The following is a 144,179-nucleotide window of genomic DNA, read 5'->3' on the forward strand; positions in this document are numbered from 1 at the left end:
TACTGGCTGATTGTTCTTTCAAAACAATTTTTCCTACAAAGATTCTTTTCTTTATTTAAAATTTAAAAAAGGACAAATTAAACATTTTCAGGCCATACACATACTGTTCTAGAAAGAATAATGTTTCATGCCAGCCACTCCTTCTTTTTAATATCATGGTGGGTTTTTGTTTCTTCTGCCAGACGCACTCTTTACTTTTTTCCTGCAGGTTCCCCTTCCTTTCAGAGCAAATTCCTGTTTCTGTCTGTCTTTATCCCTAGCCCAATTATATGTTCTGAAAGAGATCTCTCCTTCACCTCATATGATTTTTACCAGCTTTTCCCACTTGAAAACATTGCAGCTGCTTGAAAACCTGAATCTGTCACTCCTGAAACACATACTTTGTGGATGTCATGCCTAAACTTTCCCATCCATCCCAGGTGGCTATGTGATTTCCACATTTTGATTAGCATCATCAGTTTTGGAAGCAGAAACGTTGATGTCATTATTAAACTGACATTTACTTAACTGTGATAACCATTAGCCTATTGCCAACTTTTGACTGATCCAGTGTTTCTTTGAACATTGTCAATGTTATAAATTGATATGAGAAAGTTGTGCTAAAAGTTATTTTACTAACACCTGAGGTTTAGCAGTCTGCTTATTTATAAAGTGGGAACATACATAGCTGCTTTGATTAGGACTGCATTCAGTTTTTAAATATATAATATCAAAAACATTATGAAATAAGACACACAAGATTAATGTGGAACATGGAATCTGGTATATACTAGAGAACATTAGTTACTAAATAAAAAGTCAAACTCCCTCCACCATTTAAGAAACTGAGATTAAGTAATCATGATACTTAGTCTTGTCATAGAAAGGTTTTTTTCCCAAGAGAATACGATTTAATATGTTTAAAAAAACTTGGTTGTCTATTTCTTTTTAGCTTAAAGACTAGCTTAAACATTGATGCAGGATTTAGAAATAGGGAAGTAAGCCCTAAAAAGGGAATAGGCTCCTAAAGGCACATTTTTATTTCTTCTTATTGTTGACTGTTTTAGATTTAGCTCTTTTAATTCTATTTATGTTTTTATGCTTAAAATTAAAGCAAAAGCTCTATTTTTCTTCTTCTCTGTAAAAATAGCTGGCATTTTGTCAAAGCCTGTTGTAGTGCTGCTTGTACATAGTGAAAGAATAGCAAGTATAGCAAACTAAAAAAATGGACTGAAAGAAATTAATTCCAGATTTAATGGGATGTTTTGATATTCAGTCTGGAAAAGAAAATTTTTTAGGGTGACCTAATTGTGGACTTCCAGTACCTGCAGGGAACACACAAGAAAAATGGAGAGAGACTATTTACAGGCACATGGAGTGACAGGACGAGGGGAAATGGCTCCAAACTGAAAGAGTTCTATGACATTGTTATTTTTTCAGATATTTTTCAGACAGCTTCTAATAATTTCCTAATCGGACTGCTTGTACTATAAAATATGTGCTAAAGTGTCTTGATAAATCAATTTAAATTGAAAGGTTTGGGAAGCCTCTTAGTAGTGCCTGAACTCTAAGTGTTTCAGAACAACAAGAAGAAGTCCTATGCTCTGTAAAACACTTCTCTATGGTGTGTTACTGTGGGGTGAATCCTTCTGTGCCTTGTTCCCATTGAAGCAGTGTCTCCACTGTCAGCTTCCAAATAACTTTAGGAATAATGTCAACCAGAACTCTTAGCACAGTGTAACACTATTTCGAAAGGAAAGGTTCATGTAGGCTCCTAAGAGGCTGGCAATGGGGCAGGAGGAGAAAATTATTCTGGAATAATTTTTCTTCCATGGAAATTACTTTTTTTTCTCTACTTAAAGATGACCACTTAATTGACAAATTCTTGTGAACGATGATCTCTGATACAAAAAGTAGGTTTATAGATAGAGCAACAGATGTGGGACAAATTTCATATTTATATTATGAGATCATTCGATAATCTTCAAAATATAAAATATTTTGTTACTCATGAGTAGCAAAATCACTCTCCATTTTTATGTTATCAGATGACACAAAGAAACTATGAGAATGCTGTCAAATCTGAAATCAAGCATTATCAGCCATGCTGCAGGATTTTCTTTGCAGTGTTCATGAAGATGCAAACGGGGCAATTCAATGCAAAAGTACAGTCAGGAATAAGAGCAGCAGCTTCTGAGTTGAAAGATAAGTCTGTGGAGGTCATTAACAAGTACAAGAAAAAAAAAAAGTGTATTTGTCTATTAAGCATTTACTATGATTAATTTGGTGCAATATGATGCTTGTGTTCCTTGGACTCAACTGAGAAAGAATGGAAATCTGGGAATTACATCTATTTTAGAAAAAAATGAAGGATCAAGTAGTCTGGCTAACCTTAAATGCTATTCCATGTATCTGTTAAAGATATTGTTGATCTGATACTTACGAGTCGTGAATTTTGCTTTGTCATATTTTCTTGTTTTGTCCATTCTGTTCCAGTAAAAATAGAAATCCTTTCCCAGTATGGTGTGTGTGTGTGTGTTGATAAGTAAATAACCAAAAGCAAAATGAGGGAGGTTTTTATATATTCTCATTAAGTTGCATGTACTGTTTGCTTTCATATATCTTTGTATGAAAACATCTTCCACCTAATTATTAAGGGATTCACACTGTTTGAAGGGAGAAGATTCTTTAAACAACCAAAAAAGAAAATAAGGAAGTAAATAGAAGCAATGTTAAGAAGAAATATCTATAGGGCATTTAGCGTTTGTAGTTATTGCTCATCAGTTCTCTCTAGAAAGGAAACTGATTGCATGTAGAAATCTAAACTATTTGGTTAATTATGAAATATTAACTGCTTAGAAGGCCAAGGGAAGTGCAATATATAGCTTCAAAAATAAGCAATGTTTGTAAACATTTTATCTGTATTCTACAAAAAAAAATTGTAAGGTCATTTTATTGTCAATTTAAATGAAAAAAAACCAAGCAAACAAAAAAAAACCCAGAAAACCAAAACCAAAAAAATCTCCAAAATTTGCCCATAAAATACTGGATAGTAGTAACTGGTAAAAACAAGAATTTGAGCATGAAATTTCATCATTTTTTAGAAAGAATTTTTTTTAATATTGCCACCAACATCTGCAGGCTTCTTCACCATTCCAGCTTCTGTGCACCTTGAACCTTGCTTACATTTGCATAATCTCATAGTCATCATGGAACTGTCATTTATTGTGAAGTTTGGCAATAATTTGTGCTATTAATTCCATAGTGGTCAGTTTTAAAGCTGTTTTAAAGTTTTGCAAGGAATAGACTTAAATTTAATGAGTAAACTGAAAAGCCAAGGAAAGGAAACTTTTTTTCTCATTTTCACCACTAAAATTTTGAAATCACTTGGTTTTATTGGTCTTGATTGTATTCTGTGACTTAGTGATCACCATCAGCACTGGGGCCTGCTTAACTATGTTCTACAGAGTAATATTCCAGGTTCCTAATTTCCAGGGCAGTTTTCTGTGTGTCTACCACCATGCTGAAAGAGTAAATCTGATCAGTAATAGACTATCACACCACGTTTATAAGATTTAGTCAGGAATACATCATTCCTGACAATGCCCCTTCTATATATTTTCCAAGTGGCAAAGTAAAACTTTTGGCCCATAGCAACAAAAAAGGAGTTCTATGAAAATGAATACTGAGGTGGATGGTCCTTAATAAATGAGCAAACCCCTCTGTTGTCTCTCTAGTTTAAGGAGGAGCAGGTTTGTGGACTCTTTCATTTAAAAAATTGTTAATAAATCATATATAGTTGACTTAATCACCAAAGTTACAGCCTCAGGACTTTCTTTTATGTATGAAGAGAAGTAATTTCAGCTATTATGTTCATATTTCAGTCATATGTTATTCATGTTCTTTAAGTTTACCTGGAATAACATTTTTCAGACTACAGTAATCTTTTGTCCTTTTTTTAATATGAAAATAAAGACTAATAGAATGCAGTACTCAATACAGGAAGGAACGTAGTAATTCTGCATTTGGAAATTGAATTTACAGCTGCTACTTTTTGTCCTACTTCCTCCCTTCCTCTGTATTCACTCTCCTAGTCCCCGTTATGGTAAACTGTTTGTTGTTAGGTATAAAATAAAACAGTGTTTATAGCTTAAATATAAATTTAAGTGAAATAAAACATCAAGAAAAATTTAGAAAGTCACATTTGAATGCATTAAGGTTCACATAAAAGTTATAAAATGTCTTTTCAAGATACTAATGGAAGAATGGTTCCAGAGGAGTTTGTTATTTTTATGTTGTTGTCATCATGTGTTCAATTCTGTTTGATAGAACTATCAGAGAAATAATTTCTTGATTTTTTTTTACTGTTAATTCATTTCATGCAGAATGGTTTTGGTGGAGGTAGGGCAGGAAATATTTTTAATTTATTTTTTCAAAGATTTCTGGAAATCCCTAGGACATTTATCTAATTTTAGAACTCAGGTACAATTTAACTGTTGAGACTATTCTGTATTAATGTTGTGACTCACAAAAGTAATGAGAAATGTAAAATTAGTTTTAGATCAAACACATTGCTTCTTTTTATTGTTCTGCACTTGATGGACTTTCTCTTTCAGCTTCTATTTTAAATCATATTTGCAGAGGTTTAAGAACTTGACTGAAAATTTTTCTTTGGGTGAAAAACATACCCAGCTCTAGTGCTTGAAATGTAGTTACCCAAATTTTGAAAAAATTTGTGGGTATGAATTCTGTACTATCTCAGGATATTATTTAGTGTTTCTATAACTCAAAAATCTATTCATGAATTTGGTTTTTTTGTTGCTAGTATCTCTCAGTATATTGAATAACCATTAATGGCAATAGAAATTCCAGTGATAAATCAAGAGAATGACAGTATTTAGACTTAACCAGTTGCCAAACTCTTCAAAGACTGGAATAAGAGAGTTGCCTTTTCCTCACTAGATACATGTTTAGTACTGAAAACAAATATTTTCTAGCAAACCAAGGGTAGAATATCTTCCTCACAGAGCTGTCTTTGCAGTTGCATTATTGCAATATATTACTGACCTATGCTTGCAATATGCTGAGCTGTCATTACCTGATCTGTTTTTCAAACCAGTGAAAAATGCCTGAAGATGGGTGTGATCACATTTGGACATCCTGGGAGGTAAAGGCAGACCCTAACAGGTTCACTTTCAGCACAGGGATCTAGTCCTTCCCATTGCCCAGGTAGAACAGTCTAGGGCTGCTCTCTAGGCTGAAGTGCAAACTGATGAATAAGTCAGGAGAGGAAGGGAAACCTTTCAACTCGGCCTACATCCTTCCATGAGCTGCTTTCCCTCTTCTATCAAGCTTATTTGGCCGTGTCTGTTGACCAAAGAATGTGGATAATCTTGATGACAGAAAATGTAAAGCACTCTTACAGTTACATGCTGCAAAATTAATACTGTGCTGGTAACAGTAATGTCATATGTTTTTATTACATCTTATTTATTAAATTTTAAAAACACCCATGAACTTTTTCGTAGTAAATCCTCACGGAATTCTTTTAGTTTGCCTCTTCCCAAAGAAATTAACCTTGCATTATATTAGAATGAATATCATGCTAGAATGAATATCAAAGTCATAACAGGTACTAAATTTTTAAATACTAGATATTAAAGAGAGATTTTAAAGGCATAATCTTAATGCAGCATTTCTGAAGTTTAAAATTCATTACTCTTATGGGTTTACTTATTGATTTAGTTGCTGACCTTAAAAATACGGTTAAAAAGAGTTCAGTTGGGAGGGTGATATGGTATTGGGAGGATATTACCTGAAGTAATTAAAGTATCATTTGGGTTGGCTTCTTACTGCTGTTGAAGGGGTTTCTTTAAAGTTTTAACTTCACAGGCAAATCTTTTTATACATGACGTTGCCATCAAGTGGCTATTGAGTAGAACCTCTGTGTTACCCATCTCAAATTTAAATGTATTTCATCTTTTTAATTAACAGCTTGGTTTGAAGGAAGGGAGTATTCTATACTTACTAATTTAAAGGAAAAAAATATATTTTTACTACTCTGGACAAGAGCTGTAGAGGTAGGTGCTCAAAAATGCTTTGAAAGAATTGAATTTCAGTGACATCAAATTTTGTTGACATTGATTTTTACATCAGCTTCAGCTGACATTAGGAATCCCTCTGGTCACCTTGTGAACTATTCTGAGTGGCGTTTTGAATCTTCAGGCACCTTAATATACAGTTAAATCTTCTTTTTTAGGGTCTCATTTTAATCCATTCCATCAAAACTCCAAAATATAGATGTTATCTATAGACTTGGTTGAGGTCTTTAAGGTGCTAGATCTAAAAGGCCAGAATTACCACAGATGCTAAACATCAAGAAATTTACCTTTGAATCAAGAAGCTGATGTATTAATAAAACCATCTCTTTATAACAATCCAAAATTAGAATCTAATAATGTAGATAAAAGCTTTTGCTTTTCATATTTTGGGGAGGTAAAGGCAGCAACCCATCCCCAGATGACCATTGGCAGTTCATTAGAACCCAAATATTGGCATTCACCTTCTACCCCCAGTTCACTTCCAGTGGCATGGGGATGTTGACCAATTTAAGGCGAGTCATGATAAACATCCCGATTCTCCTGAAGATCATTTGCCTTCTTTCAACCTCTAGAAATAATAATAGAAAAAAAAAATCATTCAGATTTGCATTTGTATTTACTGTGTTTGAATTAAAGCTGTAAACAGTTCTGATTCACTAATAACTGATGAAAGTGTCTCATTATTGAGCTACAAAACCTCCAACAAATTAATGGAAATTGCAAATCACCTTGAAAATTGCAGGCTCTTTAGTCCTATATTGAGTGCTGAGAAAACTGCATAAATAGCTTTGTTGCTTAACTGTTTCTTTTGAAAAAATAGTTTTCTTATTACATTTTTAAAAAACTGTGGCTTAGTAATTAAGACATGGCTAAGCAACATCTTTTTTCCCTTGTTGTTGTGTTTTGTTTTCTGTAGATGAACATTTAACATTATATTATTGTTAAATATTACTATGTTTGGTTCCTTCTTTTTCATATAACATTTAGAACCATGGATTCTCTGCCTCTGATGCCGAGTAAATATTTTGGCCAATTTTCTCTCATGCCCCAAATTAAAGTAGAGGATTTTGCATGTTCTAATTATTTTCTGTACATAATGAATTTTTAAATATATAGACCCATGATATTTTCCTACAAAATTAAATCTTAAATAGAAGAAAACATTTCATGAAAAGAAAAAAATGTCATGCCGTGTATTTCTTTGTTCACTCTTTGTTTGATTTTTATTCTTTCTGCCTAACTCCAAATCTAAAATTAGTACATGTTCCTTGTTAAGACAAAATAATGTATGGAAGGTGATCTCCAGCTGGTATAAAATTTGGCATCTTCATAGTCATGGAAATGTACTTCAACAGAATATCAGTTGGATTTCTCTAAAAGATAGAATGATTTCTGCAAAGTTCTAGATTCTCTTATATCCCATCCCCCCTGCCACTCACCCCCTCCAGTTCCACATTGCAGCTGCATCCCTGAAATAAACCTATTTGACTCAAAAGAACATATTTCAGTTTAACATAGATTCAGGATAAAAAATGAGCAGTTTTTAATTTTGTCCATTTTGCCAATACATGAGTCATCATTAATCTTGTGATGAGTAATTTGTCATAGTTTTTTTACAAACAATAGAGATTTTTTACACATTTATAAGGCACAAGAGACAATCTTTTTGTATGCAAAGCTTTATATAACATTTTTACTAGTGTAGTGTAAGTATGGAGTATGGGCACTTTAAGACACATTTTTAACTACATTTGAAGTCACTTGACTTGCTGGAATAGTAAAAGCATTGTGGGCTGAAGCACCATCTAGTTATTGCTAAGAGAAATTCCAAAATTTAGCAAAACCTTTGAACCTCCAAGAACACAACTGCTGCTGTTAGTTGGCAGGTGCCTTTTACTAGGAAAGCTTTTCTGTCACTTTCCAAATTGGTTCATTCCTAGGGCTGAATGACCCGTGAGATGTCCATCATTAGCTCTGTCCAACAATAGAACCTGAAACAGCAAAGAATTGAAGTTTCTGTTTTTCCTGCCTCATTGTTGCAGGCATGATGAGGGAGGAAAAAAACGGTCCCTTTCTTTTTCTCTTCCTCTTTTTCTTCCTTCTAAACCACCACCTTCTGTTTTTTCCTTTTGTATTTGCTTGGCATTGTTGGTAATGTATCCCCAATTCTTGCTCATCATTTTCATTCTACTCCACAACCCCAATTTTGGTCCTTTTGCACTTGGCCACTATCTTTACTTTTCATAGCAGCTTGCTAGACTTTTGCAGCAAATGATGAAAGATGAAATATTACTGCATTTTAACTTCTTCATGTCCAGTCTGGGGACTCAATTACTACCCCCCCAAAAACTATGAAAACCTTGATGTTCTCTTGTTTGAAGCCCAGAAAAGGTTTTTGCGTTGTTCTATGTCCCCTCTTCTGCATTCTCTCCACTCCTTAGTCAGATGAGCAGCTGAAGCAAAACACTATTTGACTGAAGAAATTAGTTTACTTACTATCCAGGTCTTTACATGCACTTCTCACAGTTTGAAAGTAGGTTTTGTTAAATATGCTGAGCATATGTAGGAACCAAATGCACCTGGAGCAACCAGCATTTCCAGAATCAATTTGAATGCAGGTGAATTCCAACTGAGCAGACTGCTGTCTTTCTTTTCTTCTAATTGTGTTTTTTGGGATTTTCTTCTTGTTTTGTGGGGGTTTTTTTGGGTTTTTTTTTGGTTTTTTTTTTAGAATGCAATATTTGAGAGAGGTTTAGCATGTGTAGAAGTTTGAGAAGCCCATTCCTCACGCATTGACTCCTTAAATATAGTGATATCAAAGGGATTGTCACATACCAAGATTCTACATTACTAATGTACACAAAGTCATAAACAAAAACTCTACATTCAATTGTTCATGATATGTAAGTATTGAGGGTAATCAAACAATAAGCATGTGTTCCCCATGAGGACTTTCATTCAGCTTTCCAATACTGATGGAAACTATATGTGTCAAGTAGATGGGACAGACCATGCTCAGGGCTTGAAAAAGTTTTTGCAAGTTTCATCATAAGTGAACTCCAGTTTTCTGGGTTTCATGTTTGAATAGTAATTTAACTTCATACAGAGTAAATGTAAACCAAGTTGTGATGATGTGACTAACTGCAAACTACTTTTCATAGCTGCTACTTTTTCAGCTGGGATGGAGAAGTTGCCTTAGATTAAACTTGAAACTTCTCCACAGTAAGGTGCTGTCTAAAATAACTAATAAAATGCAGATGGGAGTGGAATAAAAGCTGTGTTTGTACATAAGGAGGCATTGTATCAGGAAGGGCAGTCTCTATGCACAGGTTAATTTTTGTATAAATAACTGTTATTGAATATGAAGTACAACTTTAATCTGTGCAAGTCATTGTATTTCATAGAACTTTCTCTTGACAGTTAGTGGCAGTCATGAAAATGTTGAACATCAAAATAGTATGACAAAACTTATTAAGTACATTTTTAAGCATAGTATTTTTTGGCTTTTGTTTTGATGAATTATCAATTACATGGCGTTCCCCTACTTTGTGCCCTTGCAAAACCTGTTCTGCTTTAACACAGACCTAAGAGAAACCATGTAATGTTATGATTTTTTTTTTACCTAGTCAAGAGTCTGGAGCTGGTGCTCTTTTCTCTTGGGCTGTCATTGATGTGCAATATCAGGTAATAGCTGAGCTTCATTATCCACTGCTTATTTTTTTAGGTAGCTGTTGGCAAAGACTAAAGGATTCTAGAGATGTACCATTTGTCTTGTGTTGGAGTTTGAAGGAGAAGACTCTAAGCAGTCAGTTTTGCATGAAGAATAAAATAATAGTATTGTATATGTTATTTCAATTGCATATTATGTTCTTTCTATGGGCAATTTATAGGTGGATTTACATTATGCAAATAAAGGCTTTCATTTCCAAATACTCTGATGTAATATTTTGGAAACCTGGCTATTTTGATGTAGAATGCACATGAACACCAGCTATTTTGGTGTTGGATATCTGAAGAATTTCTCTCTTATTGCCAGGTTTAATTTTGGTTGTGTCTAAATGTGCAGGAGAAGAAATTCCTGCCGAGCAGGCTTTTGAAATCATCAATGTATGCAAATCCCAGGTGGCTTTTTTCCTCTCCAGAGTTTGGAATGGAGCCCAACACAGGTTTTATTCAATCTCCTGGTGTAGCTGGTAGGCTCTTCTGCTTGATATTAATAGTCAGTACCATCATGATTCCTAAATGAGGTGATTCCTTCTGTAAGTCATTAAAAGGTTGACAAACAGGCCCTCCCCCAGACAGGAGCAATGCATCCATCTGTGCTGGGTCAGCTGTACTCAAACAGGTGAGACTGAAAAACCAGGAAGTGGTAACTTCTCTCCATTTTGGTTGTGTAGGACCCTTGTTCTCGAAGAGAAATTTTTGCTTGAAAAGTTTATATAAAAAATGTGAAAATATTTAAAGAGTCAACACAGCATTGACTTAAAGGCATAGACATTGGCAGAGTGACTGGTTATTTAAGCTTTGCAGTCAAGCAAGTAGCTTAAAACTCCAGACATTTGTGCTTAGGACTATCTTTGTGAAGTAAGCAGTGAAAAACTAAATCTGATGCCCTGTCTCTCCAATTTACACAAAAATGCCATTTCAACCAGCCACAAGTTTATTCTGGATATTCAGTTCAACCTTGTTTAATATTTATTTCTACTCTTAATGAACATTTCAGGCCATGAAAAACTGACAAAAATTACGGGGTCAGAAATTGAGTTCATTTTACATTAATTTATTATCAAATTATTTCTTTGATTGCTGCAAAGGTGTATCTTAAGTCACTAAGAAATAATATTATTCATATTAGTGCATTATTACTTGATTATAAATCAGTAGGAACATTGTATGCCACAATTTTAGAGAAACTAAGATGAAGACAACCAAAGGTTTGAATTTGCATGTCATTTCACATGCCTTTTGAGCCTTGTGCCTTATCATCAGCAGAAATCTGGAGCAGAGGAGGTTGAGTTATATCCCATGGGGTACCCAGTGAGCCAGGAATGGGGTTAGAAGTGAGCACCAATAATCCAGACCTCCAGTCACCTTGAGCTGCTGTATCACACTCCCCCTGGAACTGCTGGAACTGCTTGTGTCTCAGTACTGTGCAATGCTGTAAATGGTAGTGTTTGGTGGGGTTCATAACCAGAAATCTTCATTATTTTATTTTTCTTGCTTTTTTTTTTGGCTTCTTTATCATGTTTAGTCACTTCTTAGAGCAAGTAAGTCCATAAAAGATGTTTACTTATAGAGATAAAACTGGGAAATTTCTCTCTTTTTCAGAAATCATAACTACTCAGGAAATTATGATGGTAGGAGAACAGAGCTAAGCTTGTCTATGAGCTCAGGGATCTTATGTTCCAATGCTGAATTTGACTGACAAAAAGGATGATGTTTGAGACAAGAACTGCCTTTTTGTCTGGCAACACAATAGGATCTTCTTCCTTGATGGATTCTCAGCACTACTCATTATAATAATATGATAATTGGTCCCAAAGAAGGAATGAGTAAGATTGGATGGTGGTCTTTGGGGGCCCAGTTGTGTTATATCTAATCTAATTATGTTTGATACTGACTTTTTAATACATATGATAGCTATTTCCTTGGCTTGGAACTAAGGCTTATATGCAAGCTTGATATTTGCTTGGTGTCTGTTCTAAAAGCACACAATTTTTTTTTTCTTAGGAGAAACCCCAGCTATATCTGTCTCATGTCATACTGTATTCTAATTTAAAACTAAAACTGATTTGTTCCAGAAAATGTCTTGAAGCATAAATATGTTGTGGCTTGTGGAAATGTGGGAGGTGTGATGGAAAGAGCAAATGTCTATAGATTGTACTTCAAAAAACCACTGCAACTTGCTACAGAAAAGACATAGTAAGTTATTGCTGCCTTGGAGCAACAACCCTCAGCAGGCATTCACCCTTTTGCATGAGACAATATAAACATTTTAGTGGATTTATGAGCATAAAGGAGCATCTGGAGATGATGAGATTGTGCAAGACTAAATTTAGAGTCTGAATTAAACTAACTCCATAGCTACAAAAGTCACTGCCATGTTTTCTGCTTTTGTTTAAGAAATGTGTATGGACTGCAGCAATACCAGATTTCCTAACCAAATGGAACAGAAAAGTCTAGTGCACTACTGCTGGTGGTGGGGTGGTGGGCACTGGCTTACTGAGGATTACAAAAATCCTTAATGAAAGATAGTTTTGCAATTGAATTTCTGAGGCAAGTTTCTTCTCAGCTGTTAGCATCTGGGTTCCATTTTGCCATGAATAGGTGACTGTCTCTTGGATTTATTTATGTTTCTCACTTTTTAATAGGGAGTATAGCATTTATTCCTGTTTGCAAGGAGGCAGCTGTTGCTTCTTTTTCCTCTTGCATTTCACCGTTGTCTTCCAGCTTCAAATAAGCATATTATAAATGAAACTTATTAATAAAATTAGTGCTGTGTGATGTGCTAATACAGTAGGTTGGGAAATAAATTTGTTTGAAGTCAGTTTCAGTTTTGGAAATTTAACCTGCTCCCCTGAAGTAACTGAAACACTGAAATGTATATCTATTTTTGTGTACTTTCTTCTTTTTTCTCTTTCCCCAGTGACTCTTACTAGTGAAAGGCTTCCAGCTTAGCAGTGATGGTTATTGAAAGTTCAAATAATAGAAGGCTCAGTTTGTGAAGAAATGCACAGCCTTTTAGGTGCTCAGAGACTCCAGTGCCATTGACTTAGTGTTATGTCATAGTTTTGGCCATCATCTCTTCTAGAAGTGGCTGATGCACAAGTGGGAGCTGGAAGTTACTGATCAGCTCACAGTGATTAATGAGTAGATCACAACCTGTACAGCTCTTGACCGTTTTCTGGGACCCCCTGATAATTTACTTAAGGCTTGGGGTTGAAAAGGATAAAATCCTGACTCCTTTCAAATCAATTAGAATTTTATAATTAACTTAAAGTGAGGAATCATGCAATCATAAAGTACTGGGCCAAAACTGTGCTTCTAAACATAGAAGCAACATGGTTGAAAATAAGTCACTTTAATTGAGTAGTTGAAATCAAAATAAAAAAAAAAAAAAAAAAACAAGAAAAGCCTTTGGATGATATGTTCAATATGCTTTCTACCAATTCCCCAGTAAAAGAAAGGTAGTTCATGGCCAGAGAAGCCTGTTTTCCCCTGAATCCATTTTTTGAGGTTAACAGAACTTTGATATTTAAAACAGTATGTGAGTCTGGTGGAAGTTTTCAACATGAAGTAATGAAGCACTTAGCTCTTTTTCTTCCACAGATTTTCCATATTTACTAGTGGCAATGCCAACAAAATTTCACTCCTCTCTTCTATTGACCTATATTTTTTGTGAAATAGATATCTCAACACTACTGAGTTTCTAAAAAATGCACCTGAAACCTCCAGTCATATATTTGATCAATATTGGCCAACAACTTGAAGAGGTTTAATTGGCATAAATGTTCATGGAGTGATTGCATACACACTCAGCTCGCCAACCTCAAAATCCAGAGTAGAAAATGAATCTCTTATTTCAAACAGAGAATCATTTTAAGACCAACCAGAGATTTTGTACAATAGGAACTGCAAATATGCTTAGCTGAACTAATGCTTCATTTATTAGATAATAAGAATTCTAAACATCTTTCTGGAAGGAAAGAGACTTGTATTTGTCAGCAAAGCTCTACTAGTTACTGGTTCCAGTGCTTCCCTGTGTTTCTTAAATTGTTGCCTAAAGCTGAAAAAAGTTTGTTTAAAAGTGGAAGAAATGCCAGATACCACCTTCCTCTGCTGCAGCCACCCTGGAGCAATTCTGACAATAGGACCCATCCTTACAAACTGAAACAAGAATAAATTTTCAATCGACTCTTCAAGGAGAAAGTTGTGCAAGCCTTCTGCTAGTTATACTGCATTTGAATGAAAAGCATTTGTGTTCCACCCCTAAGACTTCTTTTATGACAATGTTTAGTGTCTATCCACCAGAGTTTATCTGCATCTTGATCTTGTCCTGCCTTGGATATGTTCCTTGCTGTCTTGGATATGTTCCTTGCTGACTTCACTGAGAACATCCTTCCCTTCCTGTCATTTTCAAATTTTGTCTGTTGATTTGGCCATATTACCTTCTCTACTGCCTCAAGGAGCTGGCAAAGCTTCACTCCAGCCTGTATTTTGCTTTTTATCTTGTACTTCTGTTCTTTTCCAGCCATGCTAAATGCAGTGTTGTAAAAGTCTTTCTAGAGATATTGCTGCAGTTTTACCTCTAGTGCAGGGCAAGGTGAGGTGTGAGTTCACAAGGCAAACACCCTCCATGCTGAGGAGTCACGTTTTCTTCAGGGGGCCTGCAAATTCATCTTGTGATAAATATTTGTCTGGGGAGAGAGAGAGAGGAGAGGTACTGCAAAAATTGCTGTGTTTGTTCACCTATCTGCCATTTTAAGATTTCAGATTTCTCAGGTGTAGGTTACTGCATTTCTTGTAGTGGTTGCCCATTCTTTCATGGCATTTTGGGCATAATGCATCTGCTCTTCCATTTCAATTTTCATGTTATATAGGAACATTGACATTTGCTGTACTAGCCATTAGTCATTTCACTTGTAACCCATATTTATTAGATGGTAGGTTAAGATCTTTTCCAGGATCTTTTCTAAAACTTTTAGAAAAGATTACTTATTAATGTACTTGAGGACCAGTGAGAGGTGAGGGTAGTTAGTGAGATTTGAGCTTCTGCAAAGTGAATGACTTCCACTGGGTTTTGGTAGGAGGTTGTTGCATAGCTCATGGAAATCTGTTGGTGCCAACAGCCTGTGAAAGAACAGGCTCAGCTTTTACAGAATCGATTTTTTTTTTGTTATTATATTTTTCTATTTCTATTTAGTAACTTTTTTCTCCACCATCTCTATTGGGTATACATATTGAATTGGAGATACCCAGCAGTGCTTACTGAAGGCATTCATATGTCAGGAGCCAGACCTTCCACACACTTTTATATGAACTATAAAGGGTGGAGTTCATTATCTGTGCCTTTTGCTTTTAGGTGAGTGTATTCTTCTAATTTGTTTACTGATTAAGTAAGTTATCATGATATGCAGCTTCTGAGAGTAGCCAGCAGCCTTCTGTGACAAGGTGGGAAGAATCAAAGTTTTGGTTTAAGTACTGTGTCTAAGTTTAGGTGTAAATGCTGAAAACCTGTAGGTGCCATGTTGAACTGTACAACATGCCCAGTGCTTCAGAAGCTTCTGTTGATTTTAAATGTGGATGTACTTTGTTTCTGTTGCTCCAACTCTTCCTTGACTTTTTTTGAATTAGAAAAAACGTGCCAACCTCCATGCCATATGCCTGTTTCTACTAATGCCCATGGGTTTTTTTCAGTCTCATGTGCTTTCATATGTAAATTGGCTATCAAATTCCACCCTCAGTTTTAACCTGTAATAACTTCATTGCTTACAGTGCAATTTGCACTGGTGCAATTTAGATCAGAATCTGGATGCATATGTAAATGTGTGCTCTTATGCACATGTGTAATGCCTTCTTTTTATGTATAAAAATGCCATATAGATATATATATTTGAACTTTCTTTTTACAGTTGAAAATGAGAAGGAGAATCTATTGATTAATTATATATTGATCAATTGTAGAGCACCTAGCGAGAGGAAAATAAATCTTTTGAAGTAGTAGGTGGATTTTTGGAGTCATGCACACACACACACCTCTTTACAATGTATTTGGATTCTTGTCTGTCCCAAGAAGAAACTTTTCTTCTTCCCCTGACTTGCAATTCTGAATTTTTTGTGAGCCTCAAATCTCATTTTTAGTTGATTTTGGGGGAAATGGAGGCAGAGACTTTAAAAAAAAAAAAGGAAGACCCCCCCCAACCCCCACACACACACACACACACTAAACAGCTACCCCAGCCCCCACTTCTATACCAGCAGCCCAAACATGGAACATATTTTAGCAGAAGTGCCCCAGCTCTATCATATGTGCTGTGCAGAGTCATCATGGCCATGGTGCATAGCTGAGAGCCGGAAAGCAAACAGCTGCTGTAGCCTGATTTGAGTTAAAATAGTGTCAGTGTTTAGTCTGGCGCAGTGCTTCAGGAGAGATTGGCAGCTGGGTCAAACAAAGTCATTCCATTGGCTCCCTTCCCAGTAAGCTTCTGCTAGTATTTAGGTACTAGTGCAGCCTAGGCCCCTTTTCTCAGGGATAGCCTAACATCTGACCGCACCCTCTTTGCTTTTTAAAAAATGCCTTTTCACTCTTTAAGATAAATCCGCTATTATACAATCTGCCACTAATTGTGTGTTAAGACTGTTTTTCTCTCGAAAGCTGATGCATCCTGCTCTCAACGTGGTCTAGAAAGTGGGCTGTTACAGTACTGGATTAATAAAAGGGGCCTTTATGGTTTGTGAAAGAATATCTCTGTGCTTAGGCAGGAAACTTTTTGATCCACAGAAAAGCCAGACGACATCCTAGGTAAGGCTGTGTATCAAATCTGCTTTTATGGGAGAGTGGGGCAGCGAGCGCTGTTAATTGCAATTGCTTCAAGTTTTGCATGCCCATTTTGATAAGCTTTTTAGAAAGTTTAGGAAATAGCTGCTCCTGCGTCTCAAGTCCTTTCTCTCCTCCCTCCTCCTCACTCCTCCTTTGCCTTTACTGCCTGCAAAAGCTTGTAATGATCTGCTTAGTTTTTGCTGGGATCCACGCGGACGCTTCGCTTCTTTTTGGAGAGGGGTTTCTTGCAGAGGCGCAGGGCAAAAATGTTCTGCGGTCGGACCCAAATGCTGTTAGAAGTGGAGTGGCTGGGGAGAATTTACAGGGAAAGCTTTCCACTGTTACAGACTGCCTGTGCAATCATTTAAAAGTAGTTGAAAACTGCTTTGAACTAACAAGGGTTTAATTACGGAAAAGTTTAACGTGGCGATGGAAGGAATATTAAGTAAGTTGTCTTTGTCTCATACTTTTTAATTTTAGTTGTTGCTTTAGCCTGTTGGGTCACATTTTTTGTCAGCGCTGAAGGCTGCCATGAATTGGTAATGAGGGCCCCTTTTGCACATGATTTTGGCACTTGGCCAAAATCAACTTCCCAAGGCAAGCTTTCTCTAAAAGAACCTGAAGCATTTTTTTGTGATTAGGAATCATGTCTGAAAGCTGCCACAACCAGTTGTGTAGGCATGTCAAAATGACTTTATACAGTATATCTGAAGCATTTGGGGGGGAGGGTCTGTATTTTCCTCGTGTACCAAATTGTTGCTATTATTCTAAATTTCCGCAGCTTGCGCACCTCCAAAAACCAGGCTACAGAGAGCTAAGGCATAATGAGGATCGCTGGTATCTTTGTATTTTTCAACATGCCAAAGCAGCACTAATTGTCACATTTAAGCAAGATACAGTATTAAGGGTTGCTTAAAACACTTGTGGATGTAAAGCAGATGAATCTTTAAACTTTTAATCTCAGTAAATTACTCTCAGTGAACAGTAAGTAATGATATTTTTGAGAAGTTTCTTTGTTTGAATTGCATAAGTGGAGCTTTTTTGGTATATCTATTTTAAAAAGTACATGCCTGAGTCCACTGGGGGGAAATTTTCAAGGAAAATCTTGGATATGCCTTTGGATTTATCCCATTTCCTTGAAATCTTGGTATGGGTCTGATCTGCGAGACAGGGAACAGGAGCTGGGTAGTCCTTTGTTGTTAAAAAGGGGGAAAGGGAGTTAGTCTAAACATTAGTAAGGAGCTGCAAAAGTTCATGTTTCAAGTGTGCTTGGAGTTCTGAAATTGTGGAGATCATCAGTGTAACAAATGAGTTATTCCTTACTGATATTATATAAACAAGTTTGGCACTGTAAGGGAATACATTATTACTGCACACTTGAACGTTCTGCGAATTTACTCTGTGAATTGGAAATTAAGGACCTTCTATTACATACTGTGTATGCTCTGCAGTGTCTTTTCCACGTGTGTTCAGTGTAAAGACAAAATGCATTGTGCAGCACTTTTGTCAGGTATTTTTTATTTTACATTTCTGCCCTTGTATGTGGCTGTAGCTGAGGATTTGCTCACTCCTTCCTATGTGTGTTGTTTATTTATAAGCAACACCATCTTTCGGCAGCAATATTGATATGGAACAGCCCTTTCCCACCTTCCCTGCCCCCAGCCTTGCTCCCTTTGGCTGCTCTTAAAATGGGCTTTACAGGTATTGTCTTTCTTCTGCTAAACTGTATTTTCTGTGAGGTGTTGGGGGTGTGTGGGTGTGTGTGTGTGGGTTTCCTTTATTACATAATGCAAGCCACAGCTACAGTGGGAGAAAGCTCGAGCTTTACAGACTCCTCAGAATCGGTACTTTCATGTAACTTGGCTGGGAGAGTTTGTTCATTGTTACGTTGCAGCAGACTGAGTTACAGTGCTCAAAAGCCTCCTGCAAGTTTAGCTATAACTCCTTGTATTTGCAATGAAAATAAGCGGACAAGATGAACATGTTGCAAAAGAATAGATGGAGAATTATAGCACAATAAAACTCATATAACTTAATTGCATTTTTCTGGGGCTTTTGAAAAGCTTTACAACAGAGGAAAAATACGTCACTGTTGAATCCTATTTTAATGTAAAGCATTGCCAGAAAATTATCATACTTGGTGCAAATGTAAGTGTGATAGTAGTGTTTTTGCAAATCATTATGGAATTTATTTGCTGGTATGTGGAAATGATTTCTCCTGGGTTACTGAGTTAGGTACTGTTAATTTAAAATATGCACATACCCGCCTTGTTACTGCAAAACTAACTTGAAAATGTTTTACTCTGATATTCCTAGTTTTGCCTAGAAGTTTTTACTGGGAAATAATGAACACATGCTAGTGCACTACTTCTAGAGGTTTTCTTTTCTATTTTGGTTGATGAAGGGTTGTGTTATAAATCACAGAAAGTTATTCTCCAAAAACTTTGTGAATAGTTTTTAAATCCAGAATAATTTTTTTTTTCTGATAGCATGACTGAAATGTAAAATCTAATATATGAAGCAACAAAGTTTTTCTTAAAAACTTAAAACATTATAAATTTGGCTTTTGATTGCAGAGACCACATTAACATTTTCCTTCATGAAGTAATCTATCGTCTATATGAACATGCAAAAAAGTCCTGTTTTCATCAGATAAATCAGCATTCTGTCTTCATAAATTTAACGTTTAAAATGCATAGACACTGCATTATATTTTTAAATCCAAAACCAGTAGATTATTTTTTCCTTTATAAAGAGTATGATAAATAACTGGTTAGTTAGTTTTCCTGCCTTTAGAAAAGGTGAAGAATATAAAGTATTCTCCACTGTGCTATTTTTATTTTTAACAGCCCTCAGGAATAATGTGTCTCTAATCTTCCTACTTGGAGGGCTTTATGTTTTATGTTTGTTTGCAAACACATAATGAAAGAGTGCAATTATAAAGCTTAACTTCATTGTAATTTTGTATCTTAGATTTTTGCTCCATAGAAACGCTGAAGTCTCAGTTACCCATTTCAGTGCAGTAAATCAATATATTTTCCATTCAGAAAACAAATTCTTGCTTTTTAGTTAGTACTTTTTTTGATCATCAGACATTAATATTTAATATTTTTTTTTGTAGTGTAGTGGTGCATAGTTATGCTTTTTGAATAAAGGTTACAAATGCATTTATGAAATGTTTTCACTTCTATGAAAGGAAAAGAACTCTAATCATTGTGGAACACTTTCAGTTTATCAAGAAAACACTGTTCTTGTAAAAATAGCTTTATTTCTCAGTAGATTCTGCTGCATGTTTTAAAACTTTAGAAGTGAAACAGAGCTGTTTTGTTTTGTCTTATGGGTTTGTTGGTTTTCTGGGTTTTTCTTAGCAAGGGTTTAATTCATATAAACTAAGCACTTTGTTCTATATGTTCTAAATTTCAGCAATGAGATAAATAAATTGCTGGATTGGATGGAACATAATTATTGAATTTTGGCAGAACTTCAGTGAACTCTGCCATGAAAGATTAATGTGCGCAGTGCGCTCTTAGATTCTAAAGTAACAGAGTAAGATAAGGGGAGTGCATAACAGGCTCCAACCTTTGTGGTTTAGAGAAAATAGAAAACCATGGGCAAATGTTAACTTTTGGTATAAACTGCTAATGATAATGTTTTGTCATCTGGGTGATAAAAACTACAGGAGTAGACAAGAAAATCCAATTTAACACAAATTCTCTCCACTTCTTTCTTTCTCTGCTTCCCATTTTTCAGAATTAGAATAGCCACAGTTGCTCTATGTTCGTAGGAAAAGGAGAACAGAGCAGGCAGGGTACTTACATTATCCAGCAATGTAAAGTCCTGACAGAATCTGTCCACATCTGCTTGTGTTGTATATGGGTTTTTACTACAGTCACGATTTTGGTTTGTGATTATGGTGCATTGATTTCAGAATACAAGTAAAATTGTACTGGCTGGATGAAGGCTGCATAGAGTTATAGTAGAGGTTGTTGTTATCCCCTCTCTCTTCTTTCTCTACCAAACCTTGATTGTTTAAAACATTTGCGTCAATTGACAATTTGTGGTTATAATCACAAAATCTTATTCCTCTTGGCTTTTAAATGATTATTGCACCCAAATTATGTTTTTTAATTGAGAACAAAGATGTATTGTCCTGCCAGTCAGGCTCTCTCGGCAGGACCAATAGGATTGCAAAAAGTTTTTAGTATTTTCAGTCAGTTTGCTTTTGGGGAGAACAGGCATGACATCCACCCTGCTCTGGGGAAAGCGCTGCCGCTTTGCCGACTGCTCCCTGCTCCTGGGAGCAATCCCTCTGCCTGCCCAGCCTCTCCAGCATCCTGAGCCTGAGCCCATGGTGTTTTCTCTTCCTCAGATGTGTGCAGCAGCCAGCACCAGCCCCTGGAGCTGGTTTCCAGGAGGGCTCAGGGGTTGGCAGCCCGATGGGCAGGCTCCAACATGGCTGCAGACACACGGGCTGCTTGACGGGCTGGGCATGGGGATGTGCCTCAGTGCACCCCAAATGCCTGGAATCAGAGGGAGTGAGACAGGGAGGATGTGTGGTAGGATTTTTTCCTCTGTTTGGTCCTTGCTTCCAGACTGTCAACCTGCTGCTAAGGCTGAGTGTGCTCGGCTCAGTGTTTTAAAATGGCAGATATCCAGAATCTCAGATATATTTCATGACTTCAAAGACATATCTTCTCTCCTTCTCAGCCACATCCTTAAGCTCATGATGACAGCGTTATGAGTGGGATAGTTAGAGAGGTACAAGGGCAAGGGACTGATCCTGTGCCCATTGCAGTCAGCAGAGAGAATCCCCCTAACTACGTGTCTTTGGATCCCACACCCTGTGACCTGGCTGCTCTTCCCCCTTAGTTCCTGATGGCACTAGCATGACCAGCATTGCCATCCTACTCAGGCAGTTTCCTTGCCTTCACTGGCATTCCTCTAAGAGGAAGGTTTAGTGAGCAAAAGGCTTGAATGTACCTTCCTTGTGTTGTAAAGAAGCCCAGTCCGAGTGCTTATTTTGGCTATTTACAGTCTTCTCCCTTGTCTTTCTCCCCTTCTGGAAATGACTGTTCCTGACCTTGATTTATCAATTCATATCACCATTTCAAGTGGAATTGAGTATGTGCAGCTACATGTCTGTATCTCCATTAAAATACTACATTTTTGTATGTCCATGATGAAATGAATTTATGTTCTAGGCCTATTGTTCTGATAATCAGGCACACTTTTCTTTCGATAAGGTTGATTCCAAGATACCTTCATCTTCAAACAAAAAGGACACTTTATCTTTTTTATGGAACTGTAGAATGCTTCAATCTTTGTTTGCCCTATAAATGTGTTTAGTTGGAAAACCTTTAAAAAGTTATATTTGGAGTATTTTTAAGTAGACAATGTCCATATTTTTAAATAGACAATGATCCTTTTTTCATTTTAGCGATTCACAGAAATAAGCATTGCTTTTAGCAATGTAAAAATGTTACCACAGATAACTAAAGAACAGTAGTAGGAATATTGTGCCTTTTTGCACAGCTAATAATGTATTTGTGTGTGAAATCAAGATATGCTTTCACAGCAGTGGGGTTATAAGCTGTTGAAATACTCAATCTTAGAATATTATAGATTTGCAAGAGTTGTATATAGGACCCAGTGTACACCCCCTATATAACTTTATTGTCTAATAGTGGACTGAATGTTGAAATGCGTTGCATGTGAGGCTCTGGGATGTCCAGACAAAAAGGTGCCTTTAGGAAAAGGAAAAGCCTGCTGTTCCCTCTCTGCAGCAGCTCCCAGGGGTGCAGAGCTGGGGGCGCCGGGCCCCACAGCAGCTGGGAGAGCAGAGCCAGGGCAGGAGCCAAGCCAAGGCACTTGTGACTGCCCAGAGCATTTGTTCTGCCTGGTGGAGAGGGAGCAGGAGGCTGGTTCGGGATCTGAGCTCTGCCCTGAGCCTTTCTCAGAGCGAGGCCAGTGTCTTTCAGCTGCCATCCCAGAGCCCTGGGCAGAGTGTGGAGAAGTTTCCTGGGCAGAGCACTGGGAGAAGGCTCAGTCGTGTAAGGGATCTTCTGGGGCTTCATGAGTTACAGCAAAATTTAACCTCTGCACATTGTGCAGGTCAGAGCAAATTATCCTAAAACGTAATCTGTAAAATGACGTACTTTGTGTTTTACAAATTTGCACATCCTGGTGTCCATTTCTGAGGAGTGTGTCCCTGGGCATGCCACGTCTCCCAAGGGCTGAGCATTACAAAAGCTTGACCTTTTCCTTCCACTGGGAAACACACAAAATCTTGCATGTCAACATTACAACCTTCCAAAATTTTGAAAGAGTGTTGTGAACAAGGGGAGTTTTGAAGACATCTGAAACTTTTTTTTTTAATTGTGAGAAATAAGGAACAGTGCTGTAAAAAAAGCTGTTATACTTGGGCGGGGCAAGAGGGATTAGGGAAGGAAGGTTTGAGTTTAGAAAACTCAACCAAGTCATGTAACTCACAATGTTTGCAACCTATGAAAATATTGATGACAGAATTGAAATTGTGTTATGCTGGCAGATCACAGCTGAAATTGCTTTTTGTGGTCTCAGAGCATGGCTGAAGCAGCAGAGTATTTTACTAAAATACTGCGGTATTAATAGTAGGAAAGAAACAAGTACCGGAAAGGACTTCCAAATACTTACAAGGTATCTCATTTGGGGACATGCATTAGTTTGGTAGATTCCAATTCCCAGACTGGCAATAATGATTGTTACTTTGTGTCCTTTATGACTTTCAGAGCAAGAGAAGCCAACTTGAGGAGCATGCACACTGTGATACCCTCAGTGGTAAGTACCCTAACTGCAATCAAGTTTATTACATTTTTGTAGAGTGGAGGCCTTTTCAAGACCACACTTGATGCAGCTTAGTCACACAACAGCTTCAAATGGCATTCTGGAATAATAGGGCAGTAATGTGATACAGTCCATAATGAAAATCCGTGTACAGCACAGGTGGTTGCAAGCATTTGTGTGGTCAGATATAAAACCTTTGCTATGGGTACAAGCTACTGCTTTCCCACTTGAGGAAAGTATAATTAGAAGTGGTTTCCAGATGTGCTGGCACACATCTGCTGTTTTTAAGAGGGAATTTTGCAAATACAAACTGAGCTGTATTGCATTCATTGCTATAAAGCCGTTGATGGTTTTTCAGGTAATAAAAAGATTGGAGGCATCAACACTCCCACTCTAAAACTGAGGTGTATTTAGACAACAGCATTTTGTGTCCACTTTGTGATCCTAGGATTTTCCATGAGTAGTTCATAACTGAGCTTTGGCAAATATGCAAAAAATTTTCTGGACAAAAATTAACACTTGTTTAATGAAAACATGATAGTGGATTCCTTGCTAGTGATTTCATTTTTTACCAGGTAGATGTAGCAAATTTATATGGTTTTGCTTGTTTGTTTGTTTTTGGTGAAGTGAATAAATGATATCGTAAAACATTAGTAATGAACAGTGAATAAATGATAGTAAAACATTAGGATTCAGTTTCTTTAAACAAATTTTCAAGATGTGGTAATAATCAAGAAACTAAAAAAATATTATAATTGTAAATAGACCTTTAATTTCACTTCACACAGAAAGCAGAAAAAACTCTACTTATAGGCTTCCATGATGCATCATTAGTTGAACTGCCTGGAAGAAAATAAATGAGAAAAAAATTAGAAAAGGTGATAGGCTTTAAAATATTGCTGAGAGAAGATTACAGGTCTTTTGTTTTAGCTAAATAAACAACCTGTTTGCCATAATATCCCACTGATTTTGGTAAAGCTAGTATTTCCCCTGGAAATCTTGTTATTAAAATAAAATCCCTCTTTCAGAAGTAAGTTTTCACAGTTCCAGAAGTTTTAGTTACTGCTGCTTCTTGGAATAAGCATAAGGGAAGAATGTTGTGCCTGCCTCCTTCTTACTGACTCTTCTAGCATTGCAGAGGTACCCATAATTATGATTTTGGGTTGGTTCTGAAAAAAATGAAGGATGTGGTCTACTTGGACTTTTGGCCAGGCTGCTAAATGATGAGAGAAGGTTTTTAAGGTTTTCCTATGTAATATTGCCACACCTTTCTTCATGTTTTCTTTACTTACTTCCACAGATGTGCCCTGTAGGCTTCCTTTTCATGTGAGAGTCTAATCCTTAGCAATTATCTTAAGGAAATACTGTCACTGAGTAAATCAAATGGATTTTTGGATTTTTCCTCTTAGTTGGACTCTTTCATACAGCAGTTGCTTTTTTCATTGAAATCTTTCTTTCTTGACTAAGCAGAATCTAAAATCTCATTTTAAGTGTGTAAATGTTGGAAAAATTTGCAGAAGATTTAGTCAGAAAAATGGCCGCTGAGATAAAATAATTTTTAATATAAAATTTAACATATTGTCTGTACTTAAGTTTTTGGATTAGCTTTTCTGTCTGACACCTTTTAAGTTCTTACAAAGGCATTGATGGATTCAGCGAGGGCTGCAAAAAGCAACCTCAGTAGCAAATTACTCTGTGTGTTTGATTTTTCTGGAATAACATAATAACTTGCTGTGGTCCTGGTGCTGCTAAACAAGAATGCTCTGGCTTTAACAATTTCATGCCTCTGAGACAAAGGGTCCAGATCAGCTCATTGCATCTGTGAATGGGGACTTCTTGGGGATGCAATGAAATGGATGACAATCAATAAGAAGGATATTAATAACATCATAGTGAAAATGCTGATGACATCAATACTGCTAGTACATCTGACCTTTTTCTTTTAGTGCATATATATTGTGATGGCTATGGTATATTATAAATGTTCTATTGTGGCACAAAGACTTCAAATTTGCAATCCCAGTGACAGTTTTAGAAGGATATATTTACTAACACATACACATACATTTAATATTAAACCACATTTAAATCACTGCTTGCCCAGGAGGGGGGATTTTAGCACTGAGCCTTTGTTTGGGTATTTTTCTGGCAAAATGCCACTTGACATGAAACTTAGAAAGGTCTAAAAGAATGCAGACATTCAGATGTGAAAACGTGCAAAATGAACACTACCTGGTACTTAAATTACACTCTGCTGCAATTAAGACTTGTTAATAGCCACTCCTCTGAGCTGGCTGCTCACATCAGAGACCAACTCTGGCCAGACCCTCACAGTTTTTTACATGACCATTTTGTATAAAGCATTGCTTTCTATAGAAGGTCAGACAGGTTAGACAAAAGTAGCTTACTGAAAAAAAAAATTAAATTCTGGGGAGGTTGCATCCTTGACAACTGCAGATTTTTGAGTGCCTTTGGATTATTCACATTCCTATTATTTGGAAAATAAAATAGCATTGTACTCCCCTTGAGTGGGGGAGATGTGGAAGAGTTTTTTGGGGCATGAAAAAGGCGCTTCATTGGATGGCAAAGATCCTGCCCTGATCCATAGATGGAGGAGACAACCCACCAAAGGTGTGTCACCCCTCCAGGGCAGCAAACCTGCCCAGTGTAGCTCAAAGAGATGAGGCACTGCTCCCCTGGGGTATGAACCTCTCCCAGACACACAGTTCAATTCTGTAAGAGGCCAGGGAGCTGATGACTGAGAGTGGAGAATCTGTTACATATATGGGACACCACTGCTGCTATGTACTGCCAATTTGGCAAGGATTTCCTCTTCTGAACATCTAATCCTGTTTTTTAGGTAGTATTTCAGATTCAGCAAGTGCAGTGCTCCCTATGTCACCCAGAAAGGGAATTGAGAGTCCCTGCTTGATGCTGCATTTTATCTCCATTTAGAACACTTTCTTTTCTTTTGTTTTTGTTTTTTTTTTTGTCCTGGGCTTTGAACTGTTGATGTTAATATTTTCTTATTAATCAGGAGCATTGCCAGTACTTTTTATGCCTCCCAGATACCCATTCTTCACCTTAAATTAAAGACTTCTGGCTGTGTCTTCACAATCAGTTGCCATAAGAATATGGTCTATAATGTTAGAAGTCTTGGCTAATGCCTTGGGAAGACTAAGCCACAGGGAAAAAAAAATAATACTCTTTAATATTAAGACTGATTATGAAAACTATGTCCCTAAGATGAAAACATTCAGGGAGGAAAAAGACACATTCAAAATATTGCTAAAAAATCTTCGACTATTTTGATGAAATGACTTTACAGAACTTGAAGATAGATCAAAATGAATTATTACATGAGTCAAGATTTTTTTTAAGTTCCATAACTTTCTGATCTCTGAAATAGAAAAAAATATAAACTATCATTTATCTTATAAGTAAAGGTCAAGTGGAAGGAGAATCAGATCAAGTTATATATTTATATCAGAATATGTTGAAATATTTCATTTTGTCGTGTTTTTCTATATCTATATTAGTCTTTGGGAAAAAGAAAACCAAAAATTTTGAACTTGAAACCAGAACTTTTTAATACAGAAAATATTTAAATAGAATATTTAAACTATTTTGAATTTTTTTAAACAATTTTCAAAACCCTCCCTGCTCTTTTAAATGACAAGTTAATTGACACATTTCCTTGCAAATAACTATTTTTAAAGAAATAGCCTTTTTCGGAGGCAAAATTGTTAAAAAATATTTTCTGCTTACTCCATCCTGTGACAAATGTATATTTTGCACTTCTTCAGTTGTTGTGCTTGTGAGTTTGTACCATGTGAAATATTAACAAATTCTCAGTTTCAGCTGTGAAAATGAAGAAAATTAAGCTTCTTAGAAAATTAAGTACACAAGAGTAGAAACACATGGAAAATCTAGATTCAAGGGCTTTGGCTGTGGATAAACCTCAAATGCTTATGGAAATAAGACCACTGAAACCATCAGAAGCGGTGTGCTTAGTGATTTACTTGAGGTCAGCATGTGCTACACCACTATAAACATATTATATGAGACCTGCACACTGATAGTTACACTGCAAATCTTGAATAGAGCCATGCAGTGATTGCTGCCCTGAGCTTTCACCTCCTTTGGTGAAACCTGTGCAGGGCATGTGTGCAGCCAGAGCAGTGTGAGCAGCAGCAGGACAGAGTCCTTGGGATACCAGAGGTGTTCTGGAGGGAAACTCCATACCCCTCTGCCCAGCTGGGTGGCTCTGATCACTTGCCAGCTCCCAAGCCCTCCATTAAACTGGGCTGAAATCCCTTGGTATTTTGCTGCTTCCCAATATCGTCCTGTTGAAATGCTTCAGTGTTGTTTAAGGAAGGCTTAAAGACACAGCTCTTAGTAGGCTTGTCATTCAAAGTGGTTGTGCCCTGCTTTTTACAGGTCTTGTGAAGGAATATCTGCTTTCAGCCAGAAATGTGAGCACTGCGCCTTCTATTCTTGGGCAGGGTCATCGCTTGTGGCACTAGTGCTGAGGACAAATATATCCCCTGCTCTCCTGTCTTGCATAACCATTTCTATTGTTTTCTAATTGAGTGCTTCAGAGTTGAAGTTGTTTCTGATCAGTGCTCATTCAGCTACTAGATGTACAGAAAAGCAAATATGTTCTGAATATTATTTTCACTTTTCTGTGAGGCAGCTAGGAGAGGCTTTTATTATGAGCTATCCAGTCTCTTACAGAACTGCCTTCCAATTCCAGGCGATTAAAGGGATACTGTCTATCTCTGAGCGAAGAGCTTGAGCTCTTCAGGGGCAGAGAGTTTCTCTCTCTGTCAGTAGCTCAGTAAAAATGCATGTCTGTGCAGTGTGTGCAGTTGCTGTTGACAGACACTCCCTGTTAGCTGGGACTGTGTTGGTAGTCTGGAGCATGATATCCCATTTTGGGCACTGGGCAGCAAGAAGGGGCGAATTACAGTGACAACAATCAGAGATCCTGAAGGTCTGATTTGCAAGGAATGCTTGAATAAAGTGGAGTCATTAGCAAAATGTGTTAGGAAGGACAGGAATAGCTGGTGGTGCCTTGTGGACACGTAGAGGTTTCCTTGTGTTCTCTTCAGCCTATCTTCCCATTTCCTCCACCATTTTCCACATGACCTATTATTTCACTCTGCCCACCCGAACACACAAACTTTTCTAACTTTTCAGGGGGAATTTATGCACAGTGCTTCGAGTTGTTAAGTTTGTAAAGAGTTGATCAGAAAAATTTAACTTCTTTCATTACAATTAACATCTCTTATTTGGCAAACTGATTTGTGTGGCAAGAGCTACTTTAGGAGATGACATTGTTAAAAGAAGTCTTTTCAGCCTTTATCATTGCTCATATTTCCAGCTGTATTTCCTAGTGCAGGGCCTCAATATGTCCATTGCTTTCTGAAATAACAAGGAACAACCTTCCTGTAGCTCTTGGTCCAGCAGTAAAATCTCTCTCCTTTATTTTTTCCTCCATCCATTTTTCTCATGGCTATCTGAAATGTAACACTGAAAATTCAGTGTTAAAGTCTTGCTTCAGAAAAGCTTAAATAATGGGAAGTTCTTATCTAGCAAATTCTGGAGAGATGACAAAAAACACCCAACCAAACAAAAAACAACAGAAGAAACCCCAAAACCCAAAAAATCCTGAACAACTCAGACCTCCCAAACCCTAACCAATTATAAATATTTCAGCTTCAGCATGGCAGCTTCCTAAGTGGCTAAGAAAGTGCCCATGGGAAGATCCTGTACTTCTAGAATAGCTGAAGATAAATTGGGATTTGAACATTGTGGTAATTTTGTTTGGATTTCACTTTAGCCTTTTCTTACCACTAAGTGAAACAGACATGTACAATGCTAAGAATGTGTGTCTAATGCTAAACAAATCCCTTTGTACATAAACCATGAGTACATGGAGTCTGTATTTTGCCAATGGATGCAGTAACATACTGTAATTAAGATTTGAGAACACACAAATGACAAATCCTTGGTTAAAATGGTGACCTCCAAAGTCTTAGTGGTAATTTAGAGCTGCACTAGGATACTTCCTTTAAAATATGGTGGATATTGGACCAAGAAATGTATCAAATCTCATCAAGGTTATACAGATAATTTCTTGTCAAAAGTGTTCAAAGTAATGTTCAGATTTTCTCTTTGGATGAGAATGGGGGAGTTACTAGGGCAGAATGTCCCATAAGATGATAATAAACACCTGTTCCTCCTCAGCAACCAGGTGTCCTCCTCACTGAGTGCTGACTGTTTGCCTCAGTGCTCCACAAAGCAAATTTACAGACCCTGTGTGCCAGGAAGTTCTCAAACTGGAAAGCAAACATGGGATGGAGACAAAATACACCAGGGCATCCAAACCAAGTCTAGTAGAGCAAATAGAAAACATCAACAAAAATAAATGGAGTGAGGAAGCAGAGGGTTCCTTGGAGATGTTTGGTTTCTTGAAGAAAATGAAAAAAAAAAATCCAATTTGTGGTGTTTTGAATACAACTGAGGAAAAAAAACTCTATTAAGGAAAGAATTTATTAAAGCAAAACATTGTAATTCATGATGGAGTGAAGACCATGTGGTCTTAAAATACAGCAAGAAGGATCCTAGAAATAAAATTTAGGTAGAAGCAGGTTTCATGTTACCTGCAGATCACTAGGAAATGTGAGGCTACTGAGTAGAAGGTGTGCACAAAAATCTGTGTGTGCACTGAAAACTGGAATTTTCAAAGGCAAATGGAACTCCTTGCAGTTAAAGACACATCTAGACAACATTAAAACATGACCAACTGATCACCAGATCCTGGCTCATAGTTGAATGTAAATTTAGAAAAATTCATCTTGTTGAAATTGTACAGTCATACCACAGAATGTAAAGAGAAATCTTGGAAAAAAGGTTTTCTAGTCAGTACCTGTTTATTTTCAAGCAGTGTAATCCACTTGAATGGTGTGGACTTTGAAAATTATTTTTTTCTTTTAATCTTCTCAGGTAGAAAATTTTTTTGTTTCTTTGGGTTTGCAAAAGGAAAATAAAAATAGAACAAACTATTTCCTTTCATGAACTGTTGATTCCTTATCAGCTATAGTCTTCCCTAGTTTTTCCAGCTTTCTAATGCTGAATTCAGCACAGGTGGGTTTTTTTCAACTTTGGATGTTGCCTGTACCCTGATTTTTTTTTCTGGTGTGTGGTTGGCTTGCCAAAGTGCTGAAAACTTCTATTTGAACACCATAAAAATAACAAACAAGGTCAAAATTATGATACAAGCAGTGCAGGAATGAGGCAGTATCTGGTCTTGCTGCTGCCTTTCTGTGCTGGGTTTGTATTTAACTCAAGGCATAATTTGTCTTCTGAGCACAAAACTGATTTTTAATTTTTTTTCTTTTTTTTTGTGGCACACTGGTATTTTTATATTGCTTTTAAAAATCAAAGAAATGTTAGGAAGACTTGTTATTGCCAAAAAAAATCTCACAGAGGATCAGTATCCAAGTAATCAGAATAGAAACCTGAGCTTACAGTGGGATTTGAAGGACACAAGGGTGTCTACAATAGATGTTAGGCTTGTGATGAGATTGTAGAAATCAAGGAGCAGAGAAGGAAACAAATAGGGGTCTGTTGTGACCAAAGCTATGAAAGAGAGAGGAGAAAGGGACACCACAAGGAGGTGGATAATCCTGGGTAAGATTTCAAAGTTTTCAGAGCACACCCAAATCCAATCTCTGTGGTCCCTGACATTTTGCCTGCTACAAACCAGTGCAACATTCCATCCAAGAAGTGTATGTTGGAAATGTGTTTTAAACTGGAATACTTCATTAGAGTGTGTTCCTGAGTAATGAGCCAGTAAGGAGTGAGGAATTAGGCAGCCTAGGAAGTGATTACAGTGGCATGGGAGGCTGATGATGTACAGCTCTCAGACCACAAAAACTGGTGGTGAAATTAGAAGTGAAATTGCTGCTTTACTCTGTCTCTGAGGTGGCATTTCTGCAAAACAATAAAACCAAGAGTTTTGGTACTAAGAACCTGAAATATGCTTCCCCCTGCCTGCCCAATCTCAAGTTAAATGTCAATATTGCTTTCAGAGATTTAATTTTTAAAATGTCCTGGAGTGAATCATGTGTCATCTCACAGAAAGTCTTCCAGCCAGACCAAAGTCATTTTCCCCCTTATATGCAATATGGGTAATGAGACACAACTCAAAACAGGAAAAGAGCTTTCAATGGGAAATATAGGAAATACTTGAAAAAATATTTACAAAACAGAAGAGGAAGCATCAGGCCCATTATCCTAGAATTAAAGTACTAGTTCAGCAGTTTTCTGTTTATTTTCTAGTCATGAACATTGGCTTCTGGTTTTCTTCTTGCTAGCTATATATACATCAAGCCTCAGTTGAAAAAAGAAAACAGACTCTGACTTTTTTTTTCTGTTGACTGTATAGCAAATGTTCTCTTCTCAGCAGTTTAATGTGGTATCACATTAGTTAGAAAAATTACCTATATAAGATTGTGTGCACCATACCCTGGTGGAAAATACACCAGAAAAAAGTTGAAAGGATTTATTTACAATGTGCTAATGCAGAAGAAGTTAAGAAGGAGTAGTGGTCTTGTGATACAGACACAAGATCTTCATTTATTTGGGTCTGCTGATTATCAAACACTGCAGGCTTTACCTCTGAGAAGACAAAAGTGGTATCAAAGTAATTTCCACCACCTTATTAGCAGCAGGCCAGCAAAAGACCTTGGTCTTAAATTGAGAATTCAGGTTTTAAATAAAAAAAAATCTGTATATAATTCCCATGGGGGTTTTTTTATGAGATTTTTTTTTCTGTTTTTCTCTATAACTTACTGATTTATCTACTGCTCTTATGTTTGTTTTTCTTTAGAGTTCAGCCTCCAAAAGAACCGTGCATTTAAAATTCAGCATTAAATGAATAAAGGCCTGCCATTCTAGAAATCTGTGGTGGCATCATACTTAGATTTTTACTGTTGGCCACATCTTCATTCTGAAATCCAGTTGGGAAGTTGTTTTTTTTCTGGATTCTGAAACAGTCCAATGCTCCCTGTAATAACACTTTGGGGCATCTCATATTTTTCCTGCTTCCATCTTGGTCTGTTCTGCTCAATCCCTTCCTATTGCTCATTCCCAGTTGTATTCCTGCTTCTTTTTCCATGTTGGAAACTTTTGCATCACACATGCACTGGACACTTTGTTTATTAACCTTTGATTGTTGCTTTTGCAAAGGTTTTGCAAATAGTGGTTATGAGGTATAGCTTTGGGGTTTTTTTAAATAAAGATGTGGCATAAGACATTTCTGTTCAATTAAGTTATTCAAAGTCTATGTTTATGCAGGTAATTAAATGAGATCCTTGTGTGGTTTTCTTAAAGTGCTTTAGTTCAGCTAGCTCTGTCTTTACTCATGCCACACATTTTCTACCATTTTGAATTAATTCCTTACTCTTATAGTTCAACTGTAGTTTTTAAAAAATTTCCTGTGGTTTATAGGATAAAAAGTTTACTTACTGTACCCTCAGTGATGGCAAAGAAGTAGAAATTATTACTCATTCATTGCAACATTTTATGCTGTTATATTGTTCCCAGATACCCATTCTTGGAGAGTTTGGGAAATATTTCCATAATCTGATATTAAAAGACAGTTCAGAAAATGATGCAGTTGGAATTTATCTTTGGAAAAACCTCTCTCTGTCCATTGATGGGCATGGAAATATGTCTTCTTAAATACCTAAATTAGGTATCAAAAGCCAAGGTAGGAAAATCATTGCCCTTTGTTTTCAGCTCTTGTAAAGTGTGCTATTAAGCTTGAGGAAAATTAGAGGAGGAGGATCCTCATAACAGACCTGAAGTAAATTTCAAAATTCCCACCTCACTCTCTTCTCCAAGAGTTGAAGTAGTGCATAGCTTTGAAATCTGCATTACCTTTTATTTAGGGACAGTCCTGCATGACTCCAAACATGGACCTTCTGTATTTTAATCTGGGAAAAACAAATCCTGTGTCTCAGAACATATTGCCCCTTGATATTTGCTGAAAGTTTATACATAGCAAGGTTCTCTTTTATGCATCTTGGCATACATTTTAGTCAGTTTTATTCCTGGAGACCAACTCCTACATCTTTATAACTTTTATTATAAATCTAAGAAAATGTCAATATTCCCTCTGAAGGACAAAGCTAAATGTAGAAGTTGGGTTATTCTTTACACATACAGTACTCATCCTATGAAGGATGCAAAAGCAGCCATTTTTGAGTGTTTCAAAAAATAACCCAAGTATATAAAATAAGAGTTGAAAAGAAGATTTGTACTCCTTTGCTTTTCCCACATAAAGTCCATTCCCACCTTTTTCTCCTCATTATGAATACAAAAATGGCATCCTCCAAAGCCTTCTGTAATGCATTTTTTTCTGAATGCCAGTCAGATAATACCTGAAGAGCTCTTCTTCATATCAGAGATGGGACTGGAGGTGAAAACCAGACGTGGTTGGAAGTGCCCTTGTGTAGCTGCAAAATGTCATTTCAGAGCCAGCTGGCCTCATCAGAACATGGGAGCACATTTACAGTATCTTTAGGCAGCATCTCTCTCTAGGAACAGCAATTCTGTTTTTTTGAAAGAACCTGTTGTATTGCTTGTAAAGAATTTCTAGTATTTCATTACTGTGATATAAAAAATGAGTAATTTTCTTTAGGTCTGCAAGTACAAGGTGGAGCTAAAAAACTCTAACAGTTGGAGGTTTGGATAAATAATTCATTATAAACTGCAATTTGCAATTGCTGAACCATCAAACAAACTACATAAAAATTTGGGAGTGGCAGGGAAATTATTGAGCCACTGAGTTGTGTATATATGTTTATATATATTGCTTCAGCAGTATTTTCTTGATTTTTTTTCTCATAAAAATCAGTGGTTGTGAGGCAATTGAAAATAATGGATATCCTGAACTTATTATATGAATTTTTGGAAGGCAAATCAGCACACATTTTGAGAGTTGAATTTTTGAATTATAGTGTCATGCTGTGTATGATGGCTTTCAAGTTGTGTGGAGCTTATATTTACAGGTACAGGTAGGGCAGTAGATAGGGCTTGTAGCTGTGCTGAGGTTTCATAAATCCTATCGCAATAATTAAAGCTGATCTCTTTAGCTTTTTCATGCTAACATTGTTCTGGGATTTCAGTATGTTGAGAAACATTGGCTTCATAAGCAGTCATGTGTTTCTAATTCAGCAATTTTAATTACAGGAAATTTAATCATAATGAATAGTAACAAAAAATAAAATATGAAAGGGAAAAAAAAGGACAAAAGAGAACTTAGTTTCCATCCCAAGAAAAGAAGCCTTTTGGTAATAAACTGGTGGCTTTACATTGGAAAATTCTTTTGGTGTACTTAGAGCATATATGCTAACTGTTAGCAGCAGTCTTTTATTTTATTTTTGCTTTCCTTTTTATTTTCTCTTTGGTTCCCTTTTTATGGCTAGAAATATCTATTTAATAATTGGGAAAACATGATGGTAAGGCATGATCCTAAACAGGAAAGCAGCTGGTGCCTTAAACCCTTAGAGTTTGGTAATAGGATATCAGATTTTGTCACTGCTGTAAAATGAGTAATAAATTGGACAAGATTTTGGCCCTGCTGAACAAAAGTTTTGCCGTTGATTTCAGCAGAGTCCAAATTTCATTGCTGGGGTGTGATAAGTAATAGCCTGAGTCAGAGTCTGTGGCAAGCAGAGGAAAGCTGCCTCTTTGGCTTGTCTTGGCTGAAATGTTTGTGGTTGCTGTGTCTGTATCACAGCAGGATCCAACCTCTGCCACTTGTGCCTTTCCCAGCAGAATATCTGATGACGGAACAGGCACAAAGGTATGCAGTCTTCTGTTGCTTTGGTTTCCTTTGGTTTTCCAAAAGTGGTGGGAAAACTGTCTGAAGGAGTTGCTGATGCTGTGTCCTCTCTGCTTTAACTTTTAATAAATAAGACTTTGGTATCCCAGTTTTGTAGGACATCAAAGAATGAAATAAGAAAAAAAATCTTCAGCAATTCACACCAAATTCAACATAAGGATGATAAAGTGTAGGATCCCAGGCCTGGAGAACTGGCTAGTTAAAATACCAAATGATCCAATTAAAAATAAAAGACAAATTCATGCTATTGTTGAGGAACTGTAGAGGTCATTTGTTCGTGGTGATTCATTTAGCCAAGAGCAGCAGCAGCATATATTAGACAGATTTCATTCAAAATTATCTTTGATATAGAGCATAATCAATTAACTATGGTGATCCTCATGTCAAATGTTATAGCTGATGAATTAGCTTTACCTAACCCCATTGGTACATTTATTTATGGGCTGTATACCCTGGCAACATACATAGATTTAGGGCACTAAGAAAATAGTTAATTGCTAAGTAATGCAGCAGCTTGTCTGGTAGCCACTTTTTTGGAAATAGAATCATCAAATTTCAAAAATACAAACTTTCAAAAGACTGCAAATTCCAAATAGTGACTGACAGTCACATTCTTAATTTTCTACAACTTTTTTAAAAACATCTATTGAATTAATTTTTGAAATTGACTGCAACTTCCTTTTAACTTCAGTGTAATTCTACTTCAGGTTTAAGAGGTGTTTCTTCACAGTCCTTCTTTTGGAATGTTCAGTAACATCAAAGATATTAGAAACTTTAAATATTGTAAAATTTTGAAACCTATTTTGTACTCCAGAGTGTTGTTTGAAGAAGAAATGAAAACCTAAAGGGCTTGCTTTTCACACCTGAAATGCCATAGGTTTTAAAAAAATCTCAATGCTTTCCTTTGAAACTTACAAAAAAATCTGATATTTTTAAACCCCAAGGATCTAACCCGAATCTCACCCAGTAATTTCTGGTTTCTCTGTGCATACTTATAAGCAAAGATCAGGAGACTAAGATAATAAGAATTTCTGCCATCTTTCTTTTTAAGCTAAAACATCTTGATTTGTTTCCTTATTTTGTGCTTGGTGTCATGCCCTCAACTGCCTGCTAAAAATTAACCAGAAAGATGGGAAGGCATGTTTGCAAGCTAATGAACTTAGCCATTTTAGTTTCTGATGTTCAAATGCAGCACATTATGTGCATGATATATGTATAAAACTAATGTGATACAGTACAGAAAACAGAGCCAGGCTCTTCTCAGTGGTATTCAGTGAAAAATTGATAAGCAATTCTATTTCAAGGCAATTTGAAAAAATGGCAGCTTTTTACCTAGGGATGCTTAGAGAAACTGTGGAGTGTCCATCCTTGGAGATATTTAAAATTTGATGGACACAGCCCTGAGAAACCTGATTGACCCTGCTCTGAGTGAGCTGGCCCAGGAAATCTCCAGAGGTGCCTTCCTGCCTCAGTTCTCTGTCTGAATCTGTAATATGGCCTTGGTTAATGTAATAACTTGGAAAAATGTAGGAGACTGTCATCTAATACTCTTACAGAAATGCAAATCAACCAGATTCTGAAATTGTATTATTTGTACTTACATGATATAAAATATATAGATAATATGTATTTGGGGTAGTATTCACAGCCAACCTTAAAACAGAACTTGGTAGCTCTGTTCCTAAATGAAAAAATCAAAATATTTTTACTGTCATCATAAACAAGTGGATTCTGAAGAGCAAAACCACAGAAGTTGAAAAAGCAGAAAAGTCACAATGTTAATACTGTGTTTAAAACCATGGCCTAGAGGCAGACATTAACCAGCTGAAAAGCACGTAAATTAGGATCTTTTAAAAATGCTGAGTTGCACAAATCATTCATAAAATTGATGTATGTTGACTTTCCACTTTCTGGTTTCTTCTTTCTTCTTCCATTAAAAGTGTATTTTCCCCTTGAAGCTGCCCCAGTCTTTTAGGAGTTGTGCTCCATCCCTGATTCTGGAAACTTTGGTGTGCATTTGTGCGGAGAGCTAAAGATTTCAGTGGGGTCCAAGTGCAATATGATGATGTTCTTAACAGATTTGTTTTCATACTGGGATGGCACTCAGAGCCTGAGCCCCTCACTCTGTTAGGTAAACTCAGCACAGAGCAGGAAGGAGAATTTCCTGCCCAAGGAGCTTCTCCTCAAGCTCACAGCCAGGGTGTGTCCCCAACAGCTTCCATGTAATGACATTGGTATGCTCCACCTTCCCCCAGATTTCTAAGGGGCACTTTGGGGTATATCTTTCCTTGGATTAATTATAGATTTTTTTAGGGAAATTGTTCTTGAAGGTAAAAGGTACGCAGAAGAGAGGAAAATAAATTAAGGAGTTTCGACACATTTGAAACGTTGGAATGAGCAGGTGGAGGAGTGTGTCTGATATCTAACAGTTGTGTGGTGTATTTGCATGCCAAAAATTGTTTTAAGAATTATTAATTGTTATGTACTTTCGGTAGTTGATAATGAAAAAAATCATCACTTCTTTTTTCTTTCTTTCTTTTTTTTTCTTTATTTCTTCATAGGCACTATATGCAGATAGCTATGAGAGACACAGCTTCTAAAATGGTGCCCTTTCACTGCATCATTAGCTAATGTCCTCATCAGTAAACAAAGAAAAAAATCCCAAATTTATAAACAGCTCTTTTGCCTTTAAATTAGCATTGCATATTTAGTATGTGTTTGTTTACTTTTTTTTTATTTTTAACTATAGTTTAAAGCAATAAGCCAAAGCTTTGAAAAGCATACATGGACATGTTTTAATATATTCATGAGTGATCAAAATACAGAACAGAAATCACATATGCTGCTCTGCTGCAACTTTCAAGGTTCAATCCATCATTCTGGAACCCAGGGGGCTGAGATTTGACATCCTGCCTAGAAACCATACTTCAGATTGGCTGGAACCATGCCATCTCATGTTCAGGTTAAAAGAGCAGCTGTAATTTGTCTGGGTAGCACTTTAACTATGCACAGCAAATTGTAAAACCCATTTTCAGTAATAAACTGGAAGATAAAATAGGTCCATTTGCTTCATTTCCTGATCCATACAAGATTTTCATCATTTTGGTACAATACCACTTGGAGTTTGATCTTACAATGATGTAGATTTCTGTAACAACCTTTCTCAGATTAGCAGTTTTATTTAGCCTATATACACTATGTAGAAGATTTCTCTTTTGGCATTTAGTGGAAGCCTTTTTCTATTGTTCTTTGGAACTGAAAATATGAGAATCATTTCATAGTAGGACTTAAGTTTATATGTGATTGCCACAATAAATAAACCCCAATTGTACTCTTTTTCAGCTGTAAATACCAGATGTGAAAATACTCCATCCTGTTCTCTTTTTTCCCCTTTTATGTCTTAATGTGGCTTGCTTGCAAGGGAGTAGCAAATGTAAGCATTCACAGCAACACAGTGAGACGTTTTGTCATTATTTTATATTTCAACATTTAGTGTTTGCAAGTGTGACTTTTTTCTTTTTGTCTGAGAAGCAAGGGAAGGGAAGGGAGTTTTCTGTGTCATTTAGTACCCCAAGAAAGTGATCCCATGATAGACTTTCCTCAAGGGATTTGCCAATGAGCCCAGTTGTGGGCAGCTTGACCAGAGGCAGCCCCTCTCACCTGTACATGAAATTTTGTTTCAAGTCTTTTTGGTTGTTGCACAATTTGAGTTCCAGCTCTTGATTTTGATAGAAGCCTGCAGAAGCTTTGTGTGCCCATAGACTGTAAGAAACAGCTGTAAGTACCATTCTACTTCAGTAAACAAGTAATGGCTTGACCATTAAATAATTAGCCAATCCCCTCTGAATCCTTGGTACATTTACTTCACCAGCCTTCCTAAAAGTGTCAGATTGTTGGGTTTTTGTTGGGTTTTCCTTTTCACAGAGCCATTTCTCTACCTGCATCTCTGCTTGGACTTCTCTCTTTCAGTTCCACAGACCTCTCTCTTTTGGGGTATGTTTTCAAGTCTTAGAGTTTGCTAAAGCAAAAGGAAAACCCCCCGTCACTCTCCCTAAGCCCTGTGCCCCACCTCTGAGCTGAAGAGTCCCATTCACAGACACATCTCTGGTACTGCCCATGCTCTTTCCTTTACCCTCCCCTCTTGACATTGTTGGCAAGATACTTGTCTCTGTTACCCCATTGTTTTAGCTCAACCCCACTGAAAATACATTCTTGCAAGACGTTTGTTTCCTTCAGCCCTTTGAAAATGCCTCTGGATTAAGAATTTTTTTTTATGCAGCTACAGTGCATTTGTATTAGGCATGTAATTTGCTGGGGTAGCCAAACCAGGGAAAATGCAATATGTTCCTGTATATTGCATCTCCCCCTACCAGAGTGAAGCAGGAGCAGGCTGCAGGGTAGCATTGTGTGTCCTGGTGGCCACACAAGCTCTGGGTATTCACTGGAGACTAGGAGGTACGACAGCTGCATATAAATATGCATACTTGGAGAGATCCGTGCTTGTGCCTCCCTCCAGGGCTGATTGGCTGCCCCTGCAAATCAATGAGCATTTCCCTCGTCTATCAGCTGCTCCCTTCCTTGGAAGCAGACAAAATGGTTAAAACACCAGCAGCCCACAGAGGGCTCCTGAGTGAGGGAGACTTGTTTCCTTCAGCGCTCAAAACATTTCCCTGAATCTACAGTAGCTCTCAGTAGATGAATTTAGCACTCAGCAGATTAATTTAGCTCACAGTATGCTGGATTTAGAAAGAAAAACTAATATAGATGAATACATTCTGTTCAGCCAGCATATTTTGTTTTGCAACAATACACATGTCTTATTTGAACTGCAATCTGGTTGGAAAGCGTTTTGCGAGTGGTGCATTGGTCATAAAAATGAGTCATGCTTGCTCATTTTTTAAAAAGCTCTCATCTACTGCAAATTGAGGAAAAAGGTATCGAGCAATTCACTGGAGAAAGTATTGGAATTTCAGCCATCTCTGATGAGCTCTGGGCTGTTTTTAAGGTAGACTTTCATATTGTGTTGCAAAAAAAAAATAGCAGCAGGTTTCCCTTTGTTACCTGCATATCTCAGTATGTGATGTGCACCACCCTGCTCTTTGTGGCTTGGCTCATCTGCCTTGTAGGCAGGGATTCTTTGGAAGGATCTACAGGCTGGAAGCTGAAGGTATATCCAATGGCTGTTGGGAAGAACTCGAGCAGGATAAAACCAAGATACAAAATCCATTGTTTCATGGCTTCATTTCAACCTTTACCTTTCTTCCTTAACCTGGAACATGTCACAAGTGGGACTAGATTGCTTATGGATGATAACAGGGTGGCTACTTGCTTATTATAACAGCCCTGTGTACTATTCAGGAGCTAGGAAATTTAATAAAAAAGACAAATATATAAACTAAAAATATTTTTTTAAATCCAGGAGATGGTGAGAACACTTGAACAATTTTATTCGAACATAAAATGGTTAAGGAAATGAAAAGAAAAATGCTGTGATATGACAAGCTGGCTTTTGAAAATATTATCCTCAGTAAATGAGTATCTTATAAGAAAAACTCTCTCCCAACACAGCTTCCAGAGCTTTTCTTGACAAAGTATTTCCACTACCACCAGCAGAATAATGAAACATTATTTCAGTCTCTCAACAATTTTTTAAAGGGAAAAAAACCCACATTAAATAATGGGTTGAAGAGCAAATAACTCCTCTCAACTGAGTTGGTGCTGCACAGTGCAGACCTAATTTACTTGGGAGGATCTCTGCTGTTATTGTCATGACTGCTTTATAGTAGTGATTCCCAATCCCATTTAATCAGAGGACTACTGAGCCTTTTGGAGAACATAACCAAAGATCTTCCTCTCAGTGATAGTGGAGTGGTTTTCTTTTCCCGATAGATAAAAATGAAGCAAAACTTTTATGAGGTTTGTTTTGCCCAATTGTTTGTGTACTGCCTTGCATGTGCAGAGATATGCATATGTTTTCTTCTCTGTTTTTAAATCCTGCAATACTTTTGGAGTTTATCTTGTGATATCTTCCAGGCTCCCAGCAGCTTTTAGTCAGTATGTTGAGTGCTGCAAGGAAGACCACAGAAGGCTGGAGGCCTGGTTCCCGTGTTTGCCAGGAGCCTTGCCCACCAAACCACAAAGCATTCCGTGCTCAGATGCTCTTCCTGCTAGATGGTAAATTCTGCTTTCAGTAAGAGACAGCAAAGTGGAAATCTCTCAGGAATCATGTGGGATTTTGCCAGTTCCCCTGTGAGGAGGATGAGGCCAAGTGGTGCAGGTAGGCAGTGGTGACTCACCATGCCTTCTGCTCCTCTCTTCCAGGAGGTGTGGGAGGGTGTTAGGAGTAAATCCTCCTGCTGGAAGAGGAGTGAGCAGCCACTGTTCCACATGGACCCCACTGGGAGCTGCAGGAAGGGGCTGGAGAGGGAGGGATTGGCACCACACTGCCCTGGCAACCCTTTGTCCCTGGCTCTGTCCACGCAGCCCCCAATCCCAGATGCAAAAGACAGGAATTATTCTAAAGGGTGAGCAGCAATATTTGGGACACAGGAAGCAAGGAGAGGCTTCTGCTGACTGAGATCCAGCTTTTTCTTGGTGCTAATGTTAAGCCACACAATCTTTCCTTTTCCTGAATCTGTTAAGGTGGTTTTGTAGGTAAATAAGAATCATGCAAAGTTAACTGTAAGTCACAAAGATGCAACTGTACTTCTACAAGGACTTAGTGCTGCAAAGCTGAGTACCCCAGACCCCTAGCCTGTGCAAATTAATTGAGGGGGGATTAGTAGTTAGCTTTACTTGCAGTAGTTTGAGATTTTTGCAAATAGACCCAACTTCAGTGTCTTCTCTGCCATGGGACAACACCAGAGCATCCTGCTGCTGCAAATCCCTACATTCCACAGCCCACTTCATTCATCTCCTCCCTTCAAGGTTTTTTGTGTTCTTGGCAACAGCTACAGAGGAAATTAAAAGCTTTACTTCCAGACTATCTTCAAACATGGAGGCTAGTTTCTGAAAATCCACCTCTAAAAGCTTCAGTTTTTATTGTTTTCTGTGCTTCCCTGTCAAGATCTTCTTGCTGTGGCAAAATACTGCCATCTGTAAGATATATTAAACTAGATACATTTTAGTGTGTTGGTACTTGAGAATACCATGCTTATGGCCTTGTTATGGTTTAAGATTGTGCCAGACTTCATGGCACACAGGGCCTTACTTTAAATGTTTAGTTGGTTGGTTGAGTTTTTTTCTCTTTTGGTTCAGTGTGGTCCAGCTTAAAAGTTGCGGCTTGGGACACATCCTTAAATTGAGCTAATTTAATCTAGATCTATTATATATAAATGGATACTGTGGCCCTGATGTGTACATGGAAACAAGGGATAACATATATTGGTAGAACTGACTTGTTTGTACATTATAAAAGTATGAAGTGTTCCAAGCAGTCCAGCAGTGGTGCTCCTATAGATTCTCATAAAGAATATTTGCTGCTGTAGTATTTATAGAAGCTAAAGGATCTCAAAACTTCCTCTTGATCACTACACTAGTATTTATACTTTTATACAAAAAAAATTTCATGGTCATATTAAATGAGTTAGGAACACAGTTATTTCATCCCTGGAGCACAACTGGCCATTTCTTCCTATTCCTGTGATATAATTTTAAGCTGCTATTTTCAACATTCTTGATATTGCTTTGTAGGTTATAAATGATAAAGTGAGCTAGATAAGAGATGTTTCAGCTGTGCACAAACCATGCTTTGTTATGGGAACAGGACCAAACAACCAATATATATGCAGTCTAAGTTGTTTAATAGGATTTCTCATTGTCAGGTATTATTTTCATCTTACCTTGAGAAACTTGGAGAATAAACAATAGACTGAAGCCGACTAGCTCAATACATGGGAAGTAATTCATATCACTGAAGCAGATGTCCTGTTTAATAAAGTTGCTGCTATTTGGAATGAATATTTGGTTTGTTTTGAAGTTCAAATAAGCTTGGATATAGAGGTTTTACAGTTTTAGATCTAGGAAAAAAGAAATTTTGTTTAATGAGGTATAAAAACATTTTGTCTCCTGAAGTGTTATTGGTTCACTGGAAATCATTTTTATTTATGATTTTGTCTGTATTAGGCACATGATTTACAAGCACTGTTTGCTTTCATCACCTTTTCCTCTTCATTCTCCTGTCTCTTCCCCTCACTTCAGCAGACTTACCTGTCTGATAGAGATAATAATTTGTAATAGCTCTGTATCTGAGGAGTTGTACTGGCAAAGTCATAGAGGCTACCTCTGGCTGCTATCTCTATGTAGGCAGTATTTCTTCATGATATAGTGGAGCTATCTCATTTAAACAGACTCAGGTGCAGGGAGAAAAATCCCAGTCTTCAGTAAATAAAGTGGGTATCACTGTCCTGAAGACAGCAATGTTTGGAATTTTTATTTTTTGCTCCATATTTGATGAAAGCTTTGACAAAGAGTGTTGAACAGTACGGTGTAATGAGACATATTTTCCTGAGGAATTACGAAGAAATAAGATGGTACTGAAAACAGCATGGATTTTACAATTGCTTTGGAATTCTGTACACAAACCACACATAGAATGTTTCTTTCTTCTGCTTTTTTTTTTAGTTTTGCTCTTCTTTAACTGCATATGTTTATAGTTTTAGGAACATCAATTTTTGTATCAAAGACTAAAAAATGCTGCACACAGCAAAATACTACTGCCTAAACTGTTTCTGTCTAAAGGTGTATAGGAAAAGACACTCCATATTTTGCTTTCAAGCCAGCCAAGATAGCTCATCTATGCATAGAACATTCCAGGGGCAGCAGGAGAAAATCTACATACATGATATTTGCTGAACCCTTATCAGTCAGGAAGTGGGAGGAATGATCTTTAGATTGGCATTCTAGTCTGGGTTATTAGAGACTCAGTCATGGTTCCTGAGTTATCACAGATCTCCTGATGCTAAGTAGCATAAGTAGTTTTCCTATGCCTCAGTTCCCCATCAGGTAAAAATAGGGATCTCTTACAGGGCTGTTGTGGGCATAAATACCTAAAGCTTGTTAAGTGCTTGGCTTATTCAGTAAGGAAGCTTGTCTAAGTACCTCTAAGCACAGTTTAGGCTGGAATGTGTGTGTGCAGTATCCATGCACCAGGGATTCATTAATATCTTGGGAGGCCCAGTGAACCTTAGAGGATGGAAATGTCAGCAATGCACTGAGCTGCTCTTGTGTAAGAACCAAGAGACACTTCTTGGTGCAAGGCAGTTCTTTGAGCTGTGGCTGGACATGACCAAAGTAGAAAAATATTGAATTGCTTGGTCCGAAGGGATGCCAGGGAATGAGAGAAGGCTCTTCTGAAATTCTGCATTGAGAGAGGAGGAAGCGGAGGAGCAACACAAGGAAGTACTTTATAAGAGGGAGTATTTCTAGAAAGGATACTTCTTTTTGGAAGTCAGACATACAGGAACAAAAATATGGAAGAGAATCAGGAAACAGGATAGAAGAAGCATTCTTGAAGGAGGATTTTTCTTCTGGTAGACTATATAGCTCCAGACAACTGAAGAGTTGGAAAAGGAGAGAGAGAATATGTTGAAGAGGGAGAGAGGAACAGTAGCAGCTACTGAAATACTAATGTCAGTTTATTTTATTTCACTGGTGAAACACTAGTGTTGGGGATGAAGCTGTGCATAGGAGAACATCACAGAAGGATCAGAAATCAGAAAATTTATAGTTTGCAGCAAAAAAACCCATTTTGTGTGAGAAGATTTCTGTAACAGTCAGAAGAAGAATAATTATTGAAATACTCTCCAGCTGAAAAACCTCTGCAGGGAATCCTGTCTGTTTTAGCAGAGGGAAGAAGGGTGCTCTAGAGATAACAGAGCTCTTTCAAGGTTAAAGGCAGAGGTCACGGTGGTGCTGTAAATTCCCCCAGCTCCAGTTGTCTGCGCCGGGCTGTGAGAGGGAGCGGGGCTGTCCATGGGCACCGGAGCCGCGGCTCGTCCCTCGTCAGGACAGGGCAAGGAGCATCGTGAGTAAGGGCTTGGCCAGGGAGGCAACAGGTTCCTCCTGAGGCAAAAATAGTTATGGGTGGGGGATGTGACTCGTGTGGAAAAATACTGAGAGATGAGGCGGTCAACAAAAGGGAAAGCAGAGGGAATATTGAAGCTGTACAGGGAAAGACGAGCTGGAATTTTGCTAAGAACAGATATCAAAATTTTAAGGTAGAGAATAATCATTAAGATAAAGTGTAAGTACAGAGAGTATTTGACTAGATTTAGATGAAAATTTCGAGAATTACATTTGAGAATCTCAGGGATTAGAGGTCTTTTGCCTTGTTTTGTGTTTTTCTTTGCTTTGCTAAGACCATTCAATTTCATAGGAAAAAACAAAAGTACAGAGTGACATGTCATCCCATCTCACCTCCTGTATAACACTATATTCTGATAGATTTGCTAGATGAGGTTTCTGTTTGGCTTGTTTGAGGGGGTGAGCAGCAAACAGAATATAAATTTCTCCTGTTTAGTCACACCGGTGAAAAAATGAGCAATTTGGCATTTAGCTGTCAGGTCTATGTACTGTTCCTGTACAAACCTTGTTTAAGAAGGATTTAAGTAAATACAAATGAAGTACTGAAAGCATAAAACATCTGGAACATTTTAAAGATGCACTGAAACATAATGTGATTATTTTCTATTGAGCTAATTATACCTATTATGAGTTTTAAAAAATTCCACTTTCCAGCCATTGTTATGTAACTTGTGGCTTTTCTGTTCTTTGAAACTCAGCCTTCCATTCATGTGGTATATTGAAAAATGTTACAAGACAAATTACAAAGCTCAACTGAATCAATGCCAAAAATATTAACCAAGTTACTCTACTAGATAAATAACTAATATAGTGCTTACTCTTCTGTGGGGTTTTTTTTTTTGATTTTTTTTTAATCAAAAAAGAAATGCTAATGTAATAAGTCAGGACTGGGCAGGATGTGCTTTTTATTTTTTTTTCCTTTTTTCCTGGTGTATGGTTTAATGGAGTTGCTCTGAACCTATAGTGAGGTATTTAAGATAGATCAGTTTGTAAGTTACTATTCCTGTGTAGTATTTTCTATTCACCAGTCTGGAACAGGATAGTTTTGTTCCTGCTAGCATTTGGATGACGGATTTCTTGTCCTTGGGGAAACACTTTGGACCTGGAGAAGCTGCAGGGAAGAAGAGGAAAGCAGAAATCTGCTGCTTGCCTGCTGAAGGGAGATGAAGAGGGTGATTTCCAGGGGGGTTGCCTGGCTGTGGATTTGCTCCGGGTGCCCCACAAAGCTGCCATGGGGAGGGAGCTGCAGGGGATGCTGACTCAATGGGAGGTGTGGATGTGCCTTCCCATCTTCCTCCAAATACAGTGGAGGTTTTACTTCTCTTTTTTTCTGCTAAAATGGGTTCACAGTGCAATTCAACTCCTAGAAAATATATTAAAATCAATACTGGTTTAAATATTTTAGGAGTAAAAAGACTTAAAAGACTTTTTCATTTCTTTTTGCAGCAGTGACTGAAACTACTGCTAACAAAATGAAAAGAGATATATAAGCTTTGCGTTGATAAATTGGTCACTGTTTGGGTAGTGCTGTAGGAATCTGACTGAAATTAGCAAAGCCAATGTTTGAGTCCAGTTTCATCCCTAATTTAAGAGCTGAAGTGAGCTTGAAGTCTTACAAAGTAGAATAGCTTTCATTGCGGAAAGAAAAATTAATTTTTTACCCTCATCAGTCATAATTTGCAAAAAACTTGAAGAACTCGAATTCATTTAATAAAATATTTGATTAATTTTTCTGTATTATGTTTTTGAGACAACCATTCACAAAATAATTTTTTTTTAGAAATGTGAAAATCCATATGATGAAAATTCCTCTAAATAGTTTGTGGGTTTTATCACACAAATACAAAAGATGGAAAGAAAGAGAGAGAGAGAGAGTTTGGTTCCTCTCATACCTTACTATTTGCTTGAAATATAAAAAATACCATTAACACATTTTATTGCCTACAAAATTATCCAGTCCAGGTTTATTAGTAACTGAGGTATTGGTAGGTGACTTCTTTGTGTTTTCTTTTAATTAAATATGACTTCTCAGTCTTTTCAGATTGACCCTGTTCAGCTGGAAACATGCATTAAAAAAGGGGTATTTGTTAAATATTTAAATTCAATGATTGTCAGCATTTTTGATGAAATTTAGATTATTTTGTTGGCTATTTTTGCATGCACTTATTACCATCTCCAGTATTATTAGCCTTTTCCTCCTGAAATGTGTAAGTTTGTTGAGTAGAGTTCCCAGTGTCCTAGGAGCACTGGGGAGTATCCTGGGAACACTTGCTAGGTTCCTCTGGTTGTATTCTAAGGAAGTGCTATGGATAAAAACTGGGAAAACAAACATCTTGACCCCAAGAGTGACATATCATGATATATCTGAATCCACCTTGAGAACAGGAACCTGATTCCAAGCTGTGGGTAGCTGACACAGGGGTTAAAACAGAGCTGAAAAGCAGGAATTTGCAGCTCTCAAAGTTCATTGGACATATTTGTTATTGTGTTTGTAACCAGCCAAGTGTGTTGCTGGTGTAAGGTCTATGAAGCCCATTGCAGTATTACACCAAAAAAAAGGCATAAAAACACTGTGCAATGAAATTTATGCTGTTCTGAAATGCCTTGATGCTACCATCAACTGAGATGCTTCCTATTCCCACAACTTTTTTAAGCAGGCATCTAAACTGATAAATTTATTTTCTCCATGGTTAGGTGGAGGATGTACAAAGCCGTTTTTATAGGAAGACTTGAGTCCATAATGATAAAATAAGGTTGATGTTAATACTTCAAAAAGTCATTGCTTTAATTACTTAGTGTGTATTTCTGTGGACTCTCTGTTCTTATTTCTTTTCCCTTTTTCTCATAAATGGGTGTGGAATGGGATGGAAGAAGTTCAGGTATTATAATGTGCATTCCAGGATTGTTTGTGCTGAGCTGATTTTAATGTCTAGGGTCAGAAAAGCCAGTTTAATTATGTACAAACATCCAAGAGCTATAGACAAGAACTCCAGCTACTGATAAAAGTAACCCCAGCACTGATGAGTGTTGCAAAATAAAGATCCCCCAGAAACCCAGTTAATGGCATCTTTGTTCCTAACCCCTGACTTTGTAGAAGTCCTGATACTTCAGGTTTAAAAATTAGCAACGTAGACCTGAAGTGAAAATAATACTTTGAAAGTGGGGATGAAACAAACTCTTCCCTTTTCATCTTCCCCAATGATTTGCAGGCAAACACCACCCCAGGCAACTTCCGAACTTCCATAATTGCATTGAATTCCTTGTTAATTGGGCTTTTCTCTTGCTTTTGAGTTCTTTCTTGAGTAATGCCTGCTTTATAATGATTTGTGTGCAGACAATAAATGTAGAGATTTAATAGGATGAATGCTGTGACTCCATATAAAGGTCCTTAACTCCATTGAAATCAATACCTTTCCAATTATTGTTATGACTTAAAATTAATATGCATAAAATAAGATTATTATTAAATGTTTGAGGGATAAAAAGAGAATAAAAATACTGTTCTCCTCTAAAGGGATTGTGAAAATTGTATCTTTAGAATTTCATGGTAATTGTTCCTGTAACTTGATGCTTTTTACATCATATGTGCTCAATTTGAAAATAAGAATTTGGTGACTGTGTCTGGAAACTAGAAGGGAAACTTGCTTCATTTCTTGTTAAAAACCCCTGTCTTTCATCAGACTCTTTAGTAGGCCTGTTCTTCCAGAGCAAGTGGGGATAACAGCTTGTTTGTGAGTCACTAGAAGGTAAAGAATTGAAACTATTTTCTCTAAGCAAAGCAGAGATAAGTTGGCTAAGGAGGAGTGAGCAGTATCTTTTGCTCTGAAAGAGGCTGTGAAAAAATTAATGAAGTGGAGCTGGTGTTTTTTTCCCAGAGCAGAGTCAGAGGTTCGGGGATTTTGGCTGGTTCAGGAGTGCTGGCAGCAATGTCAGCATCAGCAGGGATGGGTGGCCACCACAGTTCTGGGACCGGGCCAAATCTGCAAATTGCATCCCATCTCTCATGAGTGCATTTACTCTTGCTAGTTTTCATGCACATCATGTTGTTACTGAAAGGAACAGCAAAAATACCCAGAAGTCTAAAGTCTAACAAGGAAAGGCAGTTTGCTCTCTAATGCTAAACAAATGTATAGACCAGGAGCATCCATGCTTGGTGCTGGAGTCTAACCACGAGTGATTGAGGTTGATAGGACATAACTGGTGACCTAACAACACTGTCAGGAAAAAAGGGAAATGAGCAGTCATTGGCAAAGGTTTCTGTCTTTTAGTGCACATAGTGATAGTCCTTCTCATGCAAACATGGCTTTCTGAAACAGAAAAGATTCTGGTTATATTTTCTGTTGGCTTTAGATTTTTGGGGTTTTTTGGGTTTTGTTTTTTTTGGGGGTTTTTTTCATAGTATATCTCATTCCCATGTAGGACTTCAGAATAAAGGATTATGTACAGCAAATCTTGCAAAAGCACACTGACCCATTTATTTTATCCTTTATCCCATCATCAGTCATCTTTTCCCTGCTTTTGCATTTGCTCAAACTCTCTTGCTGTCAAACTGTTTCCCTGCTATTAGATCTGAGCAGAGAAACTGTTTTATCTACAGTTACATGCACAGCCCAGTGGTGCATACCCAGTAACAAGGCTGTAGTTAGGACTCACACAATGGGTCTTTCTAAAATGAGATAGGTGTTGTCAAAAGGCACAAACAGGCAGATGGCTGAGGAAATGGTGAGGACATGATCCTTTCAGTTCAAAGTTGTCTGACCTAAATCAGAGTTTCTGAATTTAGATTAACTAGCCTGACTGTATCAGAAAGATTCTAATGTAACAAGAGAAACCTTTATTTTAAGCGAGATGTACTCTAGGCTTTGCTGAATACTGGGCTGATTTGACAGGGTTTGTATGTTGTCTGTACCTTTTCTTGTTGCTGTTTGCTGGTCCATTCCAAAATTCCCAGCATTATGGTCAGTGGTTTCCCTTTTAGTGAAAGATGTAAGGAATGTTGGCCAACACAAATGCATAGAATGATGTTCCATGTGGCAGAAACTGCTGTCTCACAGGGCTGGTAGACAGGTGAAAGAACTGTCTTTCTGTGTCACCATAATCCTTTTCAAGAGTCTTCTGCTGACATTGTTTTTACACTTCATATCATAAGACTCAGCTTCCACAGTCCAAGATTGAAGCTGTGTTTGTTTCTTTGGGGTCAATAGATGTCTGGTGAAACACTCCCAAAAAAGCCTTCTGTCACACCAGTATGAGGAAAAGATGGAATGTGCTGTGAGTTCTTCCCTGACCTTGAGGAAGATCATCTGCTGGAGCTGGTGATAGAGGTTGGCAGATAAAGCTCTTCCTAACAGAATTTCTGAAGATCATATCCAATCTAAACACTTCTTAGATATTTACTTATCAAGAAAATTATTTACAATGTGCTCAGTGTTTGTTTTCAACTGAAATCTTTGAGCAGGGCCATGAATATATAAATTCTGCAAAATTTATAATAAATAAATTATATTTATTTGCTGAACTTGAGTTGTGCAGAGTTTGCAACACAGTCAAAGCGTTCATGATTAGAATATATGGACCATAACAAAATTATCACTCTTTTTTCCTATGAGGATTTGAATACTTCTTATTTAATGCCTCTCCAGACCACAGGTCAATCAATGAAATTTCACATAATATCAGTGCTTGGACCTCTTGAATGTCTGTTTGTGCATAGGCTGAAGAGGAGTTCCCATGGAAATTCTGTGTGACTAAGTAATTAAGGACTGCAGCATTTCTGTACTCATTGAAAAAATAGTAGTTCCTCAGGAAGGCTAAAAACTTTGCATTTTTTGATGTTAATATTCATCACATATGAGTCTTAATAATGCTCTTTTGACATTATATTTATTTAAAATATTACAGAAAGTAAAGTAACTCTGTATTTTTCATTTCCTTGAAGAACATTTAATGAGAAATACTTGCCTTTTCAGCATCTGAACATCTGAGTGTCTTATAATGATATCATTATCATATAGTGATAGTTATACATTTGGATTTGAATAAAAATATACAAAAATTGGTACTACCTATGTAACAGATAACCTCAAACATTTCTTTGAATAGCATGGTTTGGTATGTCTGTTGGGTTTAGCTTGTTTATAAATGTGATCCTGCAGTCAGGAATCTTCTAAACAAACAGGGACCTGCTAGATTTTAAAAGGCTTTTCATTTAGAATGATGTTGCTGCTTGCAGTTTCTATATAAGAATAATCACTCATTACAAAATTTTTCATCAAAAGTATGAGAGAGATAAATTATAATGAAGCTTTTTTTCTGCTTTGCAGGTTTCTTTTACAATGTGTTCTGCTCCGGCCAGTGAATTTTGTTTCACAGACCAGGTAAGCAAATATCCATAGTTATACTTTTTTTTTCAGATAAAATGTTTTCCAGACATTTGCCAACTAATTCTGAAAGATTGGTGTTCTGAATTGTTGGATAAAATTTGCAAAATCTGTTATAAATATATTCAAAAAGCTTTTGTTAATTTTTAATTTAAAAAATTCAAAAGCAAGACAGTTACAATTTTAAGAGTGCTATCATTTGCAATTAGGAAATTTACCACATTTTCCAGACTTTTGAACTTTCATTCTTTCTCTTCCTTCTTTCCTTTTCTCCTTGTTTTCTCACATTTTACATTGATATTTATGGGGGTTTTTTTTGTTTTTATCAAAGTCTTACAAGTGGAACTTTTTTCCCCTCTCAATTTCCCTCTACTTACCAGAATTTCAGCATTACAAACGAAACCATCTGCTGAGAACTCCAGGGATGGTATTTTAACACCATGGGAATGGCAAAGCAATGCTCTAGTTGGGAAGCAGAGATGGCTTTGGAAATTTATAAACACCAATTCTGAAATTAACAAAATACAATTTAGAAATTAATGAATTTAGAGGTAATTATCTGGTTTCATTGGCATCAAAAAAATAAGGTAAAGCAACAAATTACACCCTTGCTGTGCCTAGGTTCATAGGATGAATTCAGTGTTTTACCTGTGGAATTTCAGTTTGGCTGGCTGTTTTTGTAGGTAATTTACAGAAAACAACTTTTTTGTCCATCTCTTTTATCATCATGAGAGAGTTGTGCAATATTATTTACATGCAGTGCAGCTTTAATGTTGCCTACACACATTTGATAATTTTTAATCTTTTTTTATAAAATGATGTGGACAAAATGAATTAAAGTTGCTATTTTGAATGGAATATTATGTTCACAGTATATTGATGTGGTTTGCCTTAGATTCAAAGTTTTTGTACTTTTTTATAGGCTTATCTTAGCCCTAGCTAGAATAACCAAAACCAGCCAAAATAATAAATAAGATCAAGGTATTCCTTTGCAAGTATTTTTCTTATTTTATGTTAAAATAGTCCATTGCTCTACCTTTTTCTCAGTACTGTTAATCTCACCTTTTATTTAGATAAACTGTTCTTTGATCATCCTCTCATTATTCTAACTTCTTGACAGTGGATTTTTCTGTGGTGCTGCCAACACTTAAAAAGCTTTCTCAGTCTCAGTTCACCAAGGAGAAATTTCATCCCTTTGGATCTTCTCCTGAAATTTTTTTTACACAAATTGCTCCCAGTACCTTTAAAGTCCTTTAAAAAATTGATATCTGCTTCAGCCTATGCTGCCTTTTGGGCGCTTAGTGTGATATTCCTGGATTTTGTTTGCAAATTAGTCTGCAATCACACTTCCAAAGAAAGATAAAATCTTGGTGGAAAAATACCTAGTAATTTCAAATGCTTAGTCTTAAGAATTTTTCAAAAGAATTTATTATTAAAAGTTTGGACTACTAATCAAAGAAAAAAAAAAAAAACTTAAAACAAAAAAAATTATTTATTTTTGCCCCCAACATCTGGAATCTCTTTTTCTGGGTCATTTGCATATCCAAATTAGTCATTCCTCCAAGATTCATTATTCTGGTATTTTATTATGATATTTTCTTCAAAACCTTGATAGATATAATTATTAACAATAAGTGAATCCATTAATTTTACCAGCTCTAGCAAAAAGATGGCTGTTGATATTTGATTTTTTTTCTTCTTATATCAAAATGTCTACTGCAAAATTTGTCATGGTGTTTGCCTTACAGATATAAATTGCAATGAAATTGTAATGCTTTGATTGATTTGAAATAATAATTGGTTTATTTATCAATATGAGATATCCAAGAAAACAAATCATTATGGCTCAAATAGCTATTTTAATTTATTTTTAGCAGCCTCTCTTTAAATATCATTAATCATTTTCTGAAACAAAAATCAATGTAATTTAGAAAGATCTCCCCAAATATGTCTTTGACAGGACAATTTTTTTAAATTACTTTAATTAAAAGAGTGAAATAAAATTCATCATCAAAACTTTATTTTCTGTGAACAAATTACTTTCTCCAACTTCATCCCTGCACCTTCCATATTTTCTTTCTTTGGCCACCACTCTCAAAGATTGCCTGGTCTATGTTTCTGGATAAAATATGTCTGGCGGAGATATTTTTTTCAGGAAGTTAAGTCCAAAGGCAGAGATTAGATCCCCCACAAAATTTCATATAAACTGGACAAACTCAAGAATTGACCAAAGATGATCTCTGAGATCCCTTCCAATGATTTTGAGGCCATCCTCTGATTGAGTCTATGATTCTCTGAACTCTTTTCTCTCCCTACTGACTTCATTTGTGGCCCTTGGCCCTTAATGGTGATGCTTGTAGGACTTTATGAGGTGCAAAAAATGAGCTGCAATAGATACTTCTGCTCCATAAGCACAATATATCTTTGCATGTACTCCCTAAATTTCAATGAATTAATTGCATTATTGTGTAATATTTATATGTAATGAGCACATCTGTGATGAAGTAACAGGCTTGGCTAAATCCAGATTATGACCAGCAGCTCAACATGGAGGGCAGTGCTGATCTTTAACACTGGTACAGAAATGCAAGCTGGTTTGGCACTTTTCATTTCTCTTTGTCAACTTAAAATGTGAATCAAAGTATTCTAAAGGTTATTCAGGTTTTTGATGAGCCCATGACTCTGTTTATATTTGAGGGGTAGGACACTGTGAGCCTGCAAGGCTGCCTGGTGACTGAGATACTGGGGTGCTGCTGCAATACTTTCCAAAAGCAGAATTTTCCATAGATATTTGATCAGCAGCAATTCTTACAAGAATTAACATTCTGTCAAATAGCTGCATTTTGAAGTTTGTCAGGCTACTGGCATTCTCAGAGACTTTGAAAGTCTTCTAATAGTATGGTTGCATTGTTATCACACAATTTCTATGCAGTACACAAATTGAGAACCAGAAATTATCTATAATATAGAAACCAGAAATTATCTATAATATAGAAAATCCAAGGAAAAGGCTTACTTTTAATTTTTTTAATTTTAAATATTTTCAAGAACTGGTGGCATCTTATGTTTTCATTTCAAGGAGTAAATTTGGGTTCTGTATGAAATAACAAGAGCTCTAAATAACTATTTTGAGGCAAAAAATATCTTAGAAGTATATTCTATAAGAGCTCTGGTAAATGGCATGGCAATTCTTTCAGAAGATTTTGTACTCCAATGATGCCTTTTTGAAATACTCAGAGGTTTTAGCAAGTTAGGACTATTGTAGCTCATCAAATTACTGGCAGATATGGAATAAACTCTAAGGAACAGCCATTGTGAGTGAAAATTGGATTCACAGTTTTCACAAACTGAATCTGGTTGCCAGTGTTACATTTGAACAAAACCACAGGATTCACCTAATTACTCTCCACTCAGGTCTCAGATGCATAAGGAGATCTATTCCCAAACTATAAACCAAGCAGGAATTAAATAAACCAGTGGTTCTCCATTTATTTTGCTTCACTTAAACCTCCTTGTAAACACCTGGTCCTGGCTCTCTCAGAAATCCAGGTCTGGACTTATGAGCCCCAGGTTTCATCTCATGTGATGGTTTCTATATTGTTGTTTTTCTGGAGTCTTGTGTGGCATAAAACTGTGTGTTTGTTCCTGCGCACAGGGATGAGTTTCACACAGAATCAGTACAGATGAAATAATTTCAGTTTGCCTCTGAAAAATTAATGACCAAAAAAAAAATAGTGGCTTCCTCACCAAGTCTAGGGCTTTGCACACATTTGTACTCATAATTTCACAAATCTCTGAGTGCAAAAAGTCCATTAAAAGGCAGAACTTTTATTTTTTAAAAAATGCAAAAATGCAATTTCATTCATTTGACTAAATATTTTGACTACTGAAAATAACTTAATGTAGAGAAAGTTTTCATAATGCCCAGCAGTAAATAATTGCTCTTCTGGGCCCTTTGTTTTAATTGGTGACAAGAATATATGAATATGTGCATTTTTTGCGAGAGGCTTAAATTTGTTAAATGGCTGTTTCTTTTTCAGCTTGGATGTGCAAGAATATGAACTTCAGTACTAGTAATTATAAAATGTGTTTTGAGGGTTTTGCTGTTGTGGCATTTTGGTTTGCTAAGAGGGTATCTCTCTTCAGTTTATATCAGCAATGGAAGACCCCAGAACTGGTATTAACTTTGTATATATATTTTTGTTTGCAGTATTTTTATTTAACTACTCCTAAATTTGCATTTTCATTTTTTTGTAGCAATATCTGCTGGTCAGATATACTAAATCCTGGGGATGATTTGTATGGCAAATCTCTCCAAGTTTTTTCTACTCCTGAGTGACTTTCTTCAGGGTGTTGGCACATATAACCTCCCTTTTCTTGGCAGGAGATTATCACCAAAACTATCCAAATAAAATGCTTTTAATATTTCCTATGCAAAGTTCCATGCAACATTGTCGAAGTACACATATACAGGTTCTGCTCTTGGAGCTCCATCCAGACAGAGCAAGCCCTTGTTTTGAGAAAAGGCATGTTTTCATAGATCTTTGTATGAGCACAGGAGGCCTCTTGCAGGGTCAGGCTCTCAGCAAACTTGGCAACTCTTTTTCTCCTGCCATCAGTCTTGCAAAGTTTGATCATTTCATTAATGCTTAATCAGCTGGGTGTGAGTATGAAAAAGCTCTTCCTTTCATGCTCTCTTTGACTTTGTGGCCTCAGTAGTTAGGTTGTTTTCAAAGGCTCATTTTAATTTCAGACTTCAAATATTTTTTTATAAAAGAAGGAATAGCCAAGACTCAAATATATGTATTTTCTTTTTTTAAATCATCCTCTATGCAATATTGTTACAATCATTACTACAAGGAGAAAGAAATCTGAAAAAAATATTTCACCCCTTTTAAACAATTATAAAGCAAGTCTTTAAGGCAATTTCCTTTTATGCCTTTTTTCTTCATTCTATATTTTCTTATTTTCATCAGGAAGCAGCAAATGAAACATAAACAGTTGGTTACCTGAAGTGTTAAGATTTCAGCAGAGCCATCTCATTGATTTCATTCTGTAGAGCTTCCAATCTACTTTTAGAAATTAGTCAGACATGTAAAAATAGGGTAGTGTATGTGATTTTTTTTTTTCCTCAAATATCTCCAGGCAGTAGAATGTCAGAAGCTACAGGAGCTGAGAGCTACAAGCCTCATCTTGGAACAGTGGAGATATAACTATTGTGGCTTTGGCATTTTCTCAAAATGAATAACTGGATGAGATATTAACTTGCTTCATTTTTACAGCATCTTAAAAACTGTCATATGTCCAAAGGCATGGTTTTAAGTAGCTTTTCCTGGAGCATTTAAGGGAAATTTCATCTAAATATACTTGCAGTATTATTTTGTAGTTTAAACTGGTATCTTCAGGATGCTATTTTTATTATTGCATCTTTTATGTCTGAAGGTTTTTTGGTTGATTTTCAATATATAGCAAAGATGAACAGCTGCTCTACAATTTTCTTGTGATTTCTCAACAGTATCATTTTTCTAACCTTCTCTGGGGATAGTTTCTATACAGTATTGACAACTTTGTTTTCTGATCTACCTGAATGAAATTAAGGAAATAATAAGCAATAAAATTCTAGAAAGGATCAGGAGGGACGGCCTGATAAAAATGAGTTAAAATATTTTCCAACCTTTTTACAATTGCCCTGTTGGAAAGGCCAACAACTATAATAAATTAAGTGAGATTATAGAGTTTTTTCTGCCAGTTTTATTTTAAGATGTTAATATGTCCTAAAGATTCTGTATCCTATTAACTTACAATGGTTTCAAAACAAAACAAAATGCTTTTTTAGCAGTCACATCTCGTTCTTAAATAGAAACTACACTGTGAAGAAATAAGTTCTGAGGAAGTTCCTTATGTTACAAAGGGGAACATATGAGAGCAAGTGAGTGGCAGATTTACAGGTCTAAATGTGCTCCCCATGTGTCATTCTGAATACCTAAGGTGGCAGGGACCTGCTAGAAAATCGTGGTGTTCAAATTCATGCTCATATGTGAGTCTTAGTCTCCTTGAGTCTCAGTGACTGCAATGTTCTCTTCTTGCTTTTAAGAGTAACAGAATAGAAACCTTAAATATTGCAGGGTTGTTGCCTTTAATGGTGGCACATAGTACAAGAAAAATCTCATTTTTCAGCCTGGGCTTGCAGGATCTATGGTACAATTCCTGCTTCCCACTGCAAATGGGTACCAAACTAAAGTCCAAAATGCCACCATACAGAAGACTTTGTTCAGAATGATAATGAGATAAGACACATACAGTTCTGGGGTTTTTTGTCTATTTCTATTGAGAATTTAACTGTCTGGACACAACCCTGTGCCATGTGCTCTGGGATGACCCTGCTTGAGCAGGGGGCTGGGCCCAGCTGACCCACTGTGGTCCCTTCCAGCCTGACTCATTCTGCAAATAAAAAGCATAATATTTTTAAAACTGGAGGTAAAAAAAATACAGCCACATTTCACATGCATCTAACGATGTACTTCCTAGGGAAAAGGGGAGAGTGCAGAATAGAAGAGGTAAAAACGTGCTAGGAACTATATAACACCAAGAACTAAGGGCATGTATGGAGCATTGTTCTTTGCTTTATTGTTCTTCATCACTGAGGTTTTTCTTTGGGATTTTTAAAGCTTCCTGTTTCTAAACTGTTCTGTTCTCCTTTCTTTCTCACCTCTTCTGCAGGCTGAAACAGATTTTGGGCTTTGAGTACTTAGATAACAGGCATTATCTGGAGGAATAAGTGTAATTAAAGAAACAATATATTTGAGTAAAGGGCAGAAGGTAGCTCGGGACAACGCTTCACATTGAAAGACATGGTTTCCTAGAACATAGAAAATCTTTATGCCTGTTTGGGTTGTTTTCCTTTTGAGTCACTTGTTAAATTGAGACTCCAAATGTCTGTGATGAAGAGATGCAAGTGTGCTAGACTGGGCCCATTGAATGTACAGATGCCAGACTTCTTGGGAGTGACACTGTGAAATTAATATGTACACACTGCAATTTAAAGGATAATATTATGCAAATATTCCTAAGCATGACATGTTAAAAAGTAGTTACATTTTAGACACATCCATTAATATTTTCTCTTGAATATCAAGTACTTCCTCCCACCTGCCATCTCTTCCATGTTTTCACATGCTATGATGTTTAAATGTCATAAAGCTGTCATAACGCTGTGACTAGGCTTTTTGGTTAGTAGAATCTAGCACAATCTGCATTTATATTGTGCTCAGCACTTTAAAAACAGATATATACACTTCAAGCAGTACCAAAAAGATGTATTTTTAATAACTTTTTCTTCTTATGGAGCAGATTCTGAATTGATTTTTCTGTTTCTAGTATATAGCACTACTTTGTTTTTCTCCTAAGAAGCATATGGGGGAAAAAAAATAAACAGTCTTAATGGCTTATTCTGAGTCCTTGTACTCCCACTTCAGACTTACATTTATGCATGTGATGGTGTCACTCACTTTGGAAAAGAAGTAGCAGTTTTAGGTGCTCAGACTTAGGCCTTGCCTTCCTACTCCCCACCCCAGCCAGTCTCACACAAACATAGTTCCTGTTCATTTTAGTTTGTGAACTGCTCTTAACACCTGAATTTGATGGCCAGAATTCCACACGACCACCAAGCAAGCCAATGAATTGCCAGAGTTTGCAAACAATCACAGCATTTGTAGAATTTTGGTAGCATCTGAAAGTCAGTGTTTTATTTTTCTGATCAATGCTGTCCATTAATAGCAGTGTACCTGAAGTGCTGGGATTTCTTGCCCCCCATTTGTTAATCTATTTTTATTGTGACTACAGAATATTGTTTACATTCTGTTCACATGGGCGTTCTAGGCTTCAATTCACATGTATTCTTTTGGACAAATTATATGAAAGTAATTTTAGTTTAAAAACACCACATTACTTTGAATTAAGAAATAAAATGGCAGTGAAGAAGTCTTGCTTGGAGACTTAAATTAGCCAGCAGACTTGATTATAAGCATGTAGGTGTAATGACAATACTATGAAAATATCACCAGCAACATTATGGTTAGATATATTAGGGTTTTCACTTTAAGCAGAATAAATGTCCTTTTACACACTTAAAGTGAATGAATTTTATCTCTGAACTGAACAAAATATATTATGTGGAGCATTACATCTACTAATGTTTCTCTATCAAAATTTGTTAAAAATGTACTGATCATGACCTGCTTATTCCTCTAGGAAAAAAAAGGTACACTGGAAAAAGCACACAGATTCTAAATAAAACCACATAAAATTATTCTGTGCAAACACCTACAAAATATTAATTTAATAATATTGCAATTATGTACAACATTTGATAGACATCTACATGTACGATATAGATAAAATATTATTACTTAGTTGAAACTTTATCATCTATTATCTTAATTCAAAGAAATGCAAAAAAAATTGTTATACATATACTGAGATTTCTTGTTTTGTACTCCAGTTAAAAAGTAGGAATCTTTAGGGACTGGCATTGGGCAAAGTTAAAATATCATAGACATCTAGTTCATTAAGTACATTTGTCACTCTGAAGAGAGAGAGCAAAAAAGAGGAAGAAATTACTTAGATTAGATTATATTCCAACAAGAAAAGGTAAAAAGAAATAAGAAGAACAAATGGACCTCTCTAATCCAAATAAAACATTTTAACAATGAGGAATTATGATATATAGACCATATGGATTATGGAGCAATATCTTTTTCTCTGCACACAACTTTTTTAACAGTAACAAGCAGATAAATTACACCTCATGTTAGAATAAATAGCAGGTATTTTTGTGGTTGAGTGTTTGAATGGCAATTAAATATTCCTAGAAGTTGTTATCAATACAATAGTCTTGATTATACAGAGGAAAATAATTTCTGTTAATGATGCTGTCTTTTATATACTGGATCATAGATGTACTTCCAGGAAATAAGTTTCTTCAAAGCACAAAAAAACCAAATAGCTAGTGAAGATCAGAATGAACAGTGATTTACTTTAGTCCACACAGATTATTATACTGCTCTTATCATCATAATATCTGATTATTTTCTGGTGGTACATTACACTATGGGTTTGTACCTCAGCACTCTGCCATTGCGGGATGAGACCTGTAGGCTTGGGGGAACACAGAGTGGAGAAATGTGAAAACTTGCTTAAATATTAAAATATTCTGCATGGGTTAATACTAAATGAGAGGAAGAAAGAGCAGGAATGAAAATGATGTCTAATTGGGTGAAAGAAAACACATTGACATGTGCTGGCTAACACAGCAAAGGCTTTTGGAAGTTTAGGCTATCAAGAGGTTAATGTTTGATCCATGAGGGTTGGTATCTGTTTCAAGAGTAGTTCAGAAATGCCTGACAGATTATTTTAAGGTATTACAACCTACAGAAAAAGCCAGAATTTTCAACTCTTGGATTTTAATCAACTCAATATTTTATTTGGAAAGGAACAAAATGTCCAGAATACAGTATCCTTTTACCCTTCAGAGAGATTGTTCCCAGGGCAGATGGGGTTTTGGAGCATGTTTCCTTTGGTAGATGCTCCTCTCCCCAGAAAGGATTGTTGTACCCTGAAACCTGGGACCTTGTGTTCTCACTGGGTGATGCTGCACAGGTACCCAGACAAATTGCAAGCAGAATATACTCAAACAAAGATTTATACAGAGATTAAGCAAATTTAATTAAGGTAAAAAAGAAAAATAAATAATAAGAGAGAATAAAAAAAAAAGAAAAAAAAAACAAACTCCCCCCAAAATAAAACTGTATTATTTAGTGTCCAGGACAAAAAAGAAGCTGAAAATAGATAAGCAATAGGGCTGAAATTCCTCTGTAAATAAACACAAGCTAGAAAACTATGGATTATAAACATATGAAACATTTGAAAGGACTCTATCTATCAAATATAAACTGAGTTTTATGATATTTTACAACCCTCTGCAATTCTGATGCATTTCTGTGTCAGTTTCTGCAGGAAGGTGCAAGAAAATTTTGGGTTATAGCAATTGTGTTATTGAAGAAAATTTCTGAAGAATTTCTAAATTTATACACTAAAAATACCCATGCACAGTATGTGTTAAAGAAATGCCCAACTAATTAAATGGATAATTACTCATCTGTATAAGACTTTGAAATCAATTGATCCGTTTATTTTAATTAATGTCTAATAGCTTATAAATCTGTTACTTGCAAAATGAGCCTGAAGCCTGTTGAGAACAGGATGTCCTTGCATAATTTTTATTTTGTGTCACAGGTTATTTTGTAAATGTTGCAACTGTCTTTCACATGGCCATTACAGAGTTTAAGGTTATGTCAAATATCAAATGGATGTTTCATTTTGCAAATTTTCTTTAACTAGAAAGGGCACAGGACCTGAAATACAGTTTTCACCCTGCTATAAGTTTAAATCAGAGAATAATACACAGCTGGGATTTAGCCCCAGGTATCATATAAAAAATGTCCTGAGTTTTTTACCTAAATCAGTTTATGGAGGATCATGTTTTCACAAATCCTGAAAAGGCAAAGCTACATATTTTCCTAGTTGGAATTATTTGCTGATTTGAGTGACCTGAGATATTTAAGTGGTCAGATAAGAGTAGTTTAACTCAGACTACGGCTCGAAAAGGCATTCACACCTGGGGATGTTATCATCACAGTTTTTAAGCATCTTATGTGTATAGTACCCCTAGGAACACACAGTTTGATCTTACCTGAAGCAGGACTGGTTTCTGCATAAATATTTTTTTTGCACACTTTATGATTTACATTGGACAATATACTATCAGTAGTAGAATCTGCTTTCTTAACTGCATCAGCTTATCAATCATTCTTCCTCTCCAGAAGTGAGTTTTCTTAGTTGCAGTTTATTGCAGAACTACAGGGGTGCAATGTCCAATTCCAAAATCAGAAAATAATTGTATTACTTATCTGTAAAGAGCTTTTATTTTTTGCAGCACCCACAAATCCATCCTAGTCTCTTGTGTCCTCTGCTCCAGAACCTAATTCCCCTAATTGCAAAGAGAGCTTCATGAGAGAGAGATGGGTTGTGAGAGAGGTGAAGTATTTATTCTGTCATACACATAGGAATATTCTGTATGCCTCTCTTGTTATACTCAAGAGAGGAATGCATGCATTTCCTTGCCAAGCAATATTTTCACAGGGTTTCTTTCGCTACACACCTGTCTGAGTGCACACACACCCTGCAGTATCTACAGAGGAGCTCAGGATGGACCAGACACCTGTACAAGAGAGGTCACTGCTGGCAAGCAACACCTCAATATTCAAAGTAAATGGGGGCTTGGTCACACCACATTCAGTCAAAAGGTATTGACTTTTAGGAAGGAGTTGCCAAAATAAGGAAAGGAAATACTTTGTTCTATACAAAGTTGCAAAGTGCAATTTTTCTCCCACAGGGGGAAAAAAAAAAAAGGTTTTCAGAATGAAAATCAGAAAAAGAGGTTACAACAAAACAGCACTGTGGTAGGAAGCCTTTTTTCATTAAAATGCTATTTCTTGTGATATGCTTGGTTTGGAAACACTTCAAGATTAGGATTTACATTGTGACTGAAAATGCATACAAATACTGTATCCATTTTCTTTCTCATTATTAGGTATTTGCAGTATGTTGCCAAATCCTTTGAGGGCAAAGTAGTCCTTAAGCTTATTTATTTAGATTGGTGGTGTATTTCAGACCCTTCATTAGGCATCCAGATATACAGCCATGTCCTGAACAGGAAGGATTGCTGATACTTTTGAAGACAGATAGAAATGGAGGAGAAAATTCAAATTGACACTGCTCATGTCAAAAACAAATTTTTGCCATGTAGATAAGGAGGCAATTTATTAGGAGATCCTCCACATATACAGGAGAAGCCACTTGGCTAGTTATTTGAAACTTGTGCAAGTTGTCAGTAGACACCAGCATCATGTAATGATCTGAGGTATACAGTGACATATTGACAAATGTTTTAGTTCATCTTAATGCTATAGGTTGCTGTTTAGATCATCTCTAAAGACCTTGATAAAGTATTTTAAAGGAAATTTACTTCACTAATTTCTGTTTACATAATAGAACCCAATATCTGTTGTAGGTGGCTTTGATTTTAAGGCTCCCAAAGCTCTGCAGACTTGGTCACATTGGATGGTTCTTAAAATGTCAGTGAGAAGGCTAATTGTACAGATTAATAAAGGAGTAAGTGTTTGCATGATTAAGGCCTAGAGACATTATACAGCCCAACTCCTCTCCCAGAGCATGGAAATAAAAGATTATTCATACTGTGTGAAGAAAAGATTTCTGCATGCTCTGTGCACAGGTACATAGCATTCAAATTAATATAGCATATTGGCATTCCTTGGTAAAGTTTATTTCTCTTAAACTAGGAATAAAATTATTTACTGTGAGGGTGGCAAGGCACTGGAACACACTGTTCAGAGAAGCTGGGGATGCCCCATCCCTGGAAGTGTCTGAGGCCAAGTTGCATGGGCTCTGAGCAATCTGGTCTAGAGGAAGGCATCCCTGCCCATGGCAGGGGAGCTGGAATGAGATGAGCTTTCTATGATTCCATGAATTCACCATCCCATGACTATTATTAATTTTCTGAGGACAGAACTAGATTCTGCTTATAGAACTTAGCAGCATTTTAACGAAGGGGGTTGTTGCCTGCATGTTGCATTCTGCTTCTTTTCTGCTAGATAAAAGCTATCCAGAAACACATTCCACAAATCTGGTTGCTTGGTTTCATGCTCTGTGAGCATTGGTTACCATAGTGTTTTAGAAAAATACTTATTCAGGAAGCAGAAGCATGATCAAACATAGTCAGCTGGAGTTGTGGTGAATGAAAGAACCAACTGTTAACAAATTGAAAGCAATGCATTTATAGATTTAATGATTAGTAAACTTTCATTTCCTGCTACAATCAGAAAAGTGTAAAAAAGATGGTGGCATGTCAGTAAGTCCAGAAGTATTCCTCTATGTACCCAGCAGCTGCCAACCCTTTGAATAAACCTCCTTATGATTGTCCTGTGACTGTTGTAAACTGATTCTCTTCAGCAACCAAGCCTTTCTGGAAAACAAACCAGACAGTTCCCTCCACCCAAACTGTAAATTTTTCTGTAGATACCTATCTCTGAGCCACTGGAACAAGCCCTGCCTCCCAGCTTTTAAGCCAGGATATACTTGGTAGTGATCAAAAAGTGTTTTATTCATACCAGATTCCTCTTGTCCAAATTTTACTTTACATGTTTTTGTTGTAATGAAAAAAATGCAAATTCTTGACTTTGATCCCAAAGACCTAGGTACTGTGCAAGTTTAACATAAAAAGCCTTTAATGTTCTCAAGTTTATGCAGTCTGTGTAAGCTAATGGTTCAGAATTCCAGACAGAAGTTAAAAGGCAACTGAGGACTCTTGTCACAGTTTGAAACAAGAAATAAAGGTCTTCTATTTATTATTAGGAAAGAAAAGAACATCATTTAGGTACATGATGCTTGTTGGTCCTCTGAAATCTCCTTTGTGCTGGTCATTCATCCAGTACTGAAAATTTCAAACCAATGACTAACCTACTGTGCTGTCTGGTTTTGCTAATGGTTCAGCATGTTTCAGGTTCTTCAATAATCATTCTGTGCTTATTTTTGTGTCACCCTTTGCCCAAGCTCAGCTTTGCTGTTGAGTGTGAACTAGAGCAATCTCTTCAAGTCAGATGTGTTTCCAGCTACACTGTGGTAATCTTGGCTGTGATGAGGCTCCTGTCTCTCCACCAAATAGAAAATTTGGATATTAGCATGAAATTCACAGTGTGTGAATGTATCTGGGAAAGAAGAAATATGTAATTCATAAAATTCAATGAGCTGTGGAATCACAAGTTACATGAATTCACGTATCATTACGGAATTTGAATTCTTTCACTAATGTACACATAATGTTTGATGTTTGTGTGGTTATTCAGGATTTTCTGAGCAAATATTTTTACCTGATTGGCCAAATTAAAACCTGAGGGCAATAATTCCTTTGGTTATAGGAAAAAATAATTAGAAATATTTTGTCGAGTACAGAACTTTATTCTGATAGAGATGGATAAACCAAGTAACCAAGGATCTGGTAGCTAAGATACTCAACTGATTGCATGATAGCTGATCCCAGTGCTGATTTGAAGATCCTGTATGGGAAGATGTGAAAACTCTTGTGGAAGGAAGTCTGCTTGTACACAGGAATATTGCTAAAATGTGTAAGGCAAAAGCTAAAGAAATGCCCTGATATGACTGCACAACGTGAACTTCACAGGGATAGTGTGGAACTGTAATTTGATAAAAAGATAAAAGACTCTCCTATGAGAAAAGGCTGAGAAAAATGAGCTTGCTCAGCCTGGAAGAAAGAGGGCTCTGGGGTAACTTATTTGTGGCCTTTCAGCACCTGAAGGAAACATTCAAAAAAGATGGTCAGAAACTATTTACAAAGGCCTGGAGCAACAGGCTAAGGGGGAATGGCTTCAAACTGACAGAGAGTAGGTTTAGATCAGATATTAGGGAGAAATTCTTCTCTCTGAGGGTGGTGAGGCCCTGGCACAGGTTGCCCAGAGAAGCTGTGGCTGCCCCATCCCTGGGAGTGTTTAAGGCCAGATTGGATGGAGCAACCTGGTCTAGTGGAAGGTGACCATAACAGGGATTTGGAATGAGATGATCTTCAAGGTCCCTTCCAGCCCAAACCATTCTGTGATTCCATGATTTTGAGTTATATTGCACTAAATTTTCCCCAAAGTTAGTATAATTAGTATATCTTTACTCAGAACATGAATTTTCCCTTATTCCTGTGAATTATCCTTTCCAAAGAGCACGATATCTTTGTGATGACACCCACCAGCCATTGCGTGTCTTTTTATATGTTTGATTTTGTCAGAAAGAGACAGTTTATTGAAAAAAAACCTGCTTATATTAACAGCATTCCCTATTGGAAAACGGGATTTTAAAAGACACTGCCTATATATTTTCAACAACCAAAGTTAATTTTTGTGTTTCAAATAACTTTTCAGCCTGTAAACTATATTTAGTGTATAAATAGTTCCCCCTCCACAAGTCAATAACCTGTAAATTATACATGTATAGTGGAAGTAGGAGTTAAGATCCAGAGTCCTCTCTTCCCTGCCTTTGATCACTCATAGCCTGCTCAATCTTACAAGAAGGCTCCGTGCCTTTGATCTCCTCTGCCTCTATCTCTGTTGTTCAGGTTAGCTGGGGATGTTGATTTTGAATTGTGGGTTTTGCTCACAAAATTAAGTCAGTTCAAACTAAAAATAACTGCAAATGTAGCTGTTTGCACTAAAACCACTGAAGAAGTCAAAATCTAGAATATTTAAATAGAATATTTAAAACATTTCAATGTATGAAGCATTAATTTCTTTAATATAAAAGTACTTTAAGATCTAGGTTTGAGGGATTGTGCTGCTTGGGGTGAGAATATTTTGCAGAATCAAGAATTCACAGTAGGGAAATTGAGTAATGCTATATTTAAAACTTTTCTGACCATTTTCACTTCAGAACTACTTGATACTTTGGTCTGCTGAATCAAAAACACACCTTGCATTGGACTATAATGCACATGTTCTCTCTTTTCAACTAAGAGACCTGAGCAGTTTTTTCAGGCTAATAGAACTCAACCTGCTGGGAATGTAACCCAGCAAAGTGCATACACAGGTCCCATATTTTTTTGTGTAATTAAAATAAGAAAATGTGTGGTATATTTTTGGATGTATATGTATATACATCTACCACGAAAACATCATGATGTTTTGGAAGGCACTGTCTGGAACTGTAGGAGTAAAAGGACCTAGAGATACATGCCATTTCCTTCTTGAAATAATTAATTATGTTTCAAAAATTTGAATTTTCTCTTTTTTGCCAATGAACTCTGCCATACTGAGGTGTAAGACTGTGTCATTTATAGCAGTCAGGGGATAGGTGACACACAGCTTGTGTTCTACTTTTGGTTCAAGGCAGCTAAGCAAAATGATCCTCTTAGATAACATTTTATAAGATTTTAAGGTATGAGCAGCCAGGATTCATACATGTTCATAGAGGAAAAGTATGAAATAAAAATTTTCACTCTTTATCAGTGACAGATAAATCAATGGTCCAAAGAAGGACCCTTTAATATCTTCTATATTACAGTCTTTATTCAGGGAAGAATGAGTCCTAAGAAAAATAAGTGGCCTTGGGGGACCCTTGCTACATAAGTGGGCAGAAGGGAGCAAGAAGTCATCTGGGCTTTGTGTTGAGTTCTATCTGTGCTGTCCCAGGCCCCTGAGGATTTTTCCTCCTGAAGCTTGGGAGAGGATTGTTGTTGTGATGGTGTTCTTTGCACACGTGCATGAGCTCAGAGCAGCATTGCTGCTGGTTTTGAAGGGGATCATTGGGATGGGAGCTATACTGGGACAGGTTTAGGCACTAGGCATGCTGCTAAATCAGGAATCCATAAAAGTTCCTGGCTTCCTTTCTGGTTATACTTGTCCTTGTTTTGAAGACATGTTTGGAAAAGACAGGCTGTGCTTTGTTTATCACAAGTAGAAGGCATGTAAGGAGGATTTGTTGTTTACCCTCTTTGCTAGCTGATATTCTGTGTGCACTGTCTTCCCACTCTAATGACCAGGAACTATACCAAGTCATCTTCAGATTTCAATTTTCAAAGGTAATGGTCAAGTTGGTGTAAACTGTGTGGGTGTTATTTAGAAATTATCTAATTCAAGGTAGTACTTGTGATTCAGTGCAGTGTACTTATTACTGAGCAGAGTCAGTATTCTGTGCTCAGTATTCTGTGCTCAGTACAGTAATGTTGTTTCTGAAAACAAGTTAATCTTTGGCTCCTTTGCCTCTCAATCTGGTAAAAACATTTAACTGCCATGCTACCCAGAAATTTTGAGGAGTGATGTGCTAAAATCTTTTAAATTTAGGGGAAAAAATAGATGGTTCAGATTTTTTCATCCACTGAATGGCGATGATAATGCTCAGTAATATTTGCACTTAATCCTAAGAGACAAACAAGATAAAGTGAATGTAAGTGTTTTTCTACATCTAAGTCTGGGTATATGTGAGGGGATTGGATGTTTTATCTCTTGCTGTGAACTTAGTGTTTCTGGAGTGAGAGTAGTGAAATAAATCAGAGCTGGAACAAGTATGTTGAAGGAAATGTCTGTGGCAAAGATCTTCCTGGCCTCAGGTTTGGATTGATAGAACACCATGGCATTTTTACTTAACTGAGCCACTGTGTTGTTGCTTGTGGAGAAAGGGACATATCTCCTTGTGCCTGAATTATCACCTGTAAAAGACTAAAAGTTTTTCTAAGGGATGGTGAGTAGCCATAGAGCCTGGCTTTTGCTTGGGCCTCACTATGAACTCACCTCCAAACCAGCTCTCCTGCAGCCATGCTGTTTGTTCTACCACAACTGTGCTTCCTTGTGGAGAAGAGAAGGGTGTCTCCTGTTTGCTCCTGGTACTTTCTTTATACAATGTGAGAGTTACTGAAAAAGGCTCATCTGAATTTTCAGTAGTGGTTTAATTTCATTTTATTTGTACCCTTTGTTATTTATGAATATCTGCACCCTTAAGGGAAAAGATAATCTTTAAAAATCCATGAACAAGACTTTTATTGCCTGAACAAGAGTCCTGGATGTGCATTATTCAGTTTTCCATTGCTATGTGTTTCTAAAGACTGTCTTAATCCAGTGGCAAGGCAGAAAGAAGATTGTGAAGAGCTGGTACCCAGCCATACAGCCATAGGCCAAAAGTTAAATAAGTTTCAAACAACGCAGTGAAAAGTTTAGAGGAGAAGGAATTTAAAACAAAATTGTTCATGGAAATTTCAGGAAGGGGAAATTACACTTAAATTTAAAAGGAATGACATCTCTGGCTCTTACCACAGAGCATCTTGCTTAAGTCTCTTAATTCGGTGCTGTTAACCTTAAGGCAGAAAAAACCAGAAGGCATAGTGCCATTTGGGGATAAAATTAAAGTAGCTAGCAGATGATAACTTTTAATTTGCATGCATTTTATAAATAATTTTTGTCACCTCTGTACACTAGGGCCTTTGAGAATGTGATCTGCAGAGCAAGACCATTTAGTTCTAATGTGTTATGCTGTGCAATATAATATGTTAAAGTTATCCAGAAATGTGCAATATACCCAGCACTTGCATGTCCTCTTCACTTTGTGCATTTTCAACTTTTAACTTGTATTTTTAAAATTTTAAACTTGCTAGTTTTGTTTTCATGTTCAAGAACAGCCATGTAAAGAGCAGAGATTCCCTTTGTACCTATCCCTTCACACCAGCATGGCTGTTGCATTTCTTTCCCATTCTCTGTCAGATTTTCTGTCATATCTTTTGTGGGTTGCCACACCCAGGGAATACTCTGATTTTTCCTTTCCTATTGTTTAGCCTTTTAACCTGAGAATTTTGGGGTGATGGTTGTTCTGTGGGAATTATATTTGCAATTATATTTGTCTGTGACCAGAAACCCACGGCACAGCCCAGGTTTCCCGTCCTTCTTGCATTCCTCTTGCTGCCTCCTGAGCAGAGGAAGGATCAGTGCCCTGCTCTCCCAGGGAGAGGTTGTTTCTGTGCAGCTTCCCTCCACCCGGCCTCCCTGCCTCCTCCAGCTGTGCACGAGCAGGGCCAGGCACTCCCACAGACACAAGTTCTTGGTTCCCTTTGTGCTGCCTGTGAATTAGTTCATAGGCAAAGCACTCTGAGGTTCATCTACATCTCTAATTGTTGTTAGGCACATATGCAAGTGATATTTTAACAGCTTTTAAAAATCCTTCTTGAATATTGGTGAAGTCGGTACTCATTATTGTGGGCTAGCCACATGTTGAAGTGTTTTTCCACACATGGAAAATAAAAAAAAGACTGTAGGATGCTGTGCCTGTCACCCCTCAAAAGCTACTTCTCATATTTGCCCAGTTCAGACTGTCTATTATTTGTAATTATTGGCAAATATCCTTTTGAGATCTAAAAGTCAGACTGTTCTCTTGTCCTTTTCACATATCACAATTGAATAGCAGTAGCAAATTTGAGCAGGATATTAATTCATTCTTGTTTAGTTGGAGGTTTCTACTCAATTCTACCGAAACCCTTATTTTTCACCATGGTTCAAAATGCACCTGGGTATATGGGTATATGCGTGGTTCTGTTGGAGATGTATTACACCCTAAACATTTTTATGGTTAATAGTAAAATCTAAGGTGGGATGAACTGAAGTCCCAGGTGCCCTATTAGAAAAGAAAAAAAGTAAAAATTTGGTTTGATTTTTGTTCAAATCAATAAGAAAACTGCTAAAGTGATAGAAATTGAAACTCAAGTTTCAGTTTCTACAGAACTGTCAATTATAGACATTTGGCTGAATTTTCTGAGCCTGTAAATTTAATTTATTTCTAAATAATCTCAAAGATATGTTATTAAATCTCAAAGACCTTTATGGATGAATCTCCTCTTGCTTCGTTCTTGTGGCTGAGGGGTAATGACACACAGAGCTTGTTTGTGGTCCTTGGAGGTCACTGTGATCCCTGTGGTCCAAGCCATGGGTCTTGAGGCAAGCAGCTGGAGTGATAAACAGCATTTCCACTTATCTCCTTGTGGCACCTGGTCAGACATCTTTAGTTCATAGGGAAAAGTAAAGGGAGTCTGGATTCAAAGCCATGCACATGGCATTGCAGTCTGGAAGACCATTTGAGAGAGTTTACACCATGTCACTGCATCAGAGGGCTTTCCTCCAGCTGCCTGCTGGCCCTTGCAAACCTCCAAAGCTGGAAAAGAGGCAAATTAAGCCATGAACTGATTTTCTGGAGCCATAGCAAGCTTCTCTTCTGACTGACAGCTCCCACCAGCTGACCAGAGTGAGGCTGACCCCATGAGCACTGGCTCAGCAGACAGAGCAGGGTCACTTCCATCCCCTAATGTTGTACCTAACACCTCCTCCCATCCCCTTGCCCCTGCTGGGCTGGAGTGGTTGCACCTTCTCCTTATCCTCTGGGTCCCACCAGCAACGCCACCACCATCTATAGAGGCTGCTCCAAGTGTTCTCCCCCTCCCAGTCACACTTGCCTGCCCAGAAACTCAGGTCCCAGCCTCCAGGATGTGCCAGGAGCAAGGCAGACTGTGATCTGTGCTACCATGTGCACTGTCCTAGTCCCAGCTGGATGGCAGCCTCAGGACATTGCTCTGAGGGCTGCACCACCATCATAACAATCTCCCTCCACTTCAAAGCCCCCTTTCTCACACTTCCTTCCTTTGGTAATGAACCTTCAATTTCCTCCAGGTAAATAAAGTGCAACTGGAAAGAACTGTAAAACAAAACATAAAAGTAGCCGAGCTGGAGAGTTATAGCCTGCAGTGTATCTGGGAATGGGTTTTCCTGTCCTCACACTGCAGTTTCTAGCCTGTTATCTCCTAGTTTGTTTGCCTTTTTGTCCCAGATTTTACCTATAAGATTCTCTAGCACGCAACTTTCAGAGGAGCCTTTGGAGACATGCTAATAGGTAGGGAGACTCCTCCCACAGCTCCATTTTTATTAATGGGAGGATCAGAGAAATTGCCACGTTTCTAACATTGCTTTTTGCAGTAGCTATTAAAGTTCATGGTGTAGAAACAGTAAACTCATTTGTTGACAACACAAAGCTCTGAGGTCAATTCTTCTGTATGAGGTTTTCAGGTGCTGGGAGAGCATGTTTGTTGCTTAGTAGGTTATGTGGTATTTTCATTTGGAAGTGACATTTTCCGTGACATTTTACTGTAGAACAATAGCTGGGCAAAATCGAAATTTCAGGTCTGTAGCAGAAGAGTAATGTCTATTACTTAGTCTATTTAGTAACTTGCATCATTTATAAATTCTGCCTGATTGCATCTTTTTTCACAAAATCCGTTTTGAAGGAGGGAGGGTGCTGACTGGTTTCAAATGTTCTGGTTTGCAAACTTGCAGACCAGCTGTCCTACTCGCTGGTGAAGATAAGAGGGCTCAGATGAAGAGTTTTGTGTTGCTGGAAACACAAGCAATTTTCTCAGGAGACTGCTTTGAGGGAGATTGCAGCCCCACCGTTACTGGTGGGTATTGCCGCGTGCATGTATAATTTGTGTTAGATAAAATCAGGAAGTAATAAAGACAGGTAAAAAGAAGACATGAGAGATCTGCTGTGTAGGGTTTTTTCCTTTTCTTATTTTTCTTAGGGAGAAAAAAATATGTCCAGGGGAAGCCACATTAATCTGGGGAGAAGCGAGTGCTGCTTTAAATCAGAAAACTTGTGTTATACCAAGTGCTTTATTTTGGGAACCATTTCAGTATGTTATGAAGGAAAGTTGCAGACTAGGCATGTTTACTAGACCTTTAATTGCTACATTTAGGAGAAAGGCGTTTTTTTTTTTTTTCTTCTACCCTTCCCCCTCCCCTTTTTAACAACAAGAAGCCAGAGTTTGCTGTGCAAATGAAGCAGGCTTTGCAAGAATCAGATTCACTTTGGACGACTCTTCACATTCCTCGTCATCATTACATTAGGCAGCACAATTCCATCTCTGGTTGTTGGGCAGAAAAAGTGGGCAGCCTGCCAGGTAGACGTTTCCATGGCTCCCAACCCCCAAAGGTGATGCGTTTTTCAGCTAATTCAATGAAGAGTGGGCTGAACTTTGGGTATAAACTAGACAATAGCTGCCTTCGCAGTATCAGCAGAATGGTTTATGGGAATGCACTCCACATTTGGCAGAGCATCATGTGACCTTACGGCTGAGATTTTGTGATGGTGCCAACGGAGACTTGGAAAGCGGTGCCCGTTCTGACTTTTTATCTCTTTTCTTACATGGCTCAGAAAATGGTGGATCTTAATACTTGACTTTAGCCAGACTCAGCAAGCAATTGAGCTTTGAAGCACAACTTTGCCTTTATTCTGGCTTTTTTGGCACACCACCAGGAGGCTGTCCCTTTCACGCCTGATAAATTCTGCTTCTTATCTCCAGATAGGAAAAAGAAAGAAAGAAAATATAAGCAGAATAATTATACTTCATAACTGCTTTTTAGAACTGCACGTTTTCTTTTTTTATTGGTGATGTGTAGTTTAGAGCAGCCTTCCTGAGTGTCTGAAGGATAAATTTTTTTTTTATTTATTTTTCTGGGTTTTCTTTTCTTTTTGTTGGTTTTTTTTTTTTTTTTCTCCTTCTGTTTAATGAACAAGCGTTTGAACTGGGCAAACGGGGCGACAGCATTGAACATGAGATCATTGCAGCCTAGTGTAGCAAACTGGCACCCTGCCTTTTCACCCCTTTGCTCCGGCACATTTGTGCAAGCCCCATTTATAAAACCGGCGCAGGGGCGAGGTGAATTTTCTGGTCTCTCCCCACCTCTTGTCCTGGGCAGGCAGTTGCAGCAAGGATTGGTGCAGCTTTTGCGCAGTGCTTTGTGCCTGGAATTCCGAGAAGAGCGAGAGAGAGAGAAGACGGGCATCCTGGTCTTCTTCCGAGAAAAAACATGAGCCCTAAGAAGAAGAGACAAATCTGAGTTTGTCCTACATACAAGAGTACAGAAAAAAAAAGTGACTCTCCTGCTTCCAAAAAAAAAAAAAATCTGGCATGTTTCACTACAGAGGCATCAGGACGTGTTAGAGCTTCTTAAAACAGTGTAACAAAATGAGCACAGGAGATTGTTTCTTTAAGTAAAAACAAAACAAGAAAAAAGAAAGATGGAACTAATTTTTTGTTTGTTTGCATGGTTTTTTCACTATTGCTCACATAGCAGTATTTGGCACTGGGTGAACACGTACCTTTCATATCAGGTATAGCTTCTGTTTCTTTTTTTCCTCTTTTTCTTTTTTTTAAGCCGTTTTAAACGTGTTGTTCTGCAACTGAGTTCTTGTGTCTTAATTTTAACGTAGTCTTCTCTTCACACTTTTTAAAACTAACTTTTTGGGGGTGTGTTTGATCTAATGCTGCTAAAGATAGAAAGTAAACAACAAATCGAGGTTCTGTAGAAATAAATGGTTAGGCACATTTTGTCTTAGCTAAGCACTGGAGTTATGTAAAGACCTTAATGTTACATTTACTCAGTCTAAGCTTTGGTTATCTCTAAGAAAGTTGTGGGTATTTAGATCTGGTTGCTAAGGAAATTAAATTCTTTTTTTGCAGTGTGACTCATGCTTTCAGTTTCTAAAGAGGAGAAGTGGAAAAAAAATTGTGTTAAGCTGCAGGAAAGGATCGCTCTTGTAGCCTGTATATTAAAGTTGTAACTGAGTTAATTCAAATATGAGTTTCTTACAGTTTATATCTAAATCTGTTACAAAGAAATCAGTGTGATAAGCACTGGAATAAAAGGCACATTATTGGGACATTCATGAAGCACGCCTGGTTTGCAGCCAGTAGCAGTAACTATTTCAAGATATTTGGAAAAGGAGCACTTGTCCAGGAATAGCTGAAAACAGTATTTAAGATACCCATTCAGGATGTTTGTGATGAGTGCGTGTACAGTTGAAGTAAGTTTTGAGCATATGACGCTTTAGTAGAGCCTTTTACTTAAGGCATTTGTCTGTCTGTTGTAACATATTCTTAAGCAATTAGAAGAGTATGTAACAAAATTCATTCTGACTGACAGATTTTGAAAATCTTGGCCAAATCGGTGTTTTACGTAGTTTGGATTATTTTTTTTATTATTATTATCTTAGTCTTTTTAATTTATGTTAAAAATACAGATGTTCTTAGCTAGAAATGACTTGGAAATTACAGCATCTCTTTCATCAGAAACTCTTACATTTTTTGGGTTTTTGTCAAAATATTAATGATATTTTCATCTATAATAAAAGACTTTATAAATATTCTTTATGAAATAGATCAGTTTTAACATGTTCTTCACTTTTTATGCATTACTGAGTAGAGAGTAATTTCTAAGATTATAGATTATATGATTATAAGATTATATGCTAGTTTTGCTACTTTATATTTTTGTTGTTCTGCAATGAATTCTGGGAAATTGCTGAATAGAGACCTTATATATATATATATGACACATACACCTCCATATACCCATTTTCAACCAGAAAGTGTTTCTTAGGCTTATGGTGATATTGCCCTCCCATATACTTTGTTGGAATAGTTTTGTTTGTCATTGATACCTAAGCCTGTTGAGAAACCAAGGCTTGCATTAGCTTAAAATAACTTTGCAAATTTCTCTATCTGGTCAGACAATCCCCCAATCCCCCCTACCAATAAGTTTTTGCAAATGTTTCTTAATTTTAGCCACTTAGTTTATGCCCGTATTTTTCTGAAGTTCCATACCTAATTACCTCATTGTGTTCACTGCTTGATAAAAAGTACTTCCTTTTGTTAAGTTTGCTCCTTCTCTTCTGAAATTCCTAATAGAAATTAAGTATTTTCAGGTTAAAAAAAAGGCTAGAAAATAATAAAAGAAAGAGTCCCTTTTCCAAAGCATGCATGTTCACAGCATGTCTTCCCATGGCCCTGAGGAGGGGCCTCAGCACTGTCGGGTTTTTATCTTAAAAGAATAATTACTAATTTTGTGTCTATTTCATGTTCAGAAAACACTTGACATAAAACAGATTTTTCAAAATCTTTCTCTCACTATTTTTGTTTGGTTTTGTTTTTATTTTAGTGAAAGAAAAATTAAAATGAAAAAGGAAAATGAAGAAGTTAATGATACCAGATTTCAGCGAAGGTAATACAATGATCTTAAATAACTTTTTTTTTTTTTTTTTTTTGGTTATACAGTAAAGTGATTGGCAAGAACATGAAGCAGTTTAAAAAATATTTCCTTAAGACAGCCTACAAATATAATTTCAGAGATGTGCATTAAACTTTTGCTCTCATTATTTGCCGTTGGGAATGTTGCAGATTGTGTAGCTGTAACTGCATAAAGATGTAGCTTTATACCGTATGTTTACATGAAGCTTAAGAATTAACTGAAAAATCAAAACATAATTTGTTCTTTGATTAGGCCTAGCAGATATATAAGATATATAATATATAAGACATGTATTTACTAATATACTCATATTACTAATGTATTTATAGTACATATATCTACTTTCTACTATGTAACTATAATGCAGTGACCAATCATTTTTCAAATATGAAATATATCTTCTATTCACAAAAATAAAAAAGAAAGAAAAAGGGAAAAGCAATTTTATAACACTACAATCATTCAGTAAGTTGTATAGGCAGTCTGCATACTCATTTCTGATACTAAGATAACTATTCTAGTTTGAGGGCTTGTCTCTACATATTCTCTACAGTGTCAGCAGAATGCAGTTATAAAAATATCATTCCTTCTGAATGCTGATGTGTTGCATAGAAAGTGAAAGCAGGTTTAAAAGAGACTTTTCTAGAAAATAAACTAAAGTTATTTTAAAATGCAAGAGGGTATGAACATGCAAGATTTAATTCACTAATTTAAAAAAGAGAAGGAAATGGTAATTCACTAATATTCAGCTGTCATTACTGAACCAGAAATACATGTTGAATTCTGCAAGAAAATGAAACATTGACTTGGTAAAAAAACTTTGCTATTGACAAACATTTATTCTCTTGAAAAGTATTTTGCCCAAATAACAGTGGCAGAATTAGGACTATGGTGAGAACTAGAAGAAGGAAGGCATTAAAATTTTATTCAGATACAGATTTCAGTTACCTGCTTAGATCAAAAGACACCTTTATATATGGTGCCTGGTTTTAAAATTATACCTGCATCTCACGGATGTATTTTACAAATGCCTTTGCATTCATATTGTTGCAAGTTATTCTGATGTGTCAGGCGTTGTGCTTAAAGGTGCAGTGTTTTTCAATGTTTTTGGTTAGAGTATGAAAGTTATAAAACTGGGTCTGTGTGTCACCCTTCTGAATTACTGGGTTTTGCCCCAAAGAAGCTGTTTTCAGTCTGTTGTTTAGGGTACACTACATTAAGTGTGGGATAATTTTTAGTGGGTTGCTTGCCCATCAGAAGAAGCATGGATTTGTTGAAGGCGTTAACCCTGACGTTTTGCAAGATTGCATTTCCACTTGCATTCTCATTACTAGGGAATTGCATTGATGGGAAGGTTAGTGAATAAAATATACAAATTAACTTCTTTGCTTTGCTTGGTGGCTGTTATCCAATCAACAAGTTATTGTCAAGCTGCCCTTTAGTTGTGGTATTATATGAAGAAATAGCTATGCAGTTATCACAATGTTGTATAGGAGCAGCACTCCACTGTGCCTTGTTGCATCTCAGATTTGGTGGGGTGAATTTTATTTTGAATTGTAGTACATGATATGAGCTCAGACATGAAGGAAAACCCTTACTGTTCGCTTCTATGACATGTCCAGTTTTTGATTCCAGTTGAGCACACCATAGTCAGATGCAAGTTGGGAGTTGAGGGTTCATCAGTAAGGGAAACAGCAGACAAAAGCACATTAGTTCCAGCTGAAGACAGAACAATCTCTTGCCGTTAAACTGTTAAAAAAAAAAAAAATCCTTCCCTTTTCAAATAGAAAGCATTTGAAACAAATCTTTGGCTTGTTTGTTGCCTCCACCATTTATGCAGTTAAGCTTGGAGGAGCCTTCTTTGCAATAGATGGTAATGATTTCACTCCTGGGTACTCGTTCTCACATCGCGTGGTATGTTTGTTTGTTTGAAGTCTGCTGCAGTCCCTGTAAGAGGAAAGCCCTAAGCAGCCATGCCAATTGGCATAAACCCGTAGATCCGATCTTGTGTTGAAACGCACTGCACAAGCTCGCTTCTATGGGTCTGTGTCAGTGTGGTGATCTGGCAAAACTTCACGCAGCACCCACTGCAGTGGTGTTTGACAGCAAGCCCAAATGAGGGTACAGAACCATGTGATGATTCTGAAATTCTTCTCTTGTCCATTGCCTTCCAACCTAATTAAGGGATTTGTTCTTTTAGAGGTTGCTTTAAGCATCTTTGGCTTAATATCTTGTTAAAATTTAGAAAGAGGCGTGAGGGAACCGTAGGGTTTCCAGTGAGGGAGTGTAGTATATACAATTTCCTGGCCTTATTAAATATGCCATTCCATGGTTTTATACTCAAAAACAAAGAAGGCATTTATATTTTATTCTTATTTTAAAGTAACACCAAATACTTATTTATTTCCAGAGATGTTCTGGGTTTTCACCATCCCTATCAAATATGTATGCATATATATACGCACACAGCACACGTATATATCTTTATACATATGTAAACAAGATAGTACAGAAGTTCTACTTCTGCAGTGGAAAAATCTATCTAAGAATATACCTTATGGTCTGAAAAGTGGGAAATAACTGCAGTGGAAAGCCTCCCCCCATGGGAAATATGTAGGCCAGTGGCTGCTGTCACATTTCAAAGAAAGGCTGAAGAAATGAAGAAGACTTTATGGTCACCGTCGGAAGCTGTGTGCATCCGGGTTGAGGTAGTAGGTTGTATGGTTTAGAGTTACACCCTGGGAGTTAACTGTACAACCTTCTAGCTTTCCTTGGAGCACACTTGAGCCATCGAGGAATTCATCACCACTTTAATCTGATCAGGGAAAGTATGCAAGAAGGTATTGTTTCATAGCTGTACATAATGATCACTCTGAGGCTTTATTGATGTTGAAATAGTCCTGATGACTTGATTATTTCATTTAAATCCTGTTATGAACAATGCTGACACATTGCCTTAATGGACTGTGACTACGTACTGCAGACACTTAAGGAAAGAATGATGATTATTTTAATACCATTAACAGAAAATATTTAAAATTTATTTTGGTTTATAAACTCAGGAAAATACCAAGTATTGAATGCTTTTTTCTTTTTTTAGGGAATAGCTTGTCCTGTACATTTTTTTGTTGCTGGCTATATAGGTCTATATATTCTTGAAAAAGGAAAAGAACATTTGCTTTTATCCTTAAAATGCTTTCCAGAAAATATTGCATGCTACTGCTTGGATAACAGTGGCAATGTCAGAAGTTGATGCTGGTCTTCCCTGGATTTATGGTATTATTTCTTTGTGCCTGAAGAACTCAATGTTATGAGCACAGATCCAAATGACCTTCAGGCCCACCTGTGTTTCCCCCTTCCTGTGACTCACTGTCTCAGCCCAGCCCCACTCTGGGGTCTCAGCACCTGTGTCCTTACACAGCACATCAGAACAAATGTCAGGCCAGGGTCAGACCTGACCCAAAATGCCCTCGTCTGTTTCAGTCCTTGATTCATCTTTCTAGCTCAGCAGGACTTGGAGAAGTCACACTCCCTGTGCAAATGGTCTCCAAAACACTGGAAACTAAACTGCCCCCAGTATCAGGTCCCAGCACTGGGTGCCTCCACCCATGTGGGATGGGTGCCATAGACAAAATTACCCCTCCTCAATCCTGGTGTTCTATCTGCATGCCTTCTGCATGCTGCTTTTTCTTCTGCATGTTTTTTTTTTTTTTTTTTTTTTTTTTTTTTTTTTTTTTAAGGAAATACCAGAATGAACCAAGAAAAAAAAAAGATCCCCATCTGACTCTGGAGACAGAATTAGGCTTATGGAGGTTTATGCCCCAATTTGTGTGACCCCCTTTCATTCTGGTTTGCAGCCTTCCTCATCCTGTCTGGAAAAACAAAGACATGTCCCTTAATATGTACCTCCCATGAGCAAGTATCCCGACAAAAAGAGACAAAAAGAATGAGTGTTTCCACTCCTAGAAACAGCTATGAAGAGAGAAAAGAGCTGTGCCTTTAAATTCACCATGATTTTTTAAGTGAGGGCTACTTCTGGAGCTGACCTCAAAGATGGGGCCTCCCCAGTGAGATGGAACAAACATTATTGCCAAAGTCAGAGCATCTGCACCAGACAGTGATGCTTGTTCCATAATAGCTGGGAAAAAAGAGACACTGTATTTTTCCACATACTTTTCCATAAAAAGTGAAAAGGAGTATTATTTTCAAGAATAATTTGTCATTAAAGACAGCAGTGGTGATAATTTTGCTGGAAAGTGACTTAGGTTTGTTTACGTGCTCTGCAAAAGAGCAGAGCGCAACACCCCTGTGGGGTTGTGGTCAGGGACAGATCAGACTCCTGTGGGATGAGGAGAGGGTGAAATGTGACTGTTCCACAGAGGGGTGACAGATCTGTTCTGGGAGCTGCCAGGTTAGGAGCAAACAGTTCTCCTTTCAGGGTGTTTGGAAACCCTGAATTTCTGACTTTACTTTTATTGGAGGTAAACATAACAAGATGTTTGATATTTCCAATGTTTAGTTGTTTTATGTTTTGCATCAGCAAGGACAGTTAAGAATGTTTGTTTTAAGTGGATTTGAAGGTTGATTGTATTTTGGTTGTGTTTTCTTCCCATGTCTGTGTACTAAAAAAATCACTTGCTCACAGGTCCCTATGTTTGTCTCCTACCAGCTTAAGGTTTACTTGAACCCTCTTCTAGATAAGGAATAACAGGAGGAGATGAAAATGGATTTAGTTTATCTTTTTAACAGCACTTATTTGCAGTGATTAATTTTTGTGATAGGAAATTGATAAAGAGGATCTGCATGACAGGTGGATCCACACTGAATATTAAGCCTGTCTCAAAGTATATGGGACAGAGGAGAGATGAGGTTGAGTGAGTCAGAATTGCTCCTTGCTGATGGAAAATGCTTAAGGGAGCACTGGCTAAATGGGAGGATAGAGGGGAGACCTCCATCAACCAGTGAAGCCTAACAGGGACCACTCACAATCTGAGTAAAAACTGCAATATCCTCTGTGGATTCAAAAAGACTCTGATCACCAGTACACTTTCTTTTGTTATTTTATTTTTTTTTTTTTGCTTTTGTAGTTTAAGTTCACTGGGAAGAAACATTGTAATTGCTGGTTTCTGCCAACAGAGCAACAGGTGTTCAATCCTTTTGTATTAATTCTTCAATTAGTTGCAAAATAAGGGGAATTGTTTATACTAAGCTGAACTGAATAGAAATGACTGATGCAGAAAATGTGGGAATGTTTCATCTGTCCTTCAAAGGCATGATAAATTTGTAATTCTATCAGGCCTGGTTGCAGGTTGCTATGCAAATTTTCATGGCAGCAGCATCACCAGCTTTAATGAATATACATTTTCTCTATTTCTTTCTCTGTTCTTTAATTTAGGTTTTTTACCCTGTAATATGCAGTACATTGTTTTGGCAACAGTTATCAAGTTACAAGCAAAAAATGAATGAGACTGTGAGGTAATTTTGAAGTGGATTAAGGTAGAGAATGAAAAACAAAGAGGGGGAAAAAAGCTCTATTAAGAACAGCTGGATGGAGTTAGGTCTTCTGTGATTTCATTTTAAAGTCATAAAGCATATTGTCTGTTTTAAGTAAAGTCTGACATATTTTTCCTTTGCAGTGCAGTTGGAGTATAAGTGTGCCTCATAGACTCAGCATTACACTGGTGTGATGCTTCTGTAGGAAATAAATGCACTTTGTGGCATGGCTAAGTGGGGATGGATTCCAACCTAGATCCCATCTGAGAGTGTTTTTTCCTGTAAGCAAGAGAGAACATTGTCATTCTTCTGCCTTTACTTTGCTTCTTGCATTTGGAAAAATTCTCCATTAAGATATTCAGGGAAAATCTGGAGATCCAATGGATCTGCAACTCCCAGTTGTTCATTTGGGAGACATGTCCTCAATGTTTCACTAGTTTGATCCCAAAGAAAAGCTGCAGAGACACTGACTCACCCAGCACTCTTTTGCTTGCCACAATTTTCTTGGTGAAGATTAGGGCTCATCCATGGTGAGCCCTGGTTCCCAACAAAGAAATTACAGCATGGCAAAAACCCATTGCAATGGCAGGTCCTGAGTGTCTTAAGAGCTTCAGAGAGCTGGGGAGAATTTGTATTTCCTTCTGCAGCCCACAGTGTCTGTGTTCAGGGGCACATCCAAAGCAAACAGAGGTAGAGGGACATTTCTGAGTTAACAGCCATGACTTGGAAGCACTGACAGAACTTGGGTGTTTTGGGCGCAGCCATTTTGAGACTTTTCCCTGTACCAAAGGTGAAGTTAATCCAGTTTAGCAGAAGAAGTAAAGTAAGTTATTACTAGTTTTGTACTGTTGAAATAGCACATAGAAGTCAAAAATACATGAGCAGATTTCTGGGTTTGTTATTCTACTCAGCAAAAGCAAATGTGGAGTTTCACTTGGTCTCATCCTTTGTTTAACTTCCTTGTCTTCAAAACAGTTGAAGTTCTTTAGAGATTTTTAGGTAAAGAATGTGTTAAAATACTTAAAAGCAACTCCAAAAAAAGTTTTCCTCAAAAATCTGTCCCTTAAACATGACAAACAGTGTTTAATAATCTCCAAAACTTGTTTATTGAAACTCTTCAGCAAGAGACCTGGGATAGTTCACTTAACTGATAAAGTTGGAATAGAAGTGCGCTTGAAGTTTTTCAGATCTTTTGGATGTGGTTCCATATGACATTCATTTATCTATTGAGAGAAGCTTCTGACATTTTTAATAAAACAAGCATTAAATACATATGGCAGGCCTTGTTTAAATGTGGGTATTGCTTTTATAGCACAGTTAAATACAAGTTTGAAAAGCTAATGCTTTTGTATTACACAGTACAGAAGAATGAAATTGTTTCAGCTTTGGCCTTCACATAGTAAAAATATTTACATCAGAGTGATATTTTTGGTAGAGTTAAATTTTGCATAAGGCTTCTGGATATTTCAGTTGTAATTCATTATAATATATATCATATATATAAAAAAATCAGGCTAATTTTTTTGAGGCTTTTTCCCTTCACCTCTTCTTTCATGCCTCTTCTAGAAACAGTAAGAGTAAGCCTCACATTGATGAAGTCTTCTGATGAAGAATGCTTGCAAAATCTGAGAAAAAACTCAAAAATCAGTCCTCTTTTTTTTGTTTTCTAGAATGACATCCTCATGTTCAGGAATTCCTGTCTCCTTACCCCTTCTTTTGCAAATATAATTGGCATGGTATTTGATCTTGCAGCAAAATAAACATGAATCCCTTTAATCTTATGGGCTTTGGTGCACCTCCATTTGAATGGAAAGATGTTCCCCATAAACACCTCTATTTGGAAATTTTCTGGATAAGGTGGTTTTGTGGCTTGAGTAAATAATGGTTGATATGCATCAACCATTGCATCAGGAGCCTCATTGAAAAGACACAAATACAGAACAGCAGACTAATCCTTTTTCTAAGAGTCATAACAACCTTGTCTACAGCTTTGCTTTCATGGCTGGGGAAAAAGAGTGGTGTATTTTCTTGTATTTTCATGTGCATGTGGTTAACATACATATATTATGCTTGTATTGTCTTTATCTGAATGTTATGAGTCACCTCAACTAAAATTTATGTCCACGGTTGAGAGTGATTTACCTGGGTTTATCTGCAGTTTATCTGGGAAATGCAACTCCCTTCCTTTTACCTTTGGTCTCCACACACTTTTTCCACCAGTCATTTTTTGATTCTTCATTTACTGGCATCATGATAACACTGGCAATGGATGTAGAGTCCATTGCAGATATACTGGCAACAGGGATGGATTGGGAATGCCCTGATGGCTTGAGAGAAGGGGATTGCTGTCATGTTTATATGGTTAGCAAAAATCAAAGTTTACTCAAAACATCTTCTCCATGAGTCCTCTCTGTCATGACTCTTCAGCTTGGGAAGGAGGATAAAGCTGTTGTAGGTCTGCCTTGAGACTCTGGGGTTGAATTTGCTCAAACTCTGTGTGACTCTCATTTTTCAAAGCCCTGGACAACAAAAGTAGTCTAAAGTAGTAGTAGTAGTAGTCACTTTTCCCTGACAAAAACCCAGCCTTGTTGTTACTGCAATACCAAAGCAGATTTGTATGTCTGAGAAGAGATGATGTCAGTCACACGTATCTTTATGTATATTTGCTGTCAGGGATTTTTGCTTGGCACTACATTGAAATGAGCAAAAGAACACAATCCCAAAATTCTCCATCTCAGCCATTGCAATTAGTTTGCTGAGACAAATTTCTTCATTTCCCATGTTAAGAGGGAGCAAGCAGACGGGAACTTGACCATGCTAGCTTCACTGTTGCTTGAAAGAACTTCACTTTAGACTATGGATAACATTTGGAGCATGCTAAATCCTTGAAAATGGCTGGTTTCCTGGAAAGATACCCAAGAAATATGTTCTGTCTGGACCAGGAAGTAGATTCCATGGTAGATGGAGATATGGCTTGAAAGTCCCTTCAGTATTCAAATGTCCTGGGCTGAGAATCGTCTTCTATTTTATATCACAGCTTGTCCAGCAAATCTTGCACTTTCAGAGAGTATTTCCATCTTCACCTTTTCAAAAGTCCTAAGTTCACTTAGTTTGAATAATTGAAGGGGGTTTATTCCATAAGTTTTTGGAACCTGCAGATTTGTCTGTCAGCTGAGCCTTTTATTGGGAGGAGAATTATTTGGGGGTAGAATTTTTAATAAAGTAGGCTTGATACTATGTTGAGCTAAGTTGTTTGAGAGCTGCTGCTGAGGCTGACATCCCTGTGGGGGGACATCCTTGTGAGCTGGGGCACAGGGAGCAGTGGACCAATGTAGCTGTTCATCTCAATGCTAAGTAATGTTCTTTTGTCCAAATGTTAACTTTTGATCCTTAGGCTAGATCTTTCCAACAGTATGTATTTTACCATATTCACTTCTAATTTCTTCAGCTCTACTACCCAAATATATATATATATTTCCATGTTGTTTACTGTAAAGAACTAAGCTCAGAGCACCTAAATCATGTGTTGCACTTGTGTCTTATCACTGGATAGGAAGACAGTGTCTGAAAATTCCCAACTTCTTCAGTTCACGGCCCACACACACTTGGAGATGAGACTGCAGGCTTGAGTCCATCTGAGGTACCACAGCTGGCACTTTGGCTACTGCCCTAGGGAGGTTTTTGCTTGAGAAGGATTTTTTCTTTAGACAGCATTTACTTAGAATGTGACTTGTGAAGTACGTGATTCCTGTGGTGATAAAGGCATTTTTGTGAGTGATTATTATTAAATATTGCAAAGCCTATTGCTCTTCTTAAATGTTCATCATCTGATACAGGAAGAATTTAGAGGTATTTTTATCATTATTTTGGTTTTGAATTATGGTAACAGGAAGGACAAATTGTAAATTTTAGTGATGAGTCTAAGAACCTAACTCATATTTAGTGTAACACTTTGAAGCAATCCTGCTTTTTTTCCCAAAATATCTTAGGCATTTCACAGCCAGCATCCTCTTGATTTACAACATCTGGGCAAGTTCTAAAAGAGAAACCTCAGGTGCAAAGGCATTTTTACAGCTTTTTGACCCAATGACAGAATGTTAAATATATAAAGTGGTTGGAGCTGCCTCTAGGTTGTGCTTCTGCATGTCAGATACTTAAACATGGAGCACCAATACACTCTTAGCCTCTGTTATGAGATAATAGCCCCTTAATTCCTCTCCTCTGGCTGGTGTAAAGAAAGGCTGTTGTAAAGAAAAGCACATAAACAATGCAGCCAGAGGAAACAGGCACAGCTTGCACACCTGATACTCCTCTTGATGCTGCTGCCAGCCACGCAGGTGCTCCAAGGGGATATAGGACTCCTTTCCTCCCCTTTCCTGGCACTGTGGGAGGAGTTGTCTGCTGTGGGAGACAGTGCTGGCCCCAGCCTCCTGTTTTTAGGGCAATGCTGTCAGGGAATACTGCCAGGCACTCCTGCCTCTGTCCTTAGCACCAGCAGGCACCATCCTACCAGGGGCACCAGGGAACCTTCATGGGGCAGGGGTGGCTCTCACTGGAAGGGGCTGCAATCACCACCCTGCCAAGGACAGAGACGTGCAGTGCCATGCCCAGAAAGAAGGAATTGAGTGTAACATTGAGTCAGTGTGGGGTTTTGTTGGCTAAAAAACTCCAAGTGTTGGTCTGTGGCGGTAAACACACAGCCTGCCTAATGAATGTGCTATTTATTAGCCCTGTGAGCTGCTGGAAATACCAAAGAGGACAAGGGCTGTGATTCAAGGCCACGGGGCTGGGCCCACACAGCTCCCTAAGGCAGGAGCCAAGGATGTGGGAATCCTCTAAGGGACAACCCTGGGAGTCCAGAGAGGGTCAGGCTGTCTTCATCTCCAGGCAAGAGGAGGTTTGTGCTAAGGATCCTTCTCATACGTGAGGAGTGGCTGTTGCTTGTTATTGTGTAATTTGATTTGACTCTAATTTAATGACAGTTCTTAGCAGGCAACATGATTTGCAAGGCTGATTTCAATTTTTATTGATTGGGACTTTAATTTACTTGGACTTGCACTCAGAAGCTTCATCGCAGATTTAATGAAAGTCTGCAAAACCAGCTTGGTAAGGCATTTTTTGATGGAACTTGAACTCAAATGCTTCAATAACAAGTCATTCAGGTGCAGTGTGGAAATATTTTAAGAAAGAAAATTCTTAGTTAAACTTCACTTTTTAAATAGCAGATTGGCAAATCTATTATTTAAAACCCACCTTTCTTGTGGATTTTTTGCCCCCAAATTCTCAACTGAATATCCGTTCAAAGGTAAATTAAAGGTTTCATTTATAGAATTTTGCATAATGGGCTTTTAAAGGGGACATCTTGGAGATTATAATTGCAAAACTTTCATGGAAAATAAGTAACTTGTAACTTTGGCAAATCCATTCTTTTATTCATTAGTAATAAATTTTCCAAATGCAGAAAAAAATCTGTAATATCATCTGCAACAGTCTACTACTTATTTTCATGCTGCGGGTGTTTTTCAAAGTAAAGATTGAAAGGCTTACAAAGAGATTATATGATTTTAATATCTATCAGTAATTTTATAAAGACAAGCTGTCTTTCTTTTTAATATTTATAAATTAGTATTCATAAATTTTAGAAATGAATGCTTCAAACAGAGAGGAGCTAGGAAGAGGTTAATTAATGATATTTTTTTACCTTTTCCAAAACCAAACTTTTGCACTTGAACCAAGAAATGAAAAAAAGCAGCAAGAGACACAGAGTGTATCTGTATGGAAGGAAGGAAGGAAGGAATAGGGAGGATGAATTATTATGTGATAAGAAGTGTAAGAGAATATAAGAGAAGGAAGGAGATTGAAGCTGCACATGGAATAAGAGAGAGGCTACAAGGGATGGAGCTGCAGTCACTGCTCTTTTGCACTTAGAGGAGCTCTGGGAATGCAGGCACAGGAGTTCAGGAAAGTAGAAGAAAAAAAAGGAACTTGAAAGATATGGGGAAAGGACATGAGGATGTTGTAGGTTCACATTGTTGTGCTTCATTGACACTGGTGCATCTTGGTAACTGTGAAATATTAAAAGAAGGAAAGATTTACAGGCAAAATTCATATTTGTCAATTAACAGAATATTCCCTCCTGGGAATAAGTTCTTGTATTTCCTGGTCAATTCCTTTTTATTTTACAAGCAGAAAACCCCATTATAATATATAAATGTGTAGGGCAGTAACTATGAAAAGTAGTATCTGAGGATGCTAGACATTTCAAACGTATTGAAACCATCTCACTGTTATCCCCCACTACTGAGAATTAGGAAAGCAAAAATATAAAGCTAAAGATAAACTGAAAATCCAGAGCAAAGGCACAGCCATAACTCTAATGCAGGCAATACAGCAATGGTGCTGGTTAGTTCAGTTTAGTCTGAGACAACAAAGACTAAATGTGATTATATTATGGCCATATTATAACTGCACAGTGTCATCATAAGGGAGGATTAACTCCTGTGTGTGCCCGTCCCTTGGCATCTGCTCGGTTGATTTGCATAAATGAGAAATATAAAACTCCCAAAAGCCTGAATCAAAAAGAATAAGATAACTCCAGCTTCTATATGAACTGTAATTAATTTGCAGCCTGTTACCACAAAACTTAATTTAGGGAAATTCCTAGTTAGAATCAAGAATGTTAAACATTTGTGTGAATAGGAACAGCATGTGCAGTGGCGCTAGAAGTAGCAATATTTCTGATTCAAACCATGCACTGAAAAGTTGTTGAGGTTCCAGAACTTCTTTCCCTTTAAAATTATGAGGGAATGAAGTTTATTGACTGCTGATCACTTCCAGACACAGAATGGTGGTCTATTAGTCCTTTTCAGAGTGTAATAGCAGTTCCACATGACACAAATTAATGGAATATTTCATTAATTCCCTAAATGGCACTAAACTGGTCAAGTCATAAGTTTCCATCTCCTTGACGTAAATTTAGCTGCTTCCAATCTTTCAGTTCTGTGAAAACATCTGCAGAATATGGAATCTGTTAAAACAGCAGGGTCTACATAGGGAGATCCCATGATCTTAACGTGAGTTATTTCTATGAAGATCAGCTTATTCAGCATCCAAAAAGAGCTTGCAGTTTACATTCAAGCCTGTTTTGAGGATAATTTTTATCTCTCTATTCTATACATAAACACTAATTTCTCTGTCCAATAAAAGGAGGGAATATGAATATTTATAATATGAGATTAATATTATTAGGTACTTTCAAATTTCAGTTTTGCATTACAAGGTTATTGGCTTGCTAAGTGAAATGGCTAACCAATAAAACAGGCTTTTGCCAAGGTTATGAAATGATTATTAATCTTCATGTAAGGTATCCTCAGAGCTTTTGTTTTAAACAAATAGTAGCATAACACAAATTGAAGTGAACCATATTCGTAGGCACTCTTGTGAGAGAAAAAAAAAAAAAACAAACCAATATTGTCTTCTAAAAGACAATCCTAATTTACCAGATAGTAATTTCTCATTGGAGAGAATTACAGTAATTTTACAATGTTTTTAATGTTGCATTAGAGGATTGTGCTGACTTGTCTGATCATCATCAGTTGTTTCTCTTCTCTCCATTTGACATAACTGCAATAGACCAGTCAGGCCTCAATTTACTGTTGCTTTCTGTCAGTGCATTTTATATACTGCATCTCCAGCACAGCTCCCCATATGCGATGCTACATTTTTAAGACCTGGTAGTAAATTTCTCCCTGAGTGAAGTCTTGAGTGAAGATTTATTTCAGAACTAGTGATCATGAAAACAGTATCTCTGCAGAAAGAAAAGTGTTTACTAATGTAAGTCTATATATTAAAGTCTATATATTAAATTATAAAATACTGAGAAAGTCAAATTCTCAAAATGTATTAAGTACATGGCTTTCATTTACATAATTTTTTGCTCACAACTTCTTGAATGTGAGCAGATCTTCAAAAATACCTTAAAATACCCTAAAAAACAGAAAACCTCTCTATAAGGAGAAATTAATAAAATCCCTGCTGATTTTAAAATATTCAAATAAATTCAGTCCCAGTCACCTTTATCCTTGAGGTCCATAACATAGTATTGGAAATACTGACAATGTAACTATCGTAAGTGCAATAACATTTGAAAATACTTGTTCTAAACATTTCTGTATGGCTTCAGAGCTACAGAGGACTTCATAAGCTTTAAAGCTGCTTTAAACTTTAAATCTGTGGATTGAAGCAAATGTGTATAAATATATTTTACAAATACTTAGGAGTGTTCATTAATGAGAGCATGCACATTGAATTCTAACTCTGTGGGATGTAAGGGAGTGAGAACATTTCCTGACATATAGATGTGGGGGCTTTTGTTTGGGTTTTTTTATTGTTTGGGGGTTTTTGTTGGTTTGGTTTGGAGTTCTTGTTAATCTTCCACCACCTTGATCTTGAAAATTTGTTAAAGAATCTAAAAAGTTTTTTTAAAAAATGGTGGAATGGAATCTAAGAGGTTACAAGGATGCTAATTCAAGTAATTTATGCTAAATTTTAGAATCTTCATGTTCCTTATTAATTTAAAATTATTTAAAACCTGTGTTTGTTCCAGGATGAAACTTTCATGAATATAGTTTCACCAGTTCATTATTTTGTTCATATAAATTTTCTTCGTTCATTGTTAAATAAGAACAAGGTAAATGATAAATGATTGAGAGAATGTGGTGAATCCTTTTCTCTTCTTTACCTCTAAAAGTTTTCTATAAACCTGGAGGTAGGAGTTTCCCCAGATATCAAGAAACAGTTGCATGCAGACAGGCAATAGTTCTGTGCTTTATGGAAATAGTTAAGTGAAGACTAAATACTTAGTTATTGAGCATTATTGAGGAAAAAAAATTAAAGTATAGAAAGTGTACAAATGAAGTCTCAACAATTTCAGGTTCTTTGAGAGAAAAAATAATTGTTCAATTTAAATAAAAAGTAAATGGAAAAAAAAAGTATTTACTAAAAAAACCCCAACAAGCTGGCAAGAGAAATGGGCCTTGTTGCTAGCAGTAGTAGTAGTCAAGGGGAAAAAAGAAATGAATCATTAATGATCATCTATTAGACAAAGAAAATTATCCCATGATACTCGACTCAGTAATCCTAAAAGTCCTTGTACTTATGTGTCTTAGCATCTTTGGAATAACATAGTCCAAGAAGTGTAAATATTAGTCCTCATGTGAAACTGCACAAAACCAATTCAAAGTAATTCAACAGAAGAACATGAAGGAAAAGGGAAAAAATATAAAATGGAAACCATAATATAAATAATCTTCATAATTATTCAGCAGATAATGTTTGCCAACTAGTTGTCTGAACCATTGCCTTTTCACCAATCTATATATTTTGTGGGATAAAATCTCATGACATGATGTCAAACAAAATTCTCTAAAGGTAAGCCAGCTTTATATACAGCAGTTCAATGGCATCCACTTAAGAATATTACTAACATCAGTATATGGAAAAAAGTAAATCTATTTACTGCCAGGGCTACAAGCCACAGCATTTTGAGAAATTCTTTGTATTCACATTTTTCAGTAGAATAAATATGATGCACCATTAAGTGATGCACTTATTCTTATCCATGAATAAGATATTGCAATTACATTCATCAAGTGTAAGGGAATATTTAGAAAAATAGGCTAATACAAATCTTACAGAAGTCCCTCCTCTTCCATGATAACCTCACTGAAGTGTTCAAGGACGTTTGTACTCAGGAAAACATTCAGATTTGCTTTGAAAGCAAAGGTTCTTGTGTCTTTCTCCATTCATATACCTCTATTTCATCATTTTCCACAGACAGCTTCTAACAAACAGGATGCACCAAGGAATGTGACATCCTTTTGTGACATGATACCCACAGTGAAAAGCAGGAGCTCAGGACAGTTTAATAGTTTGTCCAAGTTTATGCTAGATGTCATTGTCAGCATTGAGATCAAGGGATGAGCCCTCTGGTTTGCCAAAATGATGACTAGGCCAAAACACATATTTATCAAAGTCCTTTCTGGGCAGCACATTAAAGGCCTGGTGCCTGTGTTCTGAGTTAAACAGCACCATCTCACAGTTTGAAGTCAATGTATCACATTGGAATGTGTTTTCTCTATCAGTGTGATGTTTTCACATTGTGTTTTATAATGTAGTAATTACACAGCTTGCCCCACAGTTCTTCTTGGAATTAATGCATCTCTTGTATTTAATAATAGCACACATTTAATAAGACTATTTTGTTGTCATAAATATTAAAAGCTACATAATATATGCACATATAAAGACTGCAGTAATGAAGGTGTTTAAAATAAACAACACCAATCAAAATTCAAGTGCTGAAACTCAGTGGATCCTGAAAGTAAAAGTAGCTGTACAAATAAAATGAAAATTGCCTTTGTTGATCTTCATTGTCTAAGAGGAGAGGAATATGGCAAATGAACAAGGAGAGGGGGAACAGTGATGGGAAGTCCAAACTTTTCTCTTTAAATAATCTGCAGCATTGACTTTGCATTAAGGAAGCTGAAGAGGTGCCCTTGCCCACAGCATTTAACATCACCTTGTCTGTATCCTCTGTGCCCTGGCCCTTTTTCTGTGGAAAGGACCCCTAGACCTGCCAGACATGGCCCTAAAAACTCCAGGTCCAGCCTGGGAAGAACTCTGCTGTGGAGGGAAACAAGAAAATGGCCATTAGGCTGCTTTCCAGGCAAACCCTGGGGCTGCAGGAACTCCAAGTGTGCCAGGCACTGCTGGACAAATCCCAGCCATCCTGGCTGGAGCTCATGGGCAGCTGAGCATTTCCTGCTCACTCCTAGGCAGTCTCAAAGAGACAACTGAATTATGTGAGGGGATGTAGAGCAGCCCAGGATAAAGGAGGCTGGAAATTGGATTAAATCATTTTACTTCCACTTGCCACAAGGTGTGAACGGTACGTTCTGCACCTTAGGAATAAGAAGTTTAAAGTATTTATGTGAGCATTGTTCTCTAAACTCTTTAAAGGCTGTGGTAAAAAACCCTGTGTAATCTCAAACTGCAATATTCAGATACAAATTTTAAGAATCCCAGAGCTCTGGGAATAATGTTTGACACTTGAGTGGGAAAGAGTTTAGCTGTCAAATTCTCAGTTCAAGATGATAAAAGTAGTAGAAATACAGAAAGGTTAAGGTCAAAAAGTGCCTAGGAGTGTGGATTTTTATTCTGATTTGAGTGACTTTGCTTGTTATATTTGGATGCTAATGTAATTAAAAGGTGTCATTCTCTCTGGTCTGTGAAAGTGGCAATACCTCTCCCTTCTTACATTAAAGAAATGTACTTTTTGGAATAATGTGATAAAGATTACAAAGATTTCTTATTTATATGTGGCCACATTTTAGTTTATCGACAAATGAAGAGTAATGACTCTTCACTACTGAAGAATTGAATAATACTGTGACAAGTTTTCAGAAAGCTGTTGCAGATTAATCTAGGGAAGTTTATTTCTGCACAATAAGAAGAAATAAAGACTGGGAATTGAGGAGGACTCTATTTAAAGTAAGATGCTGAAATGCTAATATCATAGTTATAGGTATTTTTTTGGAAAATATATTAATTCCTTACTATTCTATTAGCTCTCTTATTTATGTTTTTCTTTTTTAAACCAATTATTAGAAAAGAAGGGGAAAATTAATCAGTCAACATAATATTTGGACTTCAAAAGTTTTCTCCACAGGAGCAGCTGTTAAGGAAGTTAAGTAGTCACTGGGGGAGAGGAAAATCCTCATCATGGAGTGAAAATGGCTGGATGACAAAGTCTAGAGTAAAAATATATAGTCGTCCTCCACTGTGACTGAAAGATTAAGTGGGCTGCTCCACTGCTTCATGTTATGGTGTTTGTTATTTAATCCATGGAAATAATGGAAAGAAAGTTAGGCAATGAGATGGCAGCACCTGCAAATGTCACAATTAGCTGGGTTGCTCAGATCCAAAACACACTGTGTGGGGAACTTCAAAAGGGATCTCTGAGATCTACAGCAGTGGATGACATGATGTCAAACAAAATTCAACAGTATGAAAGCTACCAGGCATTGAAAGAAGTAATTTGAACTATTTATGACCTGTCTTGGGTACTAAATTAATTTAGAAATACCAGAAAAAGAGATCAAGTCATTGTGGACAACTCAATAAAACCTGTGATCTCTGTTAAAGTTTTATCAGCCTTTCCCTTCCCCTTATAATTTCTCCAAACAAAAAGAATTTCTCCAAAAAACAAGAATTAATGGCAATATGACCCTGTCTGTGCAATAAACTACATCTAGTACAGCCAATAGTCTATAATGCAGCATCTTCTCTTATTATGACTGCTGTGATAGACAAGAAATAAGCAACAAGAGGAAGAAATGAACCTATTTTTAAATAAATATGTTGTGCCTCTTTCTAAAGTAGAATGAGTGAAGATTTGGAAAAAGTGAGAGAACACAAATTTTATCTATGCAGGTATAACAGATTTTTTTTTTATTAAATAAGTAACTAAATGCTAGTCTATGCAAGAAGGTTCAAAACTTGTAGGTGCTTACATTTGGGAAAGGAATTTAGATGTGTAAAGTCAAACTGGGATGAAAGTGCTTCTAGTAGCAGCCATTACAGGGTGCTGAGCATCCCATAGAGACTCTTCTTCTTTCTCAGAAATGCATAGTGGAAAAGTGTCAGTGAAGGTCTTAATTGAGCCCTTTTGTCTCACTATTCCCTCTGTGGGGCAAGATTTACCATCTTTGCCATTGTGTAAAGAGCTGAGGGATTTCTCAGGACAGTCCTTGTTCCCTGCTTACATTTTAGTTATTACTTAGCACAGCTAAGGTTTGCAGAGTTATCCCTGTAATTAACCTGACTGCATCCCCTGCATTTACTGGGCTCCATGTGTCTCTCTCCAGTCCAAAGGTGAGTGTAATAGCAAATCTCATATGCTGTAAAAAATTAACTGCACAGTTGTACCAGAACCGTGCCAGTGTTCCCATGGACAGTCACACACCCACAGCAGGGATCTTTACACAGTGTACCTCCAAGCAGAACACGTGGGAGGAGAGGAAGGAAAGAGTAAAATGAGCATCCTCTTTTTTTTTAGTTTTATGTACAGAACTGATTAAAATAGATTTCAAGGAGAAAAGTTCGTTGTGGAGCTGTTAAACAACAGTGCTTTTAAAAATATTTGGAAAAAAGAGGACTTGCAGAAATCCATTAAAAGGTGCTCATTAAGGTGGCCATGATTCATTCCCTGATGGAACTTGTGGTGCCAAAGATTTCACAGGGGCAGAGGCAGGAGGTCAGATGCTGTCCAGGGAAGTGGTTGAGTCCCTATTCCTGGGGGTATTTACACGACATGGAAATGTGACACTGAGGGACATGGTTTGGTGGTGGCCTTGGCAGTGCTGGGTTAAGAGTGGGACCTGGTGATCTTAAAGGCCTTTTACAACCTAAATGATTCTCTGATGCTATGATTCTATCCTCTTTTACTAAATTGGTTTGAACTGAGTATGAGTTGAGCATGCTGATATATATCTACTGTTCAGCATAAAGAAAAGGTCCGTATTTTACCTATGGTTACAAAGCTGTCTCATATTTTGCCAGGTTGTTCCATGTTAAAATTGCAGCAAAGAATCTCAGTAAAACCCCAGGTCAAAGAAATTAATTGAAGTCTTTTCACAGTTACCCTTAACTCTGAGGCAAATCCGTGCATCACTCTATTCATTATTTGGTCTATGTTCTTTTACATACTTGAAAATTCCTCTAAATTACTAAATATTTTTCAACATCAAGAGGTTTCATCATTTTTTTGTCATTGAATAGTCCTCCTAATCTGTAATAACTTCCTGCTCTCTTCTACAGTTTACAATATTTTCATATTCTCATAGAAACCTCAATTCTCTGGAAGGGCAGGTTGCAGAATTCCCACTGGGATGTTGCTGTTGTGATCTTTCAGTCCCTATCAAGGCAGACAAAACCTTGAACTCCTGCCATGCTCTGAGGTGCCTCCTCTCTATTGATTCTCACCACTGATATCACACTTTGACTTCCTTATTTTTGTATGAAAGTCCTTAAGAACTAAAGCTAAAAGTGATCCATGTTGCTTTCTGGATCCAGTGAAGGATTAGTCCCTGCTCGTGTTTGGTTTAAGCTAGTTTTGTACATGATAGCCATTATCTTGAAGTAGTGTTTCATTATGAAAAAGAATTCCTTCTTACACAATTGGAAATTCTTATTTCTGTCTCACTTCTGCCCAGGATCTTTATGGAAAAACTCCACTTTTTCTGTGGAGATATTGTCCAAAAAATACTTGTAGACTGTTGTGCAAATGCCTAAAACATTTACTTAAAATAAAGCATCTTTCTTGACAGTTCTTCTCCAGACTATGTTGACCTAATCAAAACCTTTTTTTTTTAAAGTTTTTTGTTCTTTTTTTTTCTGAAATCCCTCCACATTATCAAAGTGTTTCTGATAACAAGATGGCAAGAGTGGGAGGAGCTAATAAAAATTAATTTGACTGGTACATTTCATTTTAGGCTAATTTTGGCTGTACCCTGGTAACAATGGTAAATGAGAAAATAGTTTCCTACACTTTGTTTGCATATAGGTTACATCAGTGGAGAAAATTCCTGTAGGAAAATGTGTAGTGCAAGCTTGTTGTTCATGCCAATTTGGGTAAATTCTGGCTGTAGTCCTGAAGCAGAGGACTCAGATGACCTTAATGAATTACTTGACTGAGTTTATGTGGAAAAACCCTTTAATTGAGATCTCTTTGCTTGAAATACCTTTACTTGATTTATTTTGAAGTGAAAAGGTGATCTGTGAAAGAAATGTTATTGTTCCCTCAAGTTTATTTTAACCTTTGAGTAATAAGCTGAAATGTTACATTGATTCTGTAGATTTCACTCCCACACTTAACAACATCACATTTGAAACCCTTACAAATCAAAAGAAAATTCCTATTCTCATATTAGACAATGATTCAAATAAATTTTGTCTCTCAAGAACAGAATAAAATCCAGAGGAGCTTAAGAGTGAGAGGAGTCCAGGGTTCCCAATCATGAGCACTAATAATTGTACCAAGAATCCAAATGAATGAATGGGGAGTGTCATTTGATACTGTTTAATTTGGGTTGGGTTTTTCCTTCAAATGGATGTTGGGTTTCAAAGGAATGCAATATAATTTATTTTTCTTTTCCCAAAAATGATAGAAAAATATTAATAAATTAGATTTAAAAATAATATTTTTGGTGCATCTTTGCCCAAAAAATCTGGGAATCCAAGAGTATGACTCCTAAGACAGTTTTAGAAGCAGTTTTCCCTGTGAACAAAGGGAAACTGTGTGCTGATGTAGTGTAATTTGCTGCACATTTCTTGAGGTGTGAATGCCTGGTATTTAAAATTAAAAGCTGCTGCTATGAGTTCACTACCTAATGTAGTGACAGGAGTGAAGAAGAAAATTTCAAACAACTGAAATCTGTAAGAATTGATGGAGAGGTAGAAGTTATAAACCTGTCCTCATGTACTGTTTGCCTCATGCTTCCTGATGCTCCTCACTGAACAATGAAAATGCCTGTTGACTTACTTGCTGAATTCTAAGAAAGAAGCAAGTGTAAAGGCAGGCTGAAAAACCACTGTGCTTCATCTTGCTTTTGAAGAACTCTGATATCATCAAGGCTTAAGAGGGCCACTTTCCTCTGAAAAAAAAAAAAAATCACATGGCACTTCACTTGCAGGTGGATTTAGGAAAGCAGCCTGCCACTTCTGCATTGCACTGAACCACTTCATAAATGTGGAGACTTAGATATTTGGCTTGATTACAGGTTTTTGTTTTCAGCCCATGAAGGCTGCTGTTACCTAACTAAAATACACAGAAAATTTTGGCAATTAATTTTTCAAATAACTATGCTTATGGTGTCTGTACCCTGTCCAGAGGTATAATGTTTCTGTCTAATAAAGGAGATATATAAGAACTCAGACTATAAGGCTCTCAATTGTTGGCTCAAGGCCTTATGAAGAACTTCTATGCCTCAGAAATATAACATATATTTACTCAACATCCTGTACATTTTATTAGTGGTGTAGCTCTCTTTAAACTTGTCAGTTGTGTATTTGATGACATGTAGGGCACAAGAGCTTTTAACTATGTTTATCAGACTCATCTAGAGACAGTATCTTCAAAGTGGCTTTCTGAACTTTCCAGATGTAGTTGAAATATGCAATCCTGTCATTAGGAGTTTGTTTATAACTTTTCTTTCTTTGCAAAGCTCCCAGGATAGATTCCGAGGGATCCCTGGATAGAGAGAAAAAAACCCCAAATTATTAAAAATAATTTCTCTTGGTTAGCTGTTGTTGTTGGGTTTTGTTGGCTTTGCTTCTTTTTCATCTGGGTAGCTGCACACAGCAGACTCCAGGCTCTGACTGTATGAAGCAGTTCCCGTTTTGGTAACAAGAGATTCCTTGCACCAGAGAGCTGATGTTCAAAGGCAGTGCAGTTACCACTGCTCATGTTGAACAGAGTGTGGAATTTGACCTTTATGAAAGAATTGCAAAGAGGCTTTGAAATCCCTGTAATGGTATCCACGGAAAACAGAGAGGAGCTGGGAACAGGAAAGTTTTAGTGGGTTTTGGAGAACAGTACGTTAACCCCCTCCCTGTCCTCTGCCACCCTTCAGTTCCTGAAAAAAATGTGACTGCAAAATTCTGTGATATTTCATTTTTCTCACTTGGAGTCTCTCTTAATAATATACAAACCTGTTCCTTTTCCTTCTAGTCACCTCACAGTCTTTTGTTAGAAGGATCATCTGTGCTTGTCTGATTCAAAGGAAGACCTTTGGCATCTATTTATATTCAGTGTTGGAGACAGGATGCTGAGCGAGAAGGCTCTTGGATTTAACCCATTATGGCCATTTTTATGTTACATGAGGGATTGAGAGTTACATTCCTCCTATTGCTGGTTTTCCTACAGGCATATCTTCTGCTAGCTTGGAAGCATGTGTTTTCAAAGTGCAGCACAGCTTTTGTGGAGAAAACTGGTGTGTTAAGGAGGATTTGCTCAATGTCTTTGTGTTGCTGTCACAAATTGCAGTTTTGGATCCTGGGAAGGCAAGACTGTACAGATGGATTTCATAAGGGAAACTGTGCCTTTCAAGCTGCCATTGCAACCTAATAATCAAAAATTAAGAAAAGATAGAAAAGATATCTGTATTCTCTGATGCCTACACCTCCCTAGGATTATGCTCAAGAACATATTCTTTTGAGGATATGCAAACAAAGTGCTTCCAGCCAACATTATGGGTCAAATTTACTTTATTACAAAAGTAGTTATGGTTTGGGGGCTGTTTTAAAGGTAAATGAGCATGGACATGGGAAGTTTATTTTCTGTCTGCACAATAATTCTTTAAGCTGCCTGGTAGCACATTTTGCTGGTCTCTTCCAGCCAGCTGGTGGGCTCCCAGGCAGAGTCTGTCACACGCTTGCGTCACATGGAATCCCCATGCACTTGCAAATGCTCTGATCCCTGGAGAGGCATGGCCCTTTGGGGGCTGAAATGCTCAATCCTTGTGCTGAGATGTTCTGCTTAGGAATTCAGGGCACAACGTAAACCTAGCTGTGGATCCTGCCATTCCACCTCTTCTTTTTTTTTTTCCCCTCCCTCTTTTTCATAAGTCCTGGATGTGATATGTTTCACAATGATATGTTTCATCTTATGTTGTTGCTCTCAAATTGCACGTGTGAGAACACAGCATCTCGGAAAAGATTTACAAACACGGGTGTGGTGACTGATGGCACTTTATTTGTGAAGGAAAAGGCATATGTTTGCCTTGTGGTGTGTGCATCACAATCCAGTGAAAAGTGAACTGACTACATCAGTAATAGGCACGTTATTTATCCCTTCCCCTCTCCAACCCCCACTAAAATAAAAGACAGGAAAATGCTGAATGCTATGTGGAGATAACATACAATTTATTGATTCTCTCTGTATGCTTTATGGCTATAATGGACTTTATGAAAACCCTAAGCCTGTCCATTTTATCTTTGTAAATAATTGACTGAGAACACTATTATAAATAGGGTAAGTGGAATGAGATACATGCAAGAGAAGACTGTACAAGTAATTATATGTATATGGTACATTTCAGCCTGTTTTGGCAAAGTTCAAATACATTTCTTCATAGTGTCTGAAAATTAGAGATCTAATTTTTTTGCCTTAAGTCTGTTGTCACAACTACCCTTAGCTCTACTGTAATTTGCATTTCAAGTGTACTGGAATCTCTGAGCACCGCCTCTCTGTTGTATGATTACTGTTAATACTTGATTTCACAGTTATTTACAGCCTTGATGTATTGCTTGACTGTTGCTAATATCTCATTTACTATTCTGACCACCCTGAACAGCCCTTCTACATGATACTTCCTGGAGTGTCTAGTCTTTTATCCCCTGGCTGTAGCTTCTAATTTCTCTCTGGCTGTAAAACAGTCTCATACCTTTGCAGCAGAAAGTATTTTACTTTTGTGCTGCAGAGCTCAGCAGAGATGCCAGGGAGGATAGCAGCGTTACTTCATAGTCAGAATATGGGGACCTTTAGTGTCCTAAGGAGCTGACTTGGAGAAGCCCAGGTTCATACAGCTCCTGGTTCCAACTAGGTGCAAGGCCATGTATATTCTGCCTGGGTTCTGGTTGCCACTGAAAGAATAACTCCATCCTCTTGCTAGTGGCATTCATTTCTCCTTGGCTTTTTGTGCTGGCACTTAGTTTACATGACTGCTAAATGAGCCAGATGAAGGATTGATCCTGCTGCAAACTAGTCTTGTATTTCTTCTGATTAGCTGTTTGGGACAGTTCCCTAATCTGCCTTAGGATGCAGCTGTGAAAGGCAAGTGTCAGCACAAACAAGGTGGAGGAACAAATGACCCAGCTCAGGAGGGAAAGAAGAAAGGACCATCACATCAGGCAGATGTCCTGATTTATGCTGCAGGTCTTGGTCTGCACACTCACTGGGATCTGGCAAATGGGAATTGCTGCCTTGCATGGGAGCAGGAGTCTGCCAAAAAAATGATTGTCAACATCACTCATCTTTAAATGGCAGAAGGTTCTGTCCCCCGATTCAGTCCCTATTGACAAGCTCTGTCTTTAAGACAGGAGATGGATGTGAAGTCTGGCACTCCAGGCTTTGTGAGCTGCTCATCCCTGCTGCAAGTACTCAGTGGTACAGGTTACATAAAGAATTCTCCACAATTTAAATTGGCATAAGTAAATGCCTTATACAAGAGAAGCATAACTATTCAAACTCTTAGGTAGAAGTGCCCGTAATATTTGCCAAACAAAAATGTAGATAGTTGGAATATCTGGTTTACCACATTCTGAAATTGGCCTTTGGGATCTCAGAATCTCTGATTTGGTCTTCCTAGTTTGGTGAGTTGGATTTCCACTTGGGAGATTCTTTCAGCAGAGCTTAGGTTTTAAACCAGATATATATTGAAGCCTCCTCAGGATCTGCCATGGGAGTTATATTCTAGATAAATCAGAATACCTTCTGTACTGCCAACTGCAATGGGAGAGAGTTAAGAGAGGTCTTTTAAGTAGGTAAGACCTCCCTCCAGGCTACTTTACTTTTCCTAGTCTGTCACAGGCCTTCCAAGGGTGTATTTCAGATTGTGACTTAAAGTTACCCCAACCCAACTTACCTGAAACCCAAGGCAGGCAGGCAGGCAGAAAACAGGCAATGTCACTTCATGGACAATAGATGATGTCTGAACTGAATAATAAATCCTGATAGAAATTTAATTTCCATTTACCTATTGAGTAAAATAGTTTTGGCAAGACAGAATCTGAACTACAGAGGGTTGCTGGTGGTGAAACAAAAGAAATGGGTGGCAAATGAAGTTTATGCTGTTGAATGGGTATGATGATTTTGGCAAAGTTGATCATGGCAAGCCCTGCAGAGCCTCACTCACTGGGCACTGATGGCTTCTGTTCTGACAAAGTTCTCTTCCTTTTGTGACACTTACCTTGGTTATCGAGCAAAATCTCAGCCACAGTTACAAGTAAATTCACATTAGAAACTGAAGTGAGAAAGCTTTCCAGAAACATGGTAATTAACTGAAAACTAGATACTTTTAATTTTAGCATGTTTATGTGAATCTATACATGTTAGTGGACAGAAATGCATGTCTAAATACTCTGAAGTTTGCCCTGGAGTGATGTGGTAATTACCTGGTTATGAGTTGTGCATGTTAATTTCTGCAGGTGATTTATCTGGTTTATCTGGCTTTTAAAGACATTATATTTTCCTTCTTTATTTTTTTTAATGCTCCTATTTTCACAACAGAGCACAGATAGCATTCCTATAATTATGAGTGCAGGCAAGAGTTGACAAGGAGAAGCAAGAGCTGAAGGTGAGGTAGCTCCTAGTTAATCTGTGGGGAGAGATAACTGGCAATGAGACGAAGAAGTGCAGAGATGTGGCCAGAGAGGCAAGCAGAAAGGATACTTTTATCAGCATTGTTTCAAAGCAGCTATTACAGTAAGTACTAAAAGAGGAAAAGAAGCAATTACAGTAGTGAAGTGTAACTGAATTTTGAAATGCCTTTTAATGATGTGCAGGACAGGAGCTACATCTTTACCTGAGCAACTGGGGCATGTTCTGGATGTGTCTAGCTCACCTGCTTTCAACAGAAACACAAAGACAGAGAAAAATTTTAGTTGAATTTGTAATTGAGAGCATGTGCTTAGGAATTTGTAAATAAGACTTATCATCAAAACTTTCAGTGTTATAAATATTGTTGATAGTGGGGCCTGGGCTAGGCACAAACCCCTTCCATTGTTAATGTGTTTGAGTCTGTTGTTTTGCCTGAAAAGTAACCAAAGATACAGAGCCTTTAATATTCATTGTTTTTTTCCTCTGAAAGATTCAGCTGGTTTGCTTTGCAATTGCTTTTGTGGAAGAAATGCTGCATTGTAACCAATTTCTGTGTGCAGTGTAAAATGTCAGGGACATTTCTGTTATTTAACCTGCAGACTCCTGCAGTATGGGATGAGGCAGAGTTTTTGAAGTAAGGCTATTTTGATGACTAACTTCTAAGAGATTTCAGGTTCAGCATATCCAAGTACAGTATATGCTTTCTTGTAGTTTGTTTTCTTTTTAATTTAAAGTTGAGGTGCATTTCAGACAGCAACAAAGGTGCATTAATTGAGGTATATTTTTTTTCACTACACTGCTATTTGTTTGGTCATTCTTTTGATGTGATAAATACACACACTGTTGACTCTGATCACTTTTGACATTGTTTGAAAATTCATGGGAAATACTAAATATCTCTTTGTTATCAAAATGCATATTTGAGTTAGAATTCAATTAAAATGTCATAATCAAAAATAGTTAAAGAAGCAAACTGCTCTGTGCACTGATTTAAAGGAAAAACTTTTAAAATAGAACTCTGTGGGGCTTTCTTAGATACATAGGCCTCTCTTCACTGTTGGTTGAGTTTATTTAAAGAGCTTTTCTAGTCACCTTTGAACCTAAATGATTTCTCCAGATGTACAGAAGTGAACAATGTAAAAATCTTGCTGCTTCAGCAGAACAGGATCCAGCTGGCAGGGAACTGGATCTGCAAGTCATTGGTTACAGCTGTGTTTCGATTTATGTGATGGTTGAAAAAATAAATTACTGGATTAAATGGCTAGAAAGAGGACTCTTTGTTTAGCCCTTGTGTGGGGACTGAAAGTGTTTATGGTGCTGTTTTCTTCAGAGCCTTTGCAAAGTAAGCTGGACAAATAGACTTATTCAAAACTTGTTTGAAATGTTGTGCATTCAGCTTTATTTCTTTACAGAAGAAACTGTATGTTTTTGTATAATGCTGTCAGCCAGCAACCATTCTTAAGGTCTCTTGGCCTTTGAAAGTGGCAGTAGCATTTTAGCAATGTCTTGTAGGCACTGCAGTTTATCACTGGAAGGCAGTTTCCTTTCGTTAAAGATTTTCAAATGCACTTCTTGGCATGAATGCAAATACATGTAGGGGCTCTGTCAAACTCATAACTTTTTAATGGGTTTAATATTTCAGCTTTGTATACCACTTACCTTTTGCTCTACATAATAGTGCTGATGTAATTGTAAATTGGGAGCACAATAATTTACAGAGCAGGCACAATGAAATCAGAAACTAATGCCAAGTGTTTGGATTATTGCTTATCTTATTTTAATGTTCTAACTATGGTGATTATGTCCTATTATCTGATATCCTGATTCTGCAAAGATTTACATGCTTAATTTTACTGAACTCTTCCACTTTGCTTGATAGGACTGAGTGCTGCATAGAGCCCATCACAGCTTTGTTACCTATTTTGATAAGAAATGTGTCAGGTTTTTTAAATCTTTATACAATCAGGGTCCTTTGAAATCCCATAAACTGCCTTTTCTACAGCAGATAGCTTGGGCTGAAGGAGTTGAGATTAACATCTTCCAGTGAAGTTCCTGTTCCATTGCAGTCACTGGACATGTTACCACTGGCTTCTCTTAGGATACATTTTCACTTTTTAAAGTGTATTTTAATGCTTTTACTTATAACCAATATCCCAAGTCCCACAAGTGATTTTTCTTAAGCAGTAAAACTCTTGCTAGTAATGCTAGTGAAGTGATATGCTACCAAGTGTGAACAAAAGTTTTGATATTAGACCAACAGGAGGCTTCTTGCAGGAGCTATGGAGAGCAAAATAATAGCATAGAACTTTCAGTGATGGCAGACAGTGAGCTTATAGTGAATTTTTTAAAGATTTAGCTGGCTTTCAGCATAATAGTTTGCAAAGCCAGGAGCTTTTCAGCACTTATATCTGTTTATTCAGCAATATTTCCTAGTAATTATTTTAGGCTGAACATTAGTTTCTTTTTGCAGTCATAAAGCTGTAGCTGTAGCCAAGTATCAGTTACATCCTATTTATTAAAACATTTCTAAAATGGTCCATAAATGTGGAAAATTATGGTTGTGATTAGATCACAACTGTTATTCTATCAAGATCCAATTACTTTTTTAAAAAAGAGTTTGCACAAATTGTTTTCAAAAGATTGCCTTTTTAAAATCCTACAAAGAGCTGACCAAGAAGAGCTAAATACCAGAACAGGAGTTCCAAGGCAAAAATGAAATCAAACAAGTTGGCCAAGTTCCATCATAAGCCACCCTCAGAAATACCAGAGAGAGGCTTAAAATATTTTAAATAGAATATTTCCCCTCCCCCCTTTTCTTTTTTTGTTGTCCCCGAGCAGCATTATTACATTAGGAGCCATGCGACAGAAAGTCGTGGTGATGCAGAATAAATAACCATAATGTATCAAAAGCAGACAAAGGTGTGATTGATCTGTCTGGAATTGGCAGACTCTTTCGCTGTGTCAGGCTGTTTCTTTGATCAATGAAGGTATAGCCTCTGACCTTTAAAAAAAATCAATGAGATTGATTGAAAGGAGAGAGAGAGAACTATGAGAATGCAGGATAGCTTTAACCTTCACTGTCTAGAAAATTTAAAATATTCCGGTTTTGCAGGCATTGAACCTATTTTGTATTTTCTTCTTAGAATGCTTTCCTTTTCTCCAGACTGCTTTTGAAACCTCTAAAAACAACACTGTAGAAATGTTGTGTCTGAATGTTTCTCACAAATGTTTATCTTCAGATTGCATTGTTAAGAAAACAGGAGTGTTTTGTCCTACAGCAGAATTTTGTACATTCTCATAGTGTTTGCAGCATGTACCAAATACCTTTAATTTCCTTTTACAAACTCGGACTTTTATGTGGCAAATACACACCTCAGAGTCAGTCCTCAGAGAAATTGTTCAGGTAATTTCAGAAACATTATCCACCCAAATAAAGGGACTTGTATTGCCCTATTTCAGGATCAGACCCACTGGCGATTGCAACAATAGTGTAACCAACATGGAGGGGTGACTTCTGGGAATAGACAGCCTATTTTGGTGATATAGTTCTATGTAATATCGTGTTTTTATCAATTATGTGTGTCTGTGTGTGCAGGTATATCTATAAGTCAGAGAACAGTAAAAATGTCATACTGGAAAATTTACAAAGCAGGATTTTTACAATAGTGCTTGGCACATTACATCTTTCTTGTTGAACAGACTACAAATGCAGACCTGGCAGTTTAGGGGAAAACAGGTTTTAAACAGTTGGAATTTCATTTTAGTACTGGGCCCTTCCTTTCCTCACATTGTGCCGATGCTATATTAAGTAGTAACACAAAGCACTCAGTGAAGTAAGTATAAAAATTATTCATAAATAGAAAAGTCAATTCATTCATTACTTCTTGCTCTCACAGCTGAAGGAAACATAGGTCAAAAAAGTATGCATATCACAGTGGTTTGTTTTCACATACAACTACTTTTTTTAATTGAAAGTGTTGGCAAAATCAAGGTCTATTGAATAGAATTCACATAAAAAGTAATTCAAACTGCAATAATTTCCGCTGCCATGTCTGTGTTTTAATAAAGGGCAGGTAAATTGACAAGTCAGCAAGGAGATGGCATAATAGCATTTCTTGAGTAAGACGGAGCTTGCGTAGGAAGAGAAGGATATTGCTGTTTCTCTGTAATTTTATTTCTGTGATTTCCTTTCTGTAATAGATTGTGTAGGCTATATATATATTCAATACTTTATGATCAGGTGGGAATTACAGTTGAGTTAAAAAAGGCAGTTACTAAATTACAAGAAGAATTCTGGACGTAGCATTTCTAGACAAGAAAATAGAAGGTTAGATTTTTTTTATGGCAAATCTGGGGCTAAATAACTGTGGGACTTTTCTGAAGTCTTTATCCCCTTGCTGTTCATCAGTGAGGTGAGAAGGTGTTAGAGACAATCACACAGAGCTATGGTGTAGGTCATTCCAACTAGGCACAAGTCATTCTAACAGTGTTACTCTTTTAAGTCATTTAAATGCTACATTAAGAGAATCTTTTTTTATGAATATCCTTTCCATGTGCACTGTGATGAAGAAACTTTTACTTCTAGAAAAGGAAAAGGGATGAGTGTGTTATGAATCAGTTTGAGCACACTGAGGATCTGAAGATGAGAACTGTAAAATCAGAATAACATTTGCTATTAGTGCATTCCTCTCTTCCCATTAGATACCTTCTGATTTTGCTCCAATGGTATCTAATTCTTCTTACCACATTCCCTAACATTACTATCTGTTATTCCAGAGTCCTTATCTGTCACACAAAGTTTGCATTAATACTGCAAATCACCTCACTCTCGCTGTTTAAGAAACAAAAGGCTGATCCTGTATTTGAGCAGGTTCTCATATCTGACATGCATGTCCAGTCTCACCTCTCCTCCCTCTCCGTCCAGAAGTAATAATCCAGGAAATGTCTTCTTTCTTCTCTCTCTCTTTTTTTAAAATTTTTTATTATTATTATTTTTGGGGCTTTCAGCAATGGCTGCTCCCCTTTCTGTTCCTCACAGACACAAACTGCATCTTTCCAGTGTGGATGTGGATGCTGTCCCCTTGTGGATGATGCTCACAGTCTGAGCTGCTGCCTGCAAAACTGAGCAGTGCCCTTCAGCCAGTTTAAGGTGGTGTCTGGTGCAGTGCATTCATTTAGCATGACTAAAGGACAAAATTAAGGTTCTTTTTGTTTCTCATCCCCCTGCCAGCTACATCTTTCCCAGAAAAGAGGCAAAGCTGAGGTCATTTTTTTTCCATCTGTGAGGGGTCAGTGACTGCAACCAAGCTGTTCCTGGCTGAGGTATAAGCCTGTTAAAAAGCACCTATGCTAGCAGCTGAATCATTTTCGAGACCAATTTTTTATATTTCTCCTAATGAAAACAGCGGGTCATTAAATCCAGCAGTGGATCTCCAATTATAACCTGGTTTGGACAGCATGGAGCCCTGCCCAGACAGACCCCCGACCTCAGCCTTTGCTGTGAGATCTGTGTTTGCTGCCCCTGTCCCAGACCCACTGCTGGCATCTCCAGGAGCACAAATTCCCCCCCCAAAATACCATTACCACAGCTAATTCTGCTATTTGGTATTCTCAGTGCTGCCTGGAGTGGGGCTGTGCATGCTGTCTGTCCAGATGAGAAGCAGATCTATGGTTAAAAAAGGTGTGGTTCTGCTTGGAAGCAGAGGCAGTGTGTGCAGGCAGTGATGTAAGTGTAAATGTACCAGGGTTTTCTTACTTGACTATTATTTAAGTCTAAGAGAAGAAATCAGACTTAAGAGACCTGAATTCTGGATACCTGCTTCCTGTATTCTTTCTTTCCTCCTAACAAAATCAGAGACAGATATGTGAGAACTGCTGTGGCATTTTAATGAAAAGCTCTTAGATCTTTTCCTGCACAGGAATTAAAAAAAAAAAAAAGAGTTTAATGGTTGATATTTAATCTTCATACAGTAAATAATAATTACAGGCAAGAATTTAAAGTGGTTCTGCTCATAGTCAAGCCTGATGGTTCTTTTCTCCTTGCATTGCATGAGGATTTACTGTACTGTGGATGCAAAATGTAAATGATGGGCAATTCTGTGAAATTCAGACATGCACACAAAGCTGTCTTTCCAACTTTTTCACACTTACCTTCAAACTGAAAATGGATTTTCCTGGTGGCTGATTAACCAGAAATGAGTTGTTTCTAACTAGGTTGTGGGGAGGAGGGTTCTGTAATATTGGATTAGTGAAAGGAGTGAACAGCTTCAGTTTAATTCAACTAGTCTTCTATTTTTAATCTCCAAGGAAACAGCTGAGTTGAATGTTAATTAAACAGCAGTCTTTGATCCACCCAGCCACTCCCGGAGGCATAATAATAATATATAAGTGCACAGCAGCACATATATAATAGGTACACTTAAAGGAGTGCATCTAATCTTGCCATATTCACATTTAAAACATTTCTTGCTGACCCACTCTGATGTTATTTAAATAGGGAAAGGAAAAAAGAAGAGAAAATGCTAAGCTAAACTTTGTTGGTCTGAAGGTAGGGCAGCAGAGCTAGCGTGAGTTCCTATTATGAGGATGTATAAGGGTTAATGATTAGAAGAGTGGAATCAGGAAAGACCTTAAGCCCAGATCTATGACAGTGGTAATTGAGCTGATTGATTACGACATCTCGTTTCAGACGACTATTGATTTAATCTAGTCTGCAGTCCCATTGGCCCCAGAGGTGCTCCCGAGTAAGGCTCAGCACTTGAACCTGGGTACTCTTCCCTACTCACCGTCTGGATATAAATTTCCAGAATCTGCAACCATTTATAATTTTCACTCATCTTCATCCTTTTATTCAGAAGCCTCTAATTTCATCAGGCTAATGTTTTTAACCATTGAGGGAAGAGGCACAGGGAAAATGAAGTGGCACAGACTGAAAAGGGTGGGTTTTAAAAAAAAAAAAGGCAAGGCAGAGAGCCGGGGCTCTGTGGCCAGTATTTGCATCTGTTGTCTCTGATTCGCAGAGCTAGCAAAGGCTGCTTTTGGAGGCAGTCCACAAAGCTGGGCTATCAGTAGGCAGTTTGCTGTACGTGCACGTTCAATTATTAAAATAGTAGACTTTTTTTTTCTTTCTGATAGCCATAGTGAGGTCATGACATTAATTTATCCAGGGTATTGTGGGTAACTATACAGAAAAAAAGCATAAAGGGCACAGATGCTGGAGCAGCAAAAAATGGATGGGTCTGAGCAAAAGGAGATTAAGAGGCGATGACCAATCTAATGTACGTATAGCAGTAAGAAGCCGGCATCCGTCACAGACTGTTGATGGCAATAAGTATTTTAAGCCATGCTGTGCATGTGGTAATTTTTTTTTTTTTCATATACCTCAGTAACTGCTAAGCTGAATGCTGTAATCCTGTATTTTTTCAGTTTCCCAAATCTGATTTTGGTCTTGTTTTTGTTGTCTCATGCTTGGCGTTCTTCGCTCGCTCTCTGTATGTGGGTGTGTGTCTGTCTCCGTCTCTCCCTTTCTCTGAGATTACAAACTTAACTGTTTCCTAATTGTCTACTTTCCTCCATCCTTTTCCTAAGAAATCAATCACCATTGCCACAACTGGTCCCAAGCGCGCACTAGCTGGGCTTAGGGCGTGTACCTGGCGTTTTGGCTTCCTTCCTTTACTCTGGGGCTGTGTGGTATTTTCTTTTTGGACCTTCCCTGCGAGAGGATGCCCTTCCCGTTGGCTGCTGCTGCCGTAAGGTTGCCAAAAGGGCTACCTGAGCTGGGACTGCAGCGCTGCATCCTGGGACCTGCCCGCCTGGCTACGCCGAGGGCTTCCACAGCACCAGGCAGCTCAGAGAATTGGCTGGTGAATTGCGTATCACCTGTCCCCCTCCTCTGTTAAATAATTTCTATACCGCGAATCACAGTGGTGTGGTATTGTCTGGAAAAGTAATTCCCAAATACTGTTGGCGTAAAAAAGGGAAAAGCCGAAAGACTGTCAACACCGTAAGCCATTAAAGTCCCTTGCCTTAAGAACAAAGGAACAAGGTAAAAATGCACACAATGATTAAGGTCTGTGGATTTTCATAGCCTGTCAGACAACTTGTGCCTGTGTTTCAGTTATCAGCCTTTGTGCTTTGTATTGTCTTGTATATTTTCTATACGTGTCTTCAGTTTCTGTTTGTGTGTGTGTATTTGGTATGTATGTATGTGTTCAGACTTCTCTACCAAAACGGAGCAAATATCGTACAGAAAAATACACAAGTGGGGCTCAAACATGCATTTTCAGTACTCAGTGTGGTGGTGCGGGTGTATTGCCATTGTTCTCTTGCAGTGCTCCCTTTGATACAGGCAGCTTCTATTTGTTTATTTTATTCTAACTAAGAAGTCTAAAATAAAAGAAAAAGAGGGAAAAAATTGCTTAGTCCAGTTAAATGCCAATTGAAGCCCAGAAACTCACGATTTCAGCACAGTGAATGGTGATTCAGACCCTGGCAGGGTTTTGGCTATGAGACAATTCCTACTTATAAAGAGTACAATGAAGGGGGGAGGAAGATAGCATTAATTTTGAAGAAGATTAATATTAGTCTTTTAATGTTCATTATTTTCTGAAGAAGTGGATCCTTGTAGCTTTTGAGAGCTAGTGTGTCCTTCCCACTGGTATTTATTCGAGCAGAGGAAAAAATGAAGAAGGCGTAGAATAAACTCCTAAGACTGTTCAAGAATTACTGGCATTATTTCTCTCTACATCACGTGTGAGCCTGGGTTGCCTGCTATTCCTGAGGCAGAGGATCGAGGATGAAAGTCTGTGTGTCAGAGCCTGTTTTCACAACTGCATTTGGAGATCTGTCTTATTGATTAGGAAAAAAAGGGGGTGGGAATAGGAGTGTGAGGTGAGGGGAGGACCGACTGACTACTGGCTTATTGCAGCTCAAGACATTTTCTTCCGGAAAGATGTCAAACAACTGAGACACAGCAACAGAGGAAGTAGAAAGGTGGAAAAATAAGAAGAGGGACCCTTTGGAAGAAATGAAGGCATTCCTTATGAGAGCCTTGAGGTGTTTTTTTTGTTTTTTTCTTTTTTTCTTCTAACATCTGACCCACAAGGGCTAGAGTGACAGCGTCATGCAAATGCTGCAGTCCAGCAGGTCTGAGAGAGGGTGGATGCTAGAGAGTGAGTTAATGTTAATGATGAGTGCAGTGAAAATACCAGCCGATACCACCCCCTCCACACACAACTGCTCTGAGTCAGCATCCGCTGCTTTGCCGTGCCTTTCTGTGCCTGTGTGTGTGTGTGAGTGTGTGTGTGCGCATGTGTGTGTGTGTGTGTGTGTGTGAGTGTGTGCTGTGACCGTGTGTGTGTGTGTGTGTGTGCATGGAAGGTAAAGCCAGTCAGTCAGTGAGAAGCAAAGGTACGTTCGAGAGCAACTAAAATCTGACTGATTTCCATCTTCAGAGCATCAGATGTATTCCCTAAAGAGGATGGGTCTATGCGATGGGGGTGGTATAATTATGTTAATGTCATATTTATAGAGGGGAGAGATTTTTCATTCTAATTATTGATTTGAAAGCTGTGGTCAAAATTGTTTGTTAAATCCTGATCAGCTTTAAAAAAAGAAATTTAATGAATTCTAGGGACTGCTATACATATATATCTCTCTCATATATGTATATATATTTTTTGTTTCATTTAACTATTTTGTGTCTGAGGCATAACTGATTGAATGGTGCACAGTGACAAAGGAACGGCTCTTATATAATGTTGCATTATATCATCAGCTGAAGTAATATTGTAAATAATCCAAAATGTTCTGAAATCTGAAGTATCAGTCTGGAAGGGAGGGTGAAGGGCAGGGGTGGGGGTGGGGGGCACTGGCAAATCTTTTCTTCGGCAGAGCACTCTGTACAGCTTTCTTGTAAATGGATGGTTCACCTGTTCGACCAGCAGAGATTCTAATTCTTCCCCCCCTTCTCTTTTTTTTCCTTTTTAAAGCTGAACGGCTTCCCGAAGAGCTCTGAGTTTTCTATGCCAGATTCTGCTCCAGTGGCTAGGACCTTTATGGCTGCTGTTTCTTTTGCTCTGGGATCTGATGGAGGAAAAAAAAAAAAGCCACGATGGATCCTGTCCCTAAAGTAGAAATTTTCTTTTTCATTCTGCAAACAAGGCTAAAGATCGGAGGAGAATGAATGCAAAAGTAATTCAGGATTGTGGTCGTGCCATTAAAAGTGTTCGGCTTCAGAACAAAATTATTTGGGAAATCCGAGCAATTCTTTCTACTGTATCGACAGTATTTGAAAGTTATGTGTGCTTTGAGTAATCTGGTTCAAGTGACAACAATCTCTGCATGTCATTGTTTTCTGCAGCTTATGGAGTGAAGGCTAGTTTTGCCATTGGAAAGGAAGAAGCTTTTTCTAGCAGTCTGTAGAAGGATTAAATGTTGAACGTGGGGAAGAGGCAAAAAGTGAATACACGCCCAAAGGTTATCCTTGCATCGTGGATGGGTTTAAAGTACTCTGTAACCCAGGGCCCACCTGAACAGCAGGACTAAAAGTATACCGGGGAAATATTTCAATTAGAACCCCCTTAACAAGCATTTAATCCTTCTTTCAGGCATTAAGGAAACAGAATAAAATTGTTACTGTACAAATCTGCTGGAAGCAGATTTTAACCCATTTGTAGACGCTTCCCTCTGATGCATCATAGTAACATAGCTACTTGTGAGACAAGGCAGAGAAGATTTTTATCCTGTGTTCTTTGTTTTTTCTTTTCAAAAGTTAAGGACCATACTCTCAGAAAAGTCTGTTCGGTCAGCTGATACATTGTTTGAATGTATGTATGCGTCTTGCCTGCTTATTTGATCTTTTCTGCCCCCTACTTGAAACTGTGGTTTGTTTATTTGGGGGGAAGGATGTGGTGTTGATTTGGTGGGGGGACGGGACATTGGTTTTAGGGTTTCTTTTGGGTTTGGGGTTTTTTTTCTATTTAACAATAGCAATGAAAGTTTTGGTGACAGCGATTATGACTACTAAACAATTCAGTTTATTGGAAGACGAATTCTTCTGGATCATATTGGACTTTTCCTAGTCCCTGAGACCCTAACTTGTGAGGTTTTTTAGCAACAATCACAAGTCAGGCTCTTGGGACCTAGGCGGAGGGGAACCAGCAGCTTTGGACTGTGTTTGTTTCTCTGCAGAATTTAGAGAACCAAAGGAGCTTTCCTTGCCTGGAAGGGTAAAAAGGAAAATACAACTATTTTAAATGTTAAGCATCAGAACTGTTCCTAAAAAAGAAAAAAAAAAGAAAAAACATCCGAATAACTGTTACTCATTGTGCAGCATTGGGATGTTACATTTTTATATGTTTAGAAAACTGGACTAGATGTCATGTAACATTTAGAATTATAATTTAACCTGGATGTTTGTTCGCACGAAAAAACTCCCCCCAAACAATAAAAACAACAAAACTCCCATTCAAAACAGATACTAAAATATATAAAATATTTCCAACTATAATATTAATACTATTACTATTATTATTATTATTATTGCGGACAATTCTGATAAATAATTACCAAAAAGAATATATTCATCCTTACTGTTCAAGCATCAATTGACTTTTAAAACATTAAACATAAACACTGATGTTTGAGGCCTAGAAAACATTCATTCTATTGTTTGAATAATGATTTCAGTCTACAGGAAAACTGTTGCTTAGCTTTTCCTGTAACATGGAACAAAGAGTATTTTGTACTTAGTTGCCACCCTTTTTCTTTGACCAAATGAGAACACAATATGTCATTTAAAATATTCTCTCATTTAATTTACATTTTAATCTGAAAGAGAATATTGGTTTAAAAATCATGCTACAGCATTAACAGCCCTCTGCACTCAGAAACATATTTCTTGTACCTGTTCAATTTAAAGCAAACCCACAATACTCTAATCACTGGACTCAACTTGTAACTTCTCCATCACTTCTTATATTTTTTTATCCCTCTGAAAATAACCAGTGTGAGCTGTAGCTTGTCCCTCATGTGTTAAGTTCTTCACTGACTTTGCATAAGGAGATTCACAGGCACATGAGTTATTCTGCACTGCTTATTTTTCTCAAACATCTGATCTAAAACACGTCATCTGATTTGTATTTCTTAATATTTTATAGGTGAGTTAGTTCTGAGTCATTTTTCTCTGTTTCCTGTGTCTAACCAAGATGCTGAAGGATTTTGTTGATACATCAGACTTCACTGAAACAAAGGCTTCACACAGATCAGGCATCTAAACTATTTGTTCATTTCAAAAGTGGTATTTTGGCTACAGTATATTTTTTCCACTTGTGTGGGAGGAATTGTGTTTTATTGTAAGCATCAACACTATTGTTAAAATAAATTGTTCTTATCTGTTAGTATAATACTTTTTCTTCTTGTCTTGTTTTCTTAAGAGACAGAAACTATGCTCAGTACATAGTTTTCAAGTTGCTCAAGATATAATTAGTCTTTAAATAGTCATAAAAAATATTGCCTTAGCAATTACAATGATGATACTGTTCCTGTAAATATGTAATTCTTTTCTTCGTAAACTGTCAGTCCCACATGCTAAGAACACCCAAAAGAGCTACTTGCAAAAATTCAGATGCAGAGGTAACCTTTTTAACACAAATGTTATATTCAATGTTGATTTCGGTTTAGGAAATATTGGAAAAGTAGATTGGAATGTGTATAGGAAAGACAAATGCACCCAGGTAGGTGCTACAATCGTGAAACACATTGTTAGGAATTTACACATATTCTGTAGCAGTTTTCAATACTGAAAACAGATTATTTAAGATACTGATCAGGTGAACACATATTCTGTTCATTCGAGCTGTATAATGAGATAAAACTATACTGTGTGTTGTTATATACATGTCAATTTATAATTTAAATTACACGTAGAGTTTGTCGAAATAAAAGTCCTTATAGATTTAATCAGCTGTAAGACGCACCCATCTATGCATATCAAAGATTGTCATTGCATTTATTTTTCGATCAGCAAAATTTTCTTGAATGAAGATAGTTCAAATTCAGCACTCTGAATTAATTTTGCATTTAACACTGTATGTACAATGAAGGTGAAACTGTGGTGTGAAACGTTTTGTCTCTGTCAGTCTGAAGATTTCAGTTGTGCTCTGCCCTGCACTGAGAGTGAGAAGAAAATGAATCATTATACACCCCTGCCTGGCGTATTTGGTGCTCCAGCAAAAGTCTTGAATACGCAGTCCTGCCTCTGCATTCCTGCTCGAACTGGGATGACTCCAGTGGCTCCACTCTGCCCATCATACTCAGTGCTGCCCCTTGCCATAGTGATGGGAAAGCTGGTGCACTTCCTGCCTCTTTGCCTGCTCCCTCTTCTTCCCCCATGTCAGCACAGCCAGCCCAGCCTCAGGTGCACAGGTAGGGCAGAGGTGGATGGAGGGAGGAAGAAGCAGGGTCTTCAGTCATGCAGAATTTCCACCAGGATCAACAACGTGTTTCTGTGTCCTGGAGCTGCGTGACAACGCCTACAGAGACCATGCAGGAAGCAGTCCCATTTACCCAGTGACAGAATATGAAAGCTGTCTCTATTAGCACAAATAAATAGAAAGCATAATATTCAGTATGCTATGCTTAGATATATGTGCAGAATTTTGATACATTTCTATATATAGGAATCATATATTTCTATACAACTTGATGTTGTTTCAGTGCAAAAGCCATTTAAATGCTCTTTAATAAGTGATTTCGGAGTAATCAGCTTGTGCTACAACAAAAACAAAAAAACAAAAACACAAGCTCTTGCAAAGGGGGAGGAAGAGAGAGAGAGAGAGAGTGAAAAAGATGTGTGGTGCATACAAAAAAGGACTGATATTAACAATTCGATGGGTTCCTAGTTGGTGGAGCAGACTGAGCCAGACGCATATATTAGCGGCTGTCTGCTGCTGATGGGAGCCTGCTCAATGCGGTGGAAATGAAGGATCACCTAGGCTCTGACACCAGCTTATTTGTACATTTTAATTTCAAAAAGGAAAATCACTGTTTTACATAAACATCTTAACCCCCACGTGATTTTTTTTTCTTTTTTCCCCGCTCATATTGTTTGCTAATTTACTGTCAACCTAAAGTGCTGTTTAGCTATAGCCCAACAAAACATCAGTCAAAAAAATAGAGGGAAGTATTAGCTTCTCTTTTGTCTGCCATGTACAATTGAGTTATTATTATGATAATTGTCTACTTTAATTTTTAGTCTTCATGGGAGATGCAACAATTTTCTGGAACTTCACTTTTGAGGCATTTTAAGTTTCAGCAATATACCATTTCATATTTCACCCAAACAATGCAGAAAAAAAGAAAGGAAAAAAAAGCTCATAGCTCAAGCTGGAGTGGTTTGATCAATTTTTTTTCATTAAGCTGAAAGTCTTTAGCACCTTTGTATATAAGGGACAGGATTTCTTTTCCAACCATATAAACTCTAAGATCCATTAATACAGTGCTGAAGACTGCTACATGAGTCAAGGGAATTCCAATCCAAGTTAATTACTGTTGGAATTAGAGGGAAGAATATTTTACTTGAAGTTGTATAACAAGAATCTACAGTTATCACATTTCAGGGCATTGCTCTATTCACTTGATGAAAAATGTCAATGAGGTTTAACAGGAGATGTTCTGCATTTCCGTGGGTAATGAAAATCGGCACATCCACGATAAGCTAACACAACATTTTCAGTGTGTTAATATGCAGTGCAGCAGAAATTTCTGTAGGCAGTAAATGTAGCCATCATTTTGATTTGCCCATGTGATGATTATGCTCAATTCCTGACTAGGTACATAATTTCACACTGAAAAGCAGTCATCTCCTCTTAGGGGCCAACTGTAGCCTACAAAAAAAATTTAAAAAAAGAAAGAAAGACTGCCTGCCATCTGAGTCTGAAGTCTATAACTAGCTAGGTAGTCACACAATAGAAAAAATATATCTGGATTACTATAAAAATGCCAGCTGAAACTGTATCACTCAATTAAAAGTAGATTTGTTTTATTATATTCATTTAAAGTGGTTTTGTCCAAACAATGTATCTGAGGCATTCATCACCCTGTTAAGATTTTCATTGTTTGATGATTACAATAGGCATCTTCCAAGTTTGTTGGATGCTGTGTTGTTGCACTCCTTGGCAACACTAGAGTGATTCTAATGGGGAGTTATATTCTGACCAGAATCCAGCTCAATTGATTGATGAGCTTCACTTGCAGTGTCTGAGTAGCAACAAGTGGATGGGAGCCTTAGAGAATAACTGAAAGATTAATAAAATCAACACAATAAAATGATGTCATCTTTTAAAACATCTTTAACCTATTAAGTAGGATTTAAAACTAATCACAGAATCTTCCAGTTGACTACAGACTAAAGTTTATCTGGTAGGCTTTCAGAAGTGCAATCTTTACGCCTGTTCCTACTTATTTAGAAGTTAAAGATTAGTTGTAATTGTGGGATAAACTAGATATGGTAATGATAGTTTGAGCAATATGAGTTTTCTATAGGGAACAAGAGAGACAATATTCTGTACTTTTCTTTTACTCGTTAGCTGTTGCGCTGGGGCCGTGATTCTCTACAGGAAGCATGTTCATTTATTTAAATGGACAAGCAAATCAACAAGGTTGTGCTGGGTAGTTTAGGGCTGGTAATTTTGGTTTTGGTTTTGGGTGGTTTTCTTCCACCACCACCACCCCCAACTTCTTTTCTTGGATGTGTACGTGTCATGCATGGGAAGGTATGAAGGAAAAACAGCTATTCAGCAGAGACACGTCCCACCCCTTTAATTAAGCTTTTCCTGGACTATGTAAAAACACTGGCAATGTGTAAATCCCATTTGTGTGTTTGTTATTATTATTTTAACAGATTCCTAAGTATTATATTAAGATACGTCAGTGATGAAATACACATGAAAATAGTTGCATTAGTAAGTCACTTGATACCAAAAGGGGTGGATGGCATCGGCACAGAGCCAACTGGAAGATTTTATTTTTCATTTAATTCCTTTCACCTAGTGGGCTCCCTAAGCATTAGGCAGAACCCAGTATGTGGCTAAGTTATTGCTCTAGTGTTCATCACACAAAAAGCACAGTCTTAGCATTTGTAAATTTTCTTCGGGGAGGTTTCTAATCTAGACAGCATTTGCTTTTGGGGATTACACCACAGTCTGTTCCCCACCACCTCCCCCTCTAACATGTAGCCCTTTCAACTTCTTCAAAGAAGTGCGGAAAAGTAGGTTCTTTTATTAATAGCAGAAAACAAACCGACTGCTGGACTTCCGTGGCAGAGCTCACATAATGCAGCAGGGTGGGAACTGTAACAAAGAATGCTTGAATGCACTAAACGTATAGTGAAACCCCATTTACATTCACTGATGGGGCTTAAAGTACAATAAATGAGAAGTTTAAAGTAGAAATAAGCAGGGCTATGAAAAGACTTCAGTGAAGGTAGGTACTTCTTGAAAAGTTTAGCACAGGATTTAATTTCAGACTCAAGCCTTTCCTAGTAGAATGCATTTCTTCATAGTGCATCCCTTTGCTTAAAGCATTTCCATCGGATGACAATAAATCAGATGAAGTGAGTACCTCCAATGCATACAGAAGCAGATTCTGTTTATCCAGTTTATATACTGATTTTCATACAAGTGAGACAGTTAGCAGTGGAAAAGTCTTCATGGTTCACTGTCTGATCCTCTATCTCTCTCCTCTGCAAACTGCCTTTGAAGTGCAGGGGCAAAACTTTGTGTCTAGAAAAAGTTTGATTGTGGCATGCTCACTCGCTCTCTAGTACTAAAATGTTTCTGCCCATGTGGGTGTTGGTATGCCAGAGAATTGGACAAGGTTTCTTTTCTTCTGCCAAAGTTATTCTGTGAAATAGAATCTTACTAGTGAGTAACAATCACCTCTCCCCTTCTCCTCTTCATTTCTTTGTTTCAGCCCCTTCCATAGCCTCGCTGTAAGGCCCTACAAGAAGCTGGCTTTGTTCTCGTAGGAGTTTAAATCAGCCTTTCTCCCACTGATTGCATTTTTCTCCACAGTGGTTCTTCATCCTGAACATGAAGGATGTATAAATTGCCCCTACATGTAAATTTTTGCAGACTCTGCATTTCTCCCTTGGCCCCATTTAGAAACAACCAGACATAAGATATTAGGTTGTTGGTTGCAGTTTTCAAAATAAAGATCTTCTTTCTCCTTTTCTTTTGAAGAATGGCATGATAGTCCTGATGTCTGCACAATCAGAAAGGAGGTTCATTTATGGAACATCAGATTTAATAACTGTGATTTGGGAAGAGCAGGCTAGGGATAATTTTCTGCTGCTCTGTTCAGCAGAGGTAGTTCCTGCTGGTGATGTGCAGGAAAGTTTTCTACCAGCATTTAGCCAGATTCATAATTCCAGAAGGTTTGACAGTTGGCCCAACCTTGACAGAGGTTTCCAATGCTGTACTCAGGGAGCCTAGTTCTGCTTTGGGCCTACAGGAGGCAGCTCCACAGACTCTTACACTGCTGCCATCCTGCAGCAGCTGGATGAGCCTAACCCAGACACAGCCCCTCTCCATCCCTATGGCATGGTGTCCCAAAAGCACAGGAATCAGTGTTCAGCAAACCCGGCACATGAAATGGCCGGCACAGCCATTTTGTGATGGGATTTATAGCTCTCCACTGGAAGCACAGGGTTCACCCCTCTGTTGGGAAGATTTGTCACAAGTCTGAGGATACACAGTGCTTATAGCTCTTGCTGATGTTATTTATATACGTGCACTGGGGTATTCAGGGAGCTAGATTTACTGTGACATTTTAAATAAACATAGTAGACTGTGCTTTTCTGTTGTTTATTATGTTGGCATATTACTTTAGATCTTAATTCTCAGACTTATGTCTCCTACTGAAATAGAGAGGTATGGTCAAAATATTGATGGTTTAGGAGCCATTGAGGCACCTGGTTTTTAAACAGTGGCTGGATGTTTAGAACTGAAGCAGGTTACCAGTGCAGCATTGGAAACCTCTCCTGGCTGATTCAGAAGGTTAGATTTCTTCCCAGTATCTGAGTGTTGAGTTTGGTAAGCTTTTATGAGTTAATAAATTCCAAGGACTGCAGCTTGGATTTCTGAAATTTGGTAATCATTCCCTAAATGCTAGTGGGAAATCAAAATTACTACATGCAATAACTAACACTTTTAAACCCCTTTGAAATGTTTCCAAACTGCTGCCTACGTGCTTTTTTGTGTTGCATCGATGGCTAAAGATTTAGGGTCACTTCCTGGCACCCATCATGAATGCAGACAAGTTCCCTTGAGCTTTACTTTCCTTCCCTGCCATTTTCCCATGCTGTCCAGGCCCAGTGTGGGCTCTTTCATGTGGAGAACACCACTCACAAATGGGAGCACAGTGACTGTCACAGGGGGACCTTGGATTTTATTAGAGCTCTGAGACCTCAGTATAAAGCAAATATTAGCAAAGCAGGAGGTCATGATTTAGTGTGGTAGTGTGAAGGAACGTTTTATACATTTCTATTACCATCTTATTTCTGCTGTTTGTCCTTCAGTTACTGACAGTAACTTAGTGCAGTGTTTGGAAAGAGAGGGTGGCATCTGAACAAGCTCTAGGATCTCAGATCTCAATAGTCAACCAGTTTCCATTGAAACTCTTCAGACTACACATTTACTTTTTTCAGATTGATATTTTTAATGGTCCCAAAGATTCTTCTGCAAAAGCAAGTAAGAAAATGAATGCAAAGGACAAGCTCCACAGAGAGTCCCTGGCTCATCCTTTTTGTATAAATCGGTCTAATGTGTGTGTCTCAATTCTGTGTGATTTTAGCATGGTAAAAAAAATCCTTCAGCTTGGATTATGAAATGGCAGCAGAACTTAATACCTGCAGTACTCTTCTGAGAGGAGTTGAAGGCACTTCTGCCTGTGGTAAAACCTGTGGATGAATGCAATCCATGAACACCATGGATGCCTTCCCATATTCTCTCTGCTTCCAGATACCATGTGCCATTCACTAGACCAGGAAACTTGGTACCACATAGGACTTGCACCTTACTTGGGCTAGGCTAGAAATACAGCCAGGCATCTCCTTCCTTCTTTCTTTCCCTCCTTTTCCCTCCCCCTTGCTCTCCTCCCTTGTGTCTCCCACACACAGCAGAAATATCCTGTCCGCTGCCAAGGCAAACTCAATCATCCAGTCTGACTTCCTCCATAAAACATGCCAAAGCATTCACCAAGCAACTCCCACGTCAACACCAACAATTTCTGTTTGGTTAGCATGTATATTTAGGATTTGGGATGGCAGAGAATCCATAATAACCTCCTGGAACAGTCTCCCAGTAGTCTATTACATCAATATCAAAAACATAGGCTTTATTTCCAATTAGAATTTGTTTAGCATTAGTTTCCAGCTACCTTTTTAATTTTCCTGACAATTTAAATGGTCATTTGCTTCCTTCCCCCTCTTAGGATTTTCAGTGATAAAATAATAAGATTGTCTTCATTGTCTTACTCTAAGATTTTTGGGAAGATCAGGCCACGTTGCTTCTTCTTGTTTGAGTCTTTTCCATTTTGTCAATATCTTCTGCAAATACTAATAGCAGAATGAGAAAGCTGATGTCAGGAATGGTATTATTAGCTTGCTAGTAATTCTTCTTTTGTTTGACTTACTTACTCATTTATTTTGTTTATTCTCTTCTTTGCTTCACTATACTGAGATCACAAGTATAGCTAAAGGCATAAAGAGAGAAAATTATTTGGAAAAGTCTTTTTTTAGGTATTTAAAAGTTCCCAATTCCAGTTAAAATTAGTAGGAGTTTATCACCTAAACTGTTAAGTACTTCTGTTGCCTTTATTTAAGCAAAACCTTATGTCAATGACAGAAATAACAGAATTAGCTTATCAGTGTTTGAGTAATTATTAACCAGGTAGTTTTTGACCTCCATTAATCTATTTATTGAATAAATTGAGTTTTATTTCAGAAGGAAATGAAGCAGCTGTATTATTCTTACTATTTGAAAGCTTGCTTGGTTTCAGCATTTCCTATGTTTCTTGTATGCTCGAGTTACAGAGATAGATCCTACAGATGGATTAAAACATACCCATGTGTTGAAGACAGGCAATCAGTCTCACATTTTACCGGTATCCATCCAAACAGCTAGGATATAGCTAGCTAAAGGATTATTTTTAATATGTTTCTCCAAAATTCTCAAACCTAGTCCCTTCACAAGGCTTATTTGCCTCATCTCAGTAAATCTGCAAGCCTATACATTTATCATTTTCCTATCTTGTGTTTGGGGAGGAGGGACGGGGGAAGACTGATCTTAGATAAGCAATGCAAGTTGGTTAAGAAAGGAGGAAGCTGTCATCTGTAGCCTTTCCAGACACAGCAGCACAGTTCCAGACAGTCACCTGAGTATTATTGCTCTGCCTCAACTATAAATCACAGTCTGGTAATGGCCAAGGCTGACACCCTGACATTTTCAAGAAGAGTAAAAGACCTGATTTGAACGGAAATCAATTTCATTTCACAAATCTTGGGATACTCCAGATATGGTCTTGTTCTTTTTTTTTTCTTTTTCTTTTTTTTTTCTTTTTTGCATCTTATTCAGAATTTCCATGGTTTTTTTGGAGGATTAGTTGCTCTATGCAATGACTCTGGTTTCCCACATAAAGTGTAAAATTACAGAAATATGTATGTGTGCAGTGCATCACAGGACCTGATACCATTGCCTTTTCTGACAACCTGCTGAAGGTGATGGGCACAGCTCCTGAACCTACATTACCTTTTTCCCACCTCCAAAGGCAGTAGCTTCCCTGCACAGGAAGGATGAAAAAGCAGGTACAGAGCATGTGATGCCACAGATCTGCTCTCTACACTTGAATTCCCATGGGGTGCTCCACAGTGGTGGCAGTGTTGGCACACCAGGACTCCCCATTGTGCAATAAATTGTCCTGCTTGTGACAGCTTTCTGTAGCAAAAATGGCTCAGAAGTTCTAAAAATTTCAGCTGCACTTTTATTTATTTGAAGAGCCAAAAATAAACCCCAAGCAAATGGAATTAAATTGTCTTTTTCTTTTTTTTTTTTTTTTTTTTTTTCCTTGGGTAGTAAGAATGTACTGTAAAGACAAGATATTTCTCATCCAAGGAGGGAGGGGAATGAGCTTAGTGACTGTAGCACCCATAGAAGTGCTGCAGTAACAAGTGTAAGTAAATATGATTCCAAATGTCCTTCACTCTGACTGCTCTCATCCATAGCACAAATCCCCTTTTGGAGCAAGGCCACTGCCCAAGGTGAAGGCTTTGAGGTGGTATCAGACCTCCAGTGACTGAAGGTCCAAAACTGACCCTGAAATGCTCTTTCCAATAGTTTCACAAGGAGCCACCATGCTCTGCAAAATTTCAGTTTTCTTACTTGGCAAAACAAAACTATCTAGAGGACGCTGGTAAAAAAAGGAAGGTGGTGTGAGGTAATGCATGTATGAGAATCTAAGCCAGTGAGTAAGCTGTGCCTAAATTTGCCAACAGATGCATTCCTGTGTGAAACTGAGAAAGGAAAAGCATCCTTAGCATACAGAGGATTAAAAATATCTGATGGCCATTCCACGTTTAAGCCCCTTAAACAGGATAGAGTGGAACACATTGTGGTGTCTATAGCAACAGGTGTGAAATCAAAGGTAAGGATTTTTCTCTCTTTGTGTGTATCTTGCCTGCTGCTGTACTCCTGGAAAACCTGTAAGGAGCTCATTAAAATCATGCATATATAACACAGACACAGTGCATCAAATGATTTCCCAAGGCCTTAGCTCTGTGCTGTGTCTAGACAGTGTCCATGGGCTTTATCACAGCACATCTTAAAGAGCAGTGAAACACATCTGGTGTGGAGAGAAATGCTAACAATCCAGCAAATTGCTAGCATCTAGCCCAGAATCCTTTTCCTCTGACAATAGACACTAGGACATGCCCAATGAAAAGGATAAGATCAGGACAAGTAAAGTGATACTTCTCTGTTGTGGTTTGGTTCTTTTTTTTCTGTCTCTTGTGGAATTCAGTGCAGTGACTAATAGCTGGTACCAACCTGTTTAAGCACCCTTGGCAGAATTTTTCTTTTCTTTTGTGCATGGGTTTAATTACTTGTGCTTTAATTTTCTGAACCCTTTTGGTGTGATAACAATGGTATCTTTCCTTGATTACAAATATCTCCATGTTCTGCAGATTCATTTGCATCCATGGAAGACTGAGAAAATCCTGGAGCCGTGTGTAAGTGGTTTGCATGGATTTCCAAGGTGCAATGCCTCTGTGTAACCTGCATCATTATGCTCACTTCATTTGTCACTAAGTGTTTTCTTGTCAGGGACAATTTTTAATGTTCAGTCGCACGAGAGATTTTACCTGGGGCCAATGATTTTTTCTGATACGTGTAGCTTATTGGCAAACTTCTCCAGCCACACACTGTTCTGTACAATGGAGAGACTTAAAGGTGGATTAAATCAGAACTGTGACATTTGGCACTGTGATGTTCTCACGACTGTTTTTATCAGTATAAAGCATGTCCTGGAAGACAGAAGCATCTCTCAGCATTGCAGTTCCCATAAAGGAATGTTTTGGCCTTGTTAAAGTCAAGGGGAGCCTTTGGCTTCAGTTGCTAAGGTGTCACCATCAAATTTAAACATTTTGAAGAGTGGCCACCATCCTTACAAGACACTTAAATTATTTCCACTCTCAAAAAAGCTCCATACTATGAGCTGGAGCCTTCTGTGCTTAAGATATGCCCAAATTACATGGGGGACAATGTAATGAACCCTGGAAGGCATTTCCCTTGTCAGGACATCACATCTACCTAGTCATGGATTTCAAGGACAAGATGAGAAGTTTACTTTGAAGCCTGAACCAAAGTAGAATGCTAGCCCTGGAAAAAAGAGTCTAAACTGTCTATATTCCAAGATTGAAAGGTTCTGTTTAGATTCCATCAAAGAAGTATAATATTTAACTGCTTTGCTCAGGATCTAAAAACTGCAACAAAAATAGAATCAAATCAAGTGGCTTCATTGTGTATCATTTAACATGATGCCAAACTATCCTGGCATATTTTTAATGGAACATGAGTTTAAATATTAACTGCTTAGTTTAAACAGAGATTTTTGCTTTTAATACAGCAGTTTTATTGGATGATTCATGTTAACTATACATAATTTTTTAAAATAACTATAGCATCACAATTTATAAATTGTATTATATTACCAAATACTCTATCTGAAGTAATTCACAGTCCTCACTTTTTAATACAATGATTGAGTTCTCATTTCCAGAACAAAATTTAGCATCTAATAGTAAGTGCTGATTTTAGGGGAATTAGATCAACTACAGCCACTCTGCAGCATAATGCCAGAATGTTAGGGCATATTACAACCCAGCTGATGAGACAAATCAAAATGGATTCATGAGGTTATTTGGTATTTCTTTCAGGTCTGACTAAAATTTAGTGCTTGGGACTTTGGAGGAGCCATAAGTCATTAGAAATGATTAGAAAGTGTAAAGTTACACTTGCCATTTGTCTTAGGGCATTTGTCTTAGGGCATCCTACTGGTGCTACTCCCAAAAATGGCAAGTCCACTGGAACTGTGTGACATACCTGCCAGCCTCACATTGATGTCTCAGATGCTTCAAGACATCACAAAAGGCAACAGACACTTAATACATATGAAATCAAGTCCTGTGTTACCTGTCCCATTCCACTGTACTCTCGAGAGCTTCACTTCACTCAATTGTGACTATTATAACCAGCTTCAATTTTCTGAGTTTATATTTTCAGGAGGTTGGATAAAAGCACAAATTAATAAAATATGTCAGTGGATACTTGGTGTAGCTCAGATTTATGAAAGCTGCAGTTTCATATGGGGACACAAGACAGCATTTGACCACAGTTACTGCCGTAATCGTCAGGTCATGATTTCTCTTTCTTTAATTTCTTCTTTATTTATTTTTTAATGTTGATGGTAAAAGGTAGACTTTTTAACCAATAGCTGTCTATAATGCTTCTGCCATTACAAAATTATGCTCTCATTTTTCATTAATTGGTCTCTTTTTGGTCTGTTTTCAACAAATGTCAGAGCAGCAACTGAGGCACACGTTTGGATTTCAGCTGTGTAAATATATCAGTACTCCAGCTAACCCCTTTCCTGGCTACAGCGAGCAGCTTAAAGTGTGCAGCCCTGGGATTTGTTAGTGATAAATGTGCTGCCAGCATCACAGGTGAGGGTGGGTGCATCTTTCCAAAAAAACCTCCAGCCCTAATAGTGGCCCTGTCAGTCTCACAGAGAGCAGAGGTAGCTCTGCTGCTCAGAGGTTCTGCAGACCCACGCTGGGGCTCCCCTTTGCTCCATCCCAGGATGAGCCTGTGTCTCCTCAGAGACAGGGAAAGGGCAGCCCACTCGTTTTGGAAGTGCTGTCTCAGAATGTCTGCAGGCCCAGGTGAGAAACGAAACACATTTCATAACAAAATCAAGACTTTTTTCCTTTTACCATGTGTGATGACCAGGGTCTTTTTCAGTTCAGTTTTTTTAAATAGAAGCAAAATTTCTGCTCCCTGTGCTGAAATTTTTAACCTTTTCCCAGTAACTTTTCTCTTCTTTTACATTACTTGCATACCTCTGAATTTCCTGTGAGAGTGATCCTTGTAGAAAAGACTCAGAGGCCTTTTTGATAAATTTCTCTCAAAAACGAATTATCAGTTTACATAGATCCCTTGAAGACTGAAAACCAGTGTATTAAAGCAAATTTCCAGAAGATATTTTCCTAAAAATCCTTTACATAATTTGAAAAGACTAAGAGCAATCCTCAGATTGGTAGAGAAAGAGGTTGCTAACATTTCAGAAACACAGAGATCAATGAAAGAAAAGCACAAGGTCATTCATATTTTCCATTATGAAAATCAGGCCAAATTAATGACCACCATAATCAGGTTTAGACCCACAGACCTTAGGAGTCCTCACGCACGCCAAGCGCCAGGCTGGCTGATTTAAAATATTGCTATGGGCATCTTTTGATCTGCAAAACTGCTGACAAAAACTGTGCAGGTGTAGAAAGGTCATGCTCCACTTCTCTGTAGATACCAGACGCCTCTACTACCTCAACAGAACTACTCATTGGAGTGGGCATTAATGGTAAGTATTTATGAGATCAGAATGCTGGTGTCAAACTATACAGAGACATGAAGATCTACATGATGTGTTGCCTGTGGATTTTTATGGAGTTTGGGTTGTTTTCTGGGTGTTTTTTGCATATTTTATTTAAAAAGCTAGAATGCCAATAACATGCTGTTGAATTAATCTTCCTTTTATTTTCTTTACATATACACAGCACTGTGAATTGGTGATTGATACATAACCTTCTCCAGAAGGTGCCACACTTAAATGACTAATTTTTATCTAGACAGTATTATTACTAGATTAAGAGCTTTTTATCCTGGAAAATAATTGCCAAATCTGGTCTTCAGTTGCCCAGTCAGAAGAAAGAAAGCCTGTGCACAGAAAAAATATTAGGACAATAACATTTCCTGATCACATTCTCAGGTTGGAAATTATTTTGCTACCTTAACCACCTGAAACACTGCAATTTTTTCAGAAGTCTCTTCTGCAATTAGTAATGGCAAGAACATTTTGAGTCTGAATAGCATGCCTGTGTGAGAGTCTGAAACCATGCAGTTTCCAGCATCTGGGAGTGAAGTCTCACTGTTCAGCAAGCTGCTCTGAGAAGCACAGATAGCTCTTCCAGCAAGCTGGAAACACTGATACAGGAGTGTCAAATAAATAGCTTATTTGCTTTAATTGTACTGTTCTAACCATGGTGTTTCACTTACAATCTGTCTTTAATACACATGAACAGATATATGTTCTTTCACAGAACCACTGCTGATCTTTCTGACATCAAATCTGCATCTCTGACCAAAATGAACAGAGATAGGTTTTGCGGTCCTCACAGCAGTAAACAATATGTGCACATATATAAATATGTATAGATATATATTTTTTTAATATATATTTGAAAGCACAATTCAATTTTGTGTTTGGTGTGTATTTGTGTCTGAGATATATATATTTTTGAATACATATTTCAAAGCACAATTCGATTTTGTGTTTGGTGTGTACTGGTGTCTGATTTGTCGTAAACTTTTTTTCAGCTGTGCCAAGGGGCCTGGCAGAGTGGGGATGGTCCAGCAGCCAAGGTGCTGCTCTGTGCCCTTGTGCCTGGCCAGCTGGGTGAGCAATCCAAGGATGATAACCTTTGTTAGAATTGTGTCCTTTGTTTTGTTACCTGGGAGGATTCAGCTGGAAAAACCCCATGCCCATCACCAGCTCTGCTTGAGGATGTTGTGCTCAACTCCCCATAGGAGCATTCTGGGGGAACAGGATCCTTTGCCCCCTGTCTCCCAGGAGGATGGCTCCGTCAGGGACTGCTCTGCCTTTTGGTGTGTCTCATGCAAGGGGCCGTGCTCAGGATGTTTTTCTGTGAGCTGTAAACTCATGTCACCCTTAACTTCACGTAGTTCAGACATTGCAGTCCACAAAGCGAGATCTTTAGTGCTTTGCTCCACTGAACTTTTCCCTTGTCTGTAATGGATTGTGGATGGGAGAGGGAGGAGGGGAAGGTGATAGGGAAAAGCAAGGGTTTGATTGGCATGCAGTGATTTTGGACTAGCAGGAAGCAGGCAGCTCTGCTCTCCAGCCCCCACATACTTCTCAGTCCATGTGTGTTGAGAGGGGAAAGAAACCGATATTGTTCCCTCTAAAATTAATTCCCAGTTAGCCAGTTATTCCTGGTTTTTAGCTCAGAGCACACTGTAATTGCATTTTTCATTTCAGTAATTATAGAGGATATTAAAGTGGATAGACAGTTGTAGCAATCTGGCTCTTTAGACATATCTACTTGTCCAAGATCAAATGGCTACAGCATATTCAGGGTTACAGTCTCCTTCTTTTCCTTCTTGTTCTCTACTGCAGTGGATTTTTTTTTCGGCGTTACCATGACAACACTATATCTGGCTGCCAGCTCTGTCGTAAGTTATTGAACTGAGACTGGCTTTTGGTTTAGCAGATAATTAGGTTCTGTCTCACAGGTTCATTTTCCTGTGACTGGGACATGAATATGACCTACAGCTGGCCTCAATTTCAGTGTCACAGACAAAACTTTAACCCTTCCCAGTCCCGCCACTACTGTACCCGCTGTGGTGGATGGCGACAATTCCAAACCCTTTCCTGGGGATGCTGGACACAGCACACCCTCCCAGGTCCTCAGGGCTCGTTGCCCAGGCTGTGTTAATCCCCAGGGAGGAGGAGGAGGAGAGCCTGGCTTGCACCCCCATGCAGGGCGGGCGGGGAAAGGGTATCGCTAGCAGCAGATGAATATTGATTGTCTGGTATGGAGATTTGTCGGAAAGGTAAGTTCACTGCTTGATTAGTGACCCTTTAAATAATAGAAATGCACAGGGTGGTGACAGGCCTTTTTTGCTTGTCTCATGAATATGAAATATTGACAAGAGGTCTGTTTTAGCACACAGTGCCCCATCTTAGGCTGGTACCTGCAGTGAGGGAGAAAAGCCACAAAGAACTGACATATTGTTTCTGTAGGTACCTCCCTGATTTTCCTTTTCTCCCTGGGAAAAATGGGGGTCCAGCTCAGGGCCCAACACCGAGGCCCTGGGGTGGATGCAGGCAGAGCAGCACCACACCAGATGGACATTTGAGTTCACAAAATCGGGCTGGAGAAGGAGGGAGAGCCACCATTTTCTTCAGCATAGTTTTCAAATGTGCTCTTTCCCAACATTTACCTGCTGTGTAATATGGTCTTGCAGTTTAGTGATTTCCAGCCAGGATTTAAACCCCTCTCCTGTCTCTGAAAAACTTGCAATTTAAACTACTGGTGGAGGGGATAGTCCATGAGATTTCACTAACAGATATTTGCTTAATTTGTCCATGGGGTAAGGCAGGTTCTTCATACCCTTAAAAGAGCATGCAGGTTTCTCTCCCAAGGCTGGCAGATCCCAGAGGGTGTTCCAGAGCAGCACAGGACCACTGGGGTGGGAGTAGTGCATCTACTTCTCAGAGGCTGCAGATTCTTGGCATCTGGCAGTGCACACCATAGTGCTGCTGGGACTGCTCTTTCTGGGGAATCTCACAATTAAAAAGGAAAAAAAAATAAAAGAGGCTGGCTGTAAATATTGATGGACTTGCAAGCACTATACTCTTGTGTTCAGGATATCCTCTGTGCATGCTATGGCAGGGTGGACACTTCTTCACAGCTTCCCTCCCCTTTCCCCACCAAATTATTTGTGCTGAGGTCTCTTGATTAGAAGGTCAAAGCATAGAAGGAGCATCCATCTTGCCTCTAGGAACATGTCCTTCTGAGCTAATCTCCCAGCCTGTGTCTGTTGATAATGTTTGAAACCTGTCTGTTATACAGGACAAGGAAAATGGTATTTCATGAACCAGAGATGGTGACTTCTTACCCAAGATAATGCCAAAAGCTGCAGATTTAGCATATATGCAGAACCAAAACCATCACAAAGAGGCCCTTGAGGTATTTCTTGATTAGCATACTTAGTGTGGATTAGACATCCTTGCAAAGATAACCTAAAAGTTTTGCCGTGGGGTTAAACTCAGAGTGGGAGTGGGCTGGAGGGGAAGGTCCCCCTTGAACTGCAGAAGAGGGGTGTGAAGCTCCATGTGCTGGTTGGCTGATGAATTATCCAGCTGCTGGGTGTTAATGAACATTGCCCCATCTGGGACCCCACAGCTCTGGCTGATACCACATCAGCAGCATGTTACAATATAGCAGCGGTATATTGCTATGTTTATAGCAGTGGTATATTGCTATATATAATACATTTATTTATTTATATAAGCAACTTTTTATGGGGGCTTTAGGGTTATTCTCCCCCTCTTTTGTTTTTTTTCAGATTTCATAACGAAAATACAGACTACATAGTTTCAGTTTTTGTTTAAAGTTGGTTTCGGTGCCTGGCCCTCACAGTCTGGCATAACCCTGTAATGTTTCATCTGTGATCACAGTTTTAAAGCCAAATGAAACACTGTTTTCATTGTACCCATTAGAGAAATCAAGCCAACATTGCCAGTGGGATTAAATTTTATAAAAATAGATAAGAAATCTCATTGTTTGGCCTAAAGCAACCTGACATTGTCCCAAAAATATTTGCAAATGAGGGCATGTAAACCAGATCACAGGGAAAGCAGGGAGGGGCACAGGGAAGATGATGACTAAGAGAAAATAATTTCATGATTACCAGTTTGAATACTTAAACTGAGAAAATTTATTGTAGGTTATTATGCCCACGGCTCACCCCAGTATATATTGCTTACAACTGGCAGCAAATTAATCTCTTCTTGAGGATGCAAAGCTGTCAAGTCCTTCTGAGCCCCAAAGTCCTTCCATGGCTGATCCTTTCTAATGTGAAAGACAAACACTTGCAGGATCTCTCCTGCTCTCAGGTGCTGAGACCAACACACTCACTTCTTTTTATTCCCAGAATAATTTTCCAAAAGTGGAACACCATCAGAAGTTCAAGCAAGACAGAGGAAATTACAGCATTTAATGCATTGTAGCAACCAGTAAATGCCCTGTAAATTTAGCTTGAATGTAAGACTTTGTTGTTTAGAGCTAAATAATCTTCTTTAGTACCCTCTGACAGGACCTGCCTCTACACATTATTGCCTCTGTTCTGGATGTTGGCTGCTAAACTTAGTTACATGGGATCACATCTGTGTTATGTGCCTTGAGTAGGCTGAGAGAATACTCCCTCAAGTGTGCCTCACCCTTTTGATTTCTCATCACATTTTGCCTGTACGTGGTACTTGACCAGGGGAGCAAAAATAAGTCCCTTAATTTAAATATTTCATTTTGACAGCAAAGTCAAAAGTGCTTCTGATACTCTGATCAGTTCCTCAGAGCCATAACAAACAGGAGTAAGAAATATTCTGGTTTAAAATCTGGAATGCCTTTTCTTTTCCTCTGGCTTTAAATTTTAAACATTTTTGCCCCCTTTATGTTATCAGGCAAATAAGATACCCCCTAGTATCATGCCATTAAAGAAACATAAAATTACATAAATAAGAAAGAAAATGTTTTGCAGTATCTAGTATGGTCAAATTACAACATATACCAAAGAATGAGAGTAGGAGTGTGATCTTCAAAGATTAAACTTTAGATTAATGATATAACTTTAAAAATTAGCTACAGCTCAATTCTTTTCAAAAGAAAAATTAAACATTTTTTTCCAAAACCAAAGTGTTGTTTCCATTCAATACTTGATAATTTGCGTAGTAGAACCCATGAGATGATGCCTCAGCAAACAGAACTGTAGCTTGTTATCTGTGTAATGAAGGATGATTTTTTTAATTTCTCATTTTACAGGTTTTCTGAAACCTCTTTTTTTATTAAAAATGAAATCTGCATTAAGAAGACACAATATTTTTCTACCCTGAAGAATAGAAGTGATTTTTTCTATGCAAAAGAAACAAAATGGTGACAAAAGCTCCAACAAAACTAAGAATAAAATCTGAGATACCTGCTCCACACCCAAACACATACTAGACCCAGAGAGCACTGATGTCTCTTGCCCATAGAGTGGTGCAAAACATTTGTTTACTTCTTTGGCATTTCTAAGCCAAAGAAGACAGTGGCAGAGGGATCACTCAGAGGAAGAGGAAATGGACACTTCCCAATGGTGATGCTCTCTTTGGATTTGGACAAATATCACCATGAAATTGTCTTCATGTAGATAGAGTGGCCCAAACACTGTTTTTCCCAAGTCCTGTAGACTTGTCCAGGGTGGAAGTTCACCTGAGCAAGGAGGTCCTTTTTAATTTTTAAAATGTCCACTTTATTTTTAAGGGCATGATGAGAGAACTTATTTATTAAAAAGTGAATTATGAGCTGTATGGTTGGCACCTTAATCACTCAAATATAATAATTCTTTTTGACCTTTTCTAAAATAATTTCCATGAAATAATTTCAAAAGATACTTTAGGCAGTGCATTTCATTTCACTTCTCAGGTGACTGAAGTCACTTATTCTTCATCCTCATGCTTCACAACACATCTGAGGCATGAAATTATTCCCTTCCAGTGTGATGCCTTCTCCTACTCTTATTGCTTAAATGATTCTTAAGGATTAGTGTGTTAAAAGCATTGTGAAAAATTCAGGGCAGGGTAGGGGAAGGAGAAGATAATATTTTACATTAGAGTTATCAACCTGATCCACATTTTGGTGATTTTTATTCCAATCAGAAGAGTCTGGATCTAATACACACCCATGGTATGGGCTAGCAAAAATATGGAGGACACAGTGACTTCCTTGACAGTGTGGTGTGAATAAAACCAGTCACATATAGCAGAAACTATCAGAATTAAGATGGTTTTGTATTTGCAAGAATAAAGAGAATTGCATTCTCTGTCCACTGAAGGGTATTGCCAGCTGTCTCATGTATGCAGGTACCATTCTTTGTTCCCAGGATTTTATGCATTCAGCTGTGATTTCTCACTAAATCCTTTTACCATATCTTGATTGGTTTGCAGACAGAATACAAATTCTCTCGAGACAAATGTACCATTACCATTTTAAATTGTAATCTTTTTCAGAAAATGTTGTTGGGTTTTTTTCATTAACATTTGAGAACAAAAGACTCGAGTTTCAACATTTGTTGCCACCCATGGGGCTTTTCCTCATATAAGGTTCCAGCTGCAATATGAGGAAACAACATTAGTTTCATGTCCTGTGGAAAACAATGTGCAGACAATCACAGAAACTTACCTTCTGTGCATTTATTTTACTGTGAGCAAGGACTGTAAAACACCAGCATGCATTTTAGCTGGAGGACTACAGAAGTAATCTCTGAAGCCAATGTTGGGGAAATAGTGTATTTACTAAGTCATTACTTAGTAAAGTCCTTATTTACAAAGCCCTGGTGAGCACTAATCTCAAGCTTAAAATTATAAACATAGCTGCATGCTCTGATGAATCAAAATTTTAGCTGTTTCCATTTCTGCCTCAGTGAAAAACTTCATGTATTGCAACAAAATGCTAGAGCTACTAATAAAAGTAAAAGATCTGTTTGATATCCAAGGCTGCATCACCAAGTTGACTGTCCCCCAGTTTGAAATCCTGTATAAATGCAATCAAATACTTATCAGTAAAACCTTACAGCATTAAATGCAGCAAAAATGATTTTGTGCTCTCATACAGTCCATTATTCACATATAAAGAGCAAATGTCATGTGATAGATAATATACAGTATATAATGTATATAGGATATGTTTAAAAAACTTTTATTTCCTGAAAATATCTTATTCCTATTTATTCTCTTCTTCTTCCTGCTGTATCCACTCTGAAAACACTTTCATATACCAGTAAAGTGACAAAAGCAGTGAGAAAACATGATTGCTTTTCTGTTTCACTGAGTAAAGGCCTTTGTTAAAATTATTTTTCTCGCCTCTTTATTTGATGAAATGTATAAATCTTTATAACTTATATTTTATATATCTTGTATGTGTAGAGTGTGTTTATGGCGCTTTTCCTCACAAGAGAGATGAAAATGTCATTCTCAATGTCAGCAAAAACTGTTCTCTTCTTTTTTACAGGTGAGAGGCAGCACCCCAGGAAAGGCAGGCTAACCCCAGTTAGGTGTGCTCTCAGCCTTATGCATGTGCCATGTCTTATGTAGATGATGTGATGTCTTGTAGAATAAAGTCTTTAGTTACAGACAGAAGGATTGTCAAAGCTCTTTCAAGCTTGTTCTCCAAGTCGTTGCATTGAATTCCTTTCTGGAAGCCTCACTGAAAAGTTTGTGATGGTTTGTTTGAGACAGCGACTGTGGCAGTTCTGGTCCCAGTGGGCACATACATTGCCTTTTACAAATGCTGAAGGGACTGGGAAATAAAAATGTTCTCAAGAAGCAGGAAAGAGTTCTGGGATAGATCCAGGAAGAGCCACTGTGGCATTTGCAACATAATTTTCACATTTTCTGATTAATTTTTTAAGTAATACATAAGTTATAGGCGTATAAGGCAGTCTGTCAGTGAATAGCAGACTCACTGGATTTCAAGCAAATTTTTATGCTGTGTCTTTCAGAAACTTTCATCCTTTTTAACACTGTGGTTTTGAAAAGTAATTCATCCTGCTTATGGTTCAGAAAGGGAAAGGAGTTCTTAGCAGAAAATAGTCATCTGATGTGCTCAGCCTGAATATTGGAAATAGTAGTGAGAAACTTCATAAGCTTCATAAGCTGTCTTGTCCCACTTTGCTGGCCTTAACAGTTTAGACAACTTGGAAAGGACTTTCATCTTCTATGTCCAAGCTGACTGGCAATTCCAAACACCATGAATCCAAATTCTTTGCATCTCACTGCTCTGGATGACCATAGTATTCAACATGCTGTGGGGTGCAGAGTTATGAAATGAATGCAATCCCATATAACTCAGTGGCTTGATCCTGTGCACACCTGGGAGAGGTTTAGGAGAGATATTATATGTGTTTCACATCTGTTGGTTTCTGGAATTTTGATGCAGTGATCTTTGGCTTGTTCTTTGCCCATTCATATTGTACAGATTTAAACTCCAGATGTGAACAAGAAAAATTAATTTCTTCCTAGCCCATCTTTTAATACTGTCAGATGAATATGAATCTCAGGTCTCTGGAATATACAACACAGAATTTTCATTTTGTTTAACAATTATTAATACTTCTACAGCTGTGAATCCAAGCATATTTCTTTTTTAAGCTTTACACAGCATATTACATCTCCTGGGATGTGAGTTTTCTGCATGTCATTTTATAATCAATAGCAGTTTTTATTTAAATTTTTTTTCTGACCATTTTTGCACAATCTGCTTATCCTTTTTATTATTCCTAGCTAGAAAATGCCAGCATAATTTTATTTTCAACCACTGACATTTTGATAGGAAAAAAGTACTTAGTTAAGTATTTTTAAATTATTCTTGGTTTGTTTTCCTTTTTCTTCGCAGTACCAGATATCACCTTTGATTAATAACAATCATATATGGGCTTTGTTCCTCTTATCTGGGTGTCAGCAGTAATTGGAATCCATATCCATATCCTACCTTGCAATCATGCTGCAAAAGGCCAATAAATTCCCGCTGAGTGTGTTACTTGTTAAATTTAGTGCATTACATTCAGGGTAATGAATAAAAGCACTGGGCTGTTACTGTCTGCTTGGCAGAGGAGGAGCGAGAGCAGCCAGACTCCCCTGAGGCCCCAGGCAGGCTTGAAACGGTGACAGGCAGAATCAAGGGACTCCCTAAGCATCACAGCTCAGTTTGTCTCCCTTAATTTCCTCTTCCACCAGGATTTTTTAGGGGAAATGGAGGTGAGATAATCTTGCACCGAAGCACAAAATGCACTCTGCTGGTGTACAGTGCTCCCTGGTGCAGATTGTCTTCTAGGCAAGTAATGCATCTGCATTAAACATCCAGCTGATGACAGCTTTGACTTTGCTTTAAGAGATGCATGTATCATATATATATAATAGATAGAGAGATATCTAGATAAAATATACAGAAAAATGTAGGATTCTAACCAACCCATGTAAAGCCTCTGTTGGACTGCTGACTGATAAAAATAAACTCCCAGACTTGGATGTCTGAGCGCTGCTTTGGCTGACACAGGAGCAGCTGTGTGTCTCTAACTGAGGGAAGAAACAATATGTACTCCAGCTCTGAACCTGGGCCTGGGAAGTTCATGGATTTCAGTTCCTCCTGGTTGGCACGCAAATTTACTGCGCTAAAACGATGAAAATCTGATAAATAAGGCTATGGAAGAACTGAAGTAACAGGACAGAATCTCAGTGAGAGGATACACAAGTCTATTTTGGGGAGGCTGGGAAGGAGGTTTGCACTTTGTCTGCAATCTCCCTTTTTGGTTTCTCTGTGCCTTTGAACAGTGGGATCCTCTGAGTGAACTCCCTGCCTTGCAAGAGGGACTCAGGCTCCTCTGGTGCCTCTGCAGGCTCCAAAGTTGGGAGTGTGGAGAGCTGTGTGCCCACCCATGGCCCTGCCGGAGGGAAATGGCAATGGGAAACACGCCCTGGAGCCTTTCCCTCATTCCCATGCCTGTTCCCTATTCCTTTGGGAGACCATGGAAGGGAGATTAGGATGATCACATTCAGACCCAGTATTTTCTGCAGCTATGAAACTACGAATTTTGGGAAGATTTGGACATTTATGGTAGTTGCACTCCTTTCAGGGACACCTGTCATGGCCAAAAATCTCCTGAACTGGAAATACTGGTGCTATGTCAACATGTATCATGTAGATCCCAACTGCATGTTAAATTTTCAAGTGAATTAAAATCCACCAAACAGAACAAAGTTACAGTGGAGATCTGATCTCTGCTGGAGTCAGATGCAAAGGTTTTACTTCAGGTTATTATCAGTTTGGAGTTGCTTTATTGAGTCCTTCTGAAGTAGTGCTATTTTTTTTTTTTTTTTATTTTATCACTTCGGCAAAAATCTTCCTCTTATCCTTCAAGAGCAGATTTTCAACATTTTTGAGGAAGCATAGGTTCTTTGGGCTACACTCACCACAGCATTCAGGTTATCCAGCTTTTATTCTAACTGTCCCTGGTGGCTTAATTTTTTTTTTTTTCCATTTTTGTGGTTTTGGTATTATTCTAGTTTAATATTGGCTGAAATTATTTGCTTGATGGTAAGAAAATCATTTTATAAGTAATGGAAGGAAGAAGACAAGCCATGCAGCCTCCATATCTGCATGTAAGATTTTCCAGGTATTTTTTTCTTTTAGTGTTTTGAAGAGTCTAGGTTTAAAGTGAGATTAATTTTTTGTATAAAATTACATATATGGGATATTTGTACTTCAAGATTTGCTTATATATTCAATTCCAGAAGTAACTGTGCCTGGCAGTTCAAAACTAAGGAAGGCCTCGGTCACCAAAGGGAAAAAACAAGATCCTTGCAGTACAAGGTGCTGCATCAACTGCATCAAATAACTGCTCCAGGTTGTTAGAGTTTAACATAAACCTTCCCCAACGTGAAAAGTGATATTTTGCTTTAGAAAAGGGTAGTCTTTTGATATGGTGATCTACACAAAATGAGATATTTGGTGTTGCCCTGTTTTAAATAATGTGGCTCATGATGCTGCCAGGAAAAGCTCTTTCCTAAAATTGCCGTGTTCATTATCTTAACCTTACAATATATCATGGTTCTGTTTGGCAATTGCATTAAAACTTAAAATGACAAATCAACATTTCCAAAACACAAACACACATGCCTATGGAGCATACCCAGGGAGAGAGGTTTTAAGATCATTTCATTGGGAGGACAGTTCTGGCTTCTGATGTGGTCCTGTGGGAAGCCTCCTAAGTAGCTTACATTTCATTAGGGAATGCAAACAGGTCCTTGATTTTCTCATTGTTGAATTGGAAAATACTGCAGATGACCCCAGATCCTCCAAAGAAATCCTTCTGAATCATCACAGAAGGGAGGCTGGGATTATTTGCTACATTCTGAAAAGCTCCACATGTCTGAGAGCTCCAGTCCCCGGTCTCAGGTCAGGCAGTGGTTTTGCTCTGTGCCAACCATTGACATTTGTTGTTGATGGATTTTTATATCATATTCTCATATTCAACATTCCTTTCATCTGGAACATTTAGTTTAAGACTATCTGGGTGCCATGGATAGAATCATCTTTAATCTTCTTACCATCAGAAATTGTGCAGAAGCAGATCCAGGTTCAATAGCTGTTGACGGGCTAGATTTTTTAATATCAACCCATTAACTTTTGCAGATGGCTTGTGAGTTTTGTTTTCTTTTAATATATTCTAGTTCATGCTCTTCTCCTCTCTATATTTTTTTCTCCCATTTCTCTGAGGGCAAAATAAATGATGGCAACAATGTTAAATATAACAGCTCTATGAAAACTTTGATTATTTTAAAAGTCCATTATCTGACATGAGAACTTCATGTTTTTCAAGTATTTACTTACTTTCTGGACAATGTGTGCCACTTAGGTCTCTATAAGCAGAGCCAAACCAATATATCTGGAGAAGTAATAAACCACAGTACTGTATTTGTGTCCTTTCCAAAAAAACTAGTCTGTTGCCTCTACTGCCAAGATCTGGCAGGTAGCTTTGAGGAGATTAATGGCCCTGGTGATTGTTACTATTTGTGCCTTTTTTTCCCTTCCTACACTTAAATTATTACATTCTAAATGCTTATTTACTGGATAGAATGAATGTGCTGTAAAAAAAGGAAAACAAAACTGTCTAGCATACAGCATGTTGTGATCTGACCTTGTATTTGTTTATAAATTTGTTTTTGAAGGTGATGGACTAACACAGCCTTCTGAAGTGCTTGAGGGATCAAAATCAGCTGTCTTTTCAGAGGCAGTCTATCAGTCACAAAAAGGTTATTCCAGTCCTGCCAGTATGGAAATGGATTTGCTGGACATGGACTCACTCGCCACTGACAAAGGTGGAGTCGAAATTACTGGCAAATCTCATGTGTTAGTTTTTCATGTCTAACTTTCTTTGATCAGACAACATTGCTGCCAAGATGAGGTCAGATTTTTACTTATTGTCATCATTGCTTCTTAGTTTGGTGGTTGGTTACCATTTCTATTTTCAATAGGCTGGAGTGTTTTCTCCTCTGAAAACTTTTGTGTCCTAAGTTCATCATGAGGGAAAAGAATTAGATAAAGTCATATTGTTTGGATCATAGCTGAAAAAATATCCAGTGACCTGTGTCCTGTTTCTTGTCAAAAGCTACCATGAACAAATATGCGCTGAACCAGTAAAGTCTGTGAAAGTACTAGGAGTTTCATCTCTATTTCAGCACACTTTTTTGCATGGCTTTTTGATGTAGTGGAAAAGGACTTTGGTCTTCTGGAAGACTGTGCAAGCATATTTCCTAGCCCTCATGAAGATGTGTTTGTGGCTACTGGCTGAATAATTTAAAGAACGGCGTACCAAAACAGGAGGAGATACATGGCCTGTGTCGTTGGGAGTTTATTTTATAATGACTGGTTTTTCTTTTCCTACAAGCTTTGGATATTAAAATCATTAGAGAACAGCCTTCAGAACTTTACTTAAGAGTTCCCAAAGCGTGGCATCTTACTGAGGAATCATCTTCAAGCAGTTCTCTCGAAATTCATGCAAAGTGACTAATATTGGGGGGTTTTGTTTGTTTTTATTACTATTATAGCTACATTCTCAATTTTATGACTCTTTCCTCTATCATAGGGTCTTGAGTAGGCCTTAGTGGCTCTGGCCAGCCCTACCTGGAGCCCTCACCCACCTCCCCCATCTTGGACCCACCAGCTCTATTTGAGCTCATGCTGCTTCTCTGGAGGACTCTCTTGCATGCTGGAAAGATTTTGGTGCTGAGTTTTGACCCATCAAAGGATGCTAAGGGAAGCATTATCTTCCTCAGGGAATAGTGGGCACAGCTGCATGTGGGAGCTCTTTATCAAGAGGCACTCGCCAACAACCTGCTCAGAGGCCTTGTCTGAAGAGCACTTTTGTCTCTAAAAGATTCTCTCCAGAATGCAGTTGTTTTCACTGTACCTGTTTTGGTTAAAATCTGTAGAAGTGCCATGTGTTCTGTTGCATGGCATATTAATCTTTGAACCTTCTATTGGGGAAAAAAACAGAAGGAAAATATACTCTTATTTTATTTAGATTTTTTTCCTAATTCTTCCTTTACTTGAGAGTTAGGGCAGCATAGGAAATTGATACTGGCATGCCCTGTTTTAAATAGCCTGTTCTTCTGTTGAAGATTTATTTATTCCACTAAATAAAGACGTTGAGATATTTCAGAAAACTAGTAAAATAATAATGAACTTTGTTTATGGGACTATCTGATGGAAGGACAACGTAATGAATCAAAAAGGAAACAAATTATGAGAGAAATCTTAACTGAGTGAACTGCTTTTAGCTTGGGATAAGTTGAATTCTCACTTGATAAATTTAGATACAGTCTAATGTTGTTATGGGCTTGTTGGCCCTTTGTAAGAAGTCTGAGTTTTGCAGATGAAAATAATAGGGGAAAGAGTTAGGAAATGGCTCTCAATAATAGACATTCTGATGGGCTTAGTCTATGATGTCAGACAACATGGAAACCTTCCCCTAAAGAAGTAATTGGAAGAACTAAAGCATCCTGCATGAGTACACAGATAAAGAAAAATTAGATTTTTGTGAAAATTTGTACCTGAAAGAGCACTGAAATATATCTCTGCACATTGATTCAATCTATAGCTGTAGAGGCTGGGCTGGGCAGTTCTGATACAGGTTTTGTTGGACTCGATAACTTCAGGTGCTGAATGATCTCTGGCCTAGCTGAGAAATCACAAATATAGTCATTGGTTATGTTTAAGTAATTATTTAATGATTCCTCTTTGAGTTTGTGAGGAAGAGCAAGAACATAACACAGAAAGAGTTTAGGGTTAGGGGTTTTTTTATCCTATCTCAAAAAGGAAGCAGAATGCTTTGGTAAGAGAAGGAAAATAACTGAATCAGTTTTTCTGAAAAAGTATTAGTATAGAATAACAAAAAAGAATGACTATGGAAATACTTTGTGTGACAGAGTCTTTTTAAAAGATGGATTTATCTAAGCTCAGATCTCATGCTAGGCTTCTTTTCAAAATAGAGATGCGAGTCCAAAACGAGGAGCAAGTGTGACAGAGACCCTTCACTTCCCTTGAGTGTGGCAGGCATTATCTTTCTATGCAGGGGAGTGTTATTTTAATTAGTTGTTAAGTTTCATGAGTAATACCCCTAACACAATGCTACAAGCAAAAGGACATCAGTACAAGCCTAGATGAAATGTGTGCTTACAGCTTATTTATATTATCAATCACTGCAATGACGGTTTGTGTATATATATATAAAGGAAACTACCCCTCAAAGACAATTGTATAAAGTGAGTTTGGAGGATAAGAACAAGGTTAATTTGGGGAAAGAAAGAACAATATAGATACCAAGTTTTGATTTGTGATTCCAAAGGTTTGTTTATAATAGGAAATTCCATTATAGAGTTGGCTTGACCTCGGACAGTTTATTGGCTTCTTTTTTTATGTGTTTTTGGCTGTGGACTTTGCTCAAAGAGGGAAACAGAATTGAACTGAAAAACTGTCTTGGAACAGTAAGCTTAGAGTTTTTGCAAGAGCTCTACAAACTTGCTTTATAACAGATGAGGAGCTGAGTTGTTTGATTACTTGGTTGTTAGTGTGGTTGATTTATATTTGCTTCTTAAGCTATGATTGGCCTTGTTATGGAAATCCTTGAGTGAGGCTACCTACCAACTTGAAATGTGGAGATTATGCCTTCAGAAATATCAGACACATATCAAAAACACCTGGCAGAAATAACCTGCCAAAAATGATTTTATTATCCTGACACTTTATCACAGAATTGTTTAGTTTGGGAAAGTTCTTTGAGGTCATTGAGTCCAACCATTAAGCCAGCACAGCCAAGCCCACCACTAAACCCTGTCCCCAAGAGCTACATCTACATGACTTTTAAATCCCTGCAGGGATGGTGACTCCCTGGGCAGCCTATTCCAAAGCTTGACAACCATTTCCATTGAGAATTTCTTTTAACATCCAATCTAAATTTCTCCTGGTGCAAATTGAGACTGTTTTTTTTATTATCCTATCAATTACTACTTAGGAAGAGAACTGGCTACAACCTCCTTTCAGGAGTTGTACAGAATGATATAAAGCCTCCCCAAGCCTCCTTGTCTCCTGGCTGAGCCCCCTCAGCTGCTCCTCATCAGTCTTGTCCTCCAGACCCTTCCCCAGCTCTGTTGCCTTTCTCTGAACTCACTCCAGCCCCTCAATGTCCAAATGGACCCAAAACTAAACGCAGAATTTGAGGCACACCAAATTCTGTGCCAAGTACAGGGGAATGATCACAAAATACGCTCAGCTGCAGATCTGCATGCATCAAATGGCAAGTTCAAATATCTTCCAACATTTTTTCATTATGAAAATATCTAAAGCTGTGAGTGAGGGTAGTGGTGAAGCCTTGATGACATCCCAGACTGTCAGTGTTTGAAGATCCTTTCCCACTGGAACCAGTGGACAATTATGAAGACTACACATATTCAAATGAAAGACTGTTCTTCAAGTAATATTTGATGAAAGGCAGGAAGGACATGTCTAAAACTCTTAGAATCCACATTGAAATGAGAAACAACATTTCAACAGGGATCTATTCAGCTGGCAATGAATTTATAAGGTAGTTTGGCTGATATAGTCCAGACTCCACAACAATATTGTGAGAAATATCACAAGAATGATCCTGAACCCAAAGTTTACTGCCAATATTTTGCACTGTCAGCAAGAAAAACCCAATCACAAAGTTAAACAAGAAATGTAGAAGGGTGTAATAGCCATCACAGTGTACTATTTTCAAAATTAGCAGATAAGTTGAGGAAAACACCAGATGTGGGTGTGGTGAGTGAAAGGGAGAGTAAAAGTGAGCATGTTATAAAGGAGATATAATCAGGTAGTCACACTGAAGGGGAGTAATGGAGAGTTTAAGAAAATAAAAGAAGAGGAAACAATAAAAGAACAAAACATAAGGAAGAGACTTCCATTTGCTGACTGT

At 37.7% G+C, this 144,179-nt stretch overlaps 1 long non-coding RNA gene across 1 annotated transcript; it reads left to right on the forward strand.

The window, feature by feature from the left end:
* The first annotated feature begins 16,360 nt into the window (after positions 1–16,360).
* On the forward strand, positions 16,361–114,908 carry LOC132070226 (uncharacterized). Its single transcript, XR_009417913.1, has 5 exons — positions 16,361–16,602; positions 23,388–23,436; positions 51,769–51,822; positions 76,485–76,547; positions 112,494–114,908. It is a non-coding gene; the product is annotated as an uncharacterized LOC132070226 (long non-coding RNA).
* The last annotated feature ends 29,271 nt before the right edge of the window (positions 114,909–144,179 follow it).

Source organism: Ammospiza nelsoni, chromosome 2 (genome assembly GCF_027579445.1).
Source record: "Ammospiza nelsoni isolate bAmmNel1 chromosome 2, bAmmNel1.pri, whole genome shotgun sequence".
In the NCBI taxonomy this organism is placed as follows: Eukaryota; Metazoa; Chordata; class Aves; order Passeriformes; family Passerellidae; genus Ammospiza; species Ammospiza nelsoni.